This window comes from Uloborus diversus, chromosome 3 (genome assembly GCF_026930045.1).
Source record: "Uloborus diversus isolate 005 chromosome 3, Udiv.v.3.1, whole genome shotgun sequence".
NCBI classification, from domain to species: domain Eukaryota; kingdom Metazoa; phylum Arthropoda; class Arachnida; order Araneae; family Uloboridae; genus Uloborus; species Uloborus diversus.
The window spans coordinates 84,571,495-84,715,673 of NC_072733.1; the positions used below are offsets into that span (position 1 = coordinate 84,571,495).

At 33.1% G+C, this 144,179-nt stretch overlaps 1 protein-coding gene across 1 annotated transcript; it reads left to right on the forward strand.

Annotated features, from left to right (window-relative positions):
• The first annotated feature begins 22,929 nt into the window (after nucleotides 1-22,929).
• LOC129218831 (polycomb group RING finger protein 3-like) lies at nucleotides 22,930-115,448 on the forward strand. The gene is given in 9 exon segments (XM_054853153.1): nucleotides 22,930-23,063; nucleotides 55,090-55,195; nucleotides 63,330-63,376; nucleotides 63,378-63,427; nucleotides 69,058-69,113; nucleotides 89,970-90,035; nucleotides 92,150-92,376; nucleotides 96,944-97,024; nucleotides 115,401-115,448. Coding segments are annotated over 9 exon segments (693 nt in total). The 5' UTR covers nucleotides 22,930-23,051.
• The last annotated feature ends 28,731 nt before the right edge of the window (nucleotides 115,449-144,179 follow it).

Below are 144,179 nucleotides of genomic sequence, written 5' to 3' on the forward strand. Positions count from 1 at the left end.
GTTATCAACTATCAGTTCATTCAGGCAAGATTAACAAGGCCAAAAAAAAATTTTTTTTTTACAGCTCTGAATATATTATTATCATTAGCATACAAATGAACTCGCACCTATTAGACTATAATGATTTAGTACAGTTAAAGAGTGATACAAGCTCGGAGCATAAAACAATCAAAATGGAACAGCTTACAGTTCCCGGGGCCAATGACTACTGATTGCGAGTAGTTCGGGGTACCCAAACGTGTCATTTCAATTTTTTCTAGGAAATGGGGGGGAGTGTGCAAAGGTTGCGTAATTACCCCGCATTATCCGGCATGCAGGAAAATAGTAAGGTTGACCAGCATCCGAGGAAATTCGAATTTTCCGGCATGCCGGATAATTCGAAGTTTATTTTGCAACAAAACAAAAGTAAATTTCCCCATTCAATTCCAATCAGAAAGCAAACCACTGCAAGGGAAAAAAATACCGAAAGTAACCTTCTTTCAAAAAAAAAAAAAAGTGTTATGCATATAATATGTACTTTTATTTATGGTAGGTTATTATTAATCCATTTAATTATTTGTCAACAAAGTAATCAATTCAGAAGCAATCATTGTTACTGCGATTTGTTCATAATTTTTTTAAATACTTTTTTTAGGTTCCTTTTAGAAAAAAAAATTTAATTTTTATTTATTGAATAGCTATGGCAAATTCTTTTGCACTGGTTTAGGGGCGTCACTTACTGCTTAAACTTTGAATCTACTAATACAAATAAAATTATTTCATCTCATTTTCTTCTACCATGGAGTAAATTTTTCATTACAACATTGCATTTTAATTTACACTATGACAAAATTAATTTTTTATCCACAAATATTTAAGTCTATTAAAGTTGATAAGAAATATAGCGCGTGTTGTTCGAAACGGGGGGAAAAGCATAGCTTCAAATGTGAAGTGTATGTAATTAAAATTCAATGCAAAACACAATTTTCAAAACTTGATTTTTTGTAGATAATATGAATAATTTCCGAGAGAAATAGTAATTATTATTCATTCTTTTATGCCTAAATTAATTTTACTTCAGACTTTAACTATGCTCCATAGTTTAAATTTTAATAATTTTTAAAATTTGCACCAAAAATTATAAATTTTCATACATTTGGAACTGGAATTCTTTTTCATATTTTTATGGTATGGAAATAATAATTTAATTCTTGCTCTCTCTTTAATTTCTTGCCATTGAACCCAGCGAAATTTTGATTCGTATGACTTAAGATTTTAAAATTTAATTTCTACTAAAATTCTGGAATTTTGCCAATTTAAAGACGTTTATTAGCCGAAAGTTCTTCCAGTATTTTAACAAAAATGATTTAAAAAATATTATTAGTTTTAGTTAAATTTGTTTCCGACAGATGGCGCCAAAACCCCTTGCTGCAACAACCGACTTCCGTAGTAGCACGTGGTACCACCAACTATTTGATCGACAGTTCAGTCAGCCAATCACGGCGCTCTGCAGACCACCCTAACAGAAGTCTAGTAGAGATGGAAATATCGCATCATAAACTACTAGTGATGGGCATAATCGAGTTCTCATAATCGAATCACTCGATTATTCAAGATCATTCGAGAACTCGATTACCACGAGTTCTCGATTATCGTATCTCGAGTTCTCGATTACCACTTTTCGAGTTCTCGAGCGATGAACTTCTCGAGTTCTCGATTGTCACTTTCCGAGTTCTCGAGCGATGGACTGCTCGAGTTCTCGAATATCACTTTCCGAGTAATCGAGCGATCAACTGCTCGAGTTCTCGATTGTCACTTTCCGAGTGCTCGAGCGATCAACTGCTCGAGTTCTCGCTTTGAACTTCTCGAGATCTTGAGTTCTCGAGATGTTGAGTTTTCGAGATGTTGAGTTCTCGAGATGTCAATCACTCGAGCAATGTATTTTTCGACCGATTTGATAATCGAATGAACTTCTCAATATAGTTGACTTCTGATAGGGGTGCCCACCTAGAAAGGGAGGGGGGAGGTCATGGCGTAGCCTGTGTCATTGACATTTTAAGGGCGGTGTTTTAAGGGGTATTTTTCATTTTTTGGGGGGCTCTGCGATATTGAGGGGGGTGCGTCTTTGACCTCAGGGGGTACCCCTGCTTCTGAAGTGATTCAGTTGCAGGGGCAGATCCGTCATTTAGGGGGTCAGAAAGCTAGCTTTGAAAAGTTAATGATTTTAATTATGAATGCGCATGGTTTTTGTTGTCTTCCGAAAAAATTTGCATTGAACCCTTCCCCCAGAAAAATTTGGAGTGACTGACGGGCTGCGCTGAGGCGCCCACAGGGGAGGTGGTTCATAGCGCTGACTGCGCCACTGAAATTCTTAATGGATGTTAGCCTTTTTTAGGGAATATCCTTCTTGAGGGGAGAGGGTGTTTTGAGTGGTATTTTTCTCTTTTTTTTTTGAGGGGGAGGAGGAGGTCTCTGCGATATTGAGGGGGGTGCCCTTGACCTCAGGGCGGGTGGGTACCCCTGCTTCTGAAGTGTTTCAGTTGCAGGGACGTATCCGCCATTTAGGGGGTCAGAGGGCTGGCTTTGAAAAGTTAATGATTTTAATTATGAATGCGCATGGTTTTTGTTGTCTTCCGAAAAAATTTGCATTGAACCCTTTACCCAGAAAAATTTGGAGTGAGTGACGGGCTGCGTTGCGGTGCCCACAGGGGAGGTGGGTCATGGCACAGACTACGGCATTGAAATTCTTAGTGGACGTTAGTCTTTTTTAGGGAGTATCCTTCTTGAGGGGGAGGGGTCCTGATTTTAAAAGGTGTGCCAGCACACTTGAGGAATAGATACCCTTGCGATCTAAATGGTGTTATTATCAAATAATTGTCTCTCGAATGTTTCATTCGAATATTGTTATAATTGAATGTATGCTGCCGAATACTTGATTATCAAATGATCCTTTGGGATGCTCTGGTAGTCTAATGATATGTTTGGTGGAAGTGAAGGTTGGGGGGCTAATAAGGTTCTAACTTGAGAGGCATTAAAATTAAAATTATATTTCAGGTAAAAAGCGGAATACTTAAGTTGAAAACCTGAGGGGAAGTCTTCCCCCTTACATCCACCTTCGACTATACCATTGGGTAATGATACAAGTGTAACAGGTGTTAACAAACGTTTTAGAGTCTAAATATACACATTACTGCAGCTACGTGTTTCGGGGTTTCAAGGAACCCTTTTTATTTCAACGCAAAATAGTGAGATTGTGGATGTAGGGACATTACTGGATGTCTTTAGGGAACATTCATTAATTACGTAAGGGTCCTGAGGGGGAGGGGGTTTGAAAAATGTCTATATATTTGGGGGGGGGGTTCAAACCCATTCTTTTGCAATATTTTCCAAGTCGATGTTTTACATTTGAAATTGCACGGTCAAGTGATTTGACAGGAATTATATATTTCATTTGCGTCTGGAAAATAAATAACGTATTAGGATAAGCTGTTTTTAATTTTTTTTTACAAAGAATGAATAATGTTAAACATAATAAAAGAATCGCACTATGCATGGCATGTTTTATTTTTAACTAGCCGCCTGCGGCGACCAGTTGGTTCGCCTTCTTACGCCATTCACCTTTCTATGCAAGCAGCCACCTACGGCGGCTGTTTGGCTAACTTGTCATTTACCATTTTAATTCAAGTTTGCCGCCTTTGGCGGCTGTTTAAATAAATTTGGCAGCAGTATTAATCAATCCATCTCTATCTTTTTTTGTGCCATTCACATTTTTACGCCAAGATTGACGCCTTCGGCGGCTATCTACCTTTACGATCTATCTCTAAAATTTCTCATCCATCTCTATTTGTTTTAACCTCCATTTTCTAATAAAAACAAAGATTACTCAAAAAACAGCTTTTTTATTTAAGTAGAGCAAAAAAAAAAAGTTATCTCCAAAATTCCCCGTAGTGTGCCAAAAGTAACAAAGTAAAGTAAGTGACAAAGAAAAAAAAAGTCTCGCTGTTTTTAGTGACTTAAATGCGCACAACTATTAAATGCAACGTAATATAGATACAACAAAACCCACAGCTTGGGGGGGAGGGGGGAGAATGAAAAAAGAAATAAATGCAATCCCTAAATAAAACAAAAAAAAAAAAAGAAAAGGAAAGAAAAAAAGCAAGCGCTGCCGGAAAAACACGTGGTCATCATGTCATAAAATTAGAAGTAAGCTATATAGTAAAAAAAAAAAAAAGATTAACATTGTTTGCGATTAAGAGTCCGTCGTAAATATCGAATCGAAATATCGAAATCCAAGTAGTGACGTCAGAGCCATAGAAGGTTGGAAAGACATGATGTGTTCAGCATTAAAAAAATTTAAAAAAAAAAAAAAACTATTGCGTATTTTTAAGAACTGTTTTCTTCTGAAGAGGGCGAAATGTTTTTACTATTACCAACTTAAATTTTAGAAATGAGGCTTTGATACTTGTCGCAGGATGATATTAGAAAAATATAAAACCCAGAAAAAAATGCAAAATAAAGGTTTTTTCAAAAATTTGTAAAAAATACAAAAATTGCTCTATTTTCAAAATTATTTTGTTCATCATATTTAAAATTAAATTTCCGACCCTATAGTACAAAAAATATTTGTCTGGCGCGATTGGTTCGGGGTCTGTGAGGTTAAAAGTACTAAAAAGTGCTAAAAATCACATAAAACATTAAATAACTTTTTTTTCTAATTTAAATATCAAAAATCGAAGCCCGAGGTGCACAACTTCAACAAAAATTACACCTGTATACCAAATTTCATCTTTCTAGACATTACCGTTTTCCCGGGATGCGCGCCACACACACACACACACACACACACAAACATCTTATTTTATTACTAGCCGCCTGCGGCGACCAGCTGGTCGCCTTTTTACGCCATTCGCCTTTTTGCGCCAGAGTTGCCGCCTTCGGCGGCTGCTTAGACAATTTAGCGACGGTATTAATCAATGTTTTTCTCTTTTTTCTCAATATTATCATTCGCCTTTTTACACCAATGTTGCCGCCTTCGGCGGCTGCTTAAACAAATTTCGTGGCGGTATCAATCAATCTATATCTATGTATATCGTTAGTAGTTTGAATAAAATATTTTCTAGATCTATCTCCAGTTCCGTCGTTTGGAATATTTTTAAAGGAGGGGGAGACACAAACGACGTACTCTTCATGCAAATTTTGTCGAAAACTAACAAAAAGCACTTCCACTTTTATGTGAAAGCATTGTTTTTTCAAAGTCATGGTGTGTGTGGGGGGGGGGCACTGACACCCCGTTGAAATTCCTTAAATGACGGGCATGCCTCTTTCTTGCTGTCCATCTGCTATATCGAACTCTATATTTGTCTATCTATCAATTTATACGATCTGCGCATATCTACCTCCTGACAGTACAATCTTTTTTTATTTATATAAGTATTAATTCGAAAACAAAAACATTTTTTGTCCACTCAACCTCTATCTATCTCTGTATCTACCTAACCTAACCGCCAATTCGTAACAGAAACGAAGATCATGCAAAAAATCGCGGGCTTTATTTATTTAATCAAAATAGCCCTCAAAAATAAAGGCTCTTTGTTCCCCGTAGTGTTCAAAAAGTAGTTCTTGCAAAAAAAAAAAGTGAAGAGAAGCGAAACGATTTCAGTTGGATCACGTGATGAGGTAAGCTCGGAACTCAGCCGGCAAGCGAACAGCTCGCGTTGTGTTCTGCCATTAAAAAAATTGTAAAAAAAAAACTATTGCGCATTTTACAAAACTTTTTTCTTCTGAAGGGGGCGGAATGTTTTTACTATTACCAACTAAAATTTTAGAATTGAGGGTTCAATACTTGTCGCAGGATGGGCATAGGCGTCGGAGCCGGGGGAGCTGGGGGAGCTTGAGCTCCCCCTGGAATATTTCAGACCGGCTCAGCTCCCCCGGAAAAATTCTCGCACAGCAGCTTTCTTTCGTACATTGCTTACCTCAAACCTGATTTCAAAAATGTGATCTGCCTTTTCTAAGAATTTCCACCTAATAAGCAACAAAAGCAGGGGACAGAGGGAGTGGTCAGTGCACTTGAGTCCACCTTCACCTTTTTTCTCACTTTTTACACACCTCTTGATTCCCGGAAGAAAAATAAAAGAATTTTAGACAAGCTATCCTACCGGCTGCGGAAAAGTGGGCTTTGCCCCGCGGCCTGCAATGTCACGTTATCACAAAAAGGATAGTGAGTCAGTTTGGCATTTAAATATGAATAATATGGAAGGCGCTACAGACATAACTATAAAAAAAGGTTACTAAGGTAAGCAACTTGTTCAAATCAAATGCTTTCAACTTTCCAGAAACTTATCTTATTTTAAGATATCTGACTTCTAAAGGCACAATGTAAAGAATTTCCAGCGGAGTCCTTTGAAACTGGTTGATTAAAATAAACTTCCAAAATATAACGTGAAAGTTAAACTAAAGGACCAATTGGTCGTGTTCTTTATTCATTGCAATTACCTACATAAATAAAAACTCGGGGAGGGGGGGGGGGGGGGGATCCCCATTTACAAACAAATTAATTAATTTATTTTTTTTTTACTCCGTCGTTTATTTCTCTCTTTTATCACTTTTTACTCCTTCATAAAAAGTTAAGCCTCGAACAAAGAAAAATCTTTAAAGACTTCCCAAAAGTCTATGTAATTACAAAACAAGAAACAGTCCTAAACTAATTCTCGAGGGAACATAAACGTACATATATTTCGGGTTTAAATTCTATGTTTCGATCAAAAGGTACCTTCAGATCGCAAAAATGCCATTGTTCGATGATCTATCGAAACCGAAAGTAATCTGTTGCCAGATAGAGACCCTGTAGCGCCCGAAATAGATATTATTCAAACAAATTTTTTATTTATTTTTAATGGGAAATCAAAAGAAAAAACATAAATCGGTGGCGTACTCAGAAATTACTTTTGTAGGCGCAAATCATTGCTGTGATAAAAAACGCAATTTTTAGAACTATCTTACTGTAAAAAATTTAAAAAAAAAATGTGCACGTTATTTTGTTTCATTTTAAACCGTCAGGGATGGATTTTTTTCATGAAGTTATAAAACTGAAAAGTTAAATATCATTCTAAAGGTACAGGAACATTTCAAATTTTTTGCTCTCCTAATTTACGTTTTTTTTGTCACATACAGATATATTTTCATGCCGAAATTGTAACTATTCATTTATTATTTTTAATTTATTAAAAAAACTCCTACAATATTTTATAGTTTCTCTCAAAGACTTTAACTAAAATTTATCTGAACAATAAAATACATAACGAACACTTCATTTTAACACATTTCCAACGTTCTGTTTCTCCACCCTCTTGTTTCATCTTTTTCCCTTTTTCTAGTTCTCAGAAAATAAGAGTCTTCTAAATGCTACGCTGCCGAAGTCCTCCTTTTCTTTCAAAATTATTACAGACGATCGCCTAAAAATTTCGTTTTCAGGACTCGGTTCCCTGAAAATTTCCGAGAGTCCCTGAATACCTTGTTCTCCAACAACATGGGAAATTAAATAATGTTCCCTTTTTGAGAATTCAATTTCAAAAAGTTGCCCGGCGACTAACCAGGGCCTGATTACGTCACAGGCCAATTAGACATCGGCCTAATTGACCTGGCCTAAGGGGAATAATTATGCATATCATTACAACTATACGAAAAAATTCCATGTATTTTTAAAAGTAATAATTTTTAAAAAAATGTCATTTTATTTAGAAAAGAACTTCCTTAAAGGAGAATTTTTATTAATTCTGCCACTAGCGAATTTATTATGCCACAATTTCTAGTGCCCCGAAGGGGATTCGTGAATGCACATGATAAATAATTTACATAGTTCTGGGCCCCGAAAATGCATTCCGACAGGGCTAATAGAGTCTTCAGGGAGCCCTGAAATTATTGCAGGCCTAGGGCCTCACATTTTGTTATACGGGACCTGCCCCCTAACGCTGACAAATATCATCCGCAGTCGCGTTTTTTAGAAATTATAATTTCGAAAAAAATAAGGAGAATGAACTTCTGAACCTTTTCTGATAACAGCATTGAAGAGCGCTCCCTCGGACAACTTTGAAAAATTACCAGAGTAGAACCCTAGTACAGCCTTTTCCCCTGACATCATTGAAGATTGTCTACAATAGCGATTTTGGATCTTCAAATTCGAAATATTGAGAGGGAAATGTAAATCGATTTGAAAATTCGTTCGAGGACAATCCCTCGAGTCATATTACTAGTTCCACTAACGACAACAAATACGGTATATAATCCGTTTTTAAGACATTAATTTCGAAAATTTTCCAGGGAAGTTTATTCGAACCTTTTCTCCTCTTAACATTCCAAAAATCGCTTAAAAACTCGTTTTTAGAACAAGAATTTTTAAATTTTCCCTTATACGCTCTCATCTTCGAGAACTGACTGATCCCCTTTCAAAACCAGAGTTTTATCACCTCATTATCTCCATATATAATGTATTTATTAAATATGATTGAAAATTTTGCTGGGAAAGAGAGAGAGAGAGAGAGAGATGGAGAGAGAAAAGCTTTGAGAAGCTAATATTTTATGGGGGAAAAATTTCAGTGCCCCCCCCCCTTAAATTATTTTCTGGTTATGGCATAATGTGTCTCAGCTCCCCCTACTTCCACCAAGTTCCTACGCCTCTGAGGATGGGTTTCGAAAAAAACTAAACCCAGAAAATAATGTAAAATAAAGGTTTTTTCAAAAATTTATAAAAAATACAAAAATTGCTTTATCTTCAAAATTTTTTCATTCATCATATTTAAAATTAAATTTCCTACACAATAGTACAAAAAATGTCCGTCTGGCGCGATTGGTTCGGGATCTGTGAGGTCAAAAGTACTAAAAAGTGCTAAAAATAACATAAAACATTAAATAACTTTTTTTCTAATTAAAATATCAAAAATCGAAGCCCGAGGTGCACATTTTCAGCAAAAACTGCACCTGTGTACCAAATTTCATCTTTCTAGGCCTTACCGTTTTCCCAGGATGCGCGCCACAAACACACACACACACACACACAAACATCTTGTTTTATTATATGTATAGATTAGTAACGCATCACATACAAAAAAATGTCGAAAAAATATTCAGTCTAAATTCTTACTTTGTAGTAAATATTTAATTATACAAAAAAGTTTAATTTAATAATAGTGAATTTAATTTCGATTCCAGTGATGTTCGATTCGTTATTTTATTATTTTGAAAAAACGAAATGGAATCTTACGTAAGAATAGGGGGAGGGGTCTGAAAAATCTTCCGTACCTTACATGGGGGGAGGAGGGTCGAAAATTGCCAAAATCATCCTTACGTAACTAATGAATGGCCCCTTACATGCAAAAGCTTACTATTTTGTTGAAAAAAGAGCACCTTAAAGCTTCAAAACAATGTTTCTGCAGTACTCTGTATATTTGGGACACAAAACGTTTTTTTATTTCATGTTACTTCTCGGAACAAAGGTATTTATTTATTTCTTAATAAAACAAGTTTTACTTCTGTAATTTCTAACTGTAATTCCTTCTTATGGGTGCAAATAAGTTTTGACACAAACTGTGGGATTGTAATTTTTAAGAGATTTTGTCTCTTTTGGGGGTATTGCTCTTCGGGAAGAGCTTCATAGGTGTTGCGCCTTCGCTCTTGGGATGGATAGATTTGGAATGATTTTAAAATCGAATGATTGCTTTTCGCTTGCTTTATTCGAATGGGGTTATAGTTGAATGTTTGGCGTCGAATTTTCGATAATTGAGAGATTTCATAATAATCGAACGATATTTTTCGAACGAAAATTGTTAATTATCATATGAGCGGATTTACGAAGGGGCATGTGTTGTGTGAGTGGCGGATACAACGGGAGGGTCATGGGGGTCATGACCCCCTCCCACCCTCCACCTAAACCTACAGTATCCGTACACATTGTGTTCAAACACTTCATGCATAAAACGATGACAGTATCCTTTCATTTCATTAATTATTTTTCAAAGTAAATATTTGAACTTCTACTTCGTTTCATTGCTCATGAAATTAATTTGCAACGTTTATCTCCAATTAGGTGCCTTATTCCTGATCGATTTGATGCTTTTTATTGATTCCCAAACACGTTCAGACATTTTTCGTATCAAAAACGGGAATTTCGTTCATGGGGGGGTGGGGGGCTTTCTTCAACACGACCCCCCCCCATAATGGTTTTCTGTATCTGCCCCTGGTGTGATTCGGCGGCTAAATCGTGAAACAAAAGGTAGAGAAACGCTTTCCATACTGTTTTGAACTTGACAGTTATTAAGATTAAATATGTACAATTTTTATTAAAAAGTGAGTGATAATGATAATATGGGCGGGTCTTTGGGCGACACTAGCAGGTTTAAACTAGAGAGTTGTTAAACTTAAAAATATATTGAACTAGTATTGTACAGACTGTGTAATTGGGAATTTAAGGTGGTCTTAGCTCTTTTTCGGATCATTGTTTCTTAGGGAGAGGGGGAGGTGGAATTGCCATAAGAGGCGTGCCATTGCTCACAGGAACAGACGAACACCTCTGTCATTCTATAAGGTTTCAGAATCAAATAATTGCTTCTAAAGTGCTTTTTTTTTCGGATGGGGTTACTCAGAGAGCACACTTCGTTGAGATAAAGGTTTTAAAACGATTGTTAACGCTGTGACAACCATGTCAAAACGTTTGTGAAACGTTTTAACGCAATGTGTTTATAATGCAGTGGTGCCCATCCCCCCCCCCCCCCCTGGCGATGACAATCATGCCACAAATGCGACGAAGAACCCCCAGAACGAGAGCCCCCTAAAATAAGACGAAAAGCCCTCTTATAAGTTACGCTCTCCTCTTCAAAACTTCAATGGCGCGGTCTGCGCCATGGATCCTCCCCCCCCCCCCCGCCCGCCCTCTCTCGTGGGAACCCTTGTATAATATATTGCTTGTTGTCGAATGTTCGGTTATCGAGCGTCTCGGATAATTTGAAAATCCAATACGTAATCTGCTTTTCAGAGAAACTTGGTAATCAATTTGTCCTTTTTGAGGACCAGCGCACGGAAAATGAAGCGCAGCTACGAAACCTTAAATTCCGAAATAGACCGTCGCGAGCCAAATCATTTTCAGCAGTTTTGCCTCAACACACTTTACAAAAAAAACTCATAAAATCAGCACATCAATTGACTCCAAATTTTTAAGTTGAGTAAATAATATACTAATCAACATTTATGAAAATATAAGGAATATGACATTAAAAATATAAGAAATATGACATAAACAGAACTACGCACACAAGAAGTCACAAATATCTTGCGTATGGAATTAAAAAAAAAAAAACAATAATCTGTATAAAATATAATTTTTATTAAAAAAATGGGTCAAAGAGTGGAAGCTAAAACTAATCCCACACGACAATCTTCAACATTTCTTTTTAATGCATTCAGAAACATTTCAACTTCACTCCCTGCACTTTGAATTACATATTTAAGTCAGCGAATGAAAAATAAAAATAAAAAAGAGCGAATCAAGGAAAAAAAAAAAATCATGAACTTCAATGCACTTCAAGCCACACTTGTAACTTTCAATGCGCCGGGAATCCCAATATTCTGGAAAACGCAGCGAGAAATATTTTACCCTCCCACTTCATGTATCAGTCAGATTAATATAATTCTACTAACAAGAACACACACACACATACACACACAAAAAGCAATAAACAAGAATAAATGAGTCCTTTTGCGCAGAGCAACGATTCCCCTACTTGTTTACATTATTAACTTTATGTTTGAGAGATCGAAACCGTTCGAAATAATCACGTGATATCTGAGAATCATTACTTTAAATGCATAGCGTTCGAATAAATCACTCAAAATGAATGTAAAAAAATTAAAAATCAAGAAATCAACCCGTTACACAAATTGAGATGGAAGGGAGAGGGAGTGATAGCGTATCATTTCAATCACTCCGGGGAATCCCCTAAGGGCCACCAAGAGTCAAGGGCCCGTTGCCAGTTTTTAGCCGCCACCCATAAACTTATAAAAGCTTATACCACTCCAAGCCGGGTCGTCCAAATGTCGGGCTCCTAGTTTCTGATTAGCTAACAGTAGTGTTGACAAGCAATGAATACAATAACTTCTAAAAGCCAGGAGGGTTCGCCCCCTAAATGATAGGCTTAATGGCACATTCCTATTTCGAGCGTACCCCTGCCAAAACAACTCGGGAATTCAACTGTTCCAAAAGTTAAGGTTATCCCCCCACCCCCTTTCGCTGGGCGATATGGCGCACCCTATCAAATGTTACGGGGCATCCGTCTAGAAAGAGCTCCCCCCAACTCCCGAAATGAGATTTAAAAATCTCTCAAAAAATCACTTCTAAAAATTTCAGTTTCGCAGGCTGCGCTATGGACCCCCCCCCCCTCATCCCTCCCGAAAATGAGATTTAAAGAACCCTCTCAAAAAACTAGACCTCAAAATTTTAGTGGCACTGGCTGCGCCATGCCCCCACCCCTTCCGAAAATGAAATAAAAAACACTCTGAAAAAACCGGCCAATGGCGCAAGCTGCACCATGCCCCCTCCCCCCTATTAGTAAGCACCCCTGTAGCAGTAAACTCAATTCTGGAAAAGCACAGAAAATGAACTACTTGAGTACTCGATTCAAACCTCTCGAGATCTCGATTTGAAACATCTCGAGATCTCGATTAAAAACATCTCGACATCTCAATTCAAAAGATCTCGAGAAGTCAATCGCTCGAGTACTCGATTATAAAGATCTCGAGAAGTCAATCGCTCGAGTACTCGATTATAAAGATCTTGAGAAGTCAATCGCTCGAGTACTCGATTATAAAGATCTCGAGAAGTCAATCGCTCGAGTACTCGATTCCAAAGATCTCGAGAAGACAATCGCTCGAGAACTCGATTCCAAAGATCTCGAGAAGTCAATCGCTCGAGTACTCGATTCGGAAGATTTCGATTATCAATCGCTCGAGTTCTCGATTTCAAAAGATCTCGATTATCAATCACTCGAGTGATCGACTTGAAAAGTTCTCGATTATCAATCACTCGATTATCAGAAGTAGTCGATTCCCGAGATCTCGATTATCAGAAGATCTCGATTATTCCCATCACTATAAACTACTATATTTATGGCGGACTTTAATAACAGCAAAATCCTGGCGATTTTTAGAGGGAAATTTACGGCAACCTTGACATTTGGCGACGCAATGATTTGGCGCGTGAACAAACGGTTGATGTTGATACACGAGTTGGCTTGAGGATTTAGGTGATTGTTAGGTATGTTTTAATGATTAATTTCAATTTATGTTTAACAAAAACACAAAATAACTCTTGAAATTAACAGTGTTGCAAGTTTCATTTGTTATTTCAACGAATATTTATTTAAAAACTGCCTCTAGTTAATGTATTACAAAATGGTTTCGCTCTATCTTGCATGTCATTAATGTGATTTGATGTCAATAACATGTTACAATGTATTTAATATTGAGATAAAATGATTAATTTATGTTATTTCTCTTTCCTTAAAGTGATTTCGTAATGGTTTGGCGCTCGTGAACACGAGGACAAAGAGGATTTTGCTTTGCTTCATAAAGGAAACAAACAATGGTACATTTTTATTTATATTATAAAGCATAAGTAAACTTATACAACGGCTTGTAATTCATCGTAGATTTCATATTTTATCAACTAGTTTCTAAAGAAATGCATCTAAATAGTATCTTACAAAACGGTTTCGCTCTGATGAACGTCGCAATTATGGATATGAAGTAAGTAAGGATTTGATGTCGATAATTAATTTATTCTTGCTATGAGACTTAATACTTTGCTCGTTAGACGAAATGTGATTTCTCTGTTAACTAATAACTATTGCTGCAATAGCTATTATATTTTACTTTGAATTTATTTCTTCCTATATAGTGTGAATCTGTTACAATTGAGTAAAATTACAAAGTTATAGACAGGGTAAAATATGGTATTTTCTAGAAGAAAAATAATTTATGCATTTTTCTTTTGCAAAATGCAGGTACCTGTTGACAAACTATGTTTTCAAAAGGAGTATATTCATTTGATGCAGATTCTTACCTTTTTGAGTTATAAAACAGTTATCAAACTATCATTTTTTCCTTCTAGCTTCTGCTATTTAATGAAATTCTGTGTAACAGAAATCCCAAAAGATCCCTTTAAAAGATCTGTCAATCATTGCTTTTATTGCTGAATTGCTTCATGACTTTGAGAAAAATAACTTGCAGATTTGATTTTCATGCCAGTTCCAGATATTGTCACATGCCTAGGGATAAATACTGAGGTATTTACATCAAAGTATCATGTGTGCAGTAGCTGTGAGCAGCAACAAATGCTCTAGGTTAAAGTGCTTATATGTTGAGTATTTTTCCTGCTTGATATTTGTTTTTATTCTTGAGATTTTTTCTCCATATACAAATACAAATGTGACGACCAGCAACAGGCTCGGGGCCCAGCTAGGCTGGTCCTAGTCAATTAATTAGTCCTCGATGGAGATCAATGGCCCTCTTAAAGCTATACACCCCCTTGCTCATTACCGCATCTTCTGGTAAGCTATTCCAAGTGCCCAGGACCCTACTAAAGTAGTAGTTTTTACTAAATTCCAACTTAGCCTGAATTTAAATAGCTAAAAACAATGACCCCTCCTCCTGCTTTCCCCACAAAAATTTAATCCATTTACATCTTTCATTTTGATAATTTTAAATAACTGAATCATGTCCCCTCGCAGAAACATGTCCAATCTATTTTAATTTATTACAGTTCTACTTTTTGAAACTATTCTATATTGTTTACCTGTGTGATTAGGAAGTTAGTTTATTTCTAGAGTGTTATGAAACTTGATCCTCAACTTGAATTGGTTTTGTATCATACTATAATTTGAAATTTTTTCTCGTAATAAGTAGGCAATGCATATAATAGATGGTTACACCTTAGTGTAATAGACAACAAAAAATTTTAAAGAGAATAAGCTATTGATTACAGCTAGTTTACTATTGTACCTATTGAATAAATATTTTAATTAGTAACATGTTGAGAAACAAAATATATTAATTATTTTCTGATTAGGATGGATACCTTTATTAGAACTATTGTATGCTATTCCATTAGCATTGTTATAGTGTTGCATTCAAATTTTAAATTAAGTTTTTCCTCCCCAGTCTAAAAACTGTTTCTGGTGTCCAGTTGCAGAGGCTGAAAATTCCTGATTGAATGGCACATAGTAGAGGGGATTGGTTTCATTTGCTGTCATTTCCTCTGCTTATGCTTTTCGGTTTTTTCCGAGCTTGAAGAGTAATTACTGAATCAACCGAAGTGTGGCTATGTTTGATCTTTAAAATTGTTACTTTCTGATGGATGCTGTTCTCTATTGTTAATCTGTGTAATTGGAAACGTGGGTTACTCCCAGACTGTTATAAAACTTGATTCTCAACTTGAATTGGTTTTATACTATATTTATAGAATTTTCTTGTAATACACAGGCATTTAATTCTTGAATAATCTTTCGTATGAATGTGTCTTCCTTCTATTCTTTATATAATCTCTATTATGAAGCAATCATAGCTAAGTAAATTTTTTATATAATGCATGGATACACCTTGGTGTAATAGACGACAAAAAAAGTAATAGCAAATAAGCTATTGATAACAGCTATTTTACTATTGTACCTATTGACGAAATAGTTTAATTAGAAACATGTTGAGAAATAAAATATATTATTTTTCTGAACAGGATGAAAAACCGTATTGTGTCCATTAGCATTGTATAATATTGTTGCTTTTAAATTCAGTTGTTTTTTCTTCCCAGAGTCCAAGAACTATTTCAGGTGTCCAGTTGCAGTGGCTGAACATTCCCGACTGAATGGCACATTGTAGAGGGAATTGGCTTCATTTGCTGCCATTAACTCTGCTTGTGCTTTTCGGTTTTTTCCGAGCCTGAAGAGTAGTAGCTACTGAATCAACTGAAGGATGGGATTCTCTCTCTCAACACTCCAGGGTCCCCATACTTACTACAACATGGAGATTAACCAGTTGGATGAGGCCTTGAAGACAGTTCTGGTTTTTTGATTCAGACCAGAAGCCAAGCAACCCCTGATCCAGCAGCCTCAGAAGTATCAATTTGGCATGGGAACTTGAACTTTAACCATGGATATATTTAACAAGCCCCAGTCACCACTAACGATAACTGCAGTCTTCAACTGTCTGGAATAAATCCCAGAACCCATTATGTTTTTATTTGTATTATACAGTCAACCCTCACTATCTCAAATATTCCTTGATGGGCTTTGGTAACTTCCCGTAACTTGAAGTATGAACCAGTCTGAGTTTTGAATGTATTATATATTTTGACTAAACATAATCAGGGCCGTCGAGAGAGGGGGGCATGCCTATGCATTGCACAGGGGCCCGCGAAGCGGGCTTAAGATGAAGATAAATCCCCCTCTCCCTTAAAAAAAACTTTTTAGTTTGAAGGAAGTCTTTCTCCTAGAGTTAAGAGTAATAGTTAAGATTATTAGTTTTCAATCGAAGTGAATTCAGTGAAAGTGATGAGGCTCGAAGTGAGAAATTCTACTTATCCTTATCTTCATAGCCCACTATCGACGCCTTGAACCAAAAATTAATGTGACTTTTTTTTTTTTTTTTGCGTGAATTCCAAGGCTAAAAAAAATTGCTTCTTTTTGAAAGCTAAACAGAATTTTAGTGAAATAGAAAAGGGGCAAAGAAATTAAAAAAAAAAAAAGACTTATAAATATAAGCGCTTGCATTTTCAGCGTTCGAAATTCAAAACATAGGCAAGCGACGCAGTTCGATGAAAAGATTCAAAATGTGAGTTGATTTAGTTTTGAGTACAGTGATACAAATTGAAACTAGTTCTAGTGTTGTTTCTAGAGTAAAAACGGGAAGGGGGCGATTGGGGGGCACTTTGAAAGATGTTTCCTTATCAAAGTGCATAGAATGCCCATATCTAAAAAGGGCACAGTTATGTCACCATTAATTAGAATCAGGTGCTGGATTTACCTATAAGCAAAACAAGCTATAATAACTTAGGTCCCCAACTCTCGAAAATATTGCATGATTCGATCCTAAAAAAAGGAAAAATACTTTTAAAAATGAATTTCATTTTCAAGTGCTTAAAACCCTAAAGAACTTGGGGCATTTTAAACTTCTTCAAATGCGAGGAGGGGAGAAGGGATGCCAAAATGTGCCATATTCAGCTCCTCGCTACATTCTGCATCAAAAATGTAAAAAAGTATGGTTATGACGTTCCTGCAACATATTGCTTGCTTGAGATACATTTTCGTGACCAGCATGTTCACATTTTTCTATTTATTTAAACCTGAATTCGGTATTTTGAAAGTTATTTTGTTATTGCCTGCTTTTGTATTACTTCTACTGCATACTGTCAATCTGTTTCGCATGAGAAAAATTACTACACTACCTCTATTCCTTTTCGTTTTCTGCATCAGTTGTTATTTAAAAATACAAGTAGTGCAGATTAACAGGGGTTTCTTACTAAGTTAGAATGTATAACTATACGAGCAAGTATTAAAATATCAGAGATTGGAAAGTACAAATGAACTGCTTTGAATAATTTTAATTGTTCTAGAGGCCTTGAAAATAATTTAAAAAGTTTCTGATACTGCTTGAAAAGTGCTTCAATTTTATTTCCTATCAGTTGTATAAAGTATGATTTGTCCGAATTTTTAAGCTGTTATTTCCACCATAGCATATCTTAATCTTGATCGTTTTTCAGTTAATTCAGTGTTCTGTTTGTTGGTGAGTTGATAAGGGATGATAGAAAATTAATTATACCGAGAGTCGATATGAGCAAGTGACAATGCGTCATCGTTTCTCCCTCGTCGCTCTTCCTCTCTATCGATTAATATCAACGATTCGTCGAACCACGAGCAGTTTGTATTTTGTATTGTCTTAGTTTGCAAAAGAGTGTAAAGTTTAAGAAATTTTTGTTTTCCTTTTTTCTTTCCACATGTTGTAGTTCCTATTATCCCGTATAAGGCTTCAAAATGCAGAATTTTTTAGTGGAAAAGACACATCGTAAAGAAAAAAAATATAAAATGGCCTGTTTTGCTACCGATATAAAGTTGTCCGAGCTACAAAAAGGGTCCCTCATACCTAAAATCGCAAATCAATTTTAAATATTTATGTGAAAACGGAGCCTAGAAAGAGAAGGTTAAAGATTAAGTAAAAAGTTAGGGGCCCTGAAGAAAGTTGCATAGGGGCCCATAAATCCTGTCGACGGCCCTGAACATAATGAAGTGTAATCAAAAGTGTGGGGAGTTAGTTTCATTGAACCCCTTTTATTTCCAATGACTGGCACAACTTAACTTTTTTTTGTGAGTGTTTTTTATAAAAGAGGTTTTTTTTTTCTCATATCACTTCTTTAAAAACCTCTCTCTTTCACTTTACACAACCTTTATAGAAATGTATAAAGCAATTTTACTCCAGGTGTAGAAGCTTCTTTGAACGTCCCATGCTTTGCTCAGTGCACCAGTGAGCCATCGTGACAGTAATCCCTTTTCCTTCATCCCTCATTACTATTTCTTTCATGTCGTGATATCTTACCCAAGGGTGCCCATCTAGGGTCAGGGACTCAGCTGCATTCCATGTAGTCTAGTAATCAAAGCTGATGTCATTAACCCACACGATCCTTGATCTGGACTAAAGGGAAAACCGAAAATTTATGTACTGCTATATGGTTATCCTAAGGCTTCATGTTAAAAGTAAAGATGTTTTTGAAAAAAATAATGGCATCAACTGCACCACCTGCTTGGCAAGATTAAATCAACTGTATTAAAAGAGTTGTGTTTATAACCATGTATCACATTTCTGTTTCATTAGTCATGAAGTAAAGATTACATATTTTGAAATGGCGCCTATATTTTTTTTTTAGCTAAGAATAAAATTCTTATATTCAAGTCTATGTGTCTGTATATTTAGTTTTTTCTACTAAATAGTTATATTTTTCCAAAACCTCAAATTTGCTACTTTTGTGTAATATGTTACAAGTGTGGCGAAGTGATAAAGTTACATCAATTTATAAACTTTGTTTTTCCCATAAGGATGGAAGAAGCCAGAAAGGGGAGGGGGCTATTTTAATCAGGTGAAATCTGTTTGCTAATGTAGCAGATAAGCATTAGTTCAGTTATGTTTGATTAAATATGAGTAGAAGAAATTTTCTCAGACATGCAGTTGTGTGCATATTTATATATTACAGAGAATATGCTTCTCTTTTGAAAATGAGCACTAATAAAAGTTAGCCTGGATCAAATTGAAAATATCAAAAATAGATTAAATTCAGGATTGATATTTCTAAGCTCCACCAGAATGGAAGGGATCGGTGTTGTACATTCTGTCAAGAGGCCACACAATAAATGATAATATGTAATGTAGTTAAATAGAAATGAAAGAGATTAATTAGTTTACAAATATTTTACTGATTTCCTCTCCCATTTTGGAGATTTAAATGTCGTGTATTTTATTAATTTTCTCCCTTATGGAGAGAAAAAATTTTAAAATATAAAAGTATTTATTTATTTTTTTAGTGGCTCAAGAATTTAAACGGAATATCAACGTCATTTCTTTCCTGGTGCAGAGTAGAGATACGGCAATGCATTAGCATATCGGTCAGCGACCACTTTCACAATATTTCTTTTTCAGCCGATTTTTACCGATTAATCCGCGAAAAGAGGATGCCGCATTGTGCCCACCGTATTAATATTTAACATTCGTACGTGTATATAATAGAGAAAGACTGGGATGCCTCGAAACATTAATTCTTCAAAGAGTGCCGCGAATCGAAAACGTTTGGGAACACCTGCGCTAAGGGATAAAATCGAAACCAAAAGTGAAATTTTTCGGAAAACGGTCCAAACGCGTTTCTACCCCCCATTTTTGAACACTATATGAGAAAATGAAAAGAAGCTAAATTTTAATTTGAAAAATGTAAATTTCACATGTTAAGAGCATCTGTTAAAGTGGAGATGAAACCAGAAAATTAGAAAATTTGAAGAGAATGATGACATTTTTTCAACAAACGCTACCTTTATGTTAAAATGATGAATATGATTTTTGAGACTTTGATACTAAATTAAATATCTGAAATTATTTTTGTTAATAAATATTGTGCCAAATTTTGACTGTATACTTAAAATTAATAATCAGCCCAGCCACCAGAGAAAAGGGCAATGCTGTATTGAAGGTATTTAATCATAGCCCTTTTATAATAATAGAAAAAAAAGCTCTCTATCTTTTTTATTTTTATAATTACTAATTTAAAATAGAAACATTTTCTTAGTTCCTCCGTAAAATTACACGTACAGGTGTCCACGTATGCACAGCGCCCGTCTAACTGAAAGTGAGGCCCTAGGCCCACGCTAATTTGGAGGCACCTTGAAGACTATGCAGAGGTTGATTTACAGGTTTAGGGCCCATCGAAATGCACTTTTGGGGCCTCTTTGTCCATCACAAAACTACATATAAATCGTTTATCATGTATATTTACGAATCCATTTTGGGGCCCCTCATAATTGTGACAAAGTAAATTTGTTACTGGGAGAATGAATAAAAATTCCGCTTTAAGGGATTTTTTTTTCTAATTAATAAGTCACAGTTTTTTAATATTATTTAAAAAATACATGTATTTTCATAGAGTAGTTGCAATGTTATGCATAATTCTTTAAGTAATTTGGGGCCCCTTAGGAAGATGGGGCCCCAGGTCCAGGCCTAGTCGGCCTGTGCAGTAATCAGGCCCTGCATATGCAGTCAGTCGAAGAGTGGGTCGAGGGAGGGAATATTAGTTGCAATTAGACCCAGAGCCCACAGTAATTAAAATCAATTGGATAAATAAAAAACAGTTTGGGAATAGTTCTTAAGTTTAATTATAAACTAGTTTGATGAAATCCTTAAAAAAAAATTGTTTATGTTAAATGTTTTATTTTTCTTAACTGTACACCATTAATGAAGTAACTTAACTTCATCCGTAACGATTGTATGAAAAGAATTGCTTCCTTTTGCTTATCGCCAAATATGACGATGAGCAACAGAATCGAGCAACCTTTTTCTAATATGGTGCCTGGATTTTGCTGTATTTAACAAATAAAGGCTGCGTTCGGAAACGATCCACCGGTTACACCGCGTGGTTAGATCCGTGTGGTTATGACGTATTTGGAATTTTTCTAGGAAGCCCGGTAGAACAGCTGTGTTTCCGAACGCTCGTGGTTACACCGCGGTAGTTCTGGTTCAGCAGCAAACGACGCTCCAATCAAAGCATAACTTTCGTGATGGGGAATATCACGTGCGTTAGATCAAAACATGAAACACGATCGGATTGGCCAACACAGACTTTGTGACGTATGTGACCTCGCTAACCGCTTCCAGACTGCGGTACGACAGGTTGCTACCAAGTCGACCGCCAAAAACCGTGTTTCCGAACGCGGTTAAGTGACGTCACCGGTTCGACCGCAAGCGTTTCCGAACGCTTGCGGTGGCACCGAGGCGACCGATCCTTGTTTCCGAATGCACCCAAAGTGTCAGAAGGGAATTTTATCACACCGGAACACATGTTCTTGATATAATTACGCTATAGTTAAAGAAATAGGAATGGACTCACTCAAGTAAAGCTACACACGTATAATTTGAACATTGTAAAACAGTAATATGAGCATTAAAATCTTGGACTCACCTTTAATTTTCTAGATTTTGGGTTTTTCCACAGCACTATCATACACTCCATGTTAATCCTACGGGAGAAGAAGAAACACTGCCTCAGGCGGTCTTCGACCAATAGGAAAATGATGCTGCGTTGTCGCAACTCTGAAAACTACGTTTTCATATAGGGACTCTAGGGCTGCGTTCGGAAACGATCCACCGGTTACACCGCGTGGTTAGTCCGGTGTGGTTATGACGTATTTGGAATTTCTCTAGGAATTCCGGTAGAACAGCTGTGTTTCCAGAACGTTTGAGGTTAAACCGGGGTAGTTCTAGTTCAGCAGCAAACGACACTCCAATCAACGCGTAACTTTCATAATAGGCAAGTCACGTGTGTTACGATCAAAACATGAAACACGACCGGATTGGCCAACACAGACTTTGTGACGTTTGTGATCTCGCTAACCGCTTCCAGACAGCGGTGCCACAGGTTGCTACCAAATCGACCGCCAGAAAACAACCGCAGTGTTTCCGAACGCGGTTAAGTGACGTCAGCGGTTCCACCGCAAGCGTTTCCGAACGCTTGCGGTTGCACCGAGGCGACCGATCCGCGTTTCCGAATGCACCCTAGGTAACCCATAGATCATAGAACGCTGCGGTTAGTAACCGGTTACTCACCGGTCGACCGGTGAGGTTCGTCTATGGTTGCGTTCGACAAATCTCACCGGTTAACCGGTAGGTAACTGGTTACTAACCGCAGCGTTCTATGATCAACCGGTTACCACAGCGGTTACCATTCTAAGCAGTTGATTGGTTGATTGGAGCACGTGATCATTAGCTGTCACGTGATTAACTAACTGGTCGCTCTCGGTCGAGCTCGTCGAACGCAACCTATAAACATAGCTTTTATTCCTCGTGGCGGTAGTGGCAACAGCGGTTAAAAGTTGTTGCTACTAGCAAATAGAATCATAAACTACTATGTTTATAAATGGTTGAACAAAATGTTCATCCACGGTATATATACGTGGGTTTTTCTAAAATTATATTGTTTGATTTGTATTCAAACAAATATCCTATGATTGTATAAAGTCTAAGGGGCGTGCTCCATGAGGTGAGTGAACTCTTGCGTTTGTCGGAAATGAAAGTATATTGTCTGTCGCGCGGTATTTTGATAAATTGAACTCAGTTGCTCTGTCTCAATCCAGTCATTCTTGATTGTGGTAATTTGCAAGGTACAGATCGTGAAAATGTTTGGTCTTTATGCACTCGTGCTGAAAACTCCGAAATGTGTCACATTCGATTTAGTGAATCATCGAAACTTTAACTAATGTTACCACATCGTAATTTTGCTGTGATAAGAGATGGTTATAAAAGTAAGCCAAGTATTTTGTTACTTTTTTGGTTTTATTGTTTTATCTATGTTTGACGTTGTTAACTTTTTATTAGAACTCACATTTTTAAATTTTTGTTCTTATTCCTTGCATTCCCCCCTGAATTGTCGATGTGTTGTTTCTTCCTTTTTGGCTTGTAATGGTGCTTTGATTACATGAAAATGTGAATGAATATCTTTTGTGATGTAAATTTGTGTTATTATGTTTATTAATTGACACTAATCATAAATCCTTTATGAAGTGCATGATATATTCTGCATGTATAACACTTAAAATGAGTCATAAATGGTTAAGTTTAACAAGTGGGGGAAGTCGAGGCACGTCAGTCTGCTTTTTTACTTTTCATTTTTTATCTGGTCAAAGAATTAAACAAGCTGTTACCATGCATTTCATTAATTATTGCTCATTATCCCAGATTTTTTTTTGAAAATGTTCATTTCATTACCTTTTTTTTTTAAAATTAATTTTTTAACAAGCCCTTGTACAGTAGACCAAAATTGGTTTGTCTGACATAGCTTGATGAACCGCATTATGCTAACAACTTCTGTTGGAATTTTAGTGATAATCATTATATAATATTGTAACTAACTTATTTTTGTTTGATTTTCAGAGTGAAAAACAATAAGTTTAGGGATCTATGGATCTGTTCAATGTTTCAATTAGTGATAACCGTGTTCAACATCATTTTAAAAATTCTGTATTTAAATTTTGATTTAATCATACACACCTTTTTGTCAATTATTTTCATTCTTATCATTAATTCTTTGGAAAAGTTACCTCCGTTACCTCTGTTGATATGTCTGTTACCAACACAAAAGATTTTTTTTCATGATAATAAAAAAAAAAAATCCTTTAAATGTTTTGATTATTTTTGTATCATATACTGAACTCAGTAAGAAAAATATTTTTTCAATTATGAGATAAAGTAAATTGAAGAGTTTTGATCAATACCTGCCATCTATTGAAGGTACTCTCCAAAAATAATTACGTCTGTTACCATTCGCACAAATGTGTAGTTCTCAGATAAAAACTTTATGTAAAAGAAAGAATTTGAGGAGGGTGAAAGGAAGTGTTAAATCTTGATCTAAATATGCCAAACCCAGCCAGCACACAAGCATTGGCTCAACGTTATCATATTACATTGGACCAGCGTCGGCATCTTACGTCGGAACGTACCTTAAAATGGTGTCGGAAAACGGTTATCCAACGGTTGGTTATTGGTTAGTTTCCAACGTTATTCTAGTGTGAAATACAACAGTAAACTAGCCATTTCCGAACGTAATTTCGATGTAAAAAAACAACGCTTAACCTACGTTTTTGAACGTAATTCCACTATGAATTTCAACGATAAACCATCTTCCAATGTTATCTACTTTTACTGTAGCATTTCATCAATAAAATAAGTATTACAAGGTGCTTTTAAAAGAGCAAGTGTAAAGAATAATTTTTCAGTCACATTAACATAAAATGATAAAATGACTGAATTTGTCATACAATTACACAATTTATCATTTTCCCCCATTATTTACAAACGTTTCAATAAAATATGAACAAAAATTAAGATAAATTGATAATTCTTACCTTTTATTTTTCTGAATAATTACTTGAAAATTTTATCTTCATGAGCATACATTAGTTTCTTTTTCAAGAAATATTAATTACAAGCAAAGTTATTTTTAAGACAGGATACAATTTTTTACTTTAAAATTCTGCCATTAAAAATAACCTAGCTTGCTTGAAGGTTCAATTTTGCTTTGATCTGGAATAAAAATTTAAAAAAAAAAACATGCATATACACATTCAGTTAGTATATCTTCATATCAATTCAAATGAAGTGGGTTAAGCTTGAATATCATGAAAAGTACATATTTTATTGTTTTGCCAGACTATTATATTCTCCCATTTCAATCAAAAATTCATGTTCATTGATTTTTTTTTTTTTTTCATTTTATTGTTAGGGAAAGAATTTTAATGGATTTCATCCATTAACGAGAAAAGTTCATGCCAAGACACAGTTTTATTTCTATGGTAAATAGCAGTGTTGGGCATCAACTAAAAAAATCAACTAAATTTGTAATTGATTGATTAGTTGACTAAAGTAATCTGACTCCCATTTAGTTCAGACTAATATTTTAAAAATTTAATTCAATTGCAGACGAAGATTAACGTTAGTTTAAACTAACTCGTTAGTTGCTCAAAAAAACTAATTTAGTTCAGATTGATTTAGTTCAGATTAAATTAATCAGATTGAATTTAGTCAGACTAAAAGTAATCAGATTAAAAGTAATCAAATTGATTTGATTACTTTTTTAATTCAGATTAAATTCGTAAAATATAAATATCACATGAACAGAGGCACATTTGTATTTCTACGTGTATATATATATTTATGCAAGCATACACGAGTTAATGCGTGTACATACGACTACATGCGGGTATGAACGTATATAAACGTGTTATCCCGCGTATGTTCGTGTACGGAGGTATATTTGAAATTTTAAGTAAATATACATATTTATGTGTGCATACACCAGTAAATACGTGTATATACGAGTATGTACGTGTACATAAGAGTATGTATGTGTACACATGAGAATATGCGTCTAGATACGTGTTACCCCGAGTATACTCGTGTAAAAAGGTACATTTGTATTTCTACGTCATATTCCAGCGTGCTTATACGAGAAAGTACGTGTATATACAAGCATGTTCGTGCACACACGAGAATATACTTATAGATATGTGTTACCCCGAATATACTCGTGTAAAGAGGTACATTTCTATTTAAACGTGTATACACATATTTATGCAGCCATATACGAGAAAATACGTGTATATACGAGTAAGTACGTGCACACACGACAATAGGCTTATAGATACGTGTTTAACCCGAGTATACTCGAGTACGATGGCACATTTGTATTTCTATGTGTATGTGCATATTTATGCGTTTATAAGCGAGTAAATACGAGTATGTACGTGTACACACGATTATGCGTATAGATACGTGTTACCCCGAGTATACTCGTGTACAGAGGTAAATTTGCTTTTAATTGTGTATATACATATTTATGCGTGCACACAAGCTAAGATACGTGTATATACGTGTACACATGAGAATATGCGTATAGATACGTGTTACTCCGAGTATACTCGTGTAACGAGGTTCATTTGTATTTCTACGTTTATATACATATTTAAGCGTGCATATACGAGAAGGTTCGTGTATATACAAGTATGTTCATGTACACACGAGAATATACGTATACATACGTGTTACCCCGAGTATACTCGTGTACAGAGGTAAATTTCTATTTAAACGTGGATATACATACTTATGCAGGCATATACGAGAAAATACGTGTATATTCGAGTAAGTACGTGCACACATGATAATAGGCTTATAGATACGTGTTTAACCCGAGTATACTCGTGTAACATGGCACATTTGTATTTCTACGTGTATGTGCATATTTATGCGTTTATAAACGAGTAAATACGTGTATATTCGAGTATGTACGTGTACACACGATTATGCGTATATATACGTGTTACCCCGAGTATACTCGTGTAAAGAGGTAAATTTGCTTTTAATTGTGTATATACATATTTATGCATGCACACAAGCGAAGATACGTGTATATACGTGTACACATGAGAATATGCGTATAGATATGTGTTACCCCGAGTATACTCGTGTAAAGAGGTACATTTGTATTTCTACGTTTATATACATATTTAAGCGTGCGTATACGAGAAAGTACGTGTATATACAAGTATGTTCAAGTACACACGAGAATATGCATATAGATACGTGTTAACCCGAGTATACTCGTGCACAGAGGAAAATTTGTATTTAGGATTCTACATACACTTTTATGCGTGCATATACGAGAAAAGACAAGTATATACGAGTATGTTCATGTACGCACTAGAATATGCGTATAGATACGTGTTTAACCCGAGTATACTCGTGTGCAGAGGTACATTTGTACTTGTACGTTAAAATACATAATTATGCGTGCATACACGAGTCATACGTGTATATACGTGTTGACTCGACGATATTCGTGTATACGGGAATTTTGCATTTCTACGTGTATATACCTACAAGTACGTGTGAACACAAGTAAATATGTGTATATACAATTCATATTTGTAAACACGAATTTATACGTATAAATACGTGTTATCCCGAGTATATTCGTGCACGGAGATATGTTTAATTTCTAAGTGTATGTACAAATTTATTTGTGCATACACGAGTAAATACATGTATACACGAGTATATACGTGTACACAAAGGAATATACGTATGGATGCATGTTAATCCGAGTATACTCGTGAACAGAGGTAAATTTGTATTTAAACGTATATATACATATTTATGCATGCATATACAAGAAAATACGTGTATATTCGAGTAAGTTCGTGTACAAGCGAGAATAGATGTCTAGGTTCTTTTTTTAGCCCGAGTATACTCGTGTACAATGGTACATTTGTATTTCTATGTGTATATGCATATTTGTGCGTTTATACATAAATAAATGCGTGTATAAACGAGTATGTACGTGAACACACGAGAGAATATGTGTATAGATACTTGTTACCCCGAATATACTCATGTACAGAGAAATTTGCTTTGTATATACATATTTATGCGTGCATATAAGAGAATACGAGTATGTACGTATTCACACGAGTATATGCGTATAGATAAATGTTACACCGAGTATACTCGTGTGTAGAGGTCGTTGTATTTCCACGAGAATATGCGTATGGATAAATGTTACACCGAGTATACTCGTGTGTAGAGGTGCATTTGTATTTAAGATTGCATATACAGTTTTATGCGTGCATACATGAGAAAATACAAGTATATACGAGTATGTACGTGCACACACAAGAATATGCGTATAGATACGTGTTTAACCCGTGTATACTCGAGTAGAGAGGTACATTTGTATTTTTGGTTAAAATACATTTTTATGCGTGCATACACGAGTTAGTACGCGTATATACGAGTAAGTACGCGTATATACGAGTAAGTACGCGTATATACGAGTAAGTACGTGTATATACGAGTGTGTACTTGTATATACGGATCTGTATGTGTTAACCTGAGTATATTCGTGTCTACAGGAATTTTGTATCTCTACGCGCAAACAGAAGTAAATACGTGTATATACGAGTTCGTAAGTGTAAACACGAAATTTTACGTATAAATACGTATTTTCCGAGTCTATTAGTGCACCGATTTATATTCAAACTTCTAAGTGTACACAATGTATATCAGTACAGCGTTTACAGACTTTCAGGGCAGATAGAGTACACCTAGACGAGGGGAAACACATAGCAATGCATGGTCGGAAACACTTTCCTGGCGCGGTAGTGATAACACCAATCACCAAAAAGACAAAACACGAATAGGAGAAGAGAACATGTTTAGAATCTTTAGTACAGCAAAAAACTAAGGAAAAAGAAAATTAAGGGGCCAACGATCATCATCAAAGAAGGTTTTTGAAATTACGACCCGGCACGTAATATCGAAATTTAGCAAAAATACCGGGCGGGTCCCGGACTTCCTGGTGGAACAAAAACTACGTGTGCGCATGCACCGTCATCTGATGCTTCGGTTTACGTAGCAACATCTGTTGTATGCACTAGACAAATCTTACCAGTATTTTTGCTGTATTAAAAATAATAAACATGTTTTCTCCTCTTAATCGTGCCCTGTCTTACGCTTTGTGCCGTCACTATCGCGTCTAGGTGCACTGTATCTGCCCTGAAAGTATGTAAACGCTGTACTGATACATCCTGTATACTTATTTATGTGTGCAAACACGAGTAAATACTTGTACATACGAGTATGTTCGTGTACATACTAGAATTTGTGTATGGATACGTGTTAACCCGACTAAACTCGCGTATATAGGTAAATTTGTATTTAAACGTTTATATACATATTTATGCATGTATATACGAGAAAATACGTGTACAAACGAGTAAGTGCGATTCCACACGAGAAAGGACGTATAGATAGGTGTTTAATCTGAGTATACGCGTGTACAATGGTACATTTGTACTTCTACGCGTATATGCATATTTATGCATTTTTGCACGAGTAAATACGTGTATATACGAGTGTGTACTTGTACACACGAGAATATGCGTATAGATATGTGTTACCCCAAGTGTACTCGTGTACAGAGGTCAATTAGCTTTTAAACGTGTATATATATATTCATGCGTGCATATAAGAAAAAATACTTGTATTTTCGAGTATGTACGTGTACAGACGAGAATATGCGTGTAGATACTTGTTTAACCCGAGTATACTCGTGTACAGACGTACATTTGTATTTGTAAGTTAAAATACATATTTATGATGCATACACGAGTTAATGCGTGTATATACGAGTAAGTACGTGTATATACGAGTATGTGCGTGTATAACGTATGTAAACGTGTTAATCCGAGTATATACGTTTACACACTAATTTTGTATTTGCCACGTGTATGTACATCAAAGTATGTGCAAACACAAGTAAATACGTGTATATAAGAGTACATAAGTGTAACTTGTTATACCGAGTATATTGGTGGACAGATGTATATTTTGTCCCAGTGTATGTCAATTGCAGATACAAAGAGGGGTCATGAAGGTCAGGACCCGCCCCCCCCCCCAAACCGCGGGGAAAATTTTGAACGTTTGCTTGAAAAATACAGAAAAATATCGAAACCATGAGAAAATGTAATAATCTTTTTGAATTTTTTTTTTGGGGGGGGGGGCATTACAGTAGAACCTCGATAATTCGAATTAATTGGAATCCGACCCAATCCAGAATATCGAAAATCTGGAGAATGAAAAAAACAAAAACAAAATAAAACATACTCACTGAAAATCACCTTAAAAGGAAACACATAGAATTAAATAAACAGTAAACATGTCTACTTTGTTATTACAAAGTCTGTAATCTTCTCCTGTGACAGTTCAATTTTTTTCCCTATCGAGTAAAACAAATTGATTCAAAAGTTGCATTGCGAAGAAAAGGGAACTCAATCAACGACATAACACGGTCTTGCCCGTGAGAGGGTTAAATAAATAATTATTATGGAATTTTGATGATCGCTCTTTAAATGTAAAGAGAAATCGGTCAAATCGATCGAGCCGGATTATCCGGTGATCCAGACTAACGGGGTCCGTGGCGCCAACTTCAAATTTGTAAGGTTTGTTTTTGAAAAATTTTCGTGTTTTTAATAGGTTTTTTGAAGGTGGGGGAGCCCCCCAGAATATGAGGGACTTTCCTATTTAAGGAGGGTTATCCTCTTACGTAAGTTACTCAGAAACAGACCATGCATCAGCCATCTGGATTTAAAAAATTCAATCATTTTATTCCAATAAAACCAGAAGCAGTGTGGTCTACGGGGGGGGGGGGGGGGGCGTGGTCAGTATAGCGGGTGGCGTAAAATTTTTAGGGCTCGTTTTTGAAAATTTTTAGCATTTACAATGTTTTTTGGGGGGAGAGCCCCCCCCCCCCCATAACCCCATAACTTGAGGGCAGTTTCTATTTAAGGGAGGTATCTCCTTACTTAAGTTACTCTGAAACAGAACAGGTATTGGTTATCTGGATAAAAAAAATTCAAACATTTTATTCTAATAAGATCAGAAGCAGTGTGACCTCTGGGGGGGGGTAGTGGGGCAGGGTGCGCAAACTTCGAATTTTTAAGGTTTGTTTTTGAAAATTTTTCGTGTTTTAATGAGTTTTTTAGGGGTGGGGGGAGCCCCCCGTAATTTGAGGGGGTTTCTATTTAAAGGGGTGTATCCCCTTACGCAAGTTACACTAAAAGAGAACATGCATCAGCCGTCTGGATAAAAAAAAATCCAAGCATCTATTTCCAATAAAACCAGAAGCAGTGTGGCCTACGGGGGGGGGGGGGGCGTGGTCAGTGCAGAGGTTGGTTCAAACTTAAAATTTTTAGCGCTTGTTTTTGAAAAAAATTTGTACTTATGTTTTTTTGGGGGGAGCCCCCTTCCCCCGTAATTTGAGGGGGGTTCAATCTAAGGGGGGTATCCCCTTTCAGCAAGTTACTTTGAAACAGAACAAGCATCGGCCATCTGGATAAAAAAATTCAAGCATTTTATTCGAATAAGATCAGAAACGGTGTGGCCTACAGGGGGGGGAGGGTTAGTGGGGCGGGTGGCGCAGACTTCAAAATTTTAAGGTTTGTTTTTGGAAAATTTTCGCGTTTTTAACCACCCTCCATAATTTGAGTGGAGTGAATTTCTTTTTGAGAGGGGGGCATCCCCTCATATAAGTAACTGCAATAGGGAATGGGCATCGGCTATCTGGATATGAAAAAAATCAAGCCTTTATTCCAGTACTAGTTGTACCAGCACGGCTTTGCCTGTAATAGAAAATTAAAAGGTCTTTTGGTCCGCCTGTATATACTAATAATGTATGGTGAATTTTATCGCCAATTGGCTTATGCCCATGTTATGGTTCCACGTTATGGTAATCTCGTCCATCTTATGATAATTTTGTTCCTAAAATCGGAATAGAAAAAGAACCACATCGAATTTTCGAAAAATCGCTTCGAGGTGCACACCCCCATGATACAAACTAACTTTGCCAAATTTCATGAAAATCGGCCGAACAGTCTAAGTGCTATGCGCGTCACAGAGATTCAGACATCCTACAGACATTCAGACATCCTCCAGACAGAGAGACTTTCAGCTTTATTATTAGTAAAGATTATGTGAAAAAGGGCTTAAAATTTTAATAGAAAATTAATAAAATCGAATTTTTGAAAAATCGCTTCGAGGTGCACACCCCCATGCTTCAAACTAATAGTGTGTCAAATTTCATGAACATCTGCTGAACGGTCTAGGCGCTATGCGCGTCACAGAGATCCAAACATTCATACAGAGAGACTTTCAGGTTTGTTATTTAAAAAGAAAGGAAAAGAAGAAAGATAAAGAAGTAAAGAAAAGAAAGATAATTTTCAGAACAAATTCTTTCCTATTTTATTAAATTTCTGTGAAAAATGGGCTTAAAATTGGAATAGAAAAAGAATGAAATCGAATTTTAGAAAAATCGCTTCGAGGTGCACACCACTATGCAACAAACTAACTTTGTGCCAAATTTCATGAAAATCTGCCGAACGGTCTAGGCGCTATGCGCGTCACAGAGATCCAGACATCCTCCGGACAGAGAGAATTTCAGCTTTATTATTAGTAAAGATTATGTGAAAAAGGGCCTAAAATTTTAATAGAAAATTCATAAAATCAAATTTTTGAAAAATCGCTTCGAGGTGCACACCCCCATGCTACAAACTAACTTTGTGCCAAATTTCATGAAAATCGGCCGAACGGTCTAGGCGCTATGCGCGTCACAGAGATCCAGACATCCTACAGACATCCTCCCGACAGAGAGACTTTCAGCTTTATTATTAGTAAAGATAAAGAAGATAAAGATAAGGAAGACCAAAAGCCGTATTGTGTACCAAATGGGGGGGGGGGGGGGGTAGTGTGGGTCATGTCGCAAACTGCATCACTCCAAAGGGGGTGTTTTTAAATATTATTGATTTTTTAAGGTCTTAAATCGGTAAGGGGGGCAGCCCCCAACCCCCAATGTCCCCCCGTAATACATTAGGAGCTACTTAATATTCATTGGGGGGGGAGAAGAGAAAGGAACCCCTTAAAGATTCCAAACGCAATCTGTAGTTTTAACAGTGTAGATATTTTTCAATCTGATTAGATTTAGTATAAATTAATAATCTGACGAAATTTAATCTGATTACTTTAGTTGACTTAATCAATCTGATTAAATTAGTTTGACTAAATTTAATCTGATTAATTTAATCTGAACTAAATCAATCTGAACTAAATTAGTTTTTTTAGTCAACTAACGAGTTTGTTTAAACTAACGTTAATCTTCGTCTGCAATTGAATTAAATTTTTAAAATATTAGTCTGAACTAAATGGGAGTCAGATTACTTTAGTCGATAGAGGATTTAGTTGATTAATGCCCAACACTGGTAAATAGGGAAGTTGCAACCTATTAAATGTTCATATTTTGGCTATTGGGTATTGTTTATTGACCCTCGAAACTAAAAAATTCACCATCGCCGAATTTTAAAACACCGTGATGGATTTTTAATGAATTTTTAAAAATCCACGCTCAAAAGTGCGCTCTTCTGAAACGTCACGAGCTTACATCACAGGGCACTAATGAGCAGCAATCCGCCGAAGATCCCTTGTTTTCGCTACGGACATTTTGAGCGCGCTGATATTTTTAATTTTTAGAAATCCAATAATCCTTTTGAACACACTATGGAGGCCGGATTCGTTAAAGCACAATCTAAATAATCTTCCTCAAGTAACATCAATGATGATATTCGAATATTTCCGAGATAATGAGAGGTTTAATGTTCCAGAAATGCGAGGAGATAAGCCTTTTACGTTTCGTCTTCAAATTCGAATGCACATCCTTCGGTTTCTCCCCTATCGGAAGAGCGCATGACGTCACTTCCTATGCCATTTGACGTCACAAGCGCTTGAACTTTAAAAAATTATTTAAAAAATACTACTTATCGTATCGCAAAAATTTTTTCACCCATGATGTTCATACATGTTACTCTATCATATAAAAATAAAATTGAAAAATCGAAAACTTCTCTATTGCACGTGGAATTTATATCATTAGCGAACTATTTTTAAATATTGTGTGTTTAAAATTACCAAAGTTAAAGAAAGGAACAACATGGAATTCTAAAATAAATTCAAAACATTCACAAAATTCTCTAGAAAACTAAAAGCATCTATGAAAAAAAAAAAAGTTCAAATAAGCAAAAATTTTAAGAATTTCGATTCATCAGAACAAAAAACCCAAGAAGTCTTACATTAAAAAAATGAAAAAAAAATTAATTTAGGCAAAATTAATTAGGGGTGCCCACCCCACCCCCATGAACTAGGACACCTCCCTTTTAATATCGCATAGACCCCCCAAATCAGGAGACCCTGCCCAAAAAAAGAGAAAATAACCCTAGAAATAACCTTCCCCTAAAAACCCCTGCAAAAATGCATTTGTCGAAAAAATGCAAGCAGTTTGAATGTAGCAACAATCAGACTTCGATAAAATAAAAAGCTTTCTGCGAACACAAATCCTAACTGGAAAATTTTCTACAAATAATTATATTGTCTAGTTCACCCTTGAATAAAGAATTAAATTTACATTCAAATATGAAGAGACAAAAAAGAAAAGTGCTTTAAATCTTTTTTTTTACAATAACGTATAGTTAGTGCTTATTTTTCACCAACTGAAGAAAACTGCCAGAACCATTATTTTTTTCTCACATGTGCATCAAAAGACTTTGGCAGAAATAAACTGGGATTTTTAAAAAAAAATTCCTTTAAAAAAAACATATATAAATATATATATATATATATGTGTGTGTATATATATATATATAAATATATATATATATATGTGTGTATATATATATTTTTTTTCTTAATTAACATTAGCAGATTAAAAACATTTTGTAGAGTTGCTGTTTGTGCTAAGAAAAAAAATCTTTTTTCTTATTTTTAAATTTTTTGAAAGGAAGAAAAATAATTGGAGAAAGGAATTCTTCTACTTTGGAAAACTTTTAGTACTTGCGAGGATTGAACACTCGCCGTGAGCAAGTACGACAAGTGTGTATTACATGTATGTGAACCTGAAATGAAAAAGAAAATGGCTAAGCCCCCTGGCACACTCCTCCCTCACCCCTTTCAAGTCCCGGGTCTCAACAATATCTGCAAAGGGAGGGGGAGGGCTTATGCAATGCATAATGCACGCTTCACAGAACGCGCAAATCAGCAACGAGCTTGCAATAATTGGGTGTGAATGTGAAACAGGTTTGAAGGTTAGAAATAGATTGGGAATGCATTTAGTCGGATATAAGTTGGTTTTAAACCATCCTCCAATGCTTCGAATGATCAGATGAGCGTATAAAAAAACCAATATCTAACCAAAACGTATTTCCAACCATTGCAATGTATTTTCAACCTTTCTCCAATGTAAATCCGATGGTTTGTGCTACCTGGGAAATTTTAATCAGCAAGTGAATAAATGTATTATAAAACATCATAAAATTCTGCATTTTTCTTTCAAATGGTATGTCCCCGTTGCTTTGATTTTGCCCTCTTCATGAAAAAGTAGACATGTGGGTGGAAATTAAACTTTTATTGGTTTAAGTAATGCAGTAGAACTCGCTTATAACGAGAATCTAGATTTAGTAAAAAAAATCAGAAAAACTTGGTTGATAGAATGTGACCTATGAGAGCATAACTCGCTTTTAACGAGTTAACCCAGCCTAAAAAGAGCAATATTTTTGTGAGCCATAAAATTTCTATCTACTTCAAGCTTCGCTTTATCCTTTTTTGGAAAATATTCTTCATCATTACAAAGTCAACCGAAAATTAGTGAGAAATCATTAACCCATTAATGCTATTTAAAAAAAAACAATAAATTTTGATAATTTTATTAGTATTTATTTATTTTATGTCTAGTTAGTGCATCATAAACAAACTTAGTTTTTCCCATTAAATTTTGTATTCTTTTTTATGGCAGATTTTTCTACCAACCTGCATTTGTCTAGTCTGAGCACATTTTTTATGCAAATTTTACATTTATTGTTTGATTGCAATAATTGCATGAATTACTGATATAATTATCTATAATTGTAAAATATTATTTACACTTGCATAAATGAGTTTTCTAAATAAAATTTCATTTATTCAAAACAAAAATTTTTTTGTTTAATCTATACATATAAAATAAGGTGTGTGTGTGTGTGGCGCGCATCCCGGGAAAACGGTAAGGCCTAGAAAGATGAAATTTGGTGTACAGGTGTAGTTTTTGCTGAAATTGTGCACCTCGGGCTTCGATTTTTGATATTTTAATTAGAAAAAAAGTTATTTAATGTTTTATGTGATTTTTAGCACTTTTTAGTACTTTTAACCTCTCAGACCCCGAACCAATCGCGCCAGACGAATATTTTTTGTACTATAGTGTCGGAAATTTAATTTTAAATATGATGAACAAAAACATTTTAAAGATAGAGCAGTTTTTGTATTTTTTATGAATTTTTGAAAAAACCTTTAATTTGCATTCTTTCCTGGGTTTTATTTTTTTCTAATATCATCCTGCGAGAAGTATCAAAGCCTCATTTCTAAAATTTAAGTCGGTAATAGTAAGAACATTTCGCCCTCTTCAAAAGAAAAAAGTTCTTAAAAATATGCAATAGTTTTTTTTTTACAATTTTTTTAATGCTGAACACATCACGTCTTTCCACGGTCGAAAAAAAGCGTTCTTCAATCTTTTATGTCTCTGACGTCACTATTTGGATTTCGATTCGATATTTAGGATGGAATCTTAATCGCAAACAAATGTTAATCTTTTTTTTTTACCTATATAGTTTACTCCTACATTTTATGAAGTGATGACCACGTGTTTTTCCGGCAGTGCTTGCTTTTTTTCTTTCCTTTTTTTTGTTTTATTTAGGGATTGCATTTATTTGTTTTTCCATCCCCCCCCCCCCCCGCCCAAACTGGACGTTTTGCTGTATCTATATTAGACAACATTTCATAGTTGTGCGCATTTATTTCAATAAAAACAGCAAGATTTTTTTTCTTTGTCAAACGCTACTTTTTGCACACAACGGGGAATTTTGGGGATAACTTTTTTTTTTGCTCTACTTGAATTTTAAAAAAAAAGCGATTTTTTGAGTGATCTTTGTTTTTATTAGGAAATGGGGGGGGGGAGGTTAAAATAAATAGATATGGATAAGAAAATTAAGAGATAGATTGTAAGGGTAGATAGCCGCCGAAGGCGGCAATCTTGGCTTAAAAATGTGAATGGCACAAAAAAAGATAGAGATGGATTGATTAATACTGCTGTCAAATTTATTTAAACAGCCGCCGAAGGCGGCAAACTTGAAGTAAAAAGGTAAATGACAAGTTAGCCAAACAGCCGCCGTAGGTGGCTGCCTGCATAGAATGGCGAATGGCGTAAGAAGGCGAACCAGCTGGTCGCCGCAGGCGGCTATGATGAAATAAGATGTTTGTGTGTGTGTGTGGCGCACTTACCGGGAAAACGGTAAGGTCTAGAAATTATTCTATTCAAATTAATAATAGTATAGATATAGATTGATTGATACCGCCACGAAATTTATTTAAGCAGCCGCCGAAGGCGGCATCCTTGGCGTAAAAAGGCGGACCAGCTGGTCGCCGCAGGCGGCTAGTTTGTAAAATAAAATTTTATGAAATATGAACTTAAAACAATCTATAACTAAAAAATGTAATTACATTTAAAAAATAATAAAACTGAATATTTATGCACATTAGAATCGTATCAGGATGAATAGTGAATCATAGTTTCAAAGATTTTGGTACATTCGGCCATTCTTTTACAGCACTTCGCACGAATTGCCCAAGAAAAAAGTGACCACCACATTTTTTTTTGTACAATTTCTAATACTCTATTCATCTACTAATCAAAAAGGTCTACCCCACAGATGCACTTGCTATATGTTTCAATAACTATGACATGGGAGCAATTATTTTATTTTTCTCAGAAGCACCTTATTTACTGCCCAATCCACATGATGTCCTGAATACTTAATTGCTTGGAACTGCTGCAGCAGTACTGCTGTTCCATTTTACAGCATCATATTCATTGCAGCATTATAACATGCTATTCTTCGTTGATTGTGTATGTGTGTTTCTTCATCTCATTTCTTGAATACAATGGAGCATCCAATTGGGTACTCTTTTTCAATTCATAAGTTGATAGAATACCGCTTTTAGAAAGTACTTTCAGCACAGGTATACAAGTAAAAAATTGCCCATAATAGCCTGAGTTTCTGGTGCTTAAATACTTATTAATTTTCCAAAAGTCCTAGTGAAACGTCAGCCTAAACCAATTCGTCTAGGTGCCGCAATATAGTTCCAAAAGAAATAAAAGTCCGTGTGATGAGAATAACTCACCCACAGCCAGGGTTCGTTTATATATATCACAATATATATCCGATATTTATTTTGAATATATGATGATTTTTTGATATTTTCAATATTTATTTTTTCAACAATGGTATTTTCAATGTAAAAATTATATAAATCATAGATATACTATCAATTTTTGCTTAGAAAGTGTAATGGAATAGATCAACACCTTATTTTGACTTTTTAAGTTTTCCTTAATAGTGTTTTAAGATTTCGGGAGATACCACCATGTAAATAAATATGTAAAATATAAATTGGCACACCATAGTAAGAAGTGAAATTATCCCACGGGAAATAAAGCAAAAGAAGTGTGAAATCATCCAGTTATGAATTAATTTTTTAAATTTATAGGAACTAATGTCATATACCCCAACCCTTGGCAACTTTTTCCTGTTGGCGCCAAGAAAACGATGTGTGACAACATGTGTCATACATCATTAGCGATGCTTTTTTAGCGCCAACAGGAAAAATTCAGATAAAAAAACATGATCAAAGCACTTCAGAGCACAATATATATATTAAACAACATAAAACCACAGAAAAAAACATCGTGAATATTTGCTTCAAAAATACCAGAAACTAGAAAGTTTTTGTACACAAAGAAAAATTACTAGAAGGTATTTAAAATGCTTAAATTAACAAATTACTATCACAGCTCACCAACGAAATATGTTCCAATAGAAATAAAACCTATTTTCCAACATGCATTTCATCGAACAAAAACTTTTCTCATACTCTACTGAAAAAGAGCAAAGCGATTCAATATGAGATGTTTAAAGTGGAAAACATCCCCAAAGTATTACTATTTCAGCCAAAAAAAAAAAAAACGCTTAGTTATTCGAATATCGATGTATGAAAAGTAAAATAGTCTCGATAGAACATCGCAACTATTAAACAATACAAAAATACAAAAATGCGTTAATTTGTTATCCAGAAATGCTTTCAAAATACATACCAAAAAAATCTATATTTTCATAAAATAACACCCTCATATTTTTATAAAATGCTAGAGTCAATTTATTTTCAGAAATTCAGTACCTAAAGGAGGCTTATTTACAGAATATGCCTGAATAGTTCTTGGCATCGATAGGAATTTAACTTTTAAAATAAAATAACCGTACTATTTTTGTAAAAAAAATTTACATGCAGTCAACATAAAATTAAAAACTATAAGAAACCCTCAAGATTTTGTAAAAACATAAAGAATTTCGGAAGCGAGTTTTTTTTTTTTTTTTTAATTCTAAAAAAAGAAAAACTTACGTTTTTACTGTATAAATCCTCACACTCAGGCTGAAACAAGACACACCCCAAGTTGGATTTTACTCTTAATAAATGCTTAAGTTTGAAGAAACTGGCATTTTCTAATATTTATTCATCAAAACACAACTACTGAGTTTAAACCAGCACAAAATAAGCTTTCCCATAAGATATATTGCACGAAAAGAAAAGAATGTATTATCTAACGTGGAACCACTAAAAAGTAAACAAGTTTGAACAGATCTAAGATTGCCTTCGGGTTGCCAAACACAGGTTAGTTTTTCCAGGGATGCCATGCTTAAAAAATTATCGCCTCATTGGCGAGAAAAATATTTCAATTTTGTGCAAAAAATCGGATGTCGCCAATGGGGGGGGGGGGGGGGTTATCACATCTGGTACCAATTTATAATATGAACATGGGGGGGGGGGGAACTTCTACATTCATAACTCTGGTAAATTTGTTTTTTCCCATGAATATGTGACAGGCTTTGGTGGTACTTTTGCAGTTTGAGAATCATTTTCTCTATCTCACCAAATATGTTCCAAAGTCAAACTTCTTTAAAAATTGAACAGTCGTCATTGATTTTGATCGTTCCTTTTTAGAATTGGCAAGTTTTTATTAAAAGCCAAAAAAAAAAAAAAAGTCATAACTGTCCACAGAAATTTTGGCCAATATTTGCCTAAGAGGCAAAAGTAGAGATGAGCTTTATGTGGGGAGATCAGATGTAACTAGTTTAATTCTTAGTACTTTAAACCCTAATCTAATTATATGGTTTTAAATTAATGTTTTAAAGCAATAAAATATTTTGTGCATCAATGAACCAGCAATCTAAACATTAATTTTTTACTGTTTTAGTAAAATGCTTTTTAATTAGTACCACGAATGCAGAGAAAGCAGAGAGTAAATAACAATAAATTAACTCAGTGACTTTGGTTTAAAGTACTACACAACAGGACAAATTCTTATATCAAAGTTAATTTTTGACCAATTTGGCTCTGCTGTCAGAATGTTAGAAGTTTGAAGAGAAACTACAATTAATATGTGTAATATAAATTTGAAAAAAAAAACTTAATTAATCATAATTACACAAAAAATGCTTTGGATTTTGTTGTGTCATATTTTTTTTTTTTTTTTTTTTCACTCTTGAAATTTAGTGCATTGATGAAGCAAAGTTTGAGAAAATAAGGAACTTTCCTTCTAGAATATTTATATATATGCAAGTTATTGAGCATTAATTGCTAGTGTACAATTATTAACACTAATTGAATTTATTGCAAGATTTGGAGGTCTTACATTGAGAGGAACACATGTGTATTTTAATAATTTTAAAAAATTAAATTAAGTATCTACTAACATTTATAAAAATTTGAAAATCAGAATACACCAAAAGTTTTTTTTATATCATATTACATGTTATCCTCTATATTTTCATTGCTCATCCTGTACTTTTTTTTCTATTTAATTGGAAATATACATGTGTTATGGACGTAACGTACTGCTTTTTGTTATATCTGAAACAAAAAAATGTTACGTCTGTACCGCCATTTTTTTAAAACTATGGAAGTTGTAATGTTTTAAACTATGGTAAACAATTTGAATTGCTAAAAGGACAATAAAGGATTTGTGTTAATTTTGATTTTTTAGGAAGTAATGACAACTTTTGCTATTTTTTTTTTGTTACTGACTTGACATTAATCTTAATTTTTTTTTAAAATTTAAACTGCATGATTTTATTTTGCAAAAAAATAAATAAATAAATAAATAAAATAAAATAAATGCATGCTATTATAGTATCATGTTAATAGTTTAAACTGTACTGCAGTTAAATTTGTTCATTTTTATTTAGCTATTAGAAATAAGCATTTGAAAATATGGTATTTTTTCTGATTGTTATGAAGACTTGAATACGATACTTCCAATTAGGAAAAACATACATTATTTAACTTTTATCAAAGAACCAATGCACTGTTCTGAAAATATGCATAAGCTTTACAATGATACATAATATATAGCAACATTATTGCAATATGAAATTTTTATTTTCCCACTTTCACTTTTCATGGAATTGTCCATTAGTAAAGTTTTAATTAAATTTTTTTTAATCTTAGCCACATCCACGTCTAAATTCTATTAGTCAGATGGTGAACAAGAAGTCCTGTTTAGAAAAGCTTACATTATAAAGCTTAGTTCTGTTAGAAGAGCCTACTTTCCTGTATCAACATCTACTTTTTTAGTGCATCAAATATTCTTTTCATTAGCTAAAACATTGAATTATGTCAAACGTGCCTTTTTTAACATAAACTCTTATTTAGGAACAGGGGCCGGCTTGCCCGGTGTGCGACCTCTGTTTGGGCTGCTTTGAATTTTGCGATTGAATAGTATAAAAATAAATCCATGATTTTCTTTTCTTTCTTTTTTCTGATTATTCAAATAAAAATGTCAATACAATATCATAAAAATCCAGTATATTTCTCAACGACTTAAGAAAATCGCAGCAAAAAAAAATAATGGTAACAAATTTAAAAAAGAAAAATATTCTATAAACTCAGGCTATGAGTAATAAGATGGTTTTTTTTTTTGTGTGTGTGTTGGTAAATTCATCGGCTAATAAGATAACTTTGTTGCGTAACTGCCCAGGACCTTCTAAGGAACTAATATTTGATTCTAGTTTGTAGTGAACAATGAACGTATCAAGGCAGGGCCGTCGCCAGGGAAGACTGCCGAACTAAGGCAGCCAATTTTAATTTAGTGATGAACAAAAAAAAGAAAGAAAAAAAACATTCTCGGTATTAAAAAGAATGAAATAGTAATAATAAAATAACAAGTGGAATTCAGGTAACAAAAAGTATTTTTATAGCATTTTTACTGCCCACTCCCCCTTAAGGGCAAGGACGCACCCCCCTAAATATCGCAAAGAGCCCTCCTCTAAAAATGACAAAAATACCCCCTGAAAACAGCCCCCCACCTAAAAATTTCAATGGTGCAGTCTGTGACATAACCCCCCCCCCCCCCCTTAGTGGGCTCCCCTGTTCCTAACTGGAGAAAGGCCACTAAAATGTATTTTTAACAAAAAAAAATGCATCTAGTGTATAGTAAAAAAAATTCAAATGGTCAAGGAAAACAAATACTAGGGGAGGGTTCTCCACAGTGTTTGAATTAATAACTTAAGATAAAAGAAGATAGAATATTGAGGGGGGGGGGCGAACCTTATCATTTCATTTTACGCGATCAAGGTAGCCCAAAAATGTGTTTTAAAGCTTTAAGTAGAAAGTGTTTTTTCAGTAGTGCTGAGTAATTTTTAGTAAACTGACAACTTAATTTTTTTAATGGGTTTCATCAAGATTGCTGAGAATGATATCTAACTTATTCTTCCTGAACACAGTATCTGCTCAAGGAAGTAGCACTTTTATATTTCCAAATATTGTTTAAAACGCATCTTTTGTTAACTTTAATCTGCATTAATATCCTCATGATTATTTAATAATTTTTTCTTTTCATCTTTAAAAAATAATTCTGTACTAATGGTGAATGCTTATTGCTTTTTCTTAATTAAAGATGGTTTATCAATTAAAAGTACTCTAATATATTATATTGATCCTTAAAATTTGTTTTTCATTCTACACACAAAAGAGAAGAGTTATTTACTGCATTGGATAATATTTATCACAAAAATTATAACAAATACAAAAGTGACGACCAGCAACAGGCTCTGGGCCCAGCTAGACTGGTCCTAGTCAATTTACAATCCCCAATGAAGATCAATGGCCCTCTTAAAACTATCTACTCCCTTGCTCGTTACCACCTCTTCGGGTAACCTGTTCCAAGGTTCCACTACCCTGCTATAATAATAATTTTTCCTAATATCCATGTTAACCTGATATTTAAATAGCTTAAAACAATGACCCCTTGTCCTGTTTTCAGTGCTAAACTTCAGCTCCGTAACATTTTTCATTTTAATAAATTTAAACAACTGAATCATGTCCTCTCGGCCTCTTCTTTGCTCAAGAGTGTACATTTTTAGCCTTCTAAGCCTGGAATCATAGTCTAAATGAGAAAGTCCATTTATTAGCCTTGTAGCCCACCTTTGAACCCTTTCCAATACATTAATATCTTTCTTAAGATAAGGAGACCAAAACTGAACAGCATACTCCCAATGAGGTCTTACCAAACTTCTATATAAGGGCAGAAGAACTTCTTTAGATTTGTTTGAAATAGATCTATTGATAAACTCAAGCATCTTATTGGCTATGCTGCACTGTGTTGGCTGAACTTTAAATCCTGACTTATTAAGACGCCCAGATCAGTAACTTTTTCTGCCTGACTAATGACTGAACCTTGCAAATAATAACTTGTACACTTATTTCCATGCCCTAAACGTAGCACTTGACATTTCCCAACATTAACAGCCATACCCCATTTATCAGCCCACTCCGTAATATGATCTAGATCCTCTTGCAGCTGATTTGCTTGTTCTTCATTTTCTACACTCCCCATAACTTTGACATCATCAGCAAAACAATTCACGTTCCCAGAAATATTTTTATAAATATCGTTCATCAAAACATTGAACAAAACAGGCCCTAACGCTGATCCTTGAGAAACCCCGCTTAAAACCTCACTCCAATTAGAATAATTTCCCCTTACAACTACCCTTTGTTTCCTTCCGGTCAGCCAGTTTTTTATTCAAATGAAAGTTTTCCCTCCTATTCCTATATCAGCTAATTTGCTAAGTAGAGCAACATGTGGTACCTTATCGAAAGCTTTTTGAAAATCAATGTAAACAACATCTATAGGCTTCTTATTGAATGGAAGTAGTTTGCGTAATGTGGTTCAATGTGCCATGTGAGGTGGAGCAACGTACCCCGTGAACTGGGCAGTTGGTCCACTTTACAAGGTTTTGTTGAAAAATTAATGTAAAAAGAGTTAATCATTTGGTCATTTTCAAAAAAATCCAATATGATTTAAAATGTTTTGTGAAACTAGAGATTATTTCCCTAAATATAAGTTAAGGGACGTAGAGCCAGTATAAAAAGTTAAATTTGTACTTTTTAACTTGGTTTTATTTTCGCTTCAAGCATTCAAAATCTTAACTCTGCATCTGATTTCGAACATTTTTGCAATTGGAAGTATGCATCTAGGACTAGCGGTTGCAAAAATAGAGGTTTTTTGCAGTAGTTTTGCGTAAGTTGAAAATTTGCGTTGTGGAAAAATATATGCATACAATTTTTTAAAAGCATACCAAATACTTTTTGGCACTTATAAACACCCCTCAAACTGCTCCAAAGCATTCCTTAATCATTACAGTTTCTTCCATAAAGAACTGAACTTTTACTATATTTAAAAAATAAAAAACTTATTCAACATGAAATACTTAAGATGCACAAAATGAATGACCAATGGGAATAAAAGATATAAAATAAAACAACACGGTACGTACTGCATGCAGTAAAATTAAAATGATGCAAAAATAGTACTGTACAGTAGATACAGTAGCAATATTTAGGAGTTAAAAAATGAGGATACTAGTGATGATTTATGCTCCAAGATCAGATCATTATTATCTAATACATTTTTAAATATGCTTCACCTTTTATTTAAAACGTTTCAATTTGTGGCTACATCTCCTCTACCTGATCTTTTTATTAATCCACAATGCAAGAACGCGCGTAGCTTCCATTTTCATGATTTTTACTTCGCTAGACTGCTCTGCAAGCTTCAATATTGAAACTAAGTTCTAAACTTTTACAGACATCTTTTTGTTTTGACTTTTAATTGTACATATGGAAGATTCACTCATACTTATTGTCATGCTACCTTCGACGTTTTGTAATTGTCCAAGCATATCGAGAATCTTAGCCTTTTTCAACTTTTTTATCAGAAACTTTCTTTTTCTTCACATTTTCAAACTTTAGATGAAGGTGATACTAAGGCAGGGGTCTGTCCAGGATTTTTTACTGGGTCCGTTTTTTGTGAAAAATCAAATAATTTTGTGAAAAATGAATTAATTTTGTGAAAAATCAAAAAATTTCGCAAAAAAAATTTTTTTTTGTTAAAACGAAGTTTTGGAATTTAGAGATGGCACAAACTGCATCAATTAAACTTAAAGTGTTTTCCTCTTCTATTTCGAGAAAATCATTCTGGAGTGTTTTTCTGATATTTGGCGGGGGGGGGGGGGCATCGCTCTCTCAAGTATCAATATTTATCTACCTTTTTTTTTTACAATTACTTTAAATACTGTACAGAAATATATTATACTAGAAATATTTCTGTACAGTATTTAAAATAATTGTAACAAAAAAAATAAATAAATAAAATAAAATTCAGAATAGGGGGTTCAGCATTTAACTTTTTTACCCAAGACACTCTTAAAAAGCACAGAATTTCGTTTAAAACTTATAAATTCCAAGATTTTAACAAAAATAAAAAGATGTTTTAATTGTTTACCTCTTAACAAAGCGTTAATATCATCAAAAATTCGAAAAATCGGATTCCCATAGCGGATGCAAAGAAATCGCAATTCTCAAAGTGAAGGCATCAAAGGTATAAAAACGGCTTGTAAAAGAAATATTTTTGATAAAATTATTTTAAAATTGCATTTTAGAGTCCTATGATAAACATTTCATTAATATCTGTGGTGGACACAGTTGACGCAAAAAAAATAAATAAATAAAATAAACCATCTATTCAGCATTTTAATTTTTGACTCATAACAGAAAATGGAATTTTGCTTTTAAAACTTGAAATGTGAGTTCTAACAGAAATAGACTTTTCATTTATTTGCATCCTAATAAAGCGAAATTAGCTTGAAAAAAGAACAAAATATGATTCTCATATCGGATGTTAAAAGATTGCATTTTTCAAAATGTAGACATCTAGAGAAAAAAAAAACGGTAATTAAAAGAGTTTATTTAAAGTTAATCATCCTTGTTAGTATCGAAAAATCAAAACCCATATAATTTTCTCCCAAAATAACAATTAAACATCGCACCACACCGCACCGTAAAAACGCAAATATTGACCATCTGGTAAAATGATGAGAATATTTTCTAATCAAGTCATTATAAAGGTTCAATGCCAGATGCTAAGTGGTGATAATTTTAAAGTTGGTAACCCTATCTGAAGCGATCATATTTTCCCCCCACCCTTACTATCACTTAGCAGTTCTAAGTTCATTTCGCAGATATATATTATTATTGTTTATTAAATCATGAGCTGAGAAAAGTGCTTACCAATGCCTTATCAGAAAAGTTTACAGCAACACCGCTGCTAATTAGGTGTGATAAAACAAACAACCATTATATTTATTTGGCAGTAGCAATTATTTATCGCTTGCAGGAACATCGCAAGAGTGCCGATTTTCTTTTTTTTTTTTTTCAAAATTAGCCGATTTTTTATAAGCTGATCCCTCTGATTTGACTTTTAAAAAAATCCAAAAATTATCGGTTTATACACAGAAATATGCGTTATTTTGCTTTCAAATTTGTTCTTTCAATAAACAATTTGTGAAAGATCCGATCTTGTTTATCAGAATTTTGTGAAGGGTCTGTTTTGTTTGATCGGGATTTTGTGAAAGGTCCGTTTTGTTTGATCGGGATTTTGAGAAAGGTCCGTTTTGGTTGATCGGATTTTTGTGAAGGGTCCGTTAACGGTCCTCTGGTGCCATTATGGTTATTTGATGCACTAGACTAGTTTGGCGTGGGAACTTTGACTGTCAGTGATGCTCAAAGGGACGTAATAACATTCACAAAATCAATATTTAGTAGCCAATAACGAAGCTGATACTTCCTTCTAAAAAAATTCATGTTGTGGGCGAAAAATTTGCGTTAGCTCTAAAATTCGTTACTCGTGAAAAGTTCACGTAAGTCGGATCGCGTTGTAGTGGGAGTCGACTGTAGTTGCATATACACAGTCCAGTCACATTAATGCGACCATCTGTCAAAAGTCAGAATAACCACCTTTCGCAGAGCCGACTGCTGCGAGGCGTGCAGGAAGAGAGTCACTTAGGTCCCTGAAGGTATTCTCTGGGATGTTGAACCATGCTGACTCTAATGCCGTGGCCAGCTGTGCTAGATTACGCGGTTGAGGATCCATGGCACGAACAACTCGATCGAGATGGTTCCACAGATGCTCGATTGGGTTTAAGTCAGGTGTGTTTGCTGGCCAGGGGAGGACGGTAAACTCATCCTGGTGCTCTTCGAACCACGCACGTACACTGGCAGCTGTGTGGCACCTCGCATTGTCCTGCTGGAAGATGCCATCATCCTGAGGAAAAACAATGCGCATGTAGGGGTGGACATGGTCCACAAGGACAGATGCGTACTTGTATTGATCCATCGTGCCTTCCACAATGATCAGTGAACCCAGAGAATGCCAAGAAAACATTTCCCACACCATAATGCTCCCGCCTCCAGCTTGGACCGTACTGGCAATGGTTGCAGGGTGGTTCCTTTCAGAGGTTTCATGCCTTATACGCCAACGTCCATCTGTCGGATGGAACATAAAACGCGATTCATCTGAAAACGCTACCTGTCGCCACTCAGTGGACGTCCAGCTGCTGTACTGGCGTGCAAAGTCTAGCCTTTGTCGTCGATGAACATTAGTCAGCGTAGATGCACGAACCAGGCGTCTGCTTTGGAGGCCAAGACGCAGCAATGTTCGCTGATTAGTAGTTTGGGTGACACTTTTGGTAGCCCCTTGGTTCATTTTGGTGGTCAGTTGCTCAACGGTAGCCCGTCTATCTGCCCGAACGTATCTCCGCAACCGTTGTTCGCCTCTGTCATCTATGGCCCGTGGTGCACCACATTTGCCATGTCGCTGATTTTGGACAGTCCCATTTTGCCATGCACAGTACACTTTTACCACGGCGGCACGCGAACAGTTCACAAACTCAGCGGTTTCGGAAATGCTTCCACCCTTGGCCCGAAAGCCTATGATCATGCCCTTTTGGACGTTGGATAAATCGTTTCGTTTCTGCATTACGCCAACGATTGAAATGTTTTCCGAAGCCTTCACAAGCCCTTTATTATACGCTCAACTGCACTCAATGCCACCTGCCTCCTGTGATTGGTTATTTAACTCTGACGTGGAAAGTACATGGTGGTCACATTAATGTGACTGGACTGTGTATATAGTCTTTTCCAGTCAGGAAAAAATACTGCCGAAGATTAAAGCATTTGGTGATACAGGCAATTTTTAAAAAATGATACTCATATTGTAATATTTTGTCGTAAGTCAAATCATTTTTGTTACTATAAAATGATAAACTTATAGTTGTTAACATTTTAAATATTAATTGAGACCTCCTAATAATCAATGCAGTATTAATTTTTTTAACTAATATTATGCTTATTTGGATTTTAAATTCAAGTACGGGGCAAAGTGAAATAGTTTGTTTCATTTACTCACTCCATCATTTAATGCAAATCACTTACGTTTTCATTTATTAGTTCATTTACATTCCTTCATTGAGTAATTCACTCATTTATTCATTCATTCACTTATGCGTTCATTCTTTTACTCGCTCATTTATTTTTCTTCAGATATTGATTTATTCATTTTATTATTCATTTATTCATTCAACCTTTTATTTAGTAATTCTTTCGATCGAAAATATGTTTATAAATCATATAAAGCATATTGAATAGAAAATATTTCATTTAGAAATATATTTTATTTTTCACTTGCCCCATGAAAAAAAAGTGAAAAATCTCCATTTTTTCAAAGACTCAAATTTACTACCAAAAATAAAAAATTCTGTTTCAACGCAAGTTTTATTTTAAATAGAATGTTTTTTCTTTACATGCTGTAGTTTCCAAAACCAATTTCCGATTTGTTCATTTTGAAAAAGATGAGCCATCTTAATTTTCCCTGCATTCCCCTACTATATTATAAGCATATTTAGTTCCATTTTTAATTTTAATTATATTTGTGATTGACTGTAACTCTTAAATAAATATGAATAATACAAGAAATTTTCTTATTGAAGTTTTGTAGAGTTTGACTCGTGCAGTGTTTCCAAGGTTTTTTTTTTTTTTTTTACTATGTGAAAATTTTTTTGGGCATGTGGCCAATACTCTGGTATTATACTAAAAAAAATGTTAAATAAACACCTAGAAAAAAAAGCTACAGATATTCTTGCTTTTGAACTTTTTGCTTCTCTATCCCAACAGAAGAATGTTATTGATTTAGTATAATTCTCCCTTCCCCTCCAAATAAAATTAATGGCTGTGAAGCTGTGAAAAACTGGAAAAAAATGACAAATGCTATTTCCCAAAAGCGGGGATCATGGGGGGGGGGGAAGGTGTATGAGAATTCAGAGGATCATTTTGCATAAGAATCTTATCTGCCAGTATGGTGTCAGTAGCATTTTGAACGGGGCTAGGATGCCACAGTGTTATTTATGTCTAAATCATTTAAACAAAATTTATTTTACTCTTTTACCAATCTCCTTGTTTAATTTCTTTTAACATCGGCAGACATTAAGTAGTCGGTTCTTTAAAAAATTAGTATTACGAAACCTTTTTAGGTCTTTTAAAAAGCAGCATTCTAATTTGAGCAGAAGTGTAGTGTACAAATAAATAGTTCCTAACCTTATCAAAAATGTTAATTCACTGTTTGTAAATAGTAAAGTGTTTCAAGTACTTTTATTGAAAACTAATCATTTTATTTATTTCTGTCTTTAATTAATCTTTTTTTTTTATGTTTTAAAAATGTTTTATGGCAGTAGATGATGTTTTTCCGCAAGTTGTTGAGCAAATAAGCCGACTAGTAGTAAAAAAGAAAATCAAAAATAAATACTGTAGGCGCCGCTTAATGTGATCACTTCAGGACAAATAAAATTTACAATTTGATAACGATAACCAATTAATATCAATAACCGAAAAGAAACCAGGACACAACATGATAACTTTTTCTAATTAAGAAGCATTCATTTTTACAACTACAAATGAAAATAGCAATGAGTCAAGTAAACACAGTTTTAAATTACAAACTACTAAATTAGCAGAAAGGAAAAAGTTTTTACCATCAATTAAACCATCTGGCCAATGTTTCAACGTCTTTTTTGCCCATTTTTCAAGCAAAATCTTCTGTTTTTCGCTGCATTAATGGAACATTTACTCGCATATCATTTTCCCTGACATTCGTAAATCAGTTTCAAAGCAAATTCAAATTCAACATCTTTTCCAGCATGGTTTCGCTTGTTGTTTAAACTTTTATTTAGCTTTTGTCTGTTTTCAATCTCGTCACAAATGTTTTGTAATTTAAGAAATAATGGCTGAGAAATTTTTAGCTGCGCTGCAGTATTTCTTTGATTCATATGTTTAAATTGTCAAAACGCTTTAAAATGTCAACTTTTTCATTGATGGTTGAATCATTGCATTTTTCTCCACTGCTTGCATTTTTGACCGTTTAAAATGAGGTTTGTAGTGTTTCTGGGCAAGAAGAAAATTTCTTATGCTGTACTGATAAGAAGAGAACTTGATTCACCGGAAAGTACATTAATTCTCTCTTAGTAGGAAGAGCTCACCATCAGCAACATGTCCGACTGAATGTTTTGCATGTGCAAACAAAAGGTATCTTTAGAAATCTTTGGTCACTAAAAACAAACTTCCCTGTTGTTACTTTTCTAGAGAAAGATTGCATTGCTGTTTGAAACCACAAAATGCCACACAGAAGGTTTGTCATTGTATTAATGTTAATCGAGGAACATAAAAGAGAAAAATATTGAAAATTTATGGAAAAGTGATAACAGTTTAAACAAAGACTGATTACATTATCCGACTTTTTAAACACGTGTTAATATATAAGTAGCGTTAGACATTACTGCTGGTCCCAGACCAGTGAAACTTGCCTCGGACCACCATAAAAAAATCAGTGGTCCGTGGGACCCACCAACCCCTAGCTATTTCTGATCACAATTTTTTCTGATCACAATTTTAGTTGTCAATTTTAAGCGTTGCTTAATGAAATTGGTTTTAAAACTCAGGGATAGAAGTAGTCCTATATTTCCTATATTTTCAAAAAAAGCATCAAAAGTGTCCTATATTTCCTATATTTTTGAAATTGTCCTATATTTCCTATATTCTTATAGTTTGTTATAAAAAATTGTAGAAAATTACCATTGAAAAGCCTTTTTGTCACTTGATTCGCTCTTTCTTTCACGACTTGACAATTCAAGACTGCTTAAAAACAAAATGCTTGTTTATAAAAAATATTTTTTTTTTGGGGGGGGGGGGATCTCTGCAGGCACCTGTCTCTTTAAATTTTGTTGAGTATTTTTGACAAAATTTTCAATTTGTTTTAAGAGAAAGCTTCAATGACCTATATTTTATGACAAGCTCTCCAAACTATTGACGAAGCACTTTGCCAATAAATTATCAATAACAACAAAATGTGGAAAGATTCAGCCGCTATTATTTTTTTTTTTTAGTTCTATTTGAAATACTTAAATGTAGGTAATTATGCAAAAAAAAAAGAATAAATAAATAAACAAATAAAAATAAATAAATAAAATAAAATAAAAAAGATAAATGAACCCTGCCTGGATTCAAATATTGAACTTCTTACTAAAATCAGAATTTTACATTATTTGAACACTATATTTTTAGCAGAATTTGTTATTGAAAAGAAAAGGTTTTTCAGAAATTTAAAAAAGAAATAAAATTTTTACATGATCCTTCCATTGATATGTCACCATCTTGTTAAAAATTTTGAGGAATAGGGATTGGATGTTACTTGGATGTAACTTAATTCATTTTGGAAAAATACTTCGTAATGTTAAAAATTGATCAGCTTTCTAGATGCAAATACTTGGGTTTTTTAGTAGTGAAAGTCTTTAGCACCTTTCATAAGATGTAGCATCAGTTGAAAGAGGTGTTTCTCGCAAACAAAAAAATACTGACGTAAGAAAGATCATCTTAATGCATTGACTCTATAATAAGAGTTTTAAGGTTAATTAAGGTTCTGCAGTTGGAAAAGCAATAAATTATGCATGCATTACCAAGGAAAGAGTTCCGTTTTATCATGATTTATCATAGTACTAAATACAAAATTCATAAAAAAATGGGAAATTCTTGTAGAGATGCATAACAATCAGAGGCAAAAGAAAAGGTTCATGTACCTTCCAAAAAAAATTAGTGAAACTTGGAGAAAAAAATTGATTTTGCACAGTCTGATTAATGTAGGCAGTCAAGGCATAGGAAATGGCTTTAAAGATAAATACATATATATGTATAAACTTTTTTTTTTTTTTTTTTTTGAAGCTATTCATTCAAGAACTGCAGACTCATTCTAAGTAAAAGTTATAACTTTTATTTGGGTTTTTTAACTGGATGCAGTATGATTAATTGAAATCATTGATAATAATTTATGCAAGAATATCTAGATTATATATACTATGTATATATAATCTTATATACAGTATAAAAGTATATATAATCATATATACTTTTTTCATATTAGTATTATTCATAAAACATGTCATATTTGTCCTATATTTTTCGTGGAAAATGGAAAATGTCCTATGTATTAAAAGTTGACCACTTCTACCCCTGAACTGTATACTTCTCTGTTCAAGACACCGGATTTAAATGTTTTATTGCCAAACTTTGCCGAACAAAAAAATTTAAATTTTGAAACATTATGTATATTAAAAAATCATCACCAGTAGAAGAATGTTTTACTCTTGTTTATTTTGCATTGTTAGTTTATCATTTTGAGCTTAATTTGCTATACAGTAATTTTGCACTTTCAAGTATCCATACTTATGTCCGTATTAATAGTCACAATTTAGTACTTTATTTAAAGTTTAATAAGTTAGTTGAAAATGAACAATTATATTTAACTAAATAAATGTAATCATAAAGTGCAAATTAGTTTAGGTGCAAACATATTACTGTTAAATTTAAAACGGACCAGTGATGTTGTCTGCGGACCAGTACACATTCCTTTTGACTGGTACAAAGGACCAATAGGAATTTTTATTGATTTCTAATGCTGTTTAAGTGTTCCGGGTCTTCGCAATTCTGATAATTTTAACCATAATCACATTAAGCACCGTCTACTGTATTTAAAAACATGATTTTAAAAATTTTAAACTATACAAGTACATTACACACTGTTAGTAGAAATTGAAAAAACTGCTTGAGATGTTTAGTATTGTGGGGCAGTTCTCAAAAGGTGGGAGCAAACACAGACCTCAACTTTGAAGCTTCAACACCAAATAACTTTCATTTTAATTGACTAAAAAACTTTTGAGTTAAATGATAATACTGTATAGAGACAAGAATCGACATAAATTACGGAAAAAATGCTCTTCAAATACCCTTAAAAAATATTTTCTTTGCTAAAGGCACAATTTTGGACTTTCAAAACGTTAACTGAGCAAATGTACCATCAAAAGAAAAATTTTTAAAATTATTTCAAAACGTTTCGAAACAAAATTAAGGGTATGAATCTCGAACTGAATATTTTTTTTGATAATATTTTCTACAAATTAAAAAATTAAAGACATTATTTATTGTGTAAAAAATTTTAGAAAAAAAGGAAGTTGGAAGTTTTATTGATGTCGAAAAGTTACGATCTTGACAATGCTATTATTTGAGTATAAATATATGATTTATATGTTTTAAAGGTATTTTTCGATCCTCAAAATCAATTGTTAATCATTTTAAAGTGTTTTCATATGTTTTTATGCAGTATCCTTGAAGCAAAATCTTTTTTCTTAAACATATATGTGAGATGTCCAAATTGCGTTACGATCTAGACGCCGATAATTCTGTCCATTTATTCAATATTATAATATGATCTTCTGTCTTGTAACCTTAATAAAGAAAAGGCTATTATAATGTTAATTTCTTTAATCCATTGGTAGTTTGCACAATTAATACGTTATGCATTAAACATTACATAAATAACAGTAGAAACTCAAGTTATAATCGTAACGAATAGTAAAATAAGGCGGCAAAAATCGCCAAGCAAACCTCGATTGGCGAAAACTCACAGCGTACGATAAGCAGAGGGATACCAGAGAGGAATTCAAGTTTTCGCCAACAGCGTCGGTTTTGGCGACTTTATCACCTACGCTGGCAAAATGGATGTTTTTTTTTTCCGGATTCTACGAAATCATAATAAAATTTTATTATTTTAAGACCAGTATATAAGGTCAATCATGTACTTCATAAATCCTTTATTTTTTATTGCAGAATTTAAAAATAAATAAAATTTTCATTGTAAAAGTTCAAAAACTGAAACTTTCATTATGATGTTGTCCAAAATCTGTTACCTACAGACCGATCATTAAATTTGCTATTTATTAATTTTTATAAATACCTGCTGTCTTTTTATGTTTGTGTATGATGTTCTAGGTGTACATGCTATGCAATAAAAGCAAAATTGATTTTAAATTCCAAAATTTAAAAAATGGCTCAAAAGCAACGTTTTTGTTCCCACCTTTTGAGAACTACCCTGTGACTGAAATATTAAAGCTATTTTATGCATTGGGATTTTCCCCAAGTTTGTGTAGTATGTTTTTGCCATTGCATGCACTGAATTGTTTTTGTAGCTTCCTGGAAAAGAAATAAAATGAGAATCATGTGTTCTTAATATGATAATGCATTACTAGTTTGTCATTATGCATTATTTTTGCTATGAGCTTTTGTATGAATTGTTAGCAAATAATTTCTCTTTTAATTTTTCAGATGGAAAGGCGGATACGCCTTAAAACTCTCAATCCACACATTACATGTAAGATATGTAAAGGATACTTAATTGATGCCACTACAGTGATTGAATGCCTACACACATGTAAGTTTTTCTTCTAAATGTATTCATTTTTGAGTCTTTACACAGAATTTCAGCAAAATAAAATTAAAAAAACAAAACAAATGTTTTGCTGCAAAATCTTTTTTTTTCTTATGTTGTACATAGAAACAAATGTAATAATAAAGTGGGGGAAAGCCGTTTGCCCAAAAACTTTATTAAGTTACAGTGAGTCAAAAAGTGCAGAGTTAGCCTGTTTTTGCAAAACTCAATGCTTGTTTCCGGGAAAAAAACCCATGTAAAAATCCGTAAGTTTTCAAACACCACCATTTTTGGCATCTACAGTGGCTCCCAAAAGTGTTCGTACACCTTGAAATTTTGTAGTAAAACCAAAATAACGCAAAACTGAATTCGAATATGAAGTCCCTTTTTTTTTCACACCATTCCTATGCCATTCTGAATAAAACCCAGTAGTTTTTTTCAAAATATTGCCAGATTTTATTCCTGAAATTTATCAAAAAACAAAGAGACACAGAAAAAATACACCACAAAAGTCATTGTGCACTGAAATATTTTCGAATAAATTCATGATTAAAATTATCATATGTGGTTTTTTTATTATTTTTGCATTGCAATGACACTGTAAAGTCATTTGTCTTTAATTTTTTGTTCATTTATTCCCTAATATTCTGCTTATTATTTTAAAATGGCAGGTATGCGTAGAAAACAACAAACATGATGCGAAATTTGTTTTTTTCCCTCACAGTAGCCGTAAATAGGTTTGAAATGTCTCTAAACTAGTTAATTTATACCATTCTATAATAAAGTGCTTGATAAAATGCTTTAAAGACAAGAATCGGATCGGAAACAAGGTAAGAAAAGGTCAACTGGCAAAGTTAACAAAGCGTGATTGCAGGTTTACAGTTTAAAAAAAAATATGAAAAATATAAATTTGAGTACTGAAAACGTTTCTGACGGAATGAATGAATTGAATGAAATATTTTATGTTTAATTTTCACCTAAAATTGTTCGCTAAGTTCTCTGATTAGTTGGATTAAAGGCGACCCCTTCCCACAGAAATTTTCTTGTTCATGCGAAAAACCACGGAAAATAGGCTTACGCTTTCCGTCATAAAATCAATGATAAATAAGCTTAAAACGGTTTGGAACAAGTCTTATAGATGACAATAAGTTCAACATTTTGGGTTAAATTGTTGTATAATTGTAAATAAAAGAAAAAATGAGGAATTTAATCTTAAGAACTTAGTTGAATCAGTTAATCAGGACGGTGAAGGTGTTTTTGTGTGAGGGTGCATATCAGCATCAGGCCTAGGAAATTTGGAATTTTTTGATGAAATAATGAATCATGCTGTTCATTTAAACATTTCAAAAAAGAATTTTAAACTATTAGCCCAAAATTTGGTAATTGGAAACAACTTTGTTTTTTATCAAGATAACGCCAAGAAGCATACGTCTGCATTTGGTGCCTCAAAAATTGTCCTTGTAAGATTAGAAATCCTCAGTCGTCAGATTTAAACTTAATAGAACATATTTGGTGGCAAGATTGCGAAAATACACCATTGAAACGAAAAGTGAACTAGAAACAGTAAGACTCGAAGTACGGCTGAACATTTACTCAGAAATTGCACATAAAAAAAAAAAAAAAACAATGAAATCTATTTCCAGACATTTAAAAGCTGTTGTTGATACTGCATGATATTCTACTAAATAATGACTTAGTAAAAAGTTAGATTATTTGCTGATTTTTTGACATTTTTTCAAAGTGTACGAAGACTTTTGTGAGATAAAATATCCGGAACTTTTTGGTTTTCGATTTTTCAAAAATTAAGTTTTAATGTTTTATTAAAAATTTTCATATAGTTTTGTTAAAAATAGATCATAGATCTCATAATAAAATACCTATTCCGAAATATTAATTCTAACCAATGGATAAGGTCCTATTTCTTTGAAAGTTGTAGGTGTACAAACACTTTTGGGAGCCAACATAGCAGGCCACATGCAACCCACAAGCTGCGAGTTGAAGATCACTGGTTTAAATAAACCATGACAATGGCAAATTCTGCCATGGGTAAAAGGCAGAAACTTTTGCATTTTTGTCATCTTCTGTACGTTAGCTTTATTGAGCAAGCTTGAGTATTTGGTTTCTGCTGAGAAAAAGAGCAAAAAAGAGGAAAAAAATCAAATGCCGAGATTTCTCTATTGTTAGTATTGAATCCAAAGAGCATTACTTCAAATATCTCAAACTAATTTCTGCAGATGCTGCCGTTTGCCTGCCCATGTCAGTATTTGCCTACTGCATATGAAAGAGTTGTCTTTAAAGACTTTTTTCTATATATCAGTGGTAACACAATGAGACCCAAAAGAAATCAGGAAAAATTGGTGAAAAAAACTTTGTAGTTTTTCTGATAAAATTCTTTGACCTGATTTATCCTGGCTTTTAGCTTTTTGTCCCGATATTCCTGATGTTTTTTAACTTAATTTCACAGCTCCCAACAGATTTTCAGTTCATCTCAAGAGAAAAGGGGAACTTCATAACTTTTAGAGGTTAAAAATATAATGCACTGATTAATCATCTCTAATCGGTAATTACCCACTTTGCTGATTAACCTATCGGCCAATTTAAGTCATTTAATAGGCTGAAAAATTATTTTTTGATTAAAATTAAACTTGCTTAAATTAAGTAACTATACTGAATGAATTTTGGAATGGAAAGATTTAAAATGAAATTTGAATGTTAAAGGAAAAAATTTACCAGATTTTGAAAAAATGGAGTTTTAGGTAGTTTAAATCAAAAAGGAGCCTGCAATTTGCATTATTATTTTTTATAACTGTTTCCAGTACAAAAAGAAAAAAAAAGGAAATACACCCATTCACTTGATTACAACTTCTGATGATCTATCTTTTATTGTATTGTATGAAGGTAATGTGGAGCACAATATTATATATGCATTTGTACATTGTTGCCTCAGAGCAACAGTAGGACATCTTAGTCACCTTGAGCAACTATGTTCTTGTGCCAACATTAGTATAATTTTTGGTAGCACCTGTAGAAGCCATTTTTTGTAACCTCCTCTAAGGCAGTAGTTGCCAACTTGTAAGATTTGGCCTTATGTTATAAGATTTTTGGAGGTATTGTAAGTTTGCAAGCTATTATGGCATAATTGTAAGATAATTAGGTTTTAGATCTCTGGGTATTGCTTTTTTTAATGAGTTTCCTGTTATGTTCCTTCACAAGAATAGAGAAATTGCAGATGAAGAGCCTAATATAAGCTCCAAAGTGAATTTCGCTCTGCACAAATAGGTGATTTGCCCAATGTTGTGCTAAAAAGAGGAGATGATGAATAAAAAATAGGCTGCTTTGGAAGAAATTAGCTGATGTCAATGGTTCATTGAAGTATGAAATGGCTGTCCTTTTCTATGCTTTCTATTCTAGCCATACCTCACAGCAATGCAGGGTGCAAAAGAATATTTAGTAGTGCCAGAAAGGCGAGGTCAAAGCTGTGCAGTTCCCTGTCTGATAATAACCTGGATAACATTTTAATCATTAAGAACTTACAAAAAAAAAAAAAAACTATTGTTTTGAATAAGTTATTGAAAATTTTTTTCAATGTTGCTAAGTCAGCAATTTAAGAAAGCTTAAGTTCCAGTTAAAGTAGTTTCAAAAAAGGAACTGACTGCATTAATTTACGAAAGAAAAAGTAAGATAATACAGCAAGTTATTAGTTTCTTCCAAAAGAATATTTTTAAAGATTAATATTAAATGATGCATCTTACAGAAAAATATTAGACAATAGTTTAAAAGTGCACCTTTTGTATTCTTAAACTTTTAAATGCACAGGCCTGCCTTTTTGAAACTAAATGTTTGTTGTTATCCTATGTTTCTCTTTTGTAAATCCCCATGGCATGCATTGTAAGATTTTTAAAGTTGATATGTTGGCAGCTATGCAAGCAGAGGGTCATGGGGGTCGTGACCCCCCCCCCCCCCCTTAATTGTCAACAACAGTATCCGTCCACGTTGCATTCAAACACTGTATGGATTAAATATAAACAGTTACAGTTGTCTTTTCAATTTATTATTTACGCCGATCATGGGTGCAAGACCTTCCGTCTCAGGACAGATTTCCGTCTTGGACAAAATTTCCAAGACGGAGGTCGGGGACGGAAAGAAATTTGATGACTTACTTTCAGTTTTTACTTAAAAAAGAAAAATAGAGTGTTTGAAAAATATGCTTTAATATTACTGGATCGTTCCATAACCATGAATTTACATAGACATTCTCTCGATTTTCCGCCATTGGCTTGTTTTGTTGGATCATCATTTCGTTCTTTTTTTTTTCCATTTGCGGGTTTTTTTTCTGCAAACTTTACACGCATAAATGAAAATTATGTGCGCTCTTAAAATGTCTTAGAGTTGAATTTGAATCACAGATTAAGAAGGATTGCTGACAAGATGAATTGTTTATTCCACAGCAGAGGGCATCCACATACCAGGTAAAACGGAAACTATCAGGGATTTTGGAAATTTTAATGAAAATGGTAATTTTGGAAAGAATCGGGAGGGGGGGGGGGGAATTTCAAGCTGGTTTAGAACACTGATGGCCAGCCGTTCCTGCATTTTTGACCAATGCTTGAGGAATCACTTAATATTCAAAGCTGAAGTATTCAGGACTCAGCTTTAGGTATTCTTTAGAGGACTTAAGAAGCGGGAATTCGAGGCCTTTCTATCAAATTTTAGAACTTAAATTCTTAAAACTTCAGTGATGAAAAGGGGAACCGCAAATTTAAGTCAAATTTAGTGAATTTAAGGGAAGGAGTTCAGGGGGGGGGGGGGCGTTCTCTCCTCCGAAAATTTCTCCATGCTGAAGTATTAAAATGCTGTTTTGGCTATTTTTGAGTGAGTTAAGAGTTCAGGGGCTTTCTCAAAACATTTTCGAAATCGAAGTCCTAAAACTTTGGATTGTCTTTGGCGATGTGGGAAGGGAAGTTGCTCTTCCAATAGAAAAATAAATCTTAAACACATAATTATACTGCCTTTAGTAAACACAATGTTGGGAGGGGGGGTATTCCGCCCCCAGCCCAAAATATTTCTGTTTCTGAAATTTTAAGAGCTTTGGGCTATCTTTGGATGACTTAAGGGGGAAGGGTGTAGGTAGCTTCTTTCAAACAGTTTCCGAAATTAAAATATTAAAACTTTTAGGTGGTTAAGTTATGTTTATAGGTAAGGGGGTACTACTCCTAGAAAAAAGTTTAGAAACTGAAGCCTTAAAAATTCGAGTTTATGACATTTGTGGTGAAGGCAGAAGAAGAGGTTCGGGAGTTCTGTTCTGAAAATTTTTTGATGCTGAAATATATAAAATGCCACTTTAGGCTATATTTGAGTGCCTTAAGAGGGAAGTTATTCGTGACCTGGGGGTGAGGATTCATTTCCCCTATTTCTTTTTTTAATTAATGAATATTGGAAAGTGTACCTCGTTTAAAAAATATATCTACTTCTCTGAAACGGGTCTTTATTGCTAATTTCATTTATTCGGGGGTGAGCAAAATGGAAATTAAGGTCAATTTTTGAGTGAAATTTTTTTCGCGAATACAATACTTCCTTTTTTGTAAAAGGAAGTAAAATTAGAGGAAAAAGGTTTCAATTCAAAGGAAGTAGGCTGGAATAGAAACTGCTAAAAATATGCTTATGAAGCAAAGTTTAACCACAGGTGCCTGGGTATAAGTACTATACTTAGAGGAAACAAGCAAGAAAGAATTTATTGGCAAATATATGGCTGTTGAGGGAAATATTATGAGAAGAAGTATTTTTGAAAAAATCCTAGATGGGAGATTTTTTTCATTTTTACTGATGTAGACGACATGGATATCATTGAAGAACATCGAAAAATAAAAATTTTTAACAAGCCACAATATAACAATAGGCCATTACTTTGTTTAAAGAATGACAAGCATCAATATCATGCGTTGATAGAAACCTTATTAATATATTGTTAAATTTACTGTTTGAACTATTTTTTTTTCTAATTAAATAGTTAAATTTTGTTAACTGACTCTTACGTCTTTACTATCACACTGAATTGAACAAATAGTATGCTTTTTTTTATCACTTCTTAGACTTTTATACCCATTTTGCCTGCATGGGGTAAAATGGGTGTACAAAACATATAGCCGAAAACACTCCTCTCAAAAATAAATTTGAATCAAATTTTGTATGAAAATCATTTAATTCTACTCTCCACATATGTAATGTTTACATGAAACAAAAAAAAATTTTAAACGAAATATTTTGACGAAAATACTTGAGTGAAAATTCAAAAGTAGGCTATTTTATACTCATTTTACCCCACCTTACCCAACTGGGTAACCGGCATGCTATTTTTGTACAAGACTTTCAATAGAAGGCTGGTATTCCGGGTTCAAAAATATCCGACATTTTGATATATACCCGATATTTTCAATCCTCACAAACTAAAGTCTTCAAAATAGTAAATATGCATCCTCAAAACACTGTTTCTGTTCTTACATTGTTACTTTTCAATATTTAGTTTTAGAATTAAATTTTTTTTCATTATTTATACTTAATATTTCATTTAACATTTTTATCGTTTTTAATGGAGTTAATTTGGCATTAGCTATTTTAATCATTTTTCTTCTGTTAACTAATTTTACACAGTTAAATGATTCAGAAATAAAAAATATGCATTAGTCGATGCACAGTCATAAGACATTTTCTTTTTTTCTGATCAATATTGAATTAGGCACTTTTAATCTGAATTAAAATTGAACAATATTACTATAATTAATATAATTTGTATATTGAAAATGCAGTACAGTAGACCCTTGTTTTACGCGTATTTATTTTACGTGGTTTTGATTATAGGCGGTTTAAGATTTGACACCTTGATTTCATTTTACGCGGATGCTGCAATACAAACAAATAACATTTTCCCCTCTTTCAAAATCCAAACTCCTAAAGATTGCAGATTACTCATAATCAACTGCATTTTGGTGTGCTAATAATCAAGCTTGGGCAATTAGACACATTTTATGTGATTGGTTCCAGAGCAATTTACAGATGTAACGTTATTAAACTCACACTGTTCAGAACTCACTGGATGAAGAGCTTTTAGGAGTGACAAAGGAGGTGAAAACCATTGAAGATACCGACGTCGGTGATGCACAACCAAAAATGTTCACATTCAAATTTTTTAGCCATTCCTAGACAATAGTCAATCGTTAATCGTCGCGAATAATTCGATCGTTTTCATCCTTTAGAGCATAAATGGTCATAAAAAGACTTTCAGTTCGAGGCTTTTTTTTTTCTTGTTGCAGTTAGTTATGCATACTAGAAATACAGAAAAAAAATAAGCTGGTAATGGCATCTTGCTTGTACTTAAGAAAAAAATGAAAAAATAGATTTTTTTCACTCCCCAAAAATGATCTGTGGGTTTGGAGATAAAAATTTGAAAATGCAATTGTACAAAGCTGTTATGTTGCCCTTTAAAACAAAACCAAAAGTGTCTTGTAATCCCAATACCTTAAAGAAAAAGTCTTAAGAAGAAATATCAGACTTTAAATTAATACACTAACATAACATTTGCACACTGCTTAAAAAAGGCTGTGTAGGCTGAATAAAATACCATCTAACCAAATGTCATTGAAATACAATTACAAGTTATATTTTTACAATGCAAATAGCTTTCAATTTTTGTTCACTATGTTTACAAAACATAATGTGTCACCAAAAAACATGCTTTTTTCAAAATAGGTGGTTTTTTTCAAATCCAATCGGGAGGCAGAAGATAATATTCCAGTCTAATAAAACTTTGCATTGAAACTTAAAACATCATTTGGCACATTTTTTGTGCTGTGCCTGATAGGAATCAGAAACTTTTGTTTTTTGGCATAGGGCAATAATTGACCTTACTTGACATCCAAACATTTTGGATGCTCGCATTAGAGTCAAATAGGGTCTTGTCTGTTTAGACACCCAGGACTGGTAGTCTGGTGGGAGTCTGGACCACAGGCTCTGGTGTCTGGAACTTTTATCTTATGTTATAAATGTATGCTTACATCTAGTTTTTGTCTGCTTTTAAATGTTTTTGGTGATCAAAAGATGTTAATAAAATGTTATTTTCTAATGAAAATTGTAATTTATCTAGTTTGTAAAAGTTGCCTAGTTAAGCATCTTGAAGACAACAATACATGTCCCTACTTGTGAAATAGTAATCCATCAAAGTCACCCGTTGCAATATATAAGGTATGTATGCAAAACCTGTAATTTACCCTATTTCAAAAAAAAAAAAAAAAAAATCTCATCACTGATTAATTTTCGTACAATGGGTGACCATGCTTTATTTTGACTAGAGTCCAATTACCAAATTCTTTATGTTATTCTGTAGTGTACTTTTGTATCATGCATTCCTTTCCCCCTCCCCCTACAAAATAGAGCAAAAAACATATATATACACTTAGGTTTATTTATGTATTAACTTTGAAGCACATTTTATTTTGCTACATTTAGAGTGCTGTATTTTATAAAATATAAAATAAGGGTGTGCTAATAAAAATAAACTTAATAATTTTCTTTCAAATGTTATCTTAATATTAAGTTATTAACTGCTCTTATTAAACTTTGATTTTGCTTGTTTTGTAAGTAAACATCTCCAGTAAATATAAATATACTCTTCAAAATTCAAAAGTAGATTTTTTTATTTATAAATTCATAACAATTTTGATAATAATTAATTATTTTTTTTAATCTATGTAATATAAGAATCATGAGTTTCAGCATATTTGTTTTTCTAATTATTTTGCTAAGATCTACTTATGCATAAAAGTTGCTAATTTGTTTCAAGGCCCAACCACAGTTGGTAAAATGCTGGCTTTTTTGTGGAGAAAAAGATAAAAAAAGGTTTTAACAAGGTTTTTCTAGGACTTAAGGATCATTCTTCAAAAAGGGGAACTTTTCTGTCACATGGCTTTTACAGTAAAAACTTTAAGGAACAATTCATTTAACAATGATTTTTAATTTCAACAATAATATATCTAGTTAAACCTGCCAACAATTTTTAATAATAACTTTCATTTTAGTATGTTTTTGGTTCACAACATGTGAATTCTGTCCTCCGTGGCATGTCACACACCTGGTGTGACTGTTTATGTTGTTTAATAACTTTTTAAATTAAAAGTGTATATTTATTTATTTATCATCCCTTTCACTAGTGGCTCAAATACTAATTGTTAAAGTTTATTTAATTTTTTAATATTGGGTTTTAGCTTGTTTTAGTAGAAAAGGAATCTTGTCACACAATAAACTCTCATCTCCGTTACCTAAACACAAAATGCCATTCCTCATTAATGCATGGCAGTAATGACATCCAGTTTTATTTTCCGTGATACAAGAGAGCCCCCTTGTTTATTTTTAGCCATAGTTGAAGTTGTGAGATTTTTTTCGAAAAACAAGAAGATATAGATTTTGCTTTAAAAACTTAGTGTGGTTATTCTGACTTCTCATCTCCATGAACTGGAATTTCAGGGATGTAAATTAATGTAAAAAAGAAGTGAACATGTTTTCATATGCTTAACATGTGCAGATTGTAGCAACGAAGAAAAAAAATATTTTCCCTGAAAAATGTATCTATTAGGCCTATATTAATGGAAAATTCCTCATCTCTGTGACACCGATATTATCAGTGTCATTGTTTCTGAGGTGAAAATAAATGATGGAGGGGAAATACATCAATAATGGGCATTCTACCAAAATTATAAATTGCCAGTATATCCTCAAATTCACTTAATACTGTTTTTTAACATACGTTTGAAACTACTAATTAAGCTGTACTTTATTAAGAGAGCTTAATATTATATTCCCACTAATCATTAAAATAGCTGATTGTTTGCACAATTAACAAAATTACTACTTTGCTATTAAATTGACCTCAATTTTTAAATATTAAAAGTTTTTTCTTTTTCTTTTTTTTAATTTCTGCAAACAATGCATTTTTTTAACTATTTTTATTTATGAGTAAAATAATTGGAACTTAGCTGGACAATTGTTTATAGTTACTTCTAGTAGGTAACTTTCATGTAAGAATGGAAAAAAAAAAGAAAACAAAAGGTTTCAAATTTGAAAAATATTAGCGTTCAAAAATTATGTTTTCTGGAGAATGACCGTTAAATACAATTTGTTAGAAAAATTAGTTTGATTTTTGGAAAGTCATAAGCATTTTATGTAGCTAATTATTAATGAATGTTCAACATTTATATTCTTGTTCATTGTGCTTCGCAACAGCCCTGGGTAAGCCCTGGTCTACTCAAGAATTTTAAGAATTTTCTTCCAGTCCTCTCTTTCCTTGGCTATGATCTTCCAATTATTCATTCTGAGGATGACAAAATCATTTTCTAGGCAATCAACCCATCTGCGGTTGGGTCCGACCCCTTGCTCTGGTTCCACTGGGTTTTGGCCGAAAAAAATTTATGTGTGTTGAACATTAACTGTTCAATCTAATAACATAGTCAGAAGTCTTTTGATATTGGTACCTAATTTATTGATGATTAATTAAATAACTAAGAGTTAAGTCTTGTAATTTGATTATCTCATAAGTATATAGCCTTTTATTGAGAAGTATTGTGAGAAAAGTTTAACTATTAATATATTGCTTTGCATATAAACCTATTTGAAAGTGATTAAAGAAATAATTATTATGAGAAATAAAGCAGAATATAATGAAGATTAAAGAACATATTTATTACACCCCCCCCCCTCCTCCCAAAAAAAACCCAAATAAATAAATAAATGAATAATGGTAATAATATTAATAATAAATAAACTTAAATAAAAGTAAAATGAAAATTATATTTTCTTGAGCATAATTTCTACTCATAGAAGTTATTCTCAGTATCGATAAATAATTTCAAAGTCTGATTTAGATATACTTTAAAAATCAAACAATGCTTTTATTTAAAGTTAAAATTAATTTTATCTCTGAGAACACTTATACAAGTAGGAAAAATTTATGAAAGGCTAAGATAAATATCTAAACTAGGAAATCCGTGAATGAGTCCTTAGTTGTTTTGACTTTCAGTGGTTTCCTTTTTTACCACCCAAATGTCCAATCTGGCTATGTAGGATTGGAAAAAAGTTGTGCCGTCTTGTTAAATTTTGTGGCTTTGATTTTAACAATCAATTCTTCGGGATAGAAATATTTGCTCAAGAGTAATACGATATGCTTACGTACTTGCCAAATTTTAAAGATTACATGTACAGGGATGAAAATTTTCCTGCTTTTTCTGTTGGTTTTTAAAACCTTTCCTCCTTTTTTGCCTCTTTCATACCTTATTTTCTCAAAAATCAGGAAAAAAATAAGATTTTTTAAAAAAATTTCTGTTCCCGATTTCTTATTCTTTCAATTTTTTTCCCTCGAATCTTCATCCTCCGCGATATCTCCCAAAAATGTATGTTTTGGAATCACGCCAACGACATCAAACTCGTGCTGCGCCGAAAGTTGCATGCCTCGTATGAGAATTCAATCTTTTTGCATCCTGCAAGTATTTCGATTATTTTTAATGTTGGATGGTTTTTTACTATGTGCTACCTTATATCTGCTTATTTAATTTATCATTTTAATAATATTTTTATTTTTTAAATTTATTTTGGAAAAAATGCAAAACTCAATCAAAAAATATGGCTTAGCACACACAGTCTCGAATTTTATTGAAACTTGGCATGGTTACTTTTTTTTGTGTATTTAAGAAAGTGCAAAAAATATTTGTGGTGAATCTCAAATGGTTTAGGCTTTACAGCCCGTTAAAAGTTTTGAGATTTCATGATTAAATATGGCAGCCGCAAGTTTTCTTTTGATTCTGAAATCGTAGTAGGAAGTTTTTAAAAACAAATATTGGGTTCCAATCAGGGTTGCTATTTTGTCCACTTTTTTGTTTAAAGTCTGGTACGCCTTAAGAAACTAGACAAAATGGACAAAACTGGAGGAAATGGATTGAAATGAAAAATCAACTGATTATCCACACATATATTTATTGTTATGGTGTAATAAAATTAGTACATAATTAAAAAACATTATGTATCATGAATTAATCATTTAATTAAACTGGAATGATTGTTAACTTTAGAATTTAGGAAATCCAAAAAAAAAAAAATTTCAATTACACATAGGTGCAACTAATTTTAGATCATAAATTGCTTAAAAGTAATAAACTTTTGCAATGTGAATAAATTATTGGGCATGATTATACTATTATATATTACAATAGTAGAAATTAAATTTAACAGAAAAGTCAAAAGAAATGATTGGAGACATGCAAAACAAAGATTTATAGACTAAAATCATTTTACTGTTATATTTTTTGAGTTTTTATTGATGTTTCCCCATAGTAAAAAATTTATGTACTGTGCATGTTTTTATGGATATGTTAATGTTATACAAATTACTACTTTTGTAGGGTTGTGGGTACTCCGAACAGTACCGGAAGAGGCTATAATGAGCAAGGGGGTAGATAGCTTTAAAATGGCCATTAATCTTCATTGGGGACTAATACATCGACTAGGAACAGCCTAGCTGGGTTCAGAGCCTGTTGCTAATCATCATATTTATTTGTTCATCACTGACTAATTTCAAAATTGGTTATAAACGTAACTAAAACTTTCTTTGGGAAATATTTCTCAACAAATTACATGCATTAAGAATTTTTTTGCCTTTTATCCTTTTTTTTCCGATGAATCAATGCTTAAACAATAAAAAGAAAGCTGTTAGTATGTCAGAAGAAGAACCAATAAAGTATTTTCCCCGAATTGCATTGCACAAACAGTTAAACATCCTACCCAAATTATGGATTGGAGCATAATTTCCACTCATTTTGCTGAATGTTTATACATTGTAGAAGGCATTATATGACCTATTATCAGCATGAAAAAGTGCTTGAGCAAAGGTTTCACAATTAAAAGATTGGTTTCCAACTGCTGACTTTATATTCGTGAATGATAGAGCTGCACTGTGTCTTGAAGCTGTGTGACCAAAGTTTTGGATGAAAAAAATATAGAAACACTTCTATGGCATAGAAACAGTCCAGATCACAGCCCAGTAGAGAATATTTGTAATGAAGGAATTACAGAAACAAGAGTTGTCTGGCAGAAGGCCTCGTCCAAATTAGGTACCGGGACAAGGGAACACAAATAAATTGCCAAAAAAACTCATTAAAAGTATGTCAAGAAGTTACGAATCTTTAACAAAGAAGAAAAGAAACATGGGGATGCACACTCAATATTAAATATATCAATATTTTAATGATAAGTATTATTTCCTTAGCATAACAAGATTTTACTATAAATTTCACAATTAGTTTAATAATTTTCACACTTCTGTATATTAATAAGAAAATAAAATTGCAGACCATGGAAAATTATTCAGCCCTGCCAAAAAAAAATTTAAATAAAAAAATTTGTGCAATTTAACTGTACAATGTGATTTTATTATAGGATTCATAGGAATATAAATATAATTTTTTGGTCACAAATTTAATTTAAAAATATCAGCATTAAAATAATTAAGACCGGTCCAATAAGCTATAACTGCATCTTTGGAAAAGCAAACTGGACTTGATGCACCAGTGCAGTAACGAGAAACTCTAAAGAATGTTGGCTGTAAATATATTTATTAAATTGATGCTTTTTGATTGATGTATCAATACAATCAATGTTTTAATTTCAAACATTGGTGTTTTGTCAGCAAATTTGCAGTACTAACCGGCTAATTTTTATTTTTTTTTTTTTGTTCACTAAGAAAAACTCCCATAAATATCATTTAAATGTGCTGTCCATACACTTTGTCTTAAATAATTTTTCTGATCTGTTGATTTTTTTTCCCCTTTCAGCTATGACCGAACAATGCAAGATATAGTGTACAAATTAGTCCCAAATCTACAACAAAGTAAGAAAATTAATTGCACTAGTATTCCTACTATAAAGTATAATTCATTATACTTTATAAATTTATAGTGTTACAGAGAAATCATGAATTGCCAAGTGGGTATATTCCATTGTTGCTGAATAGTATGCTGTAATTTAAAGTGTTTTTGTTTTTATCAAAATCAATAAATATTTTCAATTATTTTTTTGGTTCATAGAATTTTTTTTTTTTTTTTTTTTTGAACCCATCAATTTTATTGTTTCCATTTCAAGAAAAAAAGAAAAATTTATTATTTACCTATCAGTTCAAAATTTTGCATAAAAACAGGGTGGTGACAGATCAGGGAACTTTTTCATTCGGGGGGGAAAATCGGGGAATTTTGAAAAAATAACAAAAATTTAGGGAAAATTGATCAAATAAAGAAAAAAAAATTCCCTTGCAAAATGATGTCATTTGATTCCCCACGAATTTTCCGCCAATTATTTGTTTTAAAAAAGTAAAATTAATGAGGTGCGATTAAACAGTGCCGCATATTTGTGAATGTTTTTTCCTCATGGTCAAAGTATTCAATCTTAGGATGAGCTTCCTAAGATTGATTCTGTGTCTGTAAAGTTCTTTATTTTACCTAGCTTGAATTTTCCTTCACGCATTCCATGCTACTTAAAATAAACAACCCAACAGGCAGACAGGAAGCCGTGATTAATGACTTTGCTCCCTTGCTTTTATTCATTGTCTTGAAGTAATTAGCATACTGTTATCATGATTTCAAGAAAGAATCTTTGTTTTTTAAATTAAAGCTGAAAAAATCTTTAAAGTTATCACTTGGCATTTTAAATTTAATTGCTAAAATTAATGTTGACTTAAAATCAAATTTGTTTTTTTGCCATGGTATTATTTGCTGTCACTTCAGATAACACAAAGGGGTTTCTTTTTCAGACATTAAAGCTCTTTTATTTTAAAACCGTATGCATATACATTTTGAAATTAATACAGTGGCTCCCAAAAGTGTTCATACATTTTGAAATTTTTTAGTAAAATTAAAATAATGCAAAACTGAATTCGAATATAAAGTCCAATATTTTTTCACATCATTCCTATGTCATTCTAAATAAAACACTGTAGTTTTTTTCAAAATATTGACGAATCTTCTTTTTGAAATATTTTCGGAAAAAATCATGATTAAAATTTGATATGTCTTTTTTTTAATTATTTTTACATTGTATTGAACTTAAAAGTCATTTTGCTTTAATTTTTTGTTCATTTATTCCTTAATATTGTGCTTATCACTTTAAAATGGTTGGTATTCGTAAAAAACCACAAACATCATTCGAAATTTGAATTTTTTCGTCATATTAGTGGTTAATTGGTTTGAAATGTCTCTAAATTAGTTAATTTATTCCATTCTATAGTAAAATGCTCCATAAAATGCTTTAAAGAAAATAATCGGACCGAAAACACGGTAAGAAAAGGTCAACCGGCGAAGTTGACAAAGCGTGACTGAAGATTTACAGTTAAAAAATTTATGAAAAATACATTTGATTGCTGTAATGGTTTCTGCAGAGTTAAATGAAAATTTTTACACTTAATTTTCACCTAAAATTGTTCGCCAAGTTCTCTGATTAGCTGGATTAAATGGGACCTCTTCCCGCAGAAATTTTCTTAGCCCAGCAAAAAACAGAATGCTTTCGCTTTTCGTCGCAAAAGTAATGATAAATAAGCTCAAAATGTTTTGGAATTACGGCTTACTTACAGATAGAAATGAAGTCAAGATTTTTGGTTAAATTGTTGTATAATTGTAAATAGAAGAAAAAATTAGGAACTTAATCTTAAGAACTTAGTTGGAGCAGTTAATCAGAACAGTGAAGGTGTTCTTGTGCAAGGGTGCATATCAGCACCAGGACTTGGTAGTTTGGAATTGTTTGATGAAATAATGAATCATGCTGTTCATTTAAATAGCTAAGAAACGAATTTTAAACTCTTAGCCGAAAATTTGGTTATCGGAAACAACTTTTTTTTTTAATTTTTTATTTTTATCAAGATACCGATAAGAAGCACACTGTTTTCAACATTTGCATCTAGTGCCTCAAAAATTGTCCTAAAATTTAGAAAATACCCCTTCAATCTCCAGATTTGAACTTAATGTAACATTCACTGGAGGCTAGATAACGAAAAAAAGGCTTTGAAACGTAAATAGAGCTAGAAACAGTAAGACTCGGAGTGTGGTTGAACACTTACTCAGAAATTACGCAAAAAAAAGGAAAGAAAAAAGAATGAAATCTATTCCCAATCGTTTAAAAGGTGTTGTTGATACTGCATGATATTCTATTAAATAATAACTTAATAAAAAGTTAGATTATTCAATAATATATAGACACTTTTTAAAGTGTACAAAGACTTTTGTGAGATAAAATTTCTGGCACTTTTTGGTTTTTGATTTTTAAAAAATTAAGTTTTAGTATTTTTTAAAAAAATTCATGTAGTTTTGTTGAAAATTGATCATAGATCTTATAATTAAATACCTATTCCGAAATATTAATTCTAACCAATGAATAGAGTCCTATTTCATTGAAAGTCGTAGGTGTACGAACAAACTTTTGGGAGCCACTGTAATTGTTTTTGCATTTCAATTTGTTTGTTACTAAAGTAATCTAAAAAAAATTTTTGACAACTGATATAATCATTTAAAATTGAGTTGTGTATATAAGTAAATATTTTTATTATTTTTTCAAAGTTAAAATATTGTATTCATTCATTAAAACCTAAGTTCTTGATTAGAGCTCAATATGACTGGTTGTTGAAAGATTTCAATTTGTTTTACATAAATATGTCTATTCTGCCGTGTGTAGGTAAAGGGCAGAAACTGCACAGTTTTCTTTCTTTCTTTCTTTTTTTCTTCATCTATGGTACTTTATCTTTATTGTGAAGCTTGCTTATTTGGTTTCCGCTGAAACAGGCGCGAAAAAAATGTCTTACACCAACGTTTTCCTATTGTTAGTACACCACACATTTCTTCAAATATCTCAAACTCATTTATGCAGATACTGCCATTTACCTGCACACGGCAGTGTTATTTACATAAGCAGGGCTCCCAAATGGTCCGCTTTTCCCGCCAAAGTCCGTTTTTTATGGTCAAGTCCGCTTTAGACCGCTTTTTAACATTTTGGTCCGATTAGTCCGCTTTTATATTGTTTTTGCTTAAATATCAGATTTTAAAAGTTTTTCATTTCGTTAAAAGTTACTGTACACCCAAAAACGTCGCCGCAGCGCGTGTTAAACAAGCTTCGTACGGCCATAAAAAACCTTGAAAAGTTCTTGAGGGAAAAAAAAGAGGTCATTTTCAAGTGCTTTAAAACCTTGAAAAAGTATAAAAAGTTTCTTTATTGCTTGAATTCTTTCAAAAATCATTGGATTGTGCTTGTAATTCTTTTAAAAATATTTCATTAGTGCAATTTTCTGAACATATATATTCGATATGATTCATCGCGAAAAATTGCTTTCGTGTTTGAGGTTTCAATCCTTTTGCATCTTGTTAATATTTTGATGCGTTTTACAATCCAAAGTGATTTTGACATGTGCTTACCTTAGTTTAACTCATTTTTCTTTTAATTTCAATAATTGACGGAGGAAATATTTCAGAAACTATGGCAACATGGAACTTACTCGGACTTCGCGGAAAAATGCTTCTTGCGTTTGAAATTTCAATCCTTTTGCATCTTGTGAACATTTTGATGTTTTTGACAGTGTGAAGTTATTTTGACATATGCTACCTTAGTTTAGCTTATTTTTCGTTTAATTTCAATAATTAACGAAGGAAATGTTTTGGATACTATGGCAACATGGAACTTACTCGGACTTCGCGGAAAAATGCTTCTTGCATTTGAAATTTCAATCCTTTTGCATCTTGTGAACATTTTGATGTTTTTGACAGTGTGAAGTTATTTTGACATATGCTACCTTAGTTTAGCTTATTTTTCGTTTAATTTCAATAATTAATGAAGGAAATGTTTTGGAAGCCATGGCAATATTGAACTTACTCGGATTTCGCAGAAAAAGGCTTCTCGCGTTTGAAATTTCAATCCTTTTGCATCTTGTGAACGTTTTGATGTTTCCCACTATTGGAAGTTATTTTGACATATATGCTATTTTAGTTTAAGCTTATTTTTCATTTAATTTCAATAATTAACGAAGGAAATATTTTAAAAATCATAACAACATTAAGCTTATTCGGACTTCGCGGAAAATTGCATCTCGCGTTTGAAATTTCAATCCTTTTGCATCTAGTAAGCATTTTTATGTTTTTGACAATTGGAAGTTATTTTGACATATGCTACTTTAGATTAGCTTATATTTCATTTAATTTCAATAATTAACGAAGGAATTATTTTGGAAACCATGGTAACATTGAACTTACTCGGACTTCGTGGAAAATTGCTTTTAGTGTTTGAAATTTCAATCTTTTTGAATCATGTAAATATTAAAATATTTTGCCCAATCGAATGTTATTTTAACATATACCACCTTAGGTTAGCATGTGTTATGTTTAATTTAGTAGAAAATAAAAAAAATTTATTTTATGGGAAACATGCCAACATTGAACTTGGTTCGTGAAAATTTGCTTCTGTGAGCTCTCAATCGTTTTGCATCTTATAATTATTTTTATATTTATGGCATTTAGAAGTTATTTTGATATGTACGTCAGATTAACTCGATTTAATTTTAAATAACTAAAAAATTAATAATTTTTGTGTTGTTTAATTCAAGTTTATTCAGTTTTCCAAACTTAATTTTGAATATTATCAGCTTACTTTCGGTTATTACTGGTTTTTTTTTGTGTGTGTGGGGGGGAGGGGGGCATATTAAATTAAAAAAATTGAGCACATAACATTTTAAAGTAGCTTTTGTATATGAAACAAAATTGAATTATGTAATTTTATGAAGTCGTATTTGTGTGCGTCATTTCATTGTCATGATGCCTGCTAAAGGAGGGAATTTGTTTTTTCCCCCCATAAAAGTTCAAAGCACTCATGGCCCTACAATCATAGAGTTTTTTTTTTTTTAATGTAAGCTTTATGATTCTTGAAAATATACTTTGAGTATGAAAATTGCAAAACTAAGCCTCATGTGCTCTGCTTCTCTTTGTGTTTGAGCATTTCAGACATTTTTAGGAAAACTTTCAATACAGTAGATCTGTTTGGTGTGTTATAGATTCATATTGGTTGAGAAGGGATATAATGCTATTAAGAAGCATTACAAGACAGAAAAACACAAAAATAATTTTAAACTATAGAAAGATGAAGCACAGCTTCATCTATCCTTCAGTGAGACTACCAGCATCCCTGGTTCAATTCAAAATGTATCATTACGCCTATTTAGTTCTAAGGAGGCTGCCTTAAGTGCTGAGCTAAGTGCCTCCCCCCCCCCCCATCCAAATGTTTGTTTAAATAATATTATTCAATGGATAAAAAGATCAGTTGTGCAGAAGGTGTTAAAGGAATTGTATCATTAAAAATCTCAGTATTATGGTTAACTAACAAATTATCTTCACGGATTTAGCAGCAGGCAGTTAATTTGCCTTTTGGTGCTTCCTTGGGTTTAAACTAATTGTCCTCCCAAGGTCCTCTTTTTAATCCTAACTGGTCCTCTTTAGTCCTCTTTTTGATTGAAAATGGTCCTCTTTTACCCTTTTCTAAAACTAAAATGTGTTGGGAGCCCTGCATAAGTAAAACTACATTACTTCTATACTTTAACTATCACTTGTTACTCTTGCAGTAACAATTATACTGCTTAAAAATTCAGTTCAAGATTATTTCCATTTAAACTTTTTAGTTTTATCACGATTAGATATGTCTGTAAGAGTGGTTTTAATATTTCCTTAGAATTCTTATGTTAACGGGTTCCTGGAAGTAAAGTATTTGTTTTAGATTTCCTATAATATTTCTCTGTTGATAAGTTAATAACTATTTTTACCAAAAGGAAATTAGCATCTTCTCAAAATACATTTTGAATTAACAGCTTAAACCGTTTTAAACACTGCATTTTATTAAATATGCAGTGCTTTTCAGGTAGGGCAAAGAAAGGAAACCATTTTCATTGGAAACATAAATCAGGGAAATTTGGTGAACTTCATCAGGGAAAAGTAGGGGAACTTTTTTTTCCAGTTCCTGTCTCCACCCTGAAAAAGGTTTATGTTGGTGCTTCTATAAGTCTGTCACTTTTAGTCATGTAAAAAAGCAGTCAGAAACTTTGTACAATGAAATCAGTAAAATTACGACAATGTTTAAACTTGTAGAAATAAATAGTCCACATTGTTTAGTGGTCAGAAGAGTCTGACTACGATGAGGAGGTCCCCGGTTCGATTCCCGGCATGGGCATGGATTTACTTTCTCTCTCCTGTCCTTGTCCTTTCTTCGTGTGAATATGTTGTGTTGTGAATGGTTGCCTACCCTATAAACTGGTTCTTATGGCTGGGGCATACTCTGGAATTCGGACTTCACACCAAATTACGGTACAGTTGAAAAAGTAAAGCAGCGCGCACTTGACAACAACACTAAAGAGTTGAAAAGCTTCCCAAACAGTTGTTTCAAGGTTATAAGAGCAAACTGCTTCATCAGCGCAAGAATCTTCATCACAATGGACAAGTGAACCAACTGATGACAATGGCTCATTTGTCCATTGTTGGACATTGTGGTCCAATTTCATACCTGCCAAGTGCTCCGGAACTTCCGGAGTTTTCCGGAAATTTTGATCGACCCCGGATTTTCCGCGTAAGTTTAAGTTTGCTCCGGAAAATTCAACTTCCCCCCTGCGGCAGAAAGTGTTAGCATAATCCTATATTTTAGGTTCTTGGAGTAATTTCGTAAAAAAATAGAATGTATTTTAATTGTTTAAAACTCAAAAGTAAATTCTAACTAGTCTGAGAAATTGATTCCCAGTTTTAAAAGATATAATTACCCAGCGTGCGTAAAATCCTGAGCGTAAGAAATACCCAAGTGACTAAACACCCAACAAGTCAATCAGGTGTTTCGCCCATCGGCGGACGTGATGTCAGGCCTCATGAGTTGAGGATCTTTCTGCTGGTAGCAGTCAAGAAAGTAAATTTAAGAAATAGCAACAGTTAAAGGATTAACTGTGAGTTACTTTCAGATACAACAGATGTAAATTTTGACGACATCACGTCATTGCGTCGGGGTAACAGAGAAGGTTTAAATAGAAAGTCAATCAATCAATCGATCTCTTATGATTTGCTTCCGTTCTGCAGACGGTGTGTTTTGATTTGAGCATGTGTGCTCGAAGGGATTGATTTATCCACGCAGAGGACGTGGAGGTTTTCAGATATGTAGTAACAAGATTCAATAGCCTGCTAACAGTGCAGGATGTTCTAAAACAGTGCCCTACAAGTAACGAAGGAGTTTTTTTAAGGAATATAAATTTGAAGAGTTGATGTCTTAAGTATTAGGCCTAACAGGGCCGGAAGGTTCGTCTGGCATATATTAGCTTTCAGAGCCGGTCGGAGTGGATTGAATCCACTAGATGGTGAGGTAGCCTACGCTAGTGGAAGGTTCCTGTTTTGCTTGAAGCTGGGCAAATAATTTCCTGTGCTGCTGTTTCTGTGGCATGGGTGTGCCTGGAATTGATTGACCATGGATTTTGGTCTGCTGTCCACGAGTGGACATTTTCAACTCGTCTAAACATCCGGCAGATGGATGTTGCCTTCTTTGTTATGAGTGCCAAGTTTAAAGTATGGACTTCCAGTGGCATGATTATTTAAATAGTTTTCTGGACAGTTACCATCGTTGTGGCATGGCGTACGGTAAATGTTTAAAAATATGAGGAACATTTTAGAACTGTTGATAGTTTTTATAAGTAATTGAATCTTGTGTTTTTTCTCTGTGATATTTATTTGTTGGGGGGTATTATTATATTTGAATTGTTAATAGGGGATTTACCTTTTATAAATGTTTGATTGTTTTTGCCTATTTACATTTTACACATGTTTTTGAACAAAATGTGATTTAAATTGAAATTCAGTTTCCATTGCTTCATTTCTCCCGAACTTACCATTCCACATCCGTTGGTCTTCCTTTAAGTGGCCAACAGAAAGGCCGTTCTTTCCCTCGCGAACAAGGGTGGAAAGTGGATTGCACTTTTTTTTCCTCCCAGCAAGCGGAATTTCATCGACTTTCAAGGTTTCTGGGAAGGGGAGGGGAGGGGTGGCGAAGGCAAAAGGAGGAAGTGGCGCTCTCGCGTCTCATGCGAAAACAATTTGCATGCGCTGTGAAACTCGCCTCGCCACCTGTTGGCATAAATTAAAGTTAAGTTTAAAATCCAGAAGTTAAGATATTTAAACTAAGCCAACATTAACTGGCCGTGTAATGTCAAGTTGGAGACAAGCAAAAAACATGTTTCAGAAAAATACATTTATTAAATATGACTAGAATAACATCCCCATAAAATACACCCCCAAAATATCATAACAAAAGTGGTTCCAGAATATAAAGAAAAATGTCACCAAGATGTCGATGCAGTCACTTGCCACTCCGAAGGATCAGGTAGAAAACGCACAAAAGGTCCGCCGAATCACACTTCAGGAATGTCCGGACTGAACAGGCAACATTACACAATACGTAGATCGGTAAACATCACAGGTAGACACGTGGAACTCACATCCCCGACATTTTAATTGGCCGGACACAACACAACAGGTTCTTCACCTGGACTCACTAATTCCAGGACTTGGAAGATTAAACATCACATACCACAAAAACCCCCGCTAGCATCGCGGGGAAAAACCCCCCACACGTGAGCCGGACTAGGCTTCACGATCAGAACCAACCACTGGGGATCGTTGAAAGAAGAAAAACGAGAGAGCGATCGCTGCCACTCGCCACAATATATATGTTTTATCAACCAATGAGATTCCATGCCTCGATGACGTCACCCCACTAACTTCTACTTCGACCATCACTCATTTGCATATTCCACTACCGCGAATATTCGTACTCCTCTCCATAGCACGTGCGGTCAACAAGTGGAATTAATTCGAGTCGATCAGGTGACAACTCAACTTTTCTGAATCGACACATCGAGACATGCAATCTCCGATGGTTTCAGTAAACAGTCGCCATTAATTATGGCGTGGGGGATTCGTCGATTGAAGTGTTAGCACCAACTAGTTGACAGGTTCTACTTTTACCAGACTGGGCTTAAAGTAGGTACACTTAACTTTAAATTATTTTCTTTAAATTATCGGCTGTGGACCGAGAATAAAAACTAAATAAAATAAAATAATATTTTATGCTAACAAATTCCCCCCTTCTCGGTTACACAGCACGATACACTTCAAAACGACATGAAAACTGACATATTTTCAAACAACAATTAAAAAAATTTTTAAACACTTTTGAGAAACATTGAAAAATTTACACATTTGAATATTAAACTTTTACATTTTCATAATTACCAAAAATGAGTTTGCACATTTTTTTCAATGTACCCCGAGTCAGAGGCTTGGTAAACGTATCCGCAGGATTTTCTGCGCTTTTCACATATTTTAATTCAAATGTATTTTCCTCTACTAAGTTTCTCAAAAAATGATATCTGACATCAATATGCTTTGTTCTGGAATTTTCTATAGGGGAATTTGAAAATTCTATTGCAGCTATATTGTCACAATTAATTACAGACCCGTTAAATCTATATCCAGCTATTTCAAAATGTGATGTTTCTTCTAAAATTCTTTTTAACCACACCACCTCTTTTGCTGCTTCTGTCAAAGATATATACTCAGCTTCCATGGTGGACAATGAAACACACTTTTGTTTAAATGTTCGCCAGATAATAGGTACTTTGTCAATGTAAATAATAATTCCCCCCATCGAAATCCTATCGTCCCTATTTGCAGCATAGTCTGAGTCAGAAAAACCATTGATTTTAATTTCATTTATTGCAGATAGACTTAATTTATAATAATTTGTATATTTTAAATAACCTAAAAGTCTTAATAAACACTGCCAATGTCTTTTACCCGGATTTGCTTGAAATTGAGATAATAAATTAACTGTATATGCAATATCCGGTCTAGTTTTCCCTGCTATATAGGACAAACATCCCAATAAATTGCGATAAGGTACTTTCTCCATTTCTTTTATTTCTTGGTCCGTTTTTGGACAATCACCTAAAGACAAAATTGTACCTTTCGCTATTGGGAGGGTCGAGTATGGGTATTGATACTTTTCAAAATTTTCACAAACTGTATTAATATAAGAATTTTGGTGTATAAAAATTCCCCCATTTATTTCTTCAAATTCTACCCCCAATAATTTTTTAGTTCTCCCTAATTCTTTAATATCGTAATGTTTTGATAAATCCTGAATTGTTTCCTGAATTATGATTTCATTTTTTCCAAAAATTATTATATCATCTACATACATCAATAAAAACACATTTCTGTTTCTTGTATAGACACAGTTACTACATTTAAATTTCAAAAAATTTAGACCTTGGAGAACCCTATCAATTTCCAGGTACCAATTTCTCCCCGATTGATGGAGACCATATAGCGATTTCTTTAGACGGCATACCCAGTCTTCTTTTCCAGGGATTACAAAACCCTGTGGTTGTCGCATATAGATTTCTTCATGCAAATCAGCATAAAGATATGCGTTTTTTACGTCTAATTGAAAATGGCTCCAACCCAGGAATATCACCAGAATTGAGAAAAACATTCTTATCAGGGAGAAATTGATAACTGGGGAGAAAACCTGAGAATACGATTCACCTGCCACCTGCCTGTTTCCCATCGCAACCAATCTGCTTTTAAATCTGGCAATTTCCCCTTTAGCATTCCTCTTCAAGTCATAGACCCACTTATTACCAAGTACTGGTTTACCAACTGGCTGGGGAACTAACTGCCACACCCCCCTTTCTTGAATCACTTTCATTTCTTCTGACATGGCTTCTTGCCAATGTTTTACTTCTGGGGTTTTCAAGCATTGATTATAGTTTTGTGGAATTAGCACTTCTGACAAATTTGCCTCTGGCTCGGGTTCCATTTGTTCCTTAGGAGAATTAAAAATATCAAACAAAGGATTATAAGGTACATTTTTACTTTTGAAATCAAATAGTTCAGGATTGTAAACAATGTTATTCTTCTTACAATATTTTTCTACATCATTGGGTGACCTTAACCTGGTTTTATTTCCCTTTTCATAGTAATAGATATCAGTACGGTCCCCTTTCTTTCTTTTTACTGCATCCCTCACCCATTCAATTTCCTCACAAGGGGTGGGAGCCTTTCTTTCATCTATCTCTTTATCTAAGAGAACTTCACTAATAGGTTTAATAAAAGAATAATCATCATCATTGTCTACATTCCCATTCAAGTTTGATTTCCCCCAAATTAAATTTTCCCTGAAGACCACATTAATAGTTTCAAAAATTTTCTTTAGCTCTGGGTCCCAAATTCTGTACCCTTTTGCTTGGGTTGCGTAGCCCACCATTATGCCTTTCTTACTTCTCGAGTCAAATTTCTTTAGGTTTTGTTTTTGCATGCCTCTGTAGGCAATACATCCAAACCTCCGGAAATGCCTTACTGAAGGCCTGTTTCCCCAGAACAGCTCAAATGGGGTTTTCCCCCTTTCTTTTAGGACTGTTCTATTCCTAACATAATTAAAGCATAAGGCGGCTTCCGCCCAAAATTCTTCCCTTAGTCCAGAGTCTTTCAGCATTGCCCTAACCCCATTCATTAATGTCAAATTGTATCTTTCTACTACCCCGTTCTGTTCGGGAGTATAAGGGTTGGTTCTTTCTATGCTGATGCCTTCTTTAATTAAGTGGGTCTCAAAATTAGAATTTGTGAATTCCCTCCCATTATCAGACCTTATGGCCAAAATTTTCTTGTTGAGGGTTCTCTCTACATGCCTCTGGTATCTAAGGAAATATCCAAAAGCTTCATCTTTTGACTTTAGAAAGTAAATAGTGGACTTCCTTGAGAAATCATCAATTATGGAAAAAATATATCTTTTCCCCCCTAGTGACTCCACCGGAAATGGCCCTGCTAGATCCATGAAAAGAAGCTCAAGTTGTCTTTTAGACCTTATCCCTGGAGTGGGCTTAAATGAACACCTTCTTTTCTTTGCAATAATACAAGGCTCACAATCTGGCCGGTTTCTACTTTTTATATTAAGTCCTTTGACACAGTTCTTCTTTTCAGTTTCCAAGATACTGTCATAATTAATATGGCAAAACCGTTCATGCCACAACTCCAGGTCTAATCCTTTGACCTCGGTTACATTTACATTTGGTGGTGAGTCACTACTTTGATTACTTAAAAATGAAGTGGGTTTTACAAAATACAATTTATCAATTAAAAATGCAGAAAAAAGTTTGATACCATCATTATTAAAAATACATATTTTACCAGGATACCACCTTAATGAAAAACCAAGACTGTCTATCCTGGATCCGGAAAGCAAATTTCGTCTAAGTGTTGGAGCATAATAGACCTCATTCAATGTGATGGTTACTAGCTTACCATCTGTTTTAATTTCGAAAACAATTTTTCCTACCCCCTCGACTTGACTATTTACATTGCCCACAGCTACTTCCATTTTTGTATTTTTAACAGGCCTCAATTCACAAAACAAGTCCCTATCTTTACAGAAATGTGCCGTGGCACCTGTATCCAGTAAAAATACTGGTATTTCCTCCTTCAAGTTTGTGTTGTTGGCCTGCACTCCTGATATATTACTGATGGTGCAAAACATTCCAGCCTTAGGGGGATTACTTTGTTTGACAAAATTACGATTACCTTTATTTTGATTAGTTGGTTTTCTGCTCCAACACCGAGCCGAAATATGCCCCTTTTTCCCACATGTGAAGCAAACTCTCGTTTCAAATTTATTTACATTTTCAACTTTCCGCCCAGTCTGGTGTTTATTCTGAACTGAAAAAGCATTAACACTTGAACTACTATTTCCAAAATTTTCATTTCCCAAAAATTTTAATCTCCCCTCTTCTGCTAAAAGTTCATCCAAAACATTTGAAAAGTTAAATTTACTTTCATCCCATCTATAAATATTTTGTACTATTCCCCTAAAATTTTGATCTAAACTACGTATTAGTTGAAATCCCTTTAATTTCTCATCCATTTTATAGCCATTCTCCTCCAACTGTCGGAGCAAACACTTCAATCGAGCCGCGAACATTCCAATAGTTTCTTTTTCATTAATTCTGCTAGAAAAAAACTCCTCCCACAATCCGGCAACACGGGCTAAAGACGGAGGTTCAAAATTCAATTTCAATGACGTCCATACAGCATATGGATCGTCTAAATCATCTATTAGTTGTTTTAACTCATCCTCTATGTTGAGGTAAATAATCGCCACTGCTTGGCCCCTCCGTTTCTTTATTTCTGCCGAAATACCTTCTTCTAATTTTGTTTGGGTTAATTCCCATAAATCTCTTTCTATCAGTACCATTTTCATATTTTTCGACCATGTTGCCCAATTGCAGGAGTTAAGTTTCTTAATGTTTCGATAGTCCCTTTCCATTATTCTGAAAACTTTTGCAAATTTGTCTCCAACCAAAATGACATTCGACCGAGCTCTGCTACCACTTTGTTGGCATAAATTAAAGTTAAGTTTAAAATCCAGAAGTTAAGATATTTAAACTAAGCCAACATTAACTGGCCGTGTAATGTCAAGTTGGAGACAAGCAAAAAACATGTTTCAGAAAAATACATTTATTAAATATGACTAGAATAACATCCCCATAAAATACACCCCCAAAATATCATAACAAAAGTGGTTCCAGAATATAAAGAAAAATGTCACCAAGATGTCAATGCAGTCACTTGCCACTCCGAAGGATCAGGTAGAAAACGCACAAAAGGTCCGCCGAATCACACTTCAGGAATGTCCGGACTGAACAGGCAACATTACACAATACGTAGATCGGTAAACATCACAGGTAGACACGTGGAACTCACATCCCCGACATTTTAATTGGCCGGACACAACACAACAGGTTCTTCACCTGGACTCACTAATTCCAGGACTTGGAAGATTAAACATCACATACCACAAAAACCCCCGCTAGCATCGCGGGGAAAAACCCCCCACACGTGAGCCGGACTAGGCTTCACGATCAGAACCAACCACTGGGGATCGTTGAAAGAAGAAAAACGAGAGAGCGATCGCTGCCACTCGCCACAATATATATGTTTTATCAACCAATGAGATTCCATGCCTCGATGACGTCACCCCACTAACTTCTACTTCGACCATCACTCATTTGCATATTCCACTACCGCGAATATTCGTACTCCTCTCCATAGCACGTGCGGTCAACAAGTGGAATTAATTCGAGTCGATCAGGTGACAACTCAACTTTTCTGAATCGACACATCGAGACATGCAATCTCCGATGGTTTCAGTAAACAGTCGCCATTAATTATGGCGTGGGGGATTCGTCGATTGAAGTGTTAGCACCAACTAGTTGACAGGTTCTACTTTTACCAGACTGGGCTTAAAGTAGGTACACTTAACTTTAAATTATTTTCTTTAAATTATCGGCTGTGGACCGAGAATAAAAACTAAATAAAATAAAATAATATTTTATGCTAACACCACCAACCACGATCGCGCCGCTGTAGCCGGACATACGTAGAAGTCGTATTTCAACTCCATGACGTCATATTCAAGCCTAGACGTGCGTCTTTACTCTTTGCTTTGCTTGGCAGTGAATGATTTCGCATTTGCACTTGCAGGTGCAATTGTGCTGCGGGATTTACGTTATTGGTAGTGATGTTTTTTTAGCTTTTAATCATCAAGATGTCTGGAAGAAAGCATTCTCAACTTGTGAGAAAAGAATATTTATCTCAATGGCCAGATTTGGAGCGCTCATCGAAGTCTCTGCACCACGTGTTTTGTCAAGTGTGCAAAAGTCATTTTTCAATTGCACATGGTGGAAGAAATGACTGTTTGCGGCATATTGAAGGTTCGCGGCATCGGCAAAATGCTGATGCATGCTCATCTACTAAGAATATTAAATCACTCTTTGCTTCCAAAGAAAACATGGACGTGGGAATTATTAAAGCTGAATCGCTGTTTACGAAATTTCTAGTGGAACATAATCTGCCGCTGTCTGCAGCGGATCATGCCGGCCCGCTCTTCAGGCGCATGTTCCCAGATTCGGACATAGCTTCCAAATATCGGTGTGCTCGTACAAAAACTACTGAAATAATCAAGTCTTTCGCCAAAAAAACGCAAGAGGATTTGTTTAACGTGATAAAAAGTAAAAAATTCACGAGCGCTACTGATCGTAGCAACTCTATTAGTAACGAAAAATTATATCCGATCGTCGTTACGTACTTTGAAGAGACTATCGGTAGAATCGAAACAACATTGCTTTCTCTTCCAAAATTAGAGAAAGATGGCACTGGAGAGAATATTTTTCTTCTACTTGATGAAGAATTTAAAAAACATGATGTGCCTTGGAAAAATTGTGTTGCATTTTCTGCTGATAATGCTTCAGTTATGCTTGGCGAGCACAAGGGTGTTGGATTGTTCATCAAAAAGGAAAATCCCAATACAGTCATTCATGGCTGTGCATGCCATTTGATACACTTGGCTGCTCATCGTGGAGCGAAAAAGATGACAGATTTCAATATTGAAAGTTTTTTAGTTGATGTGTTTTTTTATTTAAAGAAAAGCACAAAAAGGATTCAGCTTTTAAAACTATGTGAAGAAGAGTGCGAACTTCAAAATCGTAAAATATTGAAGTATGGTGTGACAAGATGGCTTTCCATGGGGAAAGCAATTGATAGGTTTTTAGAGTAGTGGGATGCCCTTAAGAAATTTTTTTGTGAAGAAGAGAAAAGTACATCCTCCAGTTTTTTAAAGCTGAAGGAAATTTTTGAATGCCCTTCAACTAAGCTTTATCTTTTGTTCTTACAGTCCGTTATTCCGCAGTTTCAAAACACAAATGTAATGATGCAACAGGAAGCGCCTCTCATCTACAAATGTAGAAGGGAAATGGAGAATTTATTTAAAACAATACTTTCCAGATTTATAAAGCCTAAAACGGTAATGGAATCTACTTCTGTTTTTGAAATTACGTTTTCGAAAAAAAAATTTCAGAAAGATGATTCTGAACTTGTCATTGGTGGGAAAGCCAGGCAGTTCATAAAGGATGAAAATTTGCCTGCTGCGGAATTGGAGAAGTTTTTATGCTGAAGCTTGCTCTTATATGGCTAAGAAATTTCTGTTAACGAATGACATTTATGAGCATACCAAAGTTTCTGATGTGTCTATTCGCCATGAAGTTAAATTTTCTTCAGTGAACTTTTGTTTAGATCTTTTTTATATTCCTGAAGGAGAAAGAGACAATACTGAAGCTGAATTTTCAACGTACCAGGTAGATCCTCTAAATGATGAGATTTTATTTGCTACACATTGCGATGAAGCTTGGTCACTAATTAGTGCACTAAAAAATTCCAATGGAGGATGAAAATTTGCCTGCTGCGGAATTGGAGAAGTTTTTATGCTGAAGCTTGCTCTTATATGGCTAAGAAATTTCTGTTAACGAATGACATTTATGAGCATACCGAAGTTTCTGATGTGTCTATTCGCCATGAAGTTAAATTTTCTTCAGTGAACTTTTGTTTAGATCTTTTTTATATTCCTGAAGGAGAAAGAGACAATACTGAAGTTGAATTTTCAACGTACCAGGTAGATCCTCTAAATGATGAGATTTTATTTGCTACACGTTGCGATGAAGCTTGGTCACTAATTGGTGCACTAAAAAATTCCAATGGTGAAAGTAAATACAAGTGCCTCCCTTCTTTAACGCTAATGATTCTTCTTTTGCCACACAGCAATGCTGCCTGTGAGAGAGTTTTTAGTATTGTCAAAAAAAATTTAACAGATTTTCGTTCAAGCATGAACTTAGCCACCTTAGAAGCGATTCTGGTTGAAAAATGCCAAAACTCTGGAACACCCTGTTTTGATACTGTTTTTTCTGAAGCTGATCTTAACAGAGCTAAGAGAGCGACTTATCTAGCCCACAATGAAAATTGCCAGCTATATACTGTACATATGTTTTAAAGTTTTAATTGAAATGTTAATTCATTCATACATTTTCTTTTCATAACGTTTATGATAGGGAAGTTTTAAATAATATGTCACCCAAGTTTTAAAATCTGTTGCTTCAAACATGTCTACAAGTTTTGACATAATATATTATCATATCTTAATGCGCTATTTACCAAAAATATTGCTTACTTAATTCTGTAGTGAAATTTTGAATGTAAATTTGTTTTTCTGTAAGTAAGGTTTCACAAAAATATATATTTCCATTTATTCTTATATTTTTAATTTGAATAGTGTTATTCTCATTGGGTAGTATTTAAAGTTGCTGTAAAGAAAAATATTTTATAAATTAAATGTCTGAAATAGTGTTTTTTTTTACTATGAAAAAGTACTATAAAAAAGTACATATACAATACACTTGAAAGTACTCTATTATACGTGTGACAAAATTAGCGATTTGCTCCTGAGATGCTTCTGAAGTACTTGGAATTTGCTCCTGAGAAGCTTGTTAGAATGTTGGCAGGTATGCAATTTTCTTCTTGCCCTGATGAAAGGGTTTGCTTACATAACCTCGAAACTGCTGTTTGCAGATTTATAAAACTCTTTTAATTGTTTTTATTTGTACTTGTATTAGAGGTGGATAATGTCGTTCATTTTAATAATTTGTTCATCAGAGGATCGTTCATCCTTTTGATCTGTTCATTTGAACGACTTTGTTCGTTTGAAAAAGTTGCTAGGGATCTCTCTGCACTACATACTCATGTACATTCGATCTGTTTCACTAAATCAGTAATATTCTTGGAAGGAAAGATAACTAAAATTATCTTAAAGAAAGAAAATATGCCTATAAAAAATGAATCAAAATACTTTATTCAGTTTTCGATGCATAAAGCAATTATAGTTCATTTTATAAGATATTTCTCAGTTGCCGAATGGTAAGACATGTTTTCTGTTCCAAAAATCGCAGATTCCATTTCAGTGTGTCAAAAAATTAAGTTATTAAATTTTTCCAGCTACAGCACTGTATATATACTTAGTATTACCAATAGACCATGTATAATGAAAAAAGTAACAACAAATACATTGGTAGCTTAGCCAGAGTACTAGATAACTTTATTTAAAAAAAAAAACTCACCTAAATATTAGGGAGCTTCAAAATTATTCCACAGTACCGATCAGAGCTGAAAGGAAAACAAAACGCAACACTGTTTTAAATGGGAAAAAAATTAAGACAGCAATAATCCTTTTTTAAATCTCTGGATATTTGATTGTAAAATAAGCGACTTGGGAGTCGTCAAGTAAGCTAAAAAATAATAGTTTAAAAGTTATAAAAAACATGCTTTTGTTGCAAAATGAACTAAAAAGTTTTTAAAAAATCTTTGGATGATAATTATCTAAAGTAATTGGCCTAACACTTAATTTTAATGTAATAAGAAAAACCGTGGGGTGCTGTTTATTTACATTTTTGCATAGACAACAAATGAAGAAATTCAAGACATCTGATTAGAAGTTCCCCACGCTTTTTGAGTTACAGTAAAATTAAGTGCTTGATCAATTACTTTATATACATTTCATCCAAAGATTAATTTTTACTTTTTAGTTCACTTTGCTGCAAAAGCATGTTTTTTTTTTTACTATTTTATTTTTAATTTTATTTTTTTTTTTTTCTGTTTAGCTTAACTTGTTTTATGAAAAAATATTCATTTCAACATAATTCATAATCTTTTACATTTATGAAATTTTTCTCAAAATAAACGACTGAAGGTCTCGGGCAGCATTCAAAAGGCGGTCCCACGCAGTCCTAAAAGAATAATTATACTCCTTAAAGTGTAATAGCCAAACTCTGAAAACATTCAACTGCGCCGATAAAATGCCTGTCGAGTAATTGTCTAATCCAGCTAATCCATCTCAATCGTCGACGGATGTGTGCGCAAATCATATTTATATAACTTTGAAGATTTGAGATACATTTTGATAAAAGTTTTGCTCAACAATGGCCTGATCAATAATGAATTGCCAATTGAAGGCTCACGGCATGAAATTAGTTTAAAACATTTATAACTCATGCTCTAATTACATTGGAACAAATTTTGTTTGATTCAGAAAAATCAAAGGCTTTTATAGATATCTTTAAACAAGTTTTGTGAGCATTTTTAAATATTTTTCTTCAATTTTTTTCTTCACATTGTTGGATTTTTGCCAAAATGTTGATTAAAATTGGAATAAACTAACAATTAATAATTAATTTGATTATAGAATATTGCATTGACATCAGGTCTGAGGTCGCATGCCAAATTTCAAGATTCCAATTGCTTGAAGTGCGCGAAATTTGAGTTGCAAGATTCCATTACCAGATACATACATTCATACAGTTGAAGCTAATAAAAGCGTGTTAATAATTTAAAAAAAAAAAAGCCAAATCAATATAGATAGTAGTTGATAGGGCTGTTATAGAGAACAAAAGAATGGCCAGAGAAGTGATAAAACATATTTTTAGAAAAAATTTTGGCGACAGAAAGAGCAAGAACTTTTTTAGCAGTTGCGTGGGACAGGAAATGGGCATGGAAGTGTTATGGATAACAACTCAGACTCTTAGCATTGATATTCAAGCAAAGACCAATTTTGTATGCAGGGCTCAATTTCTAACGCAAAGAGTACGGATTAGGAGGGCATGAAAAAAAATTCGTTTTTCGAAACGTCTGGGATCTCAAAAGTTGCCTTTTAGCATCAATAGATCACCCCTAAAATTTTAGCCTTCTAGGATATCATCTTTAGGTTCCAAAATCGTCCCAAAAATGTCAAAAAATGCAACAAAAAAAAATGAATTTTTGAAACTAAATTTTACAAAATTTAAAATTTATGGTTTTAAAAATGTTTGAAAGGGTAAATGCCAAGTCTTGGTAACATTAATATCTCATAAAAGTTATACTTAAATAGAGATATTTCTTTAAATTTCCAGAAAGCAGAAAAATAAACCAGGGAAGAAAAACAGGTCGAATTTTGGTTTATTTTGCTGCTTTTTGGAAACTTAAAGAAATTATTCTATTGAAGTAAAACTTTTATGAGATATTAATGTTACCAAGAGTTAGCATTTACCCCCTCAAACCTTTTTGAAAATGTATATTTTCAGCTTTGCAAAAAATTAAAAAAAAAAGATTTTTTTTTTTTTTTTGACATTTTTGGGGCAATTTTTTGACCTAAAGATATTATCCTATGAGGCTAAAATTTTAAATGTAATCTATTGATGCTAAAAGGCAACTTTAGAGATTCCAGGCGTTTCAAACTTCGAAAAAAAATTTTTTTTTCTCTACACCCTAGTGCAGATGCTTTTTACTAGTTGAAATCTATTTATATTTATAAATAGCCTAAAATTTGTCTAAAATGTTAAAATTCATGAAAAGAAGTGCAGGAGCTCAGCTACTGTGAGCTCCCATGCAAATTAAGCTCAAGCTGTATGTCTAATAAGAGCACTACTGAGGTATGATATGAAATAACAGAATGTAGCCTTAAGAGCCTTAATTTAATAGGGAAGTAAACCTTCAAAACTCTTTTTTTCAATGAGCAAATGATGGGGGATCTAAAAGAGAATCTTATCTCTAATTTAAAAAGATGCAGTATTCAACAAATTTTATTTCTCATTTTAAGATGTTTTATTACTTTATGAGTTGCATAAAATAATTTTGTTTGCTCCTTCTCTCATGCAAGGCATTAAATGTGACTAGTTTTCTTTTTCTTTTCTTTTTTTTTTTTTTTTTTTGTAATCATAATAATATTTTTTTTTTTTTAGATGAAGTGAAACGTGAGAGAGACTTTTACAAACGAAGAGGGATGCCTTATCCTAAAATACTGCCTAGTAAGTAGAAGTTGAATATCTTAATTAAAATATATTTCAGGTTAGCTCAGTGATCTAAAGTAACCTGCTACAAGTAGCAAAACCATGGGTACCCATAGAGGGGGTAAGTAGAGGCTCAAGCCCCACCCCCTTTGAAATCGGAACTGCCTTGCTTTTAGTACTTTTTTGTTTGCAAAAATGTAAAAACATTTCTTCTCCAGCCGTTAATGAATAAGTCATTGAAAATATCAATTTTTGATAACTCTAATCTGTACTAAAATTGGTTTCCGTGGGGCAAATATCCTACTAAATCATGGGGAGAATACTAACTACTAACTCCCCCCCCCCTTAAAATTTTGCATATGGGCGCCCATGAGCGAAAATACTGTAGTCACTGAGTAAACTACAACAACGTGTATACATGTACAAATAAAAGAGTTAAAAACTAAGCAAACAGCTGTTTTGTGGCTATAAAATAGATCCTCTTCATCGGATCATTCAAAAAGGAAAAAAAATGGTCCACAAAGTCCAAACTAATGAACAAATCTATTGCACTTGGCCGTTAGTTTGGGGGGAGGGTTTTGGGGTTACTACTTTCACAAAATAAATAAATAAATAAATAAAACTCTTGCACATTCTAAAAGAGAATTACTCAGTTTATATTTGTTTACATGAATATGCACTTTGAAAACTTATAAAGTTATATATAAAATAGGTTTTTGAATTCTTTTCAAACAAATAAATTAGAAGTTGGCAGGATACTGTATTTAGATGAAATATTTTAATTTGAAACAAAGCCACCAAAACAATGAGGATCAGATGCACTTAGGCGGATGAACTTTCTTACCTTGTCAAGAAAACTTTTAATCTAAAAAGACCAACCCCCCCTCCCCTCCTTCACAGTTTATGGCACATTTTATGTAATTTTCAATAGTTTGCATTGCAATAAATGTCCAATTCTATATTTGGAGACTTTGTTAATTAAGAGTTTTGTCTGCTTTCATCTTGCAAATGACCAAACATAGTGACTACGTAAAACATTTAAGATAATTAAATTTTGGAATTTGTTGCATAATAAAATTGGGACATTCCAAGTTTACTTGCAGATTTTTTTTTTTTTTTTTTTTTTGCATCATAATTACAGCTTTATATTAGTTTATAATGTTTCAACTTTAAGAAATAGATTGCAGCAGAGCTTAATGTTTACTAGTTGAAACAGAAAACAAGTTTAAAAATGCATGATACATGTGAGAATTTGTAACCTCTGTTACAGGACTACGTGTTGAATTTTCTTATTTATAAAGGCAAGTGACAAAAGGAAACTCAGTATTTCTGAATAAAATTGTTGTCCTCAATTAAGTTAAAACTGAAAACTTGTTTAAATATCTTTGAGGTGGATAAAAAACTTAAAACTCTAAATTAGCATATGTTATCCATATGTAGTTATTTACTCTTAACTTTTCCATAAAATTTATTCATCTAAACCTTTTTTTTTTTTTTTGTGTGTGTGTGTGTGTGATTTTTTTTCTCTTAACTTAAACCATATTTATTTATTTATTTTAATTGAAACATAAGTGTGGACTGAACACTTCAAGAAAATTTATGCTCTAAGTTAATTGGCAACTACATTTTGAAATAAGTTTACATTTGCTATATTTGAAAAAAATAGTTGTAGTTAATTTTTAAAAAATATATTTCTTCTTTCCAATGTGTTTGCCATATATCAATTAAGATACATATCCTAATTTTTTATGGTTAAATAGCCTAATTGTTTATTTATTTATTTTATATACTTGATAAAAATGCCTGAGATTTTTGTATTATTATTTACTTGAAACAAGACTTGTAAAACCTATAAAAACATACCATACATTTTTTACCAATATCTTCAAATTGTTGTTACGCAAAATGTGTTGCTCAGATTAACTTTTCCTCATTTTTCACCTGTTAAAAAGCAACTTTTCAGATTTCCTTGATTTTTTTTTTTTTTTTTTGATATGTGCTTGCTAAAAACTTTTATTTTTTTATTTGTTTATTTTTTCAAAAAACGGTATTGATAATGTATATGTTCCTAGAACCTGTTTCACTTTCATTATAAACTATTTTATTTCAATGCATTCTACTTTTTACATCAGATAATTGTATCGAAAAAGAACCTGGCTCTCAGTCATCTTCTTCGAAAGTGGAGGACTCAGACTATCACAGGTCTGATGAACAAGTGAATATACTGCTTGAAGCACAAACTACTGCTTTGAAGCAAATGAGAAGGAAATTTATACGATGCTCTGCTCAAGTTACTGTGACTCATTTGAAAAAGTTTATTGCGAAGAAAGTTTTTAACAATATGGATAAATATCGTGAGGTATTTTGATCTCTTGTTATTTCTTATAATTTAGATACTTTCATTTGCTGTGTCATCTTGTGGAATGTCAATCCTTTTGAAATATTTAAAGTAATCTTAAGACTAGTGAATGTATTGCAAAGAAAATTCTATTTACTGATTTAAAATCACCTAAATTTTTCAGATTTTTGAAAGTAGGATAATTGAGTATTCTCACTTTAGAAATTAAAAAAAAAATTCAAATATAAAAATAATATGATTGCATGCATTCTAATAAAATGTATAAAATGTAGTGCAAAACTTTCATCAAAAGTCTTAAGATTACTACCTTTGTTTATTTATTTGTTTCTTAAATCATAAAAAAAAATGAATTTGATTTTAAAAAAATACAAATATATTACTCCTTATAAAAAGTGTGTAGTAATTTTTCTCAAGAACTCAAGTCGCAAAAATTTGAAACTCTGTTTAATTTGTTATGCTTTATGTGTATTTTAAATTATATTTTTTAATATGAATTTTTTTTTACATTTAAATCTGAAATTTAAATATTTTATTAATCATATGACTTCCTTAATTACATACAATCTTTACTAATAATAAAGCTGAAAGTCTGTCTCTGGATATCTGTTGGGATCTCCATCTGGATGTCTGTTACACGCATAGTGCATAAACTGTTCCACCAATTTTCATAAAATTTCACGCAAAAGTTTTTCGTAGCATAGGGTTGAACACCTCGAAGAGATTTTTCGAATTTCAACTTTGTTCTTTCTGTGAAAAATGAAATATTTTTCTAATGAAATATTTTCTATTCGATTATTAAAAATATTTTTGATCAAATAAATAAGTAAATAAAAGAAAAAATGAATAAATGAAAAGAAAATGGAACAATAAACGAATAATTAAATAAATTAATTATTTAATGTATGAAGAAAAATAAATGAGCAAGTAAAAGAGTGAATGAATAAGAAAATAAGAGAATGAATGAATAAATAAGTGAATTACTAAAGGAAGGTATGTAAATATATTAATTAATACATGAATATGTAAGTGTTTTAGTAAATGATTGAGTGAGTAAACGAAATTAGCTATTTCACTTTGCCCCGCATGCACTCGACTACTTGAGCAAAATATTTAAAACACAAATAAGTTCCATATTAACTAAATAAGTATTGCACTTCATATTAGGCGGTCTCAATTAATACTTAAAATGTAAATAACAAGAACTTCATTATTTTATTATGTAAAAAATAATTTTCGACTTTCAACAAAAACTACAATTAGAGAATCAATTTTTAAAAATTGCCTGTATCATCATATACTTTAATATTCGGCAGTATTTTTTTCCTGACTGGAATAGACTACATGTGCAACTATATTGTTAAAATATTACCAGATAAGTGTCGCTAAATGCAGAGTAAATGTTTGACCTTTTCCCTTTGTCCCACATTACCCTACAGTTAAGCTTCAATGCTTATGTTCAATGACCTCAACCCGTAGCTACCAGTCTGTTGATCACATGATAGCTAATGACATCAGCAGCTACTAACCAGTTGTTCACCAACCAATGCTTCATCGAATGCTTTCAGTTGATCACCGATTACTTGCACAGACGAATAACACGCATGTGAAAAATACTTATGATTGACAGAAATGTCACATAATTCAATCAACCAGCTTAAATTTCGGTCGACCAGTAGATCTACCGGTGAGGCTAGCATCGGTAGCAACCAGTTAACCGGTAACTCTCATAGAATGTTTCGGTTAGCCACCAGTCGAAGCCGTCCGATGCACCCAATGAATCCCCATTAACAATCTATTTTCTAAGGCACCACTTTTCTTCCCTATTTGCTCAGGCGCTAAAGATCCTCTAGGAGAGCCCATCAAAACCTCTCACAATGACTGGTAAATCTATGAACTCAGCATCAGCAAATGAAGGAATTTTCATTGAGAGAAAACAAAAAAAGAGATAAGGAAAGAAAAGTAACATATCAGTCTACTCTTGCTTATGAAAGTGGAAAGAAACCAGAGTACAGGGTTAAAATACATTTTTCTGGGGGGGGGAGGAGTTCAAGTGAATTCCTTTTTTATACCCACTCTGTTTAGAGTTCTAAAATTACAAAAAGAAAGGAGTAGTTTTTAGCACCCTTAGGAATCTAAGGCGACACTTGTAAATCTCGCTGAAGGTCAAGCATGTGTCTGTCATTGTGGGAGGTTGTACAGCAATTTACAAATAGAACAGGGTACTGTAAACAAAGTTTTTTGCTCTTAAGGAATAGATTTTCAGCATGCAAATTATCAATAAACCACTAAATCAACTTATGCAGCAGAATATTTTCTTGAACCAAAATCAAGTGAAACCAGCAGCAAACAGCACCAAAATGAAAAAAACTCATTGATAAAGCACGTATTGACAAGAATTTTTTTCTTTTGTTTCTCTTGAAAATTTGCTTTGTTTATGTTTTTTATTTTAATTATATATTAGCATAAAGCATCCTTGACCATTTTTCATTAAATAGCTGGTATTTTTTAATTTTAAAATAAAGCTTTTTTATTCTGTATTACATGCTTTACTTCTGTATAAACATAAAATTACCCATTGTAACCCACCTGATTCCACTATATTACAAATTTTTGTATGATTACATGTAGTTGACTTTTATTTTTCATATAACTGATGTTTTACTAAATCAATGCAATCAATGTTCTCTAATCTATTCAACTTCGGACCAATTTTTGTGGATTGTAGAAAACATTTTTTTTTAATTGTAACGTTTTATTTCAAGGGATTTTTGTTGGGAAAAAATGTTGCATTACATCGCTAGTAAAAATGAAATCTATTAATAATTAAAATCATGTATTTTTCAAGTGTAATTTTTATAATACCAAATTGTCAAATGTTCATTTTTTGTATTGTTGCAACTAGTTTTATTGACAGTTTAGTTGAGCATAGCGATTATAAAGGGGTTATGAAATCAGTGTACGATATTCACAAGAATTACAAATCATTGCATCTACATGTTATCATACCTGCCAACTCTTCTGTTTTTGATGGAAGACTTCCTTTTTTGTTGCCATCTTCCGTCCTTCCGGCCAGAAAATAAAATCTTCTGTTTTTTGCGTTTTCGGTAAGGTTGCGTTCGATGAGCGACCGGTTGAAATAATGACGTCACCTCCAATGCTTTGTTAATAGCTGACGTCGTTGCTTTCACTTGATTAACGACCAGTCGCTACCGGTCGTGCTCGTCAAACGCAAGCTAACTTGTTTCCCTCATTCTTTTCTGCTTTGCGAAATTGTTTTACTAAGAGATGGCAGCGATACAAATGAAGATAAAAGCATCGCAATCAAAACCTAACGTCATGCCTCGGAAGAAGAGAATGATGAATCACAGCGCAGGGAAATAGCGACCCGCTTCCCTGTACGACGGTCCTGTAGAGGCACAGCTGTGCGCTCTTTGCTGTTTTGTTTACGCAACACTACTCTTTTGTTTGTTTTTCGAACGTCCTTTTAAGTATGGAAAAAAAAACAATATCTGAAACATTATAGAGACATATATGCGCGTGAATTTAGCTGGATGAAAAATCGAATTGTGGCGATTCGTATGTGTTTTGCACTATATGTTCCACTGACTTCAAGATATGCTATGGCGCTAAAAGTGATATAGTACAGCACCAAAACCGGCAAAGGCACGTGGATAAAGCAAAGCTGATTGATGATAATCAGTCGCAGAAAATAAGTGGATTTTTCTCCAGTGCAACTACTAATGTGGACAATTCAGCGATTAATGCAGAATGCCTCGTTACTAGTTTCTTAGTGGAGCACAATATACCGTTGAGTGTCGCCGACCACGCTGGTCCGCTATTCAAGAAAATGTTTAGTGATTCCAATATTGCAAAAAAATATGCTTGTGGACGAACTGAAACTTCTGCAATAGTTGGTGTTTTTGCCTCTGAAAGGATTGAAGAATTCGTAACTTCCCTGCAAAAATTGCCATTTTCAGTTGGAATTGATGGTGGCAATGATACAGATTGCAATTCTCCAGAGTGTTTTTTTTTTTAATTTATTTATTCTTTTCATATAGCACGACTCTAGTAACTTGAAGCTTGAGCTTGAACAAACTCAAGTATATTGTGTTCAAAGACATGAAATTTTTAGATTACCACAATGCCAGGTCAATGATCATTATCACAGTGCAAACATCCTAATTTTAACAAATGGAGTCGTTTAAGCCAAAGATCAAATATTAACTTATCAGAGCCAGACTATTGATCTTTGCGCTGCATTTTGCTCTTTTTTTATTTAATTTTTGCTGAATTTTATAAACATTTGTTATGTCTTGATATGACATAATTTCATAATTAACGAAAATTTAAAATTACATGTTGGAGGATGACATTTTTTTGTCTTTTTAAGCTTTGGTTGATAGCAAAGATTGAAATTGCAACTTGTTTTTAGAGAAAAATTCTTCAGTATTTACGTGTAAAAAAGAAAAAAGACAGATTTTATAGAGTTGCAGACTAGTATATGCAGGCAAGCCTTCTTTGTATTATGCTAATTAATAATTTTTGAAAAAAAATTTTTTTTTTTCAGGTTGACATTTTGTGCAATGAAGAAATATTAGGCAAGGATCATACATTGAAATTCGTTTGTGTAACTCGATGGAGGTTTAAGGTATTTTCCCATTACTTTTTTTTCAAGGAAAAACATTTGTTACTTGTTAATGAGTTTGTTTCAGTGTAATGATATATTTTTAAAGAAGAAAACATTTTAAAATCAAAAATCTTGTCTTATATCTATTCCTGTATTATATTTAATTGTATGAAAACATTTAGCATGAGTAAAAGCAAAAATAAATTTGCCAATCACTTACTGCATGCATCAGCAAAAAGTTATCTGGTATAAAATACTTTTGCTTATAGCTTACATTGAGTAGCATGGTTCAGCAAAACATGTAAAAGAAAAGTTTTTCTTACATTTCACAAGCCTCCCCTCATTTTTTTTTAGACTTGGGGATAGTAATATTCTGAAATATAGTTTCTAAATCTGAGCTAAAACTTTTACAGCATAATACCATTTCTAAGTCTAAAAACAAAGTAGGGGATATCCTGGACTCTAGCTGAAAAAGAGTTATTTTTGAACCACCCTAAGGGGCAAAGCCTCTTTACTTTTGAAAGTGAGGGAGCAGTTGCCCCCCTTGCCCCTTTGTATTAGCCTAGCCACCTATGCTATTCCAAACTACTTTAAATCTGTTATAGATTGCAATGTCGGAAGAACTTGAAAGACAAAAATATAAAATAAATGTTTTTGCCAAGACCAATTCCATTACGACTAACTACTGTCCACCCCCGAGAAGTTGAGCCATGGCCTTGAACAATTCTATTTCTTTCAAGGGAGAGCAATCAGTAAGAAAAGGAATTGTAAGGTGCAAAGTTGGGCTACAATTGCAAATCTTTTATTGGTGAGAACATCCTGTACCACTGGCTACTTACCTGAATTATATTGTTTGTCAAATGGGCATTAACACTGCAAACTAAATCTACAAGTTTTCAGCCGTTTTTCCTCGCCCCTATTTCAGCAAATGGGATCTTTTGATTGATCGGGCAACGCAGCTCAACTTGTCAGAGGTGAACAGTACAGTGGTGGTAATAATTATGAGGATAGCAAAATTTCACAGAAAAATAATATTTTTTAAATAATTCAGTGAAGTTTATGCACAAAATGCCTTTTTATGCTAGAACATTTGAAAATACAAAGTATAAATGTTTTGTCTTGATTAATAAAAAAAATGTCATTTTCAAAACTGGACAAAATTATAAGGACAATAATCATTTTGCCCTGAAAAACTCTAGTAACTAATAATAGCCCCCTTTTTGCAATCACTTAAATCAGTCTTGATGTTATGAAAGATGAAAGTCGTTTTTGGAAATTTTTATCCTAGCTTTTTCAATCTAGAAAATCAGTTGTTACCTTTTTCGATATTGAATACAGTTTTTTCATACTCTGTGTGCCAGAATGCCTCACAAAGTTTCCATTAAATTTAGATCAAGCCTTTTTTCTGGCCAGTACAGTAATTTCACGAAATAAGCAACAAGCAATGTAATGTGTCAAAAATATGTAATTAAGCGTTATCCTGCTGAAACAAATTGTTTAAATTTGTAATTAATGGGTATATGGTTTACAAAAATATCGCTCAGTACATCAACATTACTCTCAGGATTCATTCTGCTCTGCATAGAAAAATTCAGTATAGTTTCTGCCCAATGTGAAACTTCCTCAGACCATTATCAAGATCTCTTGATACACGCTTTGAGATTTTTCCTTTTCAGAGATGGTTTCAGAAGTGGCAAAAACCGTCTCCTGTATTCTAATTAAACTTTTTTTCATCAGGAAAGATTACATTATCCTGCTTTTTTCCTACAACATATTTTTGACATGCTCAACCCTTGGTCTCTTACGAACATTTTAAAGAGTTGGTCGGGATATCAGTTTCACATTATGACACTTTTTCTCTTTTGTGAAACATGTTGAACAGTTCAAGAACTGTAATATAAGTTAAATTCCCTTCTAATATCTCATGATGTAGGTTTTTTGGAACAAGCTCATCATAATAGCTCTTGTTTCACACATACAGAAACAGAAGATGTTCGTTCAGAAAGAAGACCTGTTCATTTTTGTGGTTCTTATTTGCCGGGATTTTTGAAAAAGCTCTAAATGACAGAGCTCTATACATTCAGATTTGTTGCTATTTGATGTTCAGTGAGTCATGAATTTTTCCTTTCCTCAAATACTTAAGTTTAGTATCTAACAGCATAACTAAAAATAGAATAACATTCCCAATCTCATACTAAACAGTTATATTGTTGTGTAGTACAGTGTGCAGAATAAAAAAACAAATTTGGCTTAGAACACAGAAATTTGACTGTCCTTACAATATTTTCCATATAACAGGGATATCTAAACATCATTCTATGAATTCAAAATTGCTATGTATTTCCAGTAAAAGTAAAAAAAAAAGGTCCCATTCCAATCATAAGATTTGCATTAATTAAACTTAGATTGAGTCTTTTGTCAGGCCAGATACGTAATTGAGCATCAAGACAGGATTTTGATTTTTGAGAAACATGTCACTAGGCATTATCCTGCTAAAACAAGTTGTCTCCAATAGTACTTAAGGGTGCTTTTGATTTAAAAAAAAACATTGCTCAGGACATCAACATTACTCTCAGAATCCTTTCCAGTCTTCACAAAAATATTGGAGTAGTTTCCAGCCGTTGCGAAACTTCCTCAGACCATGACTGAACCACCTCCACCCCTTCACAGAAATCATATCAGAAGTAGCAAAAACCATTTTGTCTATCCCAATGAAACTTTTTCTCATCAGAAAAAATTACTCTATCCCATATTTTACCTACAATAACATATTTTTGGCATGCTCAACTTTGGCCTCTTTGAACTTTTTTAAGTCTGTCACAACATTAGTTTCACATAATGAAACATTTTCTCTTTTTGTAAAAGATGTTGAACAGTTCAAGCACTGCATCGTAACTTGGAATTCCTTACAAAAATCTCTTGATGTTTGTTTTTTGGAGCAAGCTCGTCTCTTATTATCATTATTATGATACACACAGAAAAGGAAGATTTCCTACCTTTTCATCTTTGTCGTCCTTATTTGTCAGAATTTTTGAGAAAGCTATAAATGACCTATCTCTTTCTTTTCAAATTTGTTACGATTTGACCTACCGTATGCCCTGAAATTTTTTCAGTTACCACTTTCCTTATCTCAATTTCTTTAAGGTTAATACCGAGCAAAATGGCTGTAAAAATAGAACATGACTTCTCCAATAGTTTACAATCGCAAAGCATTTGCAGTTTACAGAACCAAAAACAAGCAAAATTTGCTTTTTAGAACACAAAAATTCTAATTGTCCTTATAGTTTTCCCCATCTCACAAGGATGTCTAAATTCAAACTTCCTTCTACGAATAAGAAATTCCTTTGTATTTCCAATAAATGTAATAAAAAAAGTTTCATTTACTATTAGTTTCTAGTCATAAAATTTGTATAACTTTAGGACCAAGTGCAGCCAAGATTTGATTTTTTTTTTTTTTTCTCATTATTTTTGCCACCACTGTAGCCAGAGAACTTTGCATTCAAGTTTTCTTTCAAGTAAAGAACAGACTCAATTAAAAAAAAACTGATGTTTACACTAATTGTGTCAAGGTATTGATTGTACCAATTTACAGGGTTCATACTTCCTTTAAAAACCCTTAAGAAACCCTTAATTTCATCAAACAAAATTAAGATCCCTAAAAAACCCTTAAAAAGTCCTTAATTTTCAGAAAATTTCTTTAATTTTTTAAAAACTATATCAAGTTTGTTCTTATTTTTTCTCTCCCCTCCCCCCCTCCTCAAATCTTCATCCTCCGCGTTATCTGCCGTAAATGTATGCTGGGAAACTTGCCAACAATGTCAAACATGTGTTTCACAGAAAATTGCATGCCTTGTTTAAAATTCCAATCTTTATGAATCCTGCAAATATTTCAATCATTTTCAATCTTGGAAGGTTTTTTAACCAACTTCACAAAAGGAGGTTATGATTTTGTCTTGCGGCTTTTTATGTATGTTTTCGTATTAGGGCAGTTCTCAAAAGGTGGGAACAAAAAAGTTAACTTTGAGCAATTTCAAAACTTTTCAAATTTGACATCAATATTGCTTTTATTCTGCAGGGTGTCCCAAAAGGTCGTTTACAAACTTAACATGCGGGTCTGTCATATCATGACGAGCAAGATTTACATAGGAACTTGTATCCGAAAGTGCAAACTGAGACCGCTAGAGGGCGATAAGTGAAGGTTTGTATGTGGAGAAAAAAAATGAGATCGACAGCGGTGTTAATATGATTTTTATTACAAAACATCATTACATCACAGCAAATGTTCAAAATTCCTTCCATTTGCCAGAATGCACGTTTCACAGCGTCGGCGCATGGATTCACGAACCCGTTTAAATTAGCCAGGAGTGTCACGGACACGTGCTGCCGCTTCTGCGATCCTGGCGATAAGATCCATGTCCGATGTTACGGGTGTCTCGTTCACTAAGGCCTTCATGTGTCCCCACAGGTAAAAATCGAGGGGAGTCAGGTCGGGGGAACGCGGCGGCCATTGGACTGGTCCGCGTCTACCGATCCAGCGATTAGGATAAGTCCGATCGAGGTATTGTCGAACAGAGTTTTGAAAGTGGGCAGGTGCTCCATCATGCTGAAACCAGATGTTTCAGCGTGTAGCGGCTGGAACGCCAACCATCAGATCCGGCAAAACTCTTTCCAAAAAAATGCGATACGTATCTCCGGTGAGCCGTTCAGGTAGAAGATAAGAGCCAAGCAACGTGTCACCGAGCTTGGTTAACGTTTACGGTGAAACGTTTTTGATGTGCATGGGCACGTGTACACCTAGGGTTATCATGCGCCCATACGTGCATGTTGTGCAGGTTCACGATACCATCCTGTGTAAAGCTGGATTCATCAGAAAACAAAATGCACGATGGGAAATCGGGCTGTGCGAGCCGCTGTTGCAAATACCAGCGTGAGAATTCAATTCGTTTGGGATAATCGTCAGCGCACAATGCCTGTACTGTTTGGAAGTGGTAAGGGTGTTGATTGTCATCGTGCAGTATGCGCATTATGCTGGAACGACCTACACCCAACACACACTCGGCTTCTCGAAGACTTGTTTGCGGGTTGATGGCAAACTCCTGTAGCACTGTTTCCTCTACGACAGGCGTGCGTGTAGCACGTTCTCGACCGATGTGGCTACGTACTACGAAAGAACCTGATTCACGTAATCTGCGGTGCAATTGTCCAAACAAAACATGACTTGGCTGACGTCTGTTTGGGAAGCGCTCCAGGTACATCCGTGCCGCGGCTCGTCCATTTCCATCAGCGGCACCGTACACGTAATGCATGTCGGCCATTTCTGCGTTACTAAACTCATTCATCCTTCTCCTTCATCTTCCAAGCCTGAAATGATTGTTTTTCACACTCTCTCGTTTTCAGCACGTATCGCCCTCTAGCGGTCTCAGTTTGCATTTTCGGATACAAGTTCCTATGTAAATCTTGCTCGTCATGATATGACAGACCCGCATGTTAAGTTTGTAAACGACCTTTTGGGACACCCTGTATAGTATGCATACCTAGAACACAATATATGAACATGAAAAGACAGCAGGTATTTGTGAAAATTGTTGATTAGCAAATTGAATCAGCAGTCTGTAGGTAACAGATTTTGGACATTGTTGTCCTGTAGGTAACGGATTTTAGACATCATCATAATGTAAATTTCACCATTTTTGACAACTGTTAATCTGATTTTTAACTTTTCCAATGAAAATTTTATTTACTACTTTTTGAATTTTGCAATTTAATAATAAAGAGGATATTAATGAAGTACTTGAATGGCTATACATACTGCTCTTTACATATAATAAAGTTTTGGAATGATTTTGAAGAAGTTGATTAAAGATTAAAAAAAAGCTTCAAATTAAAAATAATACAAATGTAAAAAGTGACATCAGTTTTAATAATGAATATTTTTTCTAATGTCATAAGAATTAAAACAATGTCTAAAAAAAATTATTGAAAAAAGAAATTCGTATTTCTGTTTGGAGATTGTTAAATTATGTTTCCAAAAGAAAGAAGAGAAAAAAAATTCTAAAATAATAAAAGCGAGGAAAAAAATGCTAGCGCAGGTGATAAAGTTGCCAAAACTAATGCAGCTGACGATAAACTACATTTGTCAAACTGGAATTCCCCTCTGGTAACCTTTAGCTTATTGTATACTGTGTTGTCACCAACGGAGGTTTGCTTGGCGTTTGTAGCGCAAAATGGCTTTCGTTACGATCATAACCAGCCATGTTTCTACTGTAATTTATGTATTGTTCAATGTGTAACGTATTAATTATGCAAAATACCAATGGATTAAAGGAGATAACATTATAATTACCTTTTTTATTGAGGTTAGAAGGCAGTGGATTATCAATAATTATGAATAAACGGACAGAATTATAGGCGTCAAGATCGTAACGCCATTTGGACATCTCACATGTATGTTTAAGAAAAATTATTTTTATTCTAAAATACTGCATAAAAGCTTATGAAAACACTTTTAAACAACTAAAAATTGATTCTGGGGATAGATAAATACCTTTAAAACGAAAACACCATATACTTAGTTCTCAAATAATAGCACTGTAAAGATGGTTACTTTTGGACATGCATCAAATTTCAAACTTACTTTTTTCTAAAATCGTTTACAAAGTAAATTTTCTGTCTTTACTTTTGTTACTTGTGTAAAATATTAACAAAAAATTATTCACTGTAAGATTCATACCTTTAATTTTTTTTTTTTTTTTTTGAAATGTATGGAAATAATTTTTAAAAAATGTTTTTTAATGGTACATTTGCTCAGTTAACGTTTTGGTATGTTCAAAATTTTGCTTTTTAGCAAAGAAAATATTTTTTAAGGGCATTTGAAAAGCATTTTCTCCATCATTTATGTCGATTCTTGTCTCTATACAGTATTATAATTTAACTCAAAAATTTTTGAGTTAATTAGAATGAAAGTTATTTGTTGTTGAAGCTTCAAAGTTGAGGTCTGTGTTTGCTCCCACCTTTTGAGAACTGCCCATTACTCCAAGCATACTGGACCAATTTGAAAAATTCTTTTTTTGTTTGGAAGGGTATACTTTCCAGATGTTCCCATGTTAATTTTGTCTGGATCTGATGAAGGGTCTCGGAGAATCTAAGAAACTTTAAATTTCATACGTTGTGGCTATGTAGAGCAGCTTTCGTCAGCTGTGCTATATGTCACAGGTCACGTGGTTTTGGCGTGAACGGTGCATTTTTTCGCCGGAGGAATCTTGTCTTGAACAATATTAAATTCTCACGCATCGGAATGTTTGATTTTCATGGCACCACTTGTTAATTTTAATTATAGTCTTACTATTGTATTTATTACTTATGTAGCAAATCAGTAAATTAAATGTATTTCAACTCCCTCCCTTCCCGCAGATTAAATTTATATTCCTTTATAAATATATCGTAACTGGTGTTCGATTTCTGAAGTTTGACAAGTATTCTAGATTTAATGTTTCATGATGCCGTCTGTTTAATTTACAGTTATGGCAATATTAATTAACAGATTTCATTGGAATTTTTTTATGTAATATGCTCCCCAATTACTAGAAGACACCTGGACCGATTAGGAAAACTATTTTTCTGTTTGAAACGTACTTCTCCTGGTCATTTAATGGTCTTCAAGTCCGGGTATGAGGGATCCTAGAGAAATCGAGGAAACTCATGAAATTTCATACTTGTGCTTTGTTGTTTGTAAATTCATGGCGTCTCACTTAGTGAAACGATTTTTATGTTTTTTTTTTTTTTTTGTTTAATGGATAGGAGTTATCTAACTTATAAGTCCCAAACCTTTGCTTCACCATATTTGTTCTTTAGAAAAAAGTAATGGGCAAAAAACAGTAAACTTTATGTAATTTCAATATTAAACGATTAAATATAAAATACCTTGTTAAAGAAAGCGTCATAAAACAAAGGTATTTTCTTTACTCAGTGTTAAAGAAAGTACCATAAAACATTAATATTAATCAGGGGTGCCCCCTTAAGGGCAGGGAGGGGGTGTTTTGAGGGGTATTTTTACTTTTTGGGGGCTCTTGCTTTGGGGGAGTACCCCCCCCCCCTAAATATTTTCCCTGTATTAATCATTAGTACTCATATCATAAATTTTGAATGAAGCCTCCTCTGAAGCAAACAGGAAATTCACTTAGTATCATTGTTCTAGTAATATTTTGATCTTCATATGTACAACATCAGAGCAGATACTCTGTTTCTAGTATTGATCTATAACGGTTTCAAGTAAAGAGAAATGTCACTTTTTTCATGAGTTACGTGACACGAATTATTATGAAATACAAAATAGTTAAGAAAACCATTGACATTTAAATGGTTCTAATTAAATTAGCGCACAAATAAATCCTGGAAAGGAACCAAGATTAGTTTTTTAGTTCCAATCGCATAAAATGTTATGCATGTTAGGATTTTTTCTTTTTGTAACTGACTTCAAAAAAAAACGTTCTCAATTTGTCCGAATCTTTTATTGTGTATGTCCCTCATACACTCAAACTCGCATAGACCAATCCAGAAAAAAAAAATTATCTCGTTTGAAAAAGTATATACTTCCCGGTGATTCCATGGTCATCAGGTCAGTATCTGAAGATGGGATCCTTGAAACATCAAGAAAACTCTTCAAATTCTATGGGCAAAGTCAGGGGTGCCCACAGGGGGGGATTATGGCGCAAGTTGCGCCATCAAAATTTTGGGGGGGATTTTTTTCCAGAAGTTTTGAGTTTCTTTAGAACATGAAATTTTTGATTTTTGGAAGGAAAAATTTTTTAAACTTATTCAACAATAGTGCATAAGTAATACTTTTTTTTACGTTTTCTTTCCAAAATTTAATATCGGTGTCTCTTTTCAATAAAGGGAACATCAGAGACGGGATGGAGTTGATGCCCGTTTCAAAGCTTGATCAGACGATTTGATTTCTATTTAATTTATTATAAATCTTCCGGAAGTAGCACAATTCTGCATGATGAATACGTGTGACAGTGATGAGAGGGAGAGAGATCAAAAATGACTAAAATAAAAAGTTTTTCGCTCTCCTTAATTTATTGTATGTAATAATTCTGACCACTATGCACTGGTCTTTCATTGATTCATTTGCACCTTGACAATCGTTAAGAACTAGTTTTGAAGTTTGTGAATAACATATTTTTAATCCCTCTAATCGACAATTACTATAGTTTTTTCATAAACTAGCTGAAGTTTATGTAGAATTTTTCTCATTTCACTTTACTATCATCTTCTCTACCATTTTTAAACTGATTGGTGCAATTTATCATTAGATGATTTTTATTAAAACTTTCAGTGATGTTGGTAATTCAAAAGAACAACTGAAATAATAGTGGCAAAAAGTATTTTTCAGTAAAATTTGAATGGAAAATGCAATGTTACAATACAATTTAGGAATATCCATGATTCTCTTTTATTAAGATTATCAAAGTAAGGGCCGTGGAAATGTGCGCTTCAAACATTTTTAACGCAAAAAATAGTATTCAGTGCACAATTCACTAGGCCGTAGAGTGGCAATGTCTGCCTAATCGGAAACTATGGGCATGGCTCAAACTAAAGTATTGTGCATAGAGTAAAATTAGCATAATGGGAGGGAGGATCGGCGACAAAACTAACATGGTGCACGCCTTGTCTCTCGGCGGCCCTGGTTATACAAAACCATGCTTCATGGCTCTTCAGTTTGAAAAAAAAAAATAGATAAATAAACAGGATGGCTTCATAGTGGCTTCCGAAACATTCCCATATGTAATTTTTTTGATGAAAAAATTGTTCTGAAAATCGTTGCTAAGTGGAGAAAAATGCATGGATTGCCGAAATATATTTGAAACAGAGAGAGAGAGAAAAGAAAAAAAAACAGTTTAATGCTAAGAAAGATTTAAAGTATTGTGATGAATGATCATACCAGAAGTTTTGACGTAAAAATGTTTGAATGTAAAAATCGTAAGTAAATCAAAGTTTAATCGAGAGATGCAGGAGGAACATGAAAAGGAGGTGCATTTAAAATAAAATGAAGTGGAATAAATAAGACCTAAGGTATCGCACAAAATTACCACATCCGTTCAAAATGTTAAAAGTTCTTTTTTTTGGGGACCGCAGACGCTTGTATTTCAAGAAAACAAAAATATTAGGCTGGAAATTGACAATTTTACTATGGGAAATCCAAGCAAATAATCGTGTTTGGCAAAGGAAAATTGGAAGAGAATATTATCACAATATGTTTATCAATAATTAAAATTTAAAATGATGACAGGAACGAATCCAAACTGAGGTGGAGAACTCCAATTCCTTCTTTTCACGTCCCCAGAGCTGGTCAGGAATTGAGTTTTTAAAACTTAGGCCTTTAAACAATTCCGGACTTTAATTTAAAAAAAAAAACTCCCTGAGGTCTCTCGAACCTGTCCTCCTCCTAATATTACCAAAGATCCTCAAAAATTTTATTGTTAAGGCTTCAGAAAATTTTTCGAGGGAGATCTCCCAAACCCCTCACCCCTCTAACAGTATTTAAAATCGCCTACGATTGCGTTAATTGAATTTCAATTTTGAAAATTTTTCAGGGGAGGATTCCGAATCTCTCCACCCATTAACATTAGCATTATAAAAAATCTTCTAAAACTGCGTTTTCTACAGATCGGAAATTTTTCGAGAGAATGCTCCCCTCTCTCTCTCGCCAGCATCACCGAAAAACGTCTTAAATCTCGCTTTTAGTGCTTCAATTTCGAAACATTTCTGTGCGCCCCTTCAAGACCCCCCCCCCCCCTCCTCCTTCAGTGAAGTAAGTTCAGTAAAGCTTAAATTACGTTTTCGGAGCTTTAATTTCAAGAAACTGCCGGTGCACTCCATTTTAACAAAAAAGTCAACAACCACATTTTAAAGCTTTCATTTTCAAAAACTTTTGGAGGGATGGCGTTCGCATCTCTATTCTCCGTAATATCACTGTAAACCGTCTAAAACTGCAGTTTTCGAACTACAATTTTCCAATTTTTCCCCGGGGGAGAACCCCCGGACCCCCCTTTACCTGACACAACCAGAAATAATTCACAATTGCGTGCTTGGAGTTTGAAGAAGTTTGAAAATTTATCAGGGATGACACCGAGTCTCTTCCTCCTGTAACATCACTATAGATCGCCTAAATCCGAGTTTTTCAACTAGCAATCTTGAAAATTTGCCGGGGGAGAACCCTCGGACCCCCTGTCATAATCAAGTATAACGTACGATTGTGTTTTGGGAACCTAAATTTGGGTAAAAATTATCGAGAGAGGATGTATTGGACCTCCTCTCTACTTCCTCTCCAACTTAAAATATAGCCTAAAGCTGCGTTTTTACAACTTCAATTTCGAAAAAACGCCAGGAGGTAGCCCTCTGACACCCCCTATTTCTGATTGAATATTCTCCTTACAATTAAATTTATATTGCTAGTACTAAGGTCCAGTAAAATGACTGTCCCTGCTAAACCAGAAGCTAAATCTCTCTCTGCATATTGGAACATGCGTTTGAAACAATTAAGGGGCCACCAAATGCGTACATGCCCCCCCCCCCCCCCGCCCCCCAGTTTTTTGACCTAGCGACGGCCCTGATCAAGATCCATCAAAACTGCGTTTTTACAAAAAGCTACAAGTTCGAAAATTTAAGTGGAGTGCCACTCTCCCTTCCCCCGCTCTCGTCAACATTATTAAAGATCGTCTTACATTTCATTTTCAGGGCTTCAATTTCGAGAAAATTCCGGGAGAGCTTCCGAAAATTCTTTTTCTTAACGTCACAAAGGTCGGCTACAATTGTAATTTTAGAGGATCAATTTCAGAAAACTGCTTATCTCTTAACCATAGATAGCCTAAAATAGGGTTTTTAAGACTTTAATCGCGAAAATTTTCCGGGGGCGAGCTCCCGAATCTGTTTTTCCAACAACATTACCACAGGCAGTCAAAAACTGAGTTTTTAGAACCACAATTTTAAAAACTTATCAGAGGAGAGCCCCCGAATCCGCCCCTCTCCCTAACACAACGGTATACTATCTACAATTGCGTTTTAAAAGTTTGAATATTGAAAAATTACCGGAAAGAGGCCATCGAACCTTTTATCCCCCAAACATGACCAGAGATCATCTAAAATTGATTTTGAAACTACAATTTCGAAAATTTTCCGGGGGAGACACCCCCGGACCCCTAGCTAAGTTACTATTATATTTCCGTTTCAAGGTTCATATTGCATACATCTAGTAATGACTCCATCCCTAAACAGAAAGTTGAATCCACTCTCCCTGTAATTATTCATACGTTTGGAAAAAGAAATGGTGCAGCAAAACTCAGGGGTCTCTAAAACTTGTTTATTTAAGGTCCACGTTGTAAATTTTGGGAAGGCTAGGCGGAACAATCCAACAATATTTAAGTTCAAATGGTATTTGTTAGTGCTACCCCCCCCCCCCCTCTCGTGAATTCGACTGGAAATTCGACACTTTAAAAACTTACGTTTAACCTGATTCGAAAGCGAGAAAATTTTTGGGGGGGAATTTGAGCCATTGAGCTTGGGGGGGATGGGCACCCCTGGGCAAAGTTAAAGCAATTTCTGTTGTTTTTTAGTGACTCATGATATTTTTTTTGATACCATACTTTGATAAAGTCAAACTGATGATGAAGACCATTTTCTTTGAATAATTGCGCATTTGAAAAAGCTTTTTTTCAGTCTTTGGAAGTGCCCGAGACGCCAGGAATTTTTTCGGGCAAAAAAAAAAAAATATTTCTTAAATTTTTATGAATTATATGTTAAAATTCAAAAAAATCTGAGACCATCATGTTACAGCCCTTGTTGAATTGACATGGATTCTACCATAATATAACTACTTAAAATTAATTTTATCACGTAAAATTAAATGCTTTCCTGAAAAATTATTTTTACTTGGTAGAAAGGTAGTAGAAGAGTGAGAATTCTTGTTCCAATTTAGTTATTAATACTATCATTTATTATATAAATAATTATCAGATAAAATGCTGCATGTTATAAAATACTTTAGTAATTTGCATGTATAATGTAATAAAATGAATTTTTACGCTGAGAAAATTTAAAATTTTTCAGAACTTAAAATAACTTGTAGCATTTCCGATATTGCGGCTAGCATTAAATTATGAGGGGTGATTGAACACCCTCTTTAAATTCGAGTGAGAATCAAAAACTTTACAGCATAATACCATTAATAAGTTTCAAAAAAAATAGGAATTGGCCTGGGTTCTAGTTTAAAAAAAAAAAAATTTTAAGCCACCCTAACCCTTGGTTCCAAATGAAATCATTCAAAAGTAGTAACTTACAGCTTTCCCAATAACGAAGCCTTATGTTCCTTACTTTAGTCATAATACACTAGACTTTTTACAAACTGCACAATTTTGTTCCTGACTTTGGTTTTCGGCTTCTTAATCAGAAGGTTCTCGTGATTACTTTCCCCGTAGGCTCTAAGAAACATGAATTCTATGCAACCATCAAGTACTGAATAATATTGGCTATTGCTCAATATTTAGAAATAATGAAATATTTATGAAATAAATATTTTTCCAAAGATCTGTATTCACCTCAGACAGTTTTAAATATCTTAAAGTATTGTGGGCATTTTCTTCTCTCAGCATGGAGACTGCATTCATTTTTGTGAATATGATAACTTCATGTTGACAATTTATTCTAGTACTTGCATTATGTCCTCTTTACAATGCTTATGGTAAAAGTGTTTCAAAATGAGCTGTTCTAAAAGTTAGGGATCCTTTAAAAGAATTACTCTCTAAAGTCTCATGATGGGAGCAATAATGTGCCCTATACATTTTTTGACTTTTGAATATAATCTGGTTTATTGTGTGTATGTAATGAAAGTTTTAGCTTTGTTGTGTAAGTATTGGATGTTTGTTAAACATCTGAAAGATACCAAGTTAGATGAAAAAAAGAAACTTTTTCCAGGCAATGAACTTACACTTAAGATCCCCAATATAAGGTAGCCGGCATTCAAAGTGTTCTTCTGTGGATCTCGAATTTCTCCAATGCTTTTGATAGTATTATTTGCTGTACAATATATATCTTGATTTACCATATTCCCGCTTTTAATCATTTTGCCCAAATAATTCAGGGCTGCCGCTGCTGACTAAAAATGAGACTATTGCTACTATTTTAAAGAAAAATCGACTATGATGACTATTTTAGTCAATATGGCCATTAGTTACTATTTTGCAATCAATTGTGACTATTTTAAGAAAAAAAAGACTAAAACTGCATAAAAAATCCTCTTTCTTTTTCTCTCTTAGAGGGGAGGGGGAAGAAGGCGAAAATATTGTAAAAAAATTTTAAATCTCTTATATGTCATTTCCTATTTTCTGGGCATCATAAAAAGAAACTTTTTATGATGCTTTTATCATACTTTTTTTTTTTTTTTGAAAATAATAACAAATTTATCACTCTTTTTGTCATACCATAACCATATCCTCAACTTAACTGTGAATGTATGCTCATGATCCAAATTTCTAAATTAGGGTTACACAACCATTGTAAAGGGCCTCTCACAGTATAGGCTCACAAGAAAAAGGTTAAGACAGATATTTTCCAAGTGAACAGCAACCACTAGATTCAAAAAACTTATTGGCCATCAGTGTAGCCAGGTTTTGAAAAGAATTATTTTATTTCCTTTTTATTTGCAGAAAGAAGCCTTTTCAAAAATTCAGTAAAATAGATTTTTTAATTTTTTGCACAAAAAAATTAATATAAAAAAGTTGGCGAGGAACTGCGTTTAAGTTTAGATGAAATAGATTTGGTTTTTAGAATATTAGCCTCCAAAGCAATGAGGATAAGATATAATTGTGCAGATAAAATTTCACTTTTTAAGAAAATAAATATTTTAAAAGAAAGAGCCCAATGTTATGTTATTTTCAATAGCTGTGTTTGTGATAAACATCCAATTCTGTTTTTGGAGACTAATTCAATTAAGAACCTTGTCTACTTTCATCCTGTGAATGACCAAATATGATGAGTGTGGGGAAATTTTTGAGGTAATAGATAGATTTTTGAATTTGTTGCATAAAATTAGTTTTAAAATGAAAAATCCTCAAGAAATTACAATTTGTATGAAATAGTTCATTTCTAGCACAGTAGCGTCTAGAGCTAAATGAATAAGATAAAATTTTGAAGATACAATTTGAAAGGTAAAATTTTGCATATTTCAAGAAAACAATTTAAAACTAATTTTAAAAAAAAGCTATTTGCGACTTATTTTGCATTATTTTCAATAGTTTGCATTGAATGAACATCTAATTACATATTTGGAATGTCTTTTCAAGAGTCCTGTCTACTTCTATATTGTGAATTGACCAAATATGGTGACTACACCAATAAATAGGAGAGATAGGTTTTTGAATTTGCCACATAAAAATAATTAAAAAATAAGACATCCTCATAAAACTGCCGTTCAGATAAAGTAGTTGTGGTTTTGGGCAAATTATTGTCCAAAGTAATGAGGATAAAGTAAAATATTAAATATGAAAAATTTCTTTTCTAAGGAAGTTATTCCCTCCTCCTCCCCCCAGACCCAAAAAAAGATTGACTGCATATTGGCATTATTTTCATTGTTTTGCATCCAAACCGACATTCAAGTCTGCTTTTTATTTGAAAACTGAGGCATTTAGAATCTCGTCTATTTCAATCTTGCGAATGAGCCAAACATAGCGACTACGTTTCACACGTGATCAAAATGTTGATGTAGAATGCACTGTAATGTCCTCTGGTCCTTCTGGTCAAAAAAGATCTTTCCTGAGCACCCCCCCCCCCCTCCCATCTCCCTCAACCCCTCTTAGTGGAATATCTGTCAATCAAGGGATTCTTTTGTGTGGAGGAAAAAGTTCCCATAAGCATAGGGAAGGAATGGAAAATTGTTTTCTTCCCCCCATATCCCATAAGGTTTACATCCAAAGCAATATATTGTCTTCCACCCCCGTTGGGCTTGGTGCAAAATTGTAGCTGACCCTAGAAATTTTTTCTAGAGAACAAAATTGAAAAATTGGCAACTGAGACAAGTTTTTTGGGTCTTCACTTTTTCAAACTAAGTTGCCACGGGCCACCCTGAATCTTGAACTTTACGCGTCGCTCAGCAGCAATCCCCCGTGCTCATTTCTCCCATCAGGGGACAGGAAACCATGAGACTTCAACAAGCTCAACCCCAACAGAAACAGGAATGAAGGATTATTGCCATGCCAGCCCACATCAATTAGAGCTGACTGGGGAACAAGTGTGTACTATGACGCAAAACCAAAGCTGGCATTTCTGTGCTTGGAAAGAAGACGAAAAAAGAGTTAGCTTTCAAATCTTGGACTGATTTCTATTGAATGAACTGTTAAATGCTGTAAAAAAAAGGAAAACTTTTTTTTTTTTTTCGTTATTTTGATGTGAATGAACAAAAAAGTAATTCATTTGTAAATAAAATAGAAAATCATCTGCATTATTTATTTCTAATAAGTTTTTAGGTATCCTATTAATATTTAAAATCACTGGCTGTTTTAAATGCCAGTTCTCGTTATTCATTATCTTGCATCATTGTTATTTTGTATTTCTGATGTGTTTTTGTGCAAATTTGTTGCTTTATTCATCAATCAGCATAACATTTATTAAAATTAGCACCCTTCACTCTGCAACAAATAGAGAATATACATGCTACTAGTATTATGAAATATAATAATTCATATAGAAGAAAATGGATAACGCAGGTTCTATGGTACTCTGTTTGGCCACCGTATGTCCCTGCATATGAATAAATGATCTGCATACTTAGCCTACCAATAAATGATTTGCAAACATCTAACATTGTAGGATGTTGTCAGTAGCACAGCCAAAACTTACCTTCAGAGTTTGATTTTTGTCATAATTGCTCTTACATGAAATACACCGCCAGCTCATCATTCCAGCCGAGGACTGCAGTTTCGTGCTTATTAGCACTCACCAGCCCAACATAGTAAGTGACTGAGTTGGAGGTAGAAAAACCTCTTAAGGAAGCCAAGAGTGCCAAACAAATTGGTAGCTAATGTGGAATTAGCACTGACCAGATCTGATATTCGCTCTTATATGTATATAAAATACTGTATTAGGCTTGGAAATATGGGTTAAAACCAGAGCTGCCAACTTTTGAAAATCAAAAATCGTAGCAGCAATTTCCGGGGGGCGGGGGCGCTGCCATGGATTTAAACAGTAACGGATTGGAAACAGTATAAAAAACACTGATACTAAACAAAGTTTATAGAAAATAGTAATACAGAATAAAAAAATTTACGCAGAACATTTTAAGATGATAAAATATTAAATTTAAAAACTCGCTTCTTGATTATTATCTGTACCTTTCACCTGGTCGGCATGTCTTTTTGAAGTAAAACATGCTTGCGGCAATCATCACGACCAACATGTGCAACTGAAAAATCGCTATGGCAAACAGGACATTTTTTTTGCGCAGAGACTCGGCACACGTGTAGAAGTTTGATTTTCTGAACTCACCAGTTTTGTTTTCATGCAGGGATTTTTTTTTTTTTTTTTTTTTTTTTTTTTATCGTTCTTGGGATGAAAAATTAAAAAAAAAAAAAAACAGAAAATCGTAATTTTTCGACCCGCTTTCATAGCGTCGTAGTTTAAAGCTGTAATTCGTAGAAACTGCGATTTTTTCGTAGCAGTTAGCAGCTTTGGTAAGGGATCTGTGTGTGTGGGGGGGGGGCAAGTCGCAAAAACCTCCCTCCTGGCTTTGTGACTGAACTTAAGGTATTTTGATTTCTTAATGTGAAAGTTCAAAACACCTGCAATCATGTTTTTTTTTTTTTTTAATAAGAACTTTTTGATTCTTCGAAATTTACTCTGAATGCGAATGTGGCAAAATTAAACCCTGTGTGATCTGTTCTTTCAGATTGTGCTTTACAGATATTTTTAGAGAAAATTTCAATGCATTAGAAATTTTATTTAAAGTTTCTTTTGTTGTAGAAAATACAATTTTGTTTTCCTATACCTTTTTTATTGCTTATTATTTATATGTTTAAATTAAATGAAATCTGCATGTGATATTTATAGTGTGAATTTATGATAGTACATTAAAAAATATTTTTTCACTCTTGAAAACTGCTTGAATTTTTTTCTCCCTAAGGGTATGAACCCTGTTAATACATGTGATTGTTATCTAGAAAAGCAATCAGCATGTATGTCTCTAAATTCATTTTTGTATTTTCTTGTTTATTATTAAGTAAATAATTTTCAATTTAACTTTATTTTTGTTGATCAATTCTGTTAAGCTATTAGGTTTTGGTATTGTTTGTTTTTGTAGAAAAAATATTGTATATATTACTATCTTATTTATTTTTCTTTTCTTTTGAAGGATCCACCTCTGAAGCTGTACTACAGACCAAAATTGGATTTAACATGAAATATGCCAATACAACCTGCTATTCATTTTCAGAGACTGAGCATGTAGGAATATAATGTGAGATAAGAACTAATGTACATATGTTGTGTAAAGCAGTTTTTCAATAAGTGTTAGGAATTCAGCAAATTGAAAGAGCTCTCTAGTTAATGGTTCAGGCATCATAAAAGACAATTCTGTAAAATTTTGGTTTTTCTCAACTTCAAGATATTAAGATTGAGAAAAATTTTCATGTGATTTCATTGTTTACTGGAATAGAATTGCAAGCATGCATCATCAATTTCTATGTGAAGAAATCACAATTTCATTTAAATTTTTTACTCTTAAAAGTTTGAACTTGAATTATCTCATCACTTTCATTTAAAATGTATATATTTATCAAACTGAATCAGAAAAGAGAAATATTTTTCGTATCAAAGTTTTCATCACCAGAAACAATTGTATAGTAACCTTATGTATATGAGCCCTTTTACCAAGACGTAGAGCAGTCCAAAGTGTATATCATTTGTACAACTGTATAGTGCAGAAACAACTGTCATTGAAGATTTTGCTATTGATAAACTTAAACATCATACCAGAAATCATTTAATTCATCACCATCAGTATTACATAGAATATATTTTTATTATCGTAAGCCGTTTAGACAGAGTTTTATTACTTTCCATGTCTTACGATGTCAGTTTTAAAAGTTCTGCATGATCAAAATTCTACCATTATGTCAGGATTCTAAAAATTGAAAAACATACTCAAAAAAGTCCAGTACATTAAAATTTTTAAAAAAAATTGGTTTGAAAGTCTGCGAGGGTAGGTTGTCTCTCTGCAGCATGACATAGCTCCATCCAACTGGTTAATACAGTAGTAGGTACCAGAGACCCTGGAGTGTAATGTCTCTCTACTGTCATTTTATTTTTAATTGGAACACATTTTAAAATTATTTTGAATATTAAATTCTATCAAAACCTTCATATAATGCAATAATAGTTTTAAGTGTAGCAGTCATTTGTAGTTTCATTTTGTTGAAAGTTTAAATTTTTCTGCTTTTCTTTTATGTTTCTAATTTATTTAGATGTATTATTCACATTGCTACTCCTTATGAGCTTTTTGATTCTAATTTTATTTATTAAAGATGTAGTGTAATATTTTCTTATGGTTATAAACATTGCATTTAATTTATAACTTTGTTTTTGAACTCTATGGCTACTTATTCCAATTAATGGTTTTTTAATTTCAAACATTTCAAAGTAGATTCCAAATTGGTTTTTTGATTAATTTTCAAACTGCTCTGCTTGTATTGCTTGATGGAAAAGATTTACAAAAATGTCCTTGTCAGAAGAAAGAGTTATTTATTCTGTTGGTTGATTTGCACCACAGGACCTATTTTAAAACACCTGTGAAACATGACAATATGCACCAACTCTTCTTGTACATGTTATCAAAAGTTAATATGTATATTAAGAAGCATAAATTAAAAATAATTGAGGGATTTAAAATTATTAACTTTTAATATGTTAAATTTCACATTTCTTAAACTTAACATTAAACGTATTTCACACCAATACAGTACAAATTGCATATTCCTAGGAGTGGGGAATTGAATGATTTAGTTGCCACACACTAGCATGAGATTTTTCTGATGAAATGCAAGACATTCAGTACATGTTTATATTCATTTCATATTGAAATATTAATCATAACCACTTTATTTGGGTGCATAAAACAAAGAGCAGCATTTTATCCTCACAAATGAATAAAATAGGGTGAAGTGCCAGTAATTTAAAACAAGCCAGTAATTAACCACTGGAGCACAAAAAGGTGAAAAGCAGGAATAAATAAGTATCTTTATCTAATTGTTAGAACAAATTTCTAGCGTCCTATGAAATGCTTTATTATAATTTATAGTTATGACAAATTTTGATTAGAAGTTAGGAAGGAACATTTACTAAACATCTAGATGATATTTTCAAGTAAGTCAGTTCTACTATTAGCCACTAGTATTATGAGATGAAATGTTTAATCTTACTTAATCATGTTCAATGCAATCCTACAGAATTATTAATTGGGATGTGTGGATCATCTATGTTTGTTTTAAGAAGATAAATGCATTTTGATTTGAAAAATGAACATTTACATTGGAATTAAGTGGTAATCACCTTCTCATAGTCTAAAATGTTATCAATGCTATTAATTGACTAAAACAGTCAATTAATGAACTTAAGCAGTGTAAAGTTTCTTCTCATAACAATAGTGATTATAAACATTTTTTGCTTGAGATGAAAAACAATAGTACTAGTGCAGTTAATGTGTTCCTGGTTAACCACTAAGTACTTGCAAATAATCAGCATATCACACACCAAGTACGACAGTGCCAAAAATCAATTTAAATGGGATGCGCCTTAGCTTAAATTCTTATAGTAACACACTGACACATATCTCAAAAATAAGGTTTTTGGGGGGGGGGGCTGTCTTGCATTTTAATAGAACTAATACAAATGCACTAGGACATGCATATAGCTCAAAATCAACAATTTTGACTTGGTGGTAGTGTTGTGCGATATCTGTTACTTACAACTGTTTTTTTTTTTTTTTTGCAAGAAAAATCATTCACTATTAATAGGGAAAACTATCAGCATCACTGAGAGGGTGTGTCAGCCAAGCCGGTAACTAAGGGCCTACCCTGTGGAGGAGCCCAGCTCGTATTTGGAATAGTGTTGATTCTGGAGCTTAAGGTTATGGAAGAGGGACCTGCCTGAGTTAAAACTAAAACGAAGATCAATGCCGCAACAGCCAATGGGGAACAAAGCCTACTGTGCCCATCTCAGTTTACAAAATCAAGGGCTCTGGGGTGCAAGGCAGATGTTCTGGTTATATGGTCAACCAAATGCGGGAACCTCAATGTTTAGTTCCCATGCACTCTTGGCACTCATTTTATTGACCCACTAAAGGGATGAAAGGCTGAGTCAACCATGCCCAAACCGTGAATGCGTTGTAGAAGTGCAGATCGCTGCCATTAAGCCACTGGGCTTCACCAGCCTGTATTGTTCCTATTAAATATTATATATATATATATTTAATAGTAGTGCATCAATATATATTTAGGCATTATCCTAACCCTTATGGCAGCTATTCAGGTCCTGTGGTGACCCACATAGTGATGAAGTCATATCTGCTTAGAGACTGGACTTGGCGAGAAATTAAAGCACATAAAAATATTTTTTGTAATTACCTTTCTTTTCCAAGGGACCTCCCAAAATTATTTGCAATAAGCCCCAAAATCTCTAAATCTGCCACTGTTTTGCCATGCTTTACATAAAAGTCATATCTGTGACTGAGCTTAAAATGAACAATTGCTCTTTCAAGTTTTACGCCTCCATGTACTTCATTCACTTTTACTTTTACTTTTTAAGTATATTTTTAAAAATATTTTCCTTCACAAATGACCACAAAATATTGTATTTGGATAAAATAAGTTACAAAGGTGATAATTCAATTTTGATAAAAATTGCAGGTACAACATCTGCTTAGCACTGCAGTATTGTAATGTAATTATTTAACAAAAAAGCTATCATTCATTAATGTGGCATTTTATACTGCATTTGTTTTCTTTTCCATCTCAAACAGTACTGAAAGGTTATGGAAAACCTGGAAAGTTGGAGGATTTTATCTCAAAATTCAAGAACCCCATTTTATCTATCAATACCACTAATTTTGTCGATTAAAAAATATTTCAAATGTTTCCTTTTATATAATAAACTTTCATTAGTGAAGAAATGAGAATAATATTCTCTGTGACATTCATAAGATGGTAGCACCATGTGTTGCATCATCTCCTAGACTTTGCCTTTGATTGAAATGTGATTTCGTAGTGTCGTAATTTTTCTAATTGTTTTATTTGTTTGGAACTCTAAGCACTATTTATGTAATGTTGACACTGCATGGGTAAAGCTTTTCATTTTTATTGTTATTCTGGATAAAATGGAAGCATCTATATGACATTGTTTCCCTCCTCTCTCATTTTCTCTCTCTCAAAAAAAGTAAAAAATGTACCTGCAATTTTTTTTTTTATTAATCTGCTTCATTTTGAAAGCTTCTTCTTCAATATTGGAAGAAAGTTTTTAGAAAAAATGCTTTTTGCTATGCCATATGAAATGCACTTGATTCTGTTAGTATTTTTTGAAAAAACGCTTCATTATGGTTGTCCTTTTCACAGAAGTTTCTGCAATCTACTAATAAATTTGTTGCTTCCTTTTTGAGATCTTTTATTTCAAAATTGAATTACATAATGTATTTGAATTTATGCTGCAGTTTGTTCTGCTTTTTCACCATTTGTTAACATCTTAATTGAGCAACTTGATCTTTTACTCTAAGGTTGTAGTATTTTAAGTTTTGTTATTGTGGATTTCATTGATTTAAATACCATTGCTCATGTTTTTGTTTCTTGAAAGTATATAACTCATGATACACCAAGCATGATACTTCATAATTTTTTGTGATACAAAAAAGAGTGGAAGGAATCATTGGTCAGAGTGAAAATTAGTTTCCTCTTAAAAATGATTTTCAAAATATTTTTCAAATGTTACATTTTATTTATTTATAGTAAGTTGTGGAGAAAATATGTATATTAGGCTCTTACATTACTGGATTACTTGTTATGTATTTTTCATACCCATATTTTTTTTTTTTCTTTCATGTTTTTTTTTTTTTTTTTTTTTTTTTTTTTAATTTATGTATTCGTTGTAAATAGAAGTTGTACATTAAGACTTTTTTTATTACTTTTTTATATAAATAATCTCTTTATATATGAAGTTAAGTATATGCATTGATGTGTCCTCAGCAGTACCAGCCATTCATTTTTTACAAGTAGTTGTAAAATCATGCTCTTTCAAGTTGTTTTTCTGCCATTTTTTATTGAAATTTTGTATTCTGAAAGACTGTATATACTGTTAAATTATTGTTCTTTGTCGAAGAAAAAAAGGATTTTGTAAAGAGTTCACACAAAAAAAATAAATACAGTAATACCTGTAAAGTTGACCACCTGTCTATGTTGACCGCTTTTGTCAGGAACGGAATTAGCCCTATCTTATATAATAAAGGAAAACCTCTGTAACTTGACCACCTGTCTAACTTGACCACTAATGTACGCCAAATTTGGTCTGGAGTATTGTAAAAAACCCTTTGTAAGTTGACCACTTGGTTTATTTTTTAAAACTTTCTTCAGAATATTTTATTTTATTATTTATTTATTTATAATAATAATAATAATATCTTTTCTTTTTTTTTTTTGGATTGCTTTCAAAGAAAAAAGTTTTGATGATATACTATAGCATTTTATGAACTTAACAGCAGCATAAAGCTTATGCTGCTCTTTATTCTCCAAACTTGTTTTTCATTTGTTGTTCTATTTGAGACAGCTTTTTGTACTCTGTTCAATGAAAATAGTTGTCAGTAGAAAAGTTCAAAGTCCTTTCTTTCAGTTGCAATATGTTGTGGCAACACAGGAATTCTGCTAAAAAGAGCAGTCCCGGATCTATACATTTTGGGCTCACTGCAACAAAATATGAAGGGCCTCTCCTTACTGGCGAGCAGTGTCTATTTGAAAAGCGAATAAGCCTTAGTGCTAGTTTTTTTTTTTTCCTATTTTTTCATCAATTTCTAGGGCCGTTAGCCCCATTAAGGATGCGGGCCCCTCGCACTGCGGGTACGCAGATTTGGGCCTGCTAATGAGGAATGAGTAAAGTTACATGTTTCTGGTGCAAGGGATTAAGAGATAGGAAATTTTAATTTTGCCTTTATGAACTGGGAGAGTCGAGCTTGTTGCTCTTCGTGCTATAAGTTTTACATAAAAAGGCTTCAAAAAGAAAGTTAGTGGAGCTTGAGATTAATAAAAAGTATGAAATATTAAAAGTAATTGAAAATGGAGAAAGCCAGAGAAAAATAGCTGGCATATATGGAATTTCTAAAACTACAGTGTCTAATATAGTTAAAAACAAGTTGAAAATAACAAAAGTATTAGAATAGTATTTTTAATTATTGTTTTACTTTCAATAATGTTAAAAAATGAAATTGGAGCTGAACAGAAAGAGTAAGAGTGAATTCCTCAAAAAATGAATACATGGTGCAAGAAATGACGAAAAAAAAAAACATTACCGCCCTTTATAAGTTGACCACCTGTCTAAGTTGACCGCCAAAGTACTGCACCACGAGTGGTCAACTTACACAGGTGTCACTGTAATATAAAGAGCCAGCTCAATAGCATGCTGAATTATAATATAATTATTCTTTACTTGGTATCCCTCTGCTTTGTAATCTTGAAATAAGTCTCAAATTTGTTGCAAAATTTTTTTGAAAAAGTTAAATTTATAAATTACATAATCAATATAAAATCAGCATGAAACTTTGCTCATTGGTCTCCTTATGGCATGTCCATGTTTGCTAATCTCTGTTACCTACTGTCAGTATTTAAGCAAAAGTCATTTTAGCTTAAAATTGCTTTTCAGATAAAATCAGCTTAAGCTCTTGAAACATTATTTTGTGAATAATAGATTAATATGTTTTAGAGATGCCAGAATTTTTACCTGTAATTCTGTGTGTGTTTTATATCATTAAAAGAGTTTCAAAATTATAACTAACCATAATCAGATTGAAATTTGAAGCAACCTTTAGAGCATTTAATTTGTTTAAATTCTTTCCTGTTTTCTTCAAAAAACAACTGAAAGAAAACAATTTTGCTTTTAAATTGTTTAACTTCATTAGCTCTGCATACTGTAAAATTTTTAATTTCTTAAATAAATATTATGATGCAGTGTTTACTCAGAGTGTGACACATACTTCTGAAGATACATTAATGATCTTAACAATACTTTTTTCTAGTAACCATCCATCGATAGCTGGTTTAGAATTAATACATTCTTATAAAATACACAGATTCTTGAGTTATGACTGAACTTCTATTAAAGTTGATATTTATTCCTGGTTTTTGCATATTCTACTTGCAAAATTGAACTTTTGATACCTATTTTTCTGACTGCTGGGGATTGAATTGTTTAGAGCAAATTTTTGTAATTAGTAAAAAAAAAAGGAATAAAAAAAATCAGACTGCTTTTATTATTAAACTATTAGATTTTTTAAAGTCACAACCTGTTTGTTTTACCAAGTCCAGCTGTTTGTGAATTACTCTTTGTTATGAAAATTTGCATAATTGTTTAGCTTGCTTTTAGTTTTAATTTTGGTGTTGCCATTAGTTGTTTTTTTTTTCTTAAGCAAGTGTTATTAGAAACTAATTTATTGTTACCTAAATAGAATTTCTACTTAGTTTGCTGCTATTAACTATTTATCTTTTCCAAGATATGCATTTCACTCCATATTGTTATTTTAGTTAATTCCTTTGTTTACTTATTGTAGTTTTTTAGTTAGAAAAGTGTTCTGTGGTTCAATAATTTGCATTTAAAAAAGTAACATACGGCTTTATATAAGCAATTGCTTTGTAAACACATAGTAGAATGATGAGACAGTCGAATTTGCTTAAAATGGTTGCAGATACATAATGTTATTTTTCTTAAACACTTAATGTTTACATGTGTCCTTAAACTTTTATATGGGTTATAAGCTAAGCTGCCGGACTACGAAAAAAATGGCAACCTGCAAAAATTCTTAGCAGCCAATAGCCATATTTATTAAAAGTGCAGTGGTTAAAAAAATGAATGTTAAGGGTTGAGCTAATGTATCCAATTTTGTAAGGCATGTTTTTAAGTTACTATCATTACTGTGCCTTTGAAATTTAGCTACAGATTTTTGTGAAAGCTCTTTTGACGAAAGATAGTTCTTTGCATCTCTGTTAATGTCAGTTTTATCTGCAACATCTTGCCATTAGTTACTTCAGAGTGGCATAGGCAGGTTCGACTGCATTTTAACTTTTATGTGTTAAATGAAAAAGCAATTAAAATGCAATTTTCAAATTAAAGCAAAAAAGTACAAGTGGTTCTCAAACTTTCACACAGAGTGCATATCTGATTGAATTGCAAAGCATTAAGATTCATAATGACCTGTATGCTGTGTTTGCAAGTAGAATGACAATACGTATTATCTATCAAAAATGCATTGGTAGTATCATTTAAGTGTGGAAGAAAATTGGATTTATCACTTATTAAAACTTCTCTTCTTTTATGCTACTATGGAAATTGCTTTGCAGATTGCAGTTTGAAAAACTTATTTTCATTTAATTTGAAGCACATAAATGAAAATTTGTAATTCTCAGCTATTTGATTGTTGGATGTTTTCACTTTATAATTTGCAGATAACTTTTCAAAAAAATGACATTCTCTTCTTCTACCGCATAAAGAGGTTTTCTTCTTATTATTTATTTTTTTTTTTTTTTTTTTTACTTTTTCATGACTAAGTATTTTTAATTATAAATCTTTTTTGCAGTTATTACTACATCTAGTCAAATACTATTTTCACTTTACCAATTAGTACTATTGCTCATATATTTTTATTGCTTTCAGTTTATATTTGTGTTAAAATTTTGGATGAAGGAAATTATTTTAAAATTTTTTCAACTTCTTTTAGGAACAAAAAAAAGTTTTCATGTTATCCTAAGGTCTTATTTTCTATTTAGATTCTAGTAAATGAAATTATTTCTACATATTTGTTTGAAATATATTTAATGAATAGATTTTTCATTTACGTTCCCTGCAGGTCTTATTTTTCTATTTAGATTGTAGATGAATAAAATTATTTGTAATTTTTTTTTTTTTTTTTTTTTTTGACATTTTGAGATAGGAATGTTGATTTTTCATTTCTATTCTTCCACGGTTTTTAGTATTCATTAAAATGTTTGCAGGCATATCTTTATTTATTAATCATCCCAAACAATACTAAATGATCCCCTTCTAATTTCTGCTCAAAACGTTATTAAATTTAAACAGGTTTCACACTGTGAATTGCTAATTTAGTCTGAAGTTCTTTTATAGAAACTCTTTAAAAATATCTTTGTTTTAATAACTGCTTTCCTTCATATTTGCAGTTGCTCATTTTATACTGAAACGTGTCATCAGTTTCCTTTTGTATGACTCTAATTTTCATTATAACTGATGTGTTAAAGATGGTACTTATTTACAGTGCTGTAACAAACTGTTTCATAACATTTATATATACAATAACTGCACTTTTTCGCTCTAATCATCTTGATATAAGTTTCAAACATTAAAGAAAGTGACTAAATCAAGTGATTGCAAATTTCTTTTGGGGAAAAATCACCTATGGGGGGGGGGGGAATATTTCTGATATGTATGTTACATTGTAACGGGAAAATTTACGATATTAAATTGGCAGTCACATCATCAATATACTAGAATTCGTTTAATTTTTAAATGATTTAATTATATACCTCATAAAAGTAATCATAAGCTCATATTTTATATAGAGACTTTCGTGTATTTTACATCCTATAGAACTGTTACACAATCATTTTTACCTACTTGTTTTCATGTGATATGTAAGCACAATATTTGAATTTTTGCAAAAAAAGATATGTAAATTATGCTTTTTATAAGTTAGGCAATATTTTTTTTTCTTTATCTCTTTCTTTGTATGATATTTATTTAGTTTATGAACCTCTATCCTTTTTCTTTACTTCATAATGCAAAGTACCTGAGCAAGTGTTTAGTCAGTGGTTTTGAACCGACATATTTATATACCTCATTTGTTGCTCATGCCAAACCAGATGTAATTTATTTGAAGTAAATTAAGTTTTGGTGTGTTATATGTTGAATACAGTATGCATTATAATGCAGCTATATGTTTAATTATTTTTATTTTGAGTTTGACATGTGCTTTGTTATATGTATAGTTTGTTTTTGTGCTGATAAAGGAGACACAAATTGTAATTATCTATCAATACTTTATTTATTTGAACATTGAGACTTTCTAACTGTGATATTGTGTATAATGGTCCATTCATTTAGTTATGCAATAAAAGCAAATTTCATTATTCATAAAATTGGTGTCTTGAATGTTTTATACAGGAGGTAGTTTGCACTTTTTGGAAACAGTTTTGGACTTTATTTTCTCATTTGCATTTAGGAACAAACCTTTACCAGGCAATTATTCTGAAGTTAGTAATGTTTTCTTTTGATTTGAATGTAAAATTAAAGATGTGTTTTTTAAATGCCTCTTAATATTGATAGATGACTCAAAAGTTACGCAAATGCGCTTTATAATGAGAAAAATCCATATAAACATGTTGTGGTGTAAAAATCTTGGTCATTGTATTTCAACAAATATATATGTATATTATGGTGGCCCTTATTTTTCAACTTTGTTAAAAGTTAGCTCCCAACCCTCTATTTTGTTCCAATGGACAAAAAAATGATGAATGTAAAATATTAGCTCAATCAAAAAAGTTTAAAAGGTGCCTCAAACAGCATGAAATTTAGAATTTTCACCGAAAAGACATTTTTTCATCTTTTTTCAAGTTGAACAAATTTTTAGCAGATCTGGATTTTTGATGGCCTTATTTCCTGTCACAAGTGTTATTTTATTCAAACTGCTTTTTCCTGTGACTTAGTATCTCTTTCCCACTTTTCATCCGGTTCCTTTTCAGGTGGCGAAGCTTTTTCGCCGAGACGACTTTCTCAACTCAATGACGTTTTTGCAATCATTTCTACAACAATCTCCCAAAAGATTCTCTGTTTGTTTTTAGCCGAGTTATTTTTGTAAGAACACAAATTTATCAGTGTATTTAAAATTAATTAAAAATATAATTTAGTTTTATTAACTTTGTTAGCATAGAATGTTTTCTATAACTTTAACCAGTTACTTTTGTGGCGTGAATGAGAGAAAACATTTATCAAAAGGCTTGTGAAAGTTATGTATTATTGATATTACAAAATAAGTCCATGTATTTTTTTCAAGTGATTAAATAAACTTAATTTGTAACTCTATTTTTATGAAACCAAGTACAGCATTGTCTATTATCACAAATTTTCACTTAAGAGGGGTTTGTGCTGCTGGTAACTTTTGCCTCACACTGGTAGCTGTTCACACAAGTTTTGAAGAGATTTTTGATATTGATTTTCTCGATTACATTTCCAATGAAATTACTGGAGTGAAAATACCATAAAATAGGCAAGTTTTCAGCGTTTTTTTTTTTTTTCCACAATAACAAAAAAGCAAAAAGTGCAGCAATATTGCTTCAAGAATTTGTTTTCTGGCAAAAAAAAATCATGAGATCCTAATAGCAGAACGAACACTGAATTGATAAATTTGCCAAACTCTATGATGTACGAAACACAATTACAGAATTTTTCTTTTTCAAGAATTTCAGGTTACAAAAAGGAAGAGAAAAGATCTTTTTGAGGAGTGAGACCTGAAATTATGGATCATTTCTCTGATATTGTGAGTGCAGATGCTTTGAAAGAGATAAAAAATGAAAAGGATAGAATATTCTAAATTCTTCAGTGCGAAAAAGGAAGTCCAGGCTCCATGGTTGGGGCTGACAAAAAAACAGCATAAAAAAAGAAAAAAAAAAGAGTTGTTTGAAAGAAAAGAACTTATGAAGAAATGGAATAACAATGTCTTATCAACAGCTTATGATTTAGCTTCAAACAACTCAAGCAACGATGGTTTTGACGACAGTGAGAGAACCAGGACAAAATTTGACAAAAAAGATACATATCTGGTAATGATGGAAGTACTTGATGATACATTCTTAACCATGTTTGGATTTCTTGAACAACACCTTTCTATTCAGAAACAAGAACATGATGATAGCAGGCCTCGGAACTAGTCTCTTTTCTAGCTATTTGTCTCTTTTTTTTTTTTTTTTTTTTCAGTGTCTCTAAAATCTCTATTTTCATGATTTAGTCTCTAAAATCACCTTTTTTTTTCCCACTAGTGCTATGAAAATCTTGCTTTTGACGCCTGTTGGAACGATTTCAGTTCGCGAAATTTCGTTTAGCAAACGTACGCAGCTTGACCGATCAGATCGCTTCTAATGATCAGAAAAATGGCTGAAAAAAAGGAGCTTTGTAAATGGAGTGTAGTGCAATAAACCACTCTCCTATGTGCAGTTTTTTTTTTTTTTTTCAAAGAGCTATTGTGTGAAGCTTGAGGGGGGGGGGGATAGTTCTCAAGCCCTCTGTGTCGCCAATTCTAGGATAAGCTGTAAAGTTCAGAAGCTATCAATACAGAATAGACTTTTTTTTTATTGTGCAAATGTAGTTTTATTTATTTTTGCTTTTTTTGAACTTAATTTCGGGGGAAAGTATCGAATTTGAAAGGGATAAACATTTGCTTTTCAATTACTTCTGAATTAAAATATTTGTTGAAACCCTGTTAAAAAATGAAAGATTAAAACGATAAAAAAGAAAAGTGCAAACATGGAGCCACGTGCTTCGCGGAAAATTGGTTGCTGTGTATAAGATATCAATCTTTTTGCATCCTTCAAATATTTCAATTATTTTTCAGTTTGGACGCTCTTACATGCAAATGTAGAACAGCTTTTTTCATTTTCATAATTTATTTTATGATTATTTTTTCTTTTTGGGAACTTTATTTTAGGGAAACATCGGATCGGAAAGGCATAAGCATTTGATTTTACATTTCTTGAAAAGCTGTTTAAAATAAATTAAAGTAATGGAAGTATAAAAGTATGTGAATATGGAACCACGTGCTTCGCGGAAAATTGATCGCTGTGTATAAGATTTCAATCTTTTTGCATCTTTCAAATATTTAAATTATTTTTCAGTTTGGAAGCTATTATATGCTAATGAAGGATAGCTTTTGTTCTTGTTATAATTTATTTTATTTTATTTTTGTGAACTTAATTTCAGAGAAACATTTGAACGGAAAGGAATAAGCATTTGGTTTTTAATTTGTTGTGAGCTAAAATAGAACATTTATTGAAAAGATGTTAAAAATAAATTAAGTAAATCTAAGAATAAAAACATGCAAACCACGTGCTTCGCCGAAAATTGATCGCAGTGTATTAGATTTCAATCTTTTTGCATCCTTCAAATATTTCAATTATTTTTCAGTTTGGAAGCTCTTACATGCAAATGTAGAACAGCTTTTTTTCATTTTCATAGTTTATTTTATGATTTTTTTTTTCTTTTTGGGAACTTTATTTTAGGGAAACATCGGATCGGAAAGGCATAAGCATTTGATTTTACATTTCTTGAAAAGCTGTTTAAAATAAATTAAAGTAATGGAAGTATAAAAGTATGTGAATATGGAACCACGTGCTTCGCGGAAAATTGATCGCTGTGTATAAGATTTCAATCTTTTTGAATCTTTCAAATATTTAAATTATTTTTCAGTTTGGAAGCTATTATATGCTAATGAAGGATAGCTTTTGTTTTTGTTATAATTTATTTTATTTTATTTTTGTGAACTTAATTTCAGGGAAACATTTGATCGGAAAGGAATAAGCATTTGGTTTTTAATTTGTTGTGAGCTAAAATAGAACATTTATTGAAAAGATGTTAAAAATAAATTAAGTAAATGGAAGAATAAAAATATGCAAACCACGTGCTTCGCCGAAAATTGATCGCAGTGTATTAGATTTCAATCTTTTTGCATCCTTCAAATATTTCAATTATTTTTCAGTTTGGAAGCTATTATATGCAAATGTAGGACAGCTTTTTTTATTTAAATAATTTATTTTATGATTATTATTATTATTTTCTTTTTGTGAACTTAATTTCAGGAAAACATCGAATCAGAAAGGCGTAAGCATTATATTTTTAATTTGTTGTGAGCTAAAATAGAACATTTATTGAAAAGCTGTTTAAAACAAATAAAGTAATGGGAAAATAAAAGTTTGCGAACACAAAGCCACGTGCTTCGCCGAAAATTGATCGCAGTGTATTAGATTTCAATCTTTTTGCATCCTTCAAATATTTCATGTATTTTTTACTTTCGAAGCTCTCATATGGAAGTATAGGATAGCTTCTTGTACTGCAAATATGTATTTTAATTTTATTTTTATTATCTTTTTTTCTTTTTACAAACTTAATTTCCATGTAAGATTTCATTCTTTGTGCATCCTTCAAATATTTTTCAGTTTTGGAGCAATAATGTGCCAGTGTAGGATAGCTTTTTTTTATTGCAATATAATGTATTTCAATTTTTACTTTTTTACTACCTTATTTTTTATGAACTTAGTTTTAGGGTAGAAAGAAATAAGCATTTGATTTTTAATTTGTTTAAAATTTAAATAAAACATTTTTTAAAAAGCAATGAAAAAACAAAACTGAAAATTATAAAATAATAATAATATGCCAACATGACGTTGTTATTTCTTATTTTACTTTTATGCACAAAGGTATTTTTTAACCAGGGGTGCCGACCTGGGGGGGGGGGGAATTGAAATTTTTAGGGAGGGTTGTTTTGAGAGGTATTTTTTTTTTTTTCATTTTTAGGGGGTGGGGGGTCTTTGCAAAATTTAGAGGTGGTGCGCCCTTTTTCTAAGGGGAGGGAGCACCCCTGATTTAACTTAACCAGGGCCTGATTAACGCACGGTCCGGCGGGTCCATGGACCTGGGCACCACAAATTTAGGGGCACCAAAATAGCCTAGCCTAAATTCACTTACTTACTTACTTTTTTTTTTTTTAAGCTCATTTTACTTTTTCTCAACTTTAAGGGAAAGGGCGCTCAAAATTTTTTAAAAATCAGCTCAAAAACTCATAAAGTAAAAAAAATTTCGCGTAAAGAAGTCGTTGTCCCTTAGCTCTGGAATTCCAAAAAAAAATTCCTCGGATGACATAGATGAACATTTTCCAGAAGAATTAACATACTTTCAAATTTTTGCAAAAGGTAACCCTTCTGCTGGAGAATGTTTTAAAAGGATAAGATCACTAAACATTACACATACATTTCATAATGTGGATTCACCCCTCCAGCTTCTTCTTACCTTGCCTATCAGCAGCTGTTCCAGTGAACGTTACTTTTCATTTTTGAAAAGAATCAAAAATCATTTGAGAAGCTGCGTTTCTCAGAATAATTTACGGGCAAGGCCGTATCCAGAAATTTTTTTCGGGAGGGGCCCGGATTAGCACATTGCCCTAACACACACACACATAGTATATATAGACACACCAAACGCATAAAAATGTTAACATAGAAGACTTTTTGTCTCGATTTTTAATGATGCCACTGTTTGGACTGTTGTTATTTTCTTATTATTTTTCTTATTCACCTTGTAGTGGTAAGGATAACAGGAGAGTGTCCCTTTAAGTTGGATGTAGAACATCCATAATTTCAGGGGGTCCGGGGGTTTTTCCCCCGAGAAATTTTTGAAAAAAAAAAAAAAAATCTGTATTTTGAGGTCTTATATTAGGTAATTGAGACTACAAAAATATGAAAAAAAAATAGGCAAACAAAGTCTTTTAAAAGTTATACATTCTTTTGCAAATCAAGATCAAACAAAATAAAAATTGCTTGCTCGACAAATCATGGAACTTAGTGGATAGAGAGGAAAAACGAGAGAGGAGAAAAGAGAAGCACCCCGCCATCTGCTCATATCGGCTTTTAGTGAAGTTTGTTTTTGATCACTCCCCCTACCCCCATTTTTTCCCATTAAATGCCCTACAGTATGAAAATTGTACAAAACAGTTTAAAAGAAATGGTGTAGACATTCAGAAAATAAGAACGTAAGAGCAATATTCTGGCCATTTGGACAATTTATACTTTATTTTCTTGATAAGATACAAAATTGAAGAACTTTTCAAGGAATTTCAAAAACTTAAATAATTTTCAAAGACTCTCAAACAGTTGAAATAATTTGAAACTTTTTATTTACACTTTTCAGAAGTTGATTGCACAGTCTTACAAAACGATTATAACTTTGTAAGACACACCCGTTTTAAGTTAAAAATAATAAATGCAACGAAATATTTCTCGAAACAAACTTTTTTTTTTCAATCACAAGTAGTGCAGAAAATTAAAGAGAGTAGAGTAAGTGTTATTTTTTTTCTCATACTTTAAGGTATTAACAGTACGCAGTAGAAGTAAGAAAAAAAAAAAAAAAAAAAAAACAAGCAATAACAAAAGAACTTCCATGGTACTGAATTCGGCATTAAATAAATGCAAGACAAGAAACATATCAGTCACAAAAATGATCTCGAAAATTATGCTACAGAAACGCGAGAATCGTGATTTTTGCATTTTTTACTCAGGATGTATCAAGGAGCTGAATTTGGCACATCTTGGTAACAAGATACTCGCCTAATCGGAAACTAGGGGCCCAGCCTTTCTGGAGTCCCCAGCTCGAAATCAGTACAGTGTAAGTTTTATAAGAGTTTTAGGGGGAGGAGGGCAGGGTCCTGCATAAAGGGGAGAAAGGACACCTGTTGGCCCGGGCCCGAGCTTAAATGGGGTCCAATATTTTTAAACCTAGGGTTGAAAATATGGGTAAACAATATGGAGGGGGCCAAAAAAAAGCATTTGTGACAGCCCCAAAATTTCTGTGCACGCCTCTGGAAGAGGAAGTGCACAGAAGTCAGTTTGGTAGACTTGAAAAGTCTACCGAACTGACAAAGGGCCTGCCTTGACCCTGGACTGCCCTGAATTGAATTGGGAAAGAGAGCAGGAAGTCCTAATTAAAGGTCTAAATTTCAAGCGTGCCTTGCAGCTAATGAGAACTAGAACTGCCTTTTCTGTATTTCTTCAAAATATTATGAATTTTGAATAGTAGCAAAATTAAGAATTAAAAAAAAAATTGCTATTTTCCTTTTCTGACAATAGGAATTTTAAAAAAAGAAAAAAAAAAAACCTTCTTCTGTTTCACGGTACAAAACATTTCGGGCCCCGGGGGGGGGGGGGGCGGGCCCGTCAGGCCCCCCCTCTGGATACGGCCCTGTTCACGGGTGTTTTCCTTATTGACCACTGAAAATGCTGTGACATCAAACATAGATTTCGATTATTTGATGGACACATTTGCCTCTGTTAAAGCCAGAAAGAAGCCTTTTTAAAGCTTGATGTCAGAATTAGTAAGTGTTTTTTTTTTCAGTTTTAAATTGTTTTTTAACTCTTTTTCGCCTTAAGAGGCAATTTTAACTGTGATTAGTTTGGTGACTATCAAGTGTTTGGTATTCAAATCCGAGATTTCCTTTTAAATGTGGTAATGTTCCTTTAAAATGTAGTTTCTAGTACAATCGGCTTCTAGTATAAAACATTGACTTTAAAATTGAAAGGATTTTCTCATGGGGGGGGGGGCAACAAATTCTACTCAGGACCTGGGCACCAGTTTGGCTTGATCGGGCCCTGAACTTAACCCTGATTTAACTTGAGCTTCGCAGAGAACTAATTATTGTATTTTAGACTTCAATCCTTTTACATCCGAAAATAGTACAATTATTGAGTTTGAAAACTATCACATCCTTGTATGAAATGGCTTTTTCATTGCAATAAACTTACTTTAAGGAAAGTACCGTATTTGAAACAAACATTTGATTTATTATTTGAAATTAATTTAAAAATAATTAAGTAATAAAAAGAAGTATGCAAACATTTCAACATGTTTTGCAGAAAATTGCTTGCTGCATTTCAGATTTCAATCCTTTTGCGTAATTTATTTATTATTATTTTTGTTAGATATTTCGAGGAACTTTTCTTTTCAGTTTTGTTTCAAAACTGAAGTAAAATCTAGCTTAAAAAGTTTTTCTTCTCAAAATTGAAAATTGGTTTTAAATGTGGGAGTTATTTTTATCATATTAGCCTAGAATGCCTTTTTATTTTAATTTATTCTTAATGAATTATTGATAAATCTTTTTTGCAGACTGAACTTGAATGAAATTAGCACTTTTGTTTGATCATCATTTGGAAAAAGAGAAATAGTTATTTCAGAATTTCTAATGAGATATTTGGATGCCTCACCTGACAAATTGATTAACTCCATAAAACAAAAAGTAGATAATAGTTATGAAGAAGATGGTGTTATCTATAAGAGTAAATAGGCCCTCGTGTTACATTTTCTGCCATCACATGTTCAGAAAGATACTGAATCCAAATTTAATATAAATTCACATAAGCATTGATAAAAGACTATTAAAGCAGAAATGAGAAATTTTTTTTTAAAGTGGAGTTAATCGATTTGACAATTGAGGCATCCATTAAAAAATATATATAAATAAATGAAAAGCTTTCATTTTCGCATGTTTTGCAGAAAATTGTTAGCTGTGTTAGAGGTTGCATCCTTCAGAGTGTAGAAATCTTTTTTTTTTTTTTTTTGAAGTATTTTATCAAAGCCTGCGCTACAGACCTCGAATTGCTAGTCAACATTTAGTCAAATTTTAAAAGTTTTTGCCTTATCCCAAAACTTTTAGCAAAAGACTTCAATTCAATAAATTTTTAACGGTGAATTTTTATGTTTTTTTTCTTTTTTTTTTTTCACTTCAATCAGAAAAACTGGAATAATTTTATAAAAAATGCATTGTAAATGCTTATTATTTTCACTATGCAGTTTACACTTAAGTTTAATAAACACTTAATAACAATGCATTTGACATAGAATTCCTAATTTATTCTTTTTTTTTATTACAGAATTTCTAATAATAGTTTTGAGGATTGAGGAAAAATCTTACTTCTGTTTTTTTGTGGAAATTTCTATGGAATTTTATGTTAACCAATATTTTTGCCTAATTGGAGTTTTTTGGCTGTTATGGTTTTATAGCATTTGGCGTGGTGACAAATGCATAGCGCAGGCTCTGTTTTATCATACCAAACCACTGTAGAAATCATGTTGCTATTTTCCTGGCTTAGAATGAATTATTTTTAATAACTTTTCTTGTTTTGCTTATTAATGCTCACAGTATTTTAGATTTGAAAGACTGAGTTATTTGATTTTTATTTGTTTTTAAATTAAGATAGTATTTTGAAACACAACTTATTTGTATGATATTTATTATCGCTGTTTTTCAAATGGAGAAAAAAAGAATATTTAAAAACTTTAAAAGATAAGCCAAAATCAAAAAAAATAAAATAAAAATAAATAAATAAAAATAAAAAAAAATAATGGTTTGCTCTTGATCTGATACATTAAGTAATTTAATTTCAGTTTTTCAACCATTAATGAAGCATTTTTTAATACTAGATTTAAAGTAAAATTTAAATTTTATATGTTATCAATACAGTATATTTTGTCCCCCCCCCCTCCTTTTTTTTTTTTTTTTGCATTTTTTGGGAGAGAGGGAGGGGTGAACCCAAATTTCTTCAAATTGTCATCATTCAAGTTTCTTATTTCTAAGGTTGTTATTGGGTTATACTTTTTTAAATTCATGTTAATTCTGCTGTCCAGTGTTAATCTTAATAAATGGACCTATGGGTTTTTACTGAGTATTTATAAGTTGTAATTCATGTGGCAGGGTTTCAGCTGAATATATTCTCTTGGGCATGTTTTCTGGGAAAAAATTAACTAGACTACAGATCAGGGTTACCAGATTTAAGAACGGTAAATACGGGACAGGCTTCTAAGAGTAAAAAGGGGGGGGGGATATTTTTTAAGGTTGAGGGCAATTACTGGATATGGTGTATTTTTAAGGGTTGCTTTCCGATGTAGAATGTTTCCTCATGAAAAATTTGAGAAATTCAATCGTATCAAAGCATTAAACTTTACAAAATGTCGCCGATCAAAGTATAAAAATCGTTTTCATTGCGATTGCCGATGCATGCGCAGGGGTATATTTCCAACATTAGTCGATGAGCAAAGAGGAAGTAATCATTGGTCTGCCGCCCATACCGAAACAAAAACCAAATTGAAACGAAAATAATTTTTGCGTTTGCTGCCACATAATTTTCTTTTTGCTCTTTTTTTCACATTTTTTGCTTTAATTATTTTTTTTCCTTAAAATAATCCCTTGTTTTGTAAAATATTGTAGTAAGCTAGAATACGGGACTTTAGTCGTCCCATATGGAAGTTCCCCGGGACGCGGGACATTTTTTCAAAATACGGGACTGTCCCTTGAAATCCGGAACGTCTGGCCACCCTGCTACAGATATTGAGCAATTATACATTATAGCATTTATTGTATAGAATAATGTTAAAACTTGAATTTAACAGCAAGTATTCCTTTTTGTTTCTGAACCCATAATGCAGTTAAGATTACATTGGTACCATTTACTAGTTTTGCTGTTTATGTGCCATGTTTCTTTCCTTTTTCCTTATAAGTTGAAATAGCAGTCTTCAATTCAAATTTGCATCCTGAAATAAATGCTAAACACCCAGGCACGCACTCACCTTGTCATCTTACTGATCTTATCAGAGAAACGTCGGTGAATGACTTGAAATATAAAATTAATAAATTGTGTCTTGAGTCTGAAGTTAACTAGTAATAAAGTAAAATGTATTCTTTTGTACAGATTCAATTTTCACTCCTTTGGCATGTAACACAGTCAGTGCCTCGGCTACAATTGTTCAGCAAACTTTTTTTTTTCAAATATATTATGATTTTTTTATACAATACTTACAAAGTTTTTTTTTCCATACTATTAAAATATTTAATGGATTAGTCAAATTTCTTCTACCCGAAAAGATGTAAGGCTCATGCCCCTGGGCTACTGCAAAATAAACCTGAGCTTGTCTACTTTTAGTCTCTTTTTTTATGGTTTAAAGTATCTTTTCTCTACTTTTTTGGGTGCTTATTTTGTTCCTAGGCCTGTGATAGAGATTTGTTAGAATGAACTATAATACTCTTACCGGGACTGTAAAGAATGGGATATCATTTCATAAGCCAGGAACTATAAAGTCATGCTAGGTAGATGTCAAGGGCTCTTTATGTACTCAAGATTTAACTATTTTAGGATCAGTTTCATTTATCTAAAAGGGTAAGAACATTATGTATTTTTCTTGTGCTCGAGTCTATGTTCGAACCTGCTTTCTCTTCCCGGAAGCTGTTAAAGCTCCCTATCCAGATTTTCTATTCATGCGTCAACTGATCAATTATCGGAATACTGATCCAGAAATCAGTAAAGTTACTCTCAAAATTTTTTAAAACCATAGCTTAAATATGGCTCACGAAACTATGGCTCTTTTCTTATTAGGTGATATTATTCCAACCATGGTTAAGAGAATTATGACTCAAATTATGCTAGAAGCTGATAAATATTTTGTAATACCTCTTACAAACTATTTCTTAACTGGATTTTCTATCGGTTCCGATTTCCTTAACAAAGACTTCAACTTGCAAGGATGAATTTGTATATTATAAGAGGAATACAAAAACTGGACAAAACAATTTTTGTGAATGATGCTGCAGAAAGAGGTGTAATATTAATTAAGGAACACAATAATATTCTCACAGAAGATGGAAGTGAGAGGGAAAAAGTTGTTTCACAAATTGTTGCTAAAGACCGTAAAAACTGCCCTACTGATACTAAATCCTCACTTATGAAAAAATGATGTTCAACATTAGTTTATTTTGTTATGTTTTGGTTCTATAGAAATTTTTTGTCCTAATAAGATGCATTCATTCTCTAGAAATTGTTGTGATGGTAAAGAAAAATTCAATTTTTAAAAATGTTTTATAAGATTTCTAGGACTGACTGAACTTCAAGGCATTTGAGGCACCCCTAGAAATTGTTCGATTGAAGGGAAATTTTGAACAGGCTGTTCTTTTGTCCATTGGAACAAGGTAAGAGGGTGGGAGCAATGAAATTTTAACTTTCGAAAAATGCCCTATAACTAAGAGTAACCTAATGTATATAATAAAAGGAATTTGAAAGGAAAAAATGTCAAACTAAAAGTAAAAATCCAACCTTACACCAAAACCTCCTAAGACTTTTCAAAAGCAGGCAGTTATCCAGAAAGTGAAGTCTGATCCTAAAAGAAAATCTTTCGACTCTTAGATACATTGCATAGAAACTAGGAATGTCTTTCAGTCTTTGTAAGTTAAGTTATTTATAAAGATTTAAAGTTAAAAAAGATGTCTAAATGTAAAGTTGATCTGCTGTTGCCAAAGCATATTGCTGAAAGCAGCAGTGCCCGGGGGGGGGGGGGGGGTTATGACACAAGCTCGCCCCCCGGGGGGGGTATGGAAGCTTTTTATTTTTTCTTTTTAGCATGAAACTTTTTGAAGGGAAAAGTATTTAAACTTATCTAATAAAAAATAGATGCACAAACAATACTTTTTGCCATAGTCCTTCCAAAATTTGATAGCTGTCGCTTTTTCAATAAAGACAACCTCAAAGTTGGGATGGAGTCAGTGTCCGTTGATAAAAAGGTTCGATGGTTTGATTTCTTTTTAAATTTATTATGGTTTTTCTAGAAGTTGAACATTTCTGTGTAATGAATATGTGTGGCAGCAATGAGATTTATGGGGTGCAGAAACAGCTAAGGTAAAAGATTTTTATTGCTTAAAATTTTTCCACTATGCTCTAGCTTTTCCTGGATTCAATGGTACCGAGAAAATTATTAAAAACTATTTTGAAGTTAGCAAATAACATATTTTTTAGTCCAGCAGTCCCGGGACAAGCGCCGAGGACTTCTGCCAAAAGGTGTATTTTTTTTTTCTTCAAGAATTTTATGATCAGCTTTTAAGGATTTGTGTATAATTTTTTTCAGTCTTTGAGGAGGAGAAGGGTTCGTGAAATTGTGTCAGATTGTGACAAAGAAAAGTGGTATGGTATCTGAGAAAATAGAAAGGTGGTAAGTTGAATTGTGTCCCTTTGAGATAAAAGGTGGAGAGCGGTCAAAAATATTGAAAACAAAGTGTGACCAGGGGTTGTGCACAAATGATGTCATGCTTTGAGATACAGGGACGTAACTAGAAGGGGGTAAAGCCCTCGAACGGAGAAGAAGTATCGACATCGTTTTCCCCTATTGTCTGGTGCCGCTTTCAATTCTTATTGGATGTGACCGATCACGTGGGTCATCATTTGACATCTTGGGGCCAAAATCTGAGTGCTTACCGGTCTTTTAACATTGCGTTCTCGCTATTCTTGCTCATATTTATTTATTTGTATATTTATTTCTTCGTTCATTTGAGCATCTACTTACTGTGCCGTAAAGTGCGTTAATTGGGCAGGATCGGGCACCAAATTATATCGTTTACCTAGAGGGAAACGAAATACAGAAAAACGTAAAATCTGGGTGCATTGAATCGGCAGAGATGACTTAACTTCTTTTATTTACCCCCCCCCCCCCCAGTGTGTATCCCTGTATAACTCAATGATTTTTGTATATATTTTTAATATTCAAACTCACGTTTTTTTTTCAACGCATCGTAGTTTAAAATATTTCATTCCTTGAGTTTTTACTTTTTTACAGTGAGATCTTGTTCATTTCTTCTTTTAGGATTATTTTAACAGAATATTTTTTTGCCATTTTTTGTTTTTCATAAAGTATTTACTGTAACTTTTCCGTGTAAACACGAATTTATTAAATGGCCAGATCCTTATTTATTTACTTTTCTTCAACAATAGCAATATATTTGGCCAAAATTTAAAGTTTAAATTATTTCAGCGCAGTTAATATTTAAAGCTTTATGATCAATGTTTCTATTTATCTCAGATCTGTAATCTGAATGCTTGTTTAGTGAATTCGGGGAAAATGGCAGTGAAACGAAAGCAACATTTTGAAACAAGCAACTATTACTTTTATGTTTAACAAAATTGTAAGCATGGATTAATGTGCAGTACAAAATCAATAACGCGAGTAATTAATTCATCTCTTTATATGTATTTTAAAACTTTTGTTTAAAATCTTAAGCTAATTTATTACTTTTACGCTATGATTCTGTGAGTTAATATGACAAATGTCTCCTTTAATTCATTATCATTGACATTTAAAAAAAGAAAACAATCAATTATTCACGGACATTATGTTGTTGAGAGAGTTGATGGTGTATAAAAACATTTATACTAATCCAATATCTTACATTTTAACAATTTTGCAATATAAAACTTGAAACACTCACTGTATTTTGCTGTTATTTTTAATGAACATGCTACTTTGACAACATTTATTTTATTTTATTAAAAGGCAGAAAATCTTACTTTGCATTTCATTGCGTTACTCATTCTAAGTTTTATTTAAATCCACTTTGTGTAGTGAAACTTCAATGCTGAAGACGATTGTTTATATTTTAAGTAAATGATTAAATATAATTATAAGTTTTCAAAGAAGAATTCAATCCTTGAAATAAATAGCGAAAGTTTGTTTTAATCCATGAGTTTTATGGATGAAAAGAAAGCCACTTTATTTTTAAATGCTACATTGTTTTAAATTCGAAATTTCATTTCAGTTTAATAGTAAAAACTTATGTTCTATACAAACTGGAACTGCAAGTATTATATTTATATATTGGTTATGTTACTTTAAAATTCAAAGAATCAGTAGTTTAAACCCTTGTAAGATTCAGCTTAATTTTTTGTCTGTACGATAAAAAAAAATCTACTTTTTGGTTAATAAAGTATATCTGCTGCGATTAATCAATGGATGATTAATTATTTATGCTATTCTGATAATCAATACAATCATAATATCTATTCTTTCAACATAAATAGCCTACTGCCATGCTTTCGGGCAGGCCCGTGCTGGCCTACCGGGACGCCGGGACGAATCCCGGTGCGCCCTCCTCTTACGGCGCCCCTTTCTTCATCTTTTTCATTTTGACTGCAATCGTCAAAACTATATTTTTTGAAGCCACAATGAATGAAAATAATCCAATTTAATAAAAGTATAAATGTTTCAAATAAAAACTGAATACGGACGCAATCCAGAGCAGAATCTAGGGAGAGCATGCCGAAGCTCTTGCCCCCGCAGGGCCTGCTCAAGTACTTTTGTCACTCCAGGCGATGTTGACAAATGCCACCCCATGAGCATCGCTCACCGCTACATTTTGAGCTGCAAAAAAAAAAAAAAAAAAAAAAAAAACGAAGGACCAAACTTTATTTTTTTTCTTCTCCTTTTTTCTTTAGATTTTGCCATCCTGAAATTTGCCGCCCCTAAAATCTGCCGCCCTAGTCGGTGACACAGGTTCTAACCTAACGTCCCAACATGTAGCCTGAAATTTAGTTTTTAAAACTGAAATTTGTCAGAAAGGATTGTGTAGCAAAGATACCCTGAAATTGCGTCGTTAATATTCCAATTTGGAAAACTTTCCGATGGAGATCTCCAAATCCTCCTCCCCGTGTTTCTAAAATTAGCCTAAAATTTAATTTTCTAAACTTCAATTTTGAAAAAACTGCGCCCCCCCCCCACTGAATTTTTTAAAATCAACACGGAAAACTGAAAAATTTTAAAAGTATATGAGAAAAGAAGAATTTAAAAATTTCAGAAAGTGAGCAATCGAATTCTTCCTTTCTAAAGATAGTCTAACTTTGACTAAGTTTCGAAAACGCAGAGCCGGCCTTAGCAGATGCGGGGCCCGATTAGAGAAATATGACGGGGCCCTTTACAGAACGGTGATACAAATTCTAGAAGTGCCGAAAGATTTTTCTGATTCGGGCAAGGATTCGAAACTGCCGCAATTGTCTGTCTTCCTTCAAATTTCTACATCACATTTGATTTTTGCATCTTTTTATTATTACTAGTGTTCGCCCAGTGGCCGAAATTCAACCATATTCAAAAATGAATGTTTGAGAAAACTTGTATGAATTTAACTATTTCCAACATTTTTATTTCTACTCTTACTCATGTTTACTGCATATCTGAAAACATAAAATTTTTATAGGGACACACAATACTAAAGTAATAATTTATTCAAATTTTGCTTTTTATCTATTAATCTCAAAAAAAAAAAAAAAAAAAGGATGAAAGGGGATAATTCGGTAATAGGGTCGTTTCTGAAATTTTCAAAGTATTTTTTACTGAAAGAGGATGCTTAAAAACAAAGATTTTAACCGTTTTTTAAATCATTTGAAAAAATGTAATATTTTTTAACAACTATTTTAATCGGTGCGCAGATTGAAATTAATTTTTTGGCACCAAAAGCGATAAAAAGCCACCATTGATGCCTTGAGCGCACAGCGCAAATTATCATAAATCGGAAACGCGGTTGATAGCAAACCGTAAATATTTAGCGTGGCTATGGAGTCGCGCGCCAATGTACATCACTTATAACGTCATAAAGATCACGCCTTATTTCCAAAATTGGACATTCAAAAAAGTTTTAACAAAACAACTGTTGAGAAAATAAAAGTTTTTTTCTGGCTCAACATTTTTTTTTTCTTATTCTGTCTATTTCAGTGACTAAAAGTAGTACTTTTGATTGAAGGAAACAACCCCATTGAGAAATTAGTGTGGTAGACAAATTGCTGACTTGAATAATTGTATTTTGGATATCATGTTGCTTTGTGCCTATGCAAATAAATATTTCCCTAGTCTTTGTTTACGTATGCAAAGGAAAAACATTTTTCGCGCTGGCATTGGAAACAAAAAAAAATGAAGGCAATGGATAAAAATCACCAATTATCCAATTTTCGAAATCTTCCCGTATAAAATTCAGTGTCAAAACTCAATTTATACATAAAACTTCTGTGTGAACAATGTTACTTACAAAACTTCTACTATTATTGAGTAAGTTGCTTCTTCGTCATTAGAAATACAAATTCCCACGTATCAAATGAACAAAACTCGTGTCAACATATAACTGTCTATTCAAAAACACTGGGCGTCGTAATAATAGTACAATTTTTTAAAAAGGTCGACTTTGTGATTTGTTTATGGTTAAGGGCGGTGCATAACTGATGTCACACTTTTCAACAATTTCGACCTTCTCCCCCCCCCCCCCCTTTATCACAATGTTTTGCACTTCACTATACCCGCTCTTCCCTTTGTCTTCCCTTTGTTTTTCATAAACGTTCCTATTAAAAAAAGGCTTGTTGTCACGTTCTCCCTATTGTATGCTCCTCTTTTCATGTCTTTCCTCTCCCTTGTCACCAACTGTTACTATTTCGTGAGCCCCACCTTAAAGCGGGACTTTATTCGTGGACAATCAGTATTTTGTGGCAACCGTATGCAAATATATATTTCCCTACTCTTTGTTTTCGTATGCAAAGTAAAAGCATTTCTCGAGCTGCAATTGGTGCCAAAAATTTGACGTCAATAGATGAAGAGCGCCCGCCAATTTAACAATTATCGAAATCTTCGCGAATGAAGTGATATTGCAAAACTCAGATTATACGTAAAACTTCTGCATGCACAAATGCTTCTTCTATTAAGTTTCATATTATTGAGTAAGTTGCCTTGACTTCTGCCGTTAGAATAATTAAATTCTAAACAGTAAAATGAAGGAATCCTACTTGCTACATTGCAAAATTGTCCATTCGAAAACATTGGATGTCGCAATAATAGTGTAATTTTAAAAAAAAATCGTGTTTGTGATTTGTTTACGGTTTAGGGGAAAACTGTCAAATGCACTTTTCAAAACTTTTGATCTCTCTCTCCTTTGTCGCAAAGTTTCACACTTTACCATAACTTCTCTTCCCTTTGCCACATATCACTCTTTTTCATAAACGTTCTTAAAAAAAAAAAAAAAAAAAAAAAAAAAAAAAACTGGATGTCCCATTCTTCCCATTGTATGTTCCTCTTGTCATTTATTTCCTCCGCCTTGTCATGAACGGTTAGAATTTAATGAACTCTACCTTAAAGAGGGACTTCATTCATAGTCAGTTCCTTGCAAATTCTCGTCCTGGCAGTGGTGCCAAAATGGATAAAAATCGCCAATTTCACAATTATGGAAGTTGTTCTGAATGAAATGATGCCGCAAATCTCCCTTAATACGTAAAACTTCTGTACAAATAATATTTTTTGTAAAAGTAGGCATGATCTTGCCGTTAAATATAAAAGTTTCCAACAGTCAAATGAACGAACTCGACTTATGGCAAAATATAATTGTCCATGCGAAAGCACTGGACGTCATAATAATAAGCCAATTTTATCAAAAGTTTCAACTTGAAATCTGTTTGTGGTGACAGCAAATGCAGGTATTATTGGGAGCTGGAACTGAAAGTCGTCCCTCACTCCGTAAAATAATTTATTTAAATATTAAAATCGCGAAAACATAATCAAAATGAAAATATTTTAAATGCCGGTAGTTACCCAAAAAGCCTCAATAATAAAAACAAATGCAAGTATTCCATTTCTTTATTGGTGAGAATTGGCAACACCACAATATTATCCAGCAATTTCTTCACGCTAACTATGTCGCGTGAAAAAGCAAATAAAAATGAATTTTTACTAACTTTTAATTGCTTCTAGCGCTGTTTCTAGCCAACATAGCGGGCTTCGAGTTAAACCAGGTAGAACGTGTTTTAAAGCAGTTTTCGCGAGTTTTCTAACCATACCAAACTCGAAGCATTAAAATACATTTTTCGTGTAGGAAAAGCGGTTTAAAAAATGAATTAAAACTTAATGTTTTACGCTTCCAACAATGAATTTCAACAATGGAAAAGGGATAAAATTAAAAATTTTGAGTTCCGCTAACTGAAAAACGCCTATAATTTTTTTCTAGTGGATTTAGGTTATTGGACTTTGGGCGCCCTGACAATTTTTTCGTTAGGAGTGTTTTTAAGGAACTTTCCAACCATATCAAATTCGAAAAAAATTGACCATCCGTTCGCGTAGAAAGAGCCATTTAGGACGAAAATGCGTTTTTTTATTAATATATCCGTTAATTTAGCGTTCGATTTAAAAAATTTTTATTCATGACACTAAAACTCGGCAATAGCTACCGAACAAAAAAAGAATGAAGGAAATCGGTTCACAAACAGAAGAGAAATCGGTACCGAAAGAAAACAGC